Source organism: Muntiacus reevesi, chromosome 11 (assembly GCF_963930625.1).
Source record: "Muntiacus reevesi chromosome 11, mMunRee1.1, whole genome shotgun sequence".
Taxonomy (NCBI): Eukaryota; Metazoa; Chordata; class Mammalia; order Artiodactyla; family Cervidae; genus Muntiacus; species Muntiacus reevesi.
In genome coordinates, this window is record NC_089259.1 from 30,681,952 (window position 1) to 30,815,801 (window position 133,850).

The window sequence follows — 133,850 nt, forward strand, 5'->3', positions numbered from 1 at the left end:
TCTATTTGATCAAGCTCTGCACGACAGCCAAGGGATAAAACACACTGGAGCATAAACAACAGATATGAACACAAGCAGGAATCATTTAAGAGTTAATCTCAACAACAATAAAAATGCAAATTTCTTGGGCACCTACTTTGTGCCAGATTCCTGTGCACTTATGCGTCACTTCACTTACCCCTCACACAAATCACTGAGGGTGGAGAGGCTGGGTTCTTCGATCAAGTTATAAAGAGGTGGAGTGGGAATTCCAGCTCAGATTTATCCAAATGTGGGCTAGTTGCTGAGTGATTGAAACCAGCAAGAGGCCCACAGAACAGGGGGGCTTTCCTGGCTCAATCTCACTCTGATCAACTCTGTGCTCCAAGTATCCAGAGGCTGTCTACAGAGGAGACAACTGGGATGCTTGTTAAGGAAAGGAAAGGAAAGATAGCGCTAAGTCACGTCCGCCTCTTGTGATCCCATGAACTGTAGCCTGCCAGGCTACTCTGTCCATGGGATTCCCCAAAAGCACATCAAATGGAGCTTCCCTGGGAGCATAGTGGATAAGAATCTGCCTGCCAATGCAAAAGACACGGGTTCAATCCCTGATCCAGGAGGGTCCCAAGTGCAACTAAGCGCATGTATCACAACTACTGAGCCTGTGCTCTAGAATCCATGCTCCACAACAACAGAAGCCACTGCAATGAGAAGCTAGTGCACCTCAACTAGAGAAAGACCACATGCAGCAACAGACCCAGCTCAGCTAAAAATAAAATAAATAAATTTTTAAGTTAAAAAAAAAAAGCACATCTAATGAATGAGAATGTCTGGTGTTGGGGGTCCATGGATCCAAGTTGTGAATTTCTGGAAACTGCCAGTGATGGAAATTTCAAATTGCTATTTCTCCAGACCCTAATGAAAATGTAGACAGCTGTCCTCCTGATTCAGAGTGGTCAAACCATCCAGATGATGCTTGGGACTTGACAGCACAGGGCCCCCCAACTTTCGGGGTCCCTCTGCTGCTAACTGTTGCCTGCCCACCTACTCTGGCTTCCATGATTGAAAAAGGACAAATATTTCCCGTCCCTTGTGATTCCATCCTGGGGGCTTCATTTCCACTGACCTCTCTGACTGTGCCATCTCTCGCCCTGCCTTCTCAGTGGGGTTTTATGTGATACGTGCTTTCTCCTTTGTGAGGGGCACCCCAGTCTGCCCCCACGGGTCATTCAAGCAGACTGAGAGAAGCTAGCTGACTTGTACATAAGGGAAGAGTCACCTGTAAACCTGTTTATCCTCGCACAAAACAGAGGTGGGGGGAGAGCTTTCCGAGAAATTGAAAAGACACAGACTAGATGCCTTCTCTGCCTTGACTCTCTCAGGTCAGCCTGCAGAGGGTCAGCTCCTCAGCTCCCAGGGTGAGGTCTGTCCATATCCCTGCCATCTGCAGTGGGAGGTGGCGGCACACGCATGCACACATGCATACACATGTGCACATGTGTGCACACACACTTTTGGGATCCTGCTTCTGTGCTGCGCTGATGCCTTGGGATCCATCAGCCGCTTCTGCTGCCCTTCCACATGGTTCTCAACTCCACTGCAATTCACAGCCTCCACTGGACATTACCCAGCGAGGAAGAGGTCTCAGCACTTGCTAAAATCCATTGTTGTTAGCTATGTCTTTGGTACATTTTGAATGCTATTCCTTTCCTTCGTGTGACATGTTTGCTGCTGTCTCCCCAGTCACTTTCAGGATTATTGAAATTTCTCCTTTGGGAAACTTAAATAGCCAGAATTAAATTACTGGAGGTGCTCCTGTTGTAGGCATTGATCTGGGACTGTAGAAAATGTTTTGCCCACGAAACCCTGGTTTCACCATAGTCCTTGTCAGTTTGCACCAGAACAGTGATGCCCTGATTCAAATCAGCTGGGAGCTTGACCACCACATCACATTTCATGCACTTTACTGAATCCTAATGTGGACCTGCTAAACACTCGTTGGCAATACAACAGGAAGATGTCTACTGGGTCAGAGTCCTCAAGGGACTGAGTCTGGAGGCATAACTATTCCTTGGGTGAATTCAGCTTGTTCAAAAGGCTGTTTGAACACTGCTAACACTTGAATATATTGGAATTGCTTTCCCAAGGGAGTATAAAAGAAGAAGCCAATTCTGTAACTATACAAAATGACTACTCATGGGGTTTACCATAAGATCTTTGGTTTCAGTGGTAAAGGATCCACCTGGCAATGCAGGAGACATGGGTTTGATCCCTAATCCTGGAAGACGCTATATGCCGTGGGGCAACTAAGCCTGTGTGCCCAACCAGTGAGCCCGAGAGCTGTAACTGCTAAAGCCCGTGTACCTGGAGCTCGTGTTTCACAGCAAGAGAAGCCTCTGCGGTAAGAAGCCTACTCACTGCAACTAGAGAAAGCCCGTGGGCAGCAACCAAGACCCAGCACAACCAAAAATAAATAAATAAAATTATTTTTTAAAAGACCTTTGTTTGAACTCAAAGTCAGAATCTAGACGCGATAAGTAAGTTTTTCTTGCTAAACGACACGACACTGGGATGTCCCTGGTGATCCAGTGGCTAACACTCTGTGCTCCCAGTGCAGGGGTCCAGGTTCAATCCCTGGTCAGGGGACCAGAACTAGCATGCTGCAACCAAGCCCTGACCCAGCCAAGTAAACAAATACAAATGAATGAACTACTCTACATGGTCACGTGAATCCATATTCCGGAAGAGAAGAGACTCAAATTAACCTTGGTCTGAAGAAAACATATTCGAAACAACTTGTATGGTAGCACAAGCGGTGAGCTACCTTTGGGTGTGTGGGTGAAATGGGGTGGATAGGGACAGAATGAAGTGAAGATTTTCAGATTTCCACTTCATGCCTTTTTATAGTTTTACATTTTTCTGAACTACATAATACATCTGTTTCAAAAAAAAAATAAAACTGGAAAGCTCTGCTCCACCAGGTATATTTGATTCTGGCCATCTACATAGATGTGGTGATAGTGGTAAAGAATCCACCTGCCAATGCAGAAGACATAAGAGACACGGGTTCGATTCAGTTGGGAAGATCCCTGGGAGGAGGAACTGGCAACCCATTCCAGTATTCTCTCATGGAGAATCCCATGGACAGAGGAGCCTGGCAGATTACAGCCCATAGGGTCGCAAAGAGTCAGCCATGCCTGAAGCAACTTAGCATGCACAAGTGTGACATACTGCTATCACCCCACTCTATCACCCGATAAGCCAGCTTAATGCCAATGACTGAACATCGGATGGCACAAAGCTCTGAATGTTTGCACAAAGTGGTGTGTAGAGTGGAGAGAGTGCGGGAGCAGTCATTAAAACAAGGCTCTGATTCCCGTCCTGCCACATTCTAGTTATATGGTCAAAGCTTGTAGTCTTTCTGAGCCTCGGTTTCCTCCCCAAAGTGGAAATAATGGCTTCACTGGCTAATTTACAGCCTCCTTCGATGGCTGAATGAGGCAGCAGCCATGAAGAATGTGTGCAGGCTCCAGAAAGCTACACCAAAGCAAAGGTCAGTTACTAACAGAAATTCCTTTGCTTCTAAGGAGCTGCCATGTGGGCAGTGGGTCAATGACACGAGCACCCAGCTCCGTCAGTCTTGAGGCTCCTGCTCCCCTCCCCTCCTGCCCTGTGGTCTCAGCAAGGAGGGATAAAACAAGACCATGGATGGCAGAGAACATTCAACCAGTTGTAGGGGTAGGGGAGTGGTGGGAGGTAGCATGGCCCCAGTAACATGGCCCCAGTGACATGGACCCTGCAAGGTAGGGTCTCACGGGAACCGAGCAGGTCGGTTTGGCCTCTGCCACAAGCATGTAGCACTTGGATTGTCAACCCTCTTCCGGAAGAACGTACACAAACCACCTCTACCCTTAATGCTTGCATTTAAAGGAATATTTACAAACTTCAGACTTCTGGTTCTCAGACAAACTCAGCATCAGCAAGATCACATTCTTGTCAGGGCCAAGTGGCCTCATGCAGTCATCACTATGTCCAGCCTCCCGGCACAAACGGAATAAAAACACGTAAAATTCAAGTTAATTTAATCTGACCCTTGGCAACCATCCACTCTGCTGTGACCCGGATAGTCCCTTAGCTCACTTGTGCTATAATTTCTGTGACTCTAGTCAGCGTTACTAAGAGTAACGGAGGCAATGAACTGTTCAGGTTTTTTCCCTTCATTACTCAACTCACTTCAGAGTAACAACCAAGCACTTGCTATGTGCTTGGGGCCCAGGGAGGAGGCGTGAAGGGGTCAGGGGAGGCTCCATGGAGGGAGTAGATTGTGCGTCTGCTCTTGCAGGCAGGCTAGGAGCTTGACGGGCAGGAGTTCCATGTGGAGGGAGCACACGAATGTGGGCCAGGAAACAGAACAGACAAACCGTGTTTAGGGTCGATCAATACATAAGGTCTGGTGGGACCAAGAGAAGATTGTATCTGGGAAACTCGGACTGCCACTCTAGACAGGCAGGTAAGACTCGGCCATGACTGAGGAGGGAGGACCCCACCGCCTCCGACAGGCTTGACGTCAACCTGCAGAGATCAAGCAGGGAAGCGCAGCAGCCTTCCTTTCGAGGGGAGAGGGTGGAGGGAGGAGGGGGATGAGGATGCTGAGGGGCTGCTCCGACGACCACCTGCACAGGTGTCCCCCACTTGGAGTTTTCCATGGCTCCAGATCCTGACCATCCTTCCAGTGGGCGTTCGGATGTGCATATCAGTGTGAGGGAAGTGACGTGACTGCCTGTTTTCGAGCATCTAAATCTGTCACCAGTTGAATGACTTCACTTAGAATCCCTTCATGGAATGAGTATTATTATTACTCACACAGATACTCCCTTCAAATGCCCAGATGGCTGGGAGAAGACAGAAGCTGACTCTGGGGCCAGTAATGGGCCTCGAGACCTGAGTGTCTGTTACAAGCTCCTCCTCCAAGTGCCCCTAAAATACAATCACAGGTGAGCATGCTGGCTTCTTAAAGTACGCTGGGGAATGCGGACAATGAAGAGGGGGACTGAGGAAGGGGTGCTCCTGGACTGCACCTTATGGGGTGTCGTGGGAACTCATGAGTTAAACTGTCCTCAATCCTAATTGTCTGATGCAGCCGGTCATTCAAGCAACCAGGGCCTTTCTGTTCAAAATCGTTGGTCAGGTACCTCCTTCTTGCTTGTTAATGGCACTCAGGGTTTTCAGTGCACCCGAGAAAGAGAAAAGGGAATTTTGTAAAATGTTCATTTTTTTTTAACCTTATGAAAGCATGAAATTAAAAAAAAAAATAGTGATGAGCTTTGTACCAAAGAAACCACGCCTTCAGAAAGATTCGACGACGCTGTTCAGGTAGTCATGTTAAGAGTCTGAAATGCTACTGTATGGTATTTTCTAAAAGTGACTTTGCCAATAAATGTTGAGCTTTGGACAGAAGAACCTAAAAATATTAGAGCTGGGTTAAAGGAGACGGGCAAGACATGACAGCTGAATGACATGATGTGACTGGAGCTCCTGCCAGAGGGAAAAGACGCCATAAACAACATGACTGGACGCTAACTGCATCCTTGTCAGAATCGCAGTGAGAGGCCTCTGCCCTGTCGGTTCACACGCCTCCTCAGGAGCTTCCTGGGTAAAATCAGAAGAAAGAGACAGACACCTCAGACCAATAGGCAGCAGGTTTAATAAGCAAGGGAACTCATGTGGCATCAGGAGCGGCTGCAAGACAACTAGATCTCTGCCCCACCCTTGAGAATCTTGAAAGTTTATCCAGAGGCCTTAGCTGGGTGTAGTCAGATGCATAGTCCAGATGGTCTGGACACATCACTGTCTCAAGGCTAAGTCCCCTGCAGCTTCTGGGAGCAGGGAGGACAAGCAAAGGACACATTCCAAGGACAGGGGGCGGGGTGAAGGACCTCCAGTTGCCCAGGGCCAGCTGTCAGGTCAAAGCAGAGGTCACATCTTCCTGGGGACTTCCTCCAGATCTCCACCCTCATGATCAGCTCTCACAAGCTCACGTGCCCTCTCACCCACAATGTGCCCTGCATGGTCAGCCAGGGTCCCACTAACCAGAGGTGGCTCCTCTGGAGGCAAGCTGGCAGCTTTGATGGCAGATGTCACCGCAACCATGCAGGCCCATGCAAGAGAAAGCACGGATTAAGACAGTCATTGCAGGAACTTCCCTGGCGGTCCAATGGCTAACACGCCACACTCCCAATGCAGGGGACCTGGGTTCAATCCCTAATCGGGGAACTAGATACCACACGCTGCAACTAGATCCTACAGGCTGCAACAAAGACCCAGCACAGTCAAATAAATAAATAAATATGGCCTTGGTCATCGTCACATTTACCTTTAAGGTGGGATACCCTCCGCACCACTCAATCACCATTCAGTGGGTGCAGTGGGTTTTGCCACTGCTCGGTGTCAGAACCCTTACCAGTGTCTGGAGTGAGCCTTCACCTCAAAGGTCTGGGTGGGAGGCAGGGACCACCCGACACAGCAGATGCTGAAAACGCCAGATATTTTCTTGGCCTCTGTCTAACTGTGCAGCTCCTACAGTCATTCTCTAGCTCACCCAGTGATTCTGTGAGTTACTTAAAAGCCTTTTAATAAACCCCCACCACCATTTTTTTCTTTTTCTTAACTTAATCAGCTAGAGTCTTTTCTATTGCTTGTAAATAAAAACCTTGACGGGTGTACCATGCAATAGTCAAGGTCAAATTCTTCATCAGGAGAACAGTAGCAGTTTCTGGGGGTGCCTGCAGGGGGATGACTGGCTTGGAAAGAAGTACAGTACAGTGGTTTTCAAATCAGAAAGACTTGGACTTGACTCTCAGCTGTGCCACTCTACCTGCTGAGAGGCTTATGAGAAAGTTAATGAGCCTCTCTGAGCCTCATTTTCCTCATCTGTCAAGTGGGGATGAAAACAATGAGTTACTCTAATAGAATCATTGGGAGGGTTAAATGAGTGAGTGCACCTAAATTACCGTATGTGATGGCTAAATTACTCTATGTGTCAACTTGACCGGGCCATGGGGCATCCAAATATTTGCTCCAACGTTATACTGGGTGTGTCTGGGAGTGTGTTTCTACATGAGATTAACATGTGATTCAGGAAACTGAGGAAAGCAGATTGCTCTCCCTGGTGTGGTGGGCCTAATCCAAACAGTTGAAGGCCTAAATAGACTAGAAAGGCTGACCCTTTCTTAAGTAAGAGGGAACTCCTTCCAGCCTGACTGCCTGGAGCTGGGACATTCATCTTTTCCTGCCTCCGAACTCAGACTGAAACACTTGCCCTCGGATCTTGAGACTGGCCGCTTCAGACTGGAAACACACCATCAGCACCGCTGGGATCCCAACTCACCGATGGCAGAACTTCTCAGTCTCCATTATTACGAGTCAGTTCCTTGTAATAATAGTCATAAGAGGGGTTTCCCTGGTGGTCCAGTGGCTAAGGTTCCATGCTCCCAGTACAGGAGGCCTGGGCTGGACCCCTGGTCAGGGAACTAGATCTCACATGCCACAACTAAGAGCTTGCATGCCACAGGTAAAGATCCTGTGTGCCATAACTAAGACCCAAATAAATAAATATTTTAAATTATGATAATAAATACAAATCCATCTTTATCTTGTTGGTTGTTTTTCTGGAGAACTCTATTACCATAATTCATGGAACACAGTGCATATTCAGTAGTTATGGCAGGTAATTGTTGTTTATTATTTAATTATCATGCTACAAAGATATAACCAGCACGCAGATCACCAATGGCCTCTCAAACACTGGGGCAGAAGCCTCACATTTTCTCCATCTGGAGAAATTCATTGGCCTTTCTGCTTAAACCTTTTTCTTTTCCCTCTCTCTTGCCCCGCACCCCAGCAGGTACACTCACCCTGAGTTGGGGCGGGGAGGCACTCTTAGCCCCCACTGTGCACCATGAAGCTCTGTTCCAGCAGTAATCCACTCTGCCACAGCCCCGGGAAGGTGACCTTCGGCTCGCCCCCTCCTCCCCTCCAAGGTGCTAACCTCCCCCTCCTGGAGAAAAGAAAGCATGTGAATCACCGGTGCTGCCGTGGAGGCGTCTCCTCCAGGTGCCTGTCAGAGAAGAGTCTGGGGAGAGGATAGAACCCTGCGGCCTGCACATGTTGGCCATGCCCATCACCCCGGCTCCCACCGACGGCCCGAACCCCCACCCCGACCCCCATAGCCTTCCAAGCAGCGGCTCAGGGAGGAGCTCTCGGAGGAAAGGGCAGCCCTGCGACCTGGATGCAACACCAGCCTCACCTGCCTCACCAGCCACAGCACCAGGCCAGTCCAGGCCCCCTGCTCCTGCGACACCCCTGCCTTCCCCCCTTCAAGTCTGACTCCCCTGGTTAAACAGGAAGCCTGGGGTGGAGTTCAGGAGTCTGGACTGGGATCTTGCTCAGAGCTTTCAAACAGGAGACAGCCTCAGGACCTCAGGGTGCTCGTTGAAGTGCAGATTCCTCCTCCAGGGTTCAAATACTAGCAACAGGGTCCCAGGGATTCCCCCAGAGCTGCTGGCGGGCCCTATGGAAGGCCAGGGAAGCAGCCTTCGAAATTCTTTCTTCTTCCTGGAGCCAGGCCTCCTGGCTTCTGAGTGACTATGTGACTTCTCTGAGCCTCAGTTTTCTCATCTGAAAGATGGGAATGATCGTAACGGTACCCAAAGGATTGGGGAGAAAATTAAGGTGCTAGCACATGGTAAAAGGTCAATAATTGTTAGGTATTATTACTGATTGAATAACTGCCCCTCAGCAAACCTTCTTTTTCCCAGATGTGAAGTGGGAAAAATCACATCGTTCAAAGCAACTACTTATACCTTTTAGAGTGTTCAGGTACGCCCTTTCCTAAAGCAACTTCAAAATAATAATAGTGACCAGGGGACTTCCCTGGTGGTCCCCTGGTTAAGAATCCATCTTGCAAACCTCAACATGAATCAGCCATAGGTGTACATATATCCTCTCCTTTTTGAAGGTTTGATAGAAAGCAACAAAATTCTGTAAAGCAATTATCCTTCAATTTTAAAAATTGAATTAATTAAAATTTTAAAAAAAGAAGAAGAAGAATCCATCTTGCAATGCAGAGGATGCAGGTTTGATCTCCGGTCTGGGAACTAAGGTTCCACCTGCCACAGAGCAACCAAGCCCACATGACACAACTCTTGAGCCCAAGAACCACAGCTCGAGAGAATCTGAGCACTGCTGCCATGAAAGATCATGCAGGATGCAACAAAGATCCTGCATGCCACACGGTCAAATAAATAAATAAATGTTTTTTAAAAATTAAAAAAAAAACAATAATACAACAACCACAACTGAGTACCTCGTGTGTGTCAGACTCTGACAACAATTTTGCTTGATGGGTAGTGTTAGCTCCATTTTAAGATAAGGAAACTCTTCTTTTTTTCACTTTGCCCAGGTTCACAGGGGGTTGACGACAAGGCAGGGTGTGAGGTTGGTCTCACTCAGGAGCCCACCTATGTGGCCTCCTTAAGGCAGCTTGGTAACTGTTCTTCGGCAGGAGCTCCTGAATCTTCCCAATTTTTCCCGAGTTATAAATCCATGTGAGCGTTTCCAGGCAAATAATCCTTGCTGTTTTTAACACTGTTCTTCTAATGTAAATAGAGAGTGCTAGTAAGAAACAGTAGCAAGTGTTTTTACAACTTTACGCATTAATCCTCATGGAACACGAAATGATGCTCAAAGGAGATGAAAGTCTTAGTCACTCAGTCGTGTGTGACTCTTTGCAACCCCATGGGCTTTCGCCTGCCAGGCTCCTCTGTCCACGGAATTCTCTAGGCAAGAAAACTGGAGCCGGTTGGATTTTTGAATGAACTTTTTGTCCAACCCAATATATAGGGTGGATAAACAACAAGGTCCTACTGTATAGCACAGGTAACTATATTCAGTATTTTGTGATAATGGGGCTTCCCTGGTGATCCAGTGGTTAAGACTTTGTCTTTCAGTGCAGGGGATTCAGGTTCGATCCCTGAGCAGGGATCAAAGATCCCACATGCCTCACCCTCAGGACCAAAATAGCAAAATATGAAAAAACAGAAGCAATATTGTAACGAAGTCAATAAAAGACTTTAAAAATGGTCCACATCAAAAGAAATCTTTGAAAAGAAAATAAATCCTGTGATAAACCATAGTGGAAAAGAACATGAAATAGAATGTATGTATATGTGTAACAGAATAACTTTGTTGTACAGCAAAAAATCAACACAACTCTTCTCTAGTGGCTCAGATAGTAAAGAATCCGCCTGCAATGCAGGAGACCTGGGTTCAGTTTCTTGGTCAGGAAGATCCACTGGAGGAGGGTATGGCAACCCACTCCAGTTTTCTTGCCTGGAGAATCCCATGGACAGAAGAGGCTGCCAGGCTATAGTCCATAGGACCGCACAGAGTCAGACACAACTGAAGCAACTGTAAATCCACTATACTTCAATTAAAAAAATTAAAACTTTTTTTAAAGGGATGATACCTGTTTTGTTCAAGTAGACCTGCTCTGGAGAACATTTTCTTTCCAATTCACCAGGTGGAGAAGAGCCACCTCTGACAGTTTGATGGAGGGTGCCCAAAATATCTTTTGGGGGGTTGCTGTTATGCACGGGAGACCATTACAGGTGCTGTGGGGGCTGAATTCAATGATGATGACTGATCCAGTCCTAAAAAAGCTGATCTTCTACTGGGGTGGAGGCACCTGATGGCATTCAAATGTTTCATTTGGGACAGGCAAATTTCTACTCTGCTGAAATGTCTGCTCTCACAGCCCGGTCATCACTTTGAACGGTTCACTCACCTTGAGCCCTGGCTAATTTAATGGTGTTTGAAAAATCATTGTTTGGGGACTTTTCTCCCTCTAGATCACATCTTTCAAAGTAGCTTGAGAAAAATTTCAGCCAAGTCTTTCCAAGCCTCCTTTTGGAGACAGATAAAATGGTAAGGATAAACTATTAATCACACAAAATATCTTCACATTGTAAATCTGAATTGGTGACTTTGCACCATGAGCAGTTAAAATTGCAACACACTCAAAGGAAAAAAGCTACTCAAGCCCCACATTCTTGACTAAACAGTCATCTGGTCTCTTCTATTTGCTCTTTTATTCACTGCCACCTTCCATGGCTATTTACTTTAATCTATTTTCTTGAAAGGGATATTAATAAACTCCAGAACTTCTGTGGTGCCCTTTATCTCAATATGAGCAAAACAAATTTATTTTTTTCTGTTCTAATTGATTTATTTCCCTTTCATTCAAGTTTGCTTTTTTCATAGGTCGCATGTCAAGTACAGAATGTTTGCAGGATGTATCGCTTAGCCATTTGGACCCCGTCCAGTCCTCCAGAACCTCACTGATAGGCATGTTAATTAAATCATTCTGCAGTTTAAGGGCAGAATTAAAGTTGAAACTTGACCAGAAGGAGGATGATTGGTGGATAGAGAGTCAGGAATTTCAAGACAGAGTGATGATGCGGGGGAGGGGTGAAGAAGGACCAAGGATGTTTAGTTCCTTCTCCCTCGTGAGGATGGAGGTGGCCCTCCCAGACTGACGACGACACTTTGGAGGTAAGGCGAACCTTACGAATGTGCATAGACTGTCCTGTCCTCAGCCACCCAAGTTTTCAACATTCTGCCAAATGTTTCAGGAGTTCTACACTTGTCAGCAATACTTCCTCTCTGCCACTGCTAATAAAGAACCTTCAACTACTCTGAACACCTCCTGCCCTCATTCTGCAGGAGTGACAAGTTGTTTCATCATCATCTGCCTTGATTGTCCTGGGCACCAAAAATAATATAGTCACTCATTCATTCATCAAATATTTACTGCAAACCCACCAGCCTATGTGAAAGCACTGGGCTAGTAGCACCGGAGTACAAAGTCATAAAATGCTGTGACTGCCCTCAAGCAGGTTCGGCTATAACACAAACGCTACAGGAAGATTCCGAGACGGTGCCCCATCAGTTGATTATAGCATGGAACTTGAAAGACGTTTTAGGTGGGGAATAGGACAAAACATTCAAGGCAGTAGTTTGTGTCAAGGCAGGGAGGCATGAAAGAACCTGGTGAAAAATGAGAAAGGCAGTGTTCTGTTGGAATGGATTGTCAGCTGTGTGTGTGTGTGTGTGTGTGTGTGTGTGTGTAGGGGGCAAGGGTTTGGGAAGGAGGGAGTAATGAATCTGGAGAGGTGGTAAATAATCCTGATTCCATGCCTCATTAATATGTTATCCAGTAGATAAGGGGAAACTAGCTGGGTTTTTTCAATCACAGAAACAAGATGATCAGGTTTGGTTTTAGTAAGTTTGTCTGGGTGTGAAGAAAGAAACCATTCTGCTGAGAAACCAGTCTTGTCCACATGCTTGCCTGCCAATCCAGGCAAGAGCTGCAAAGGCCTAGATGCTTTAGAGAAAAATAGGAGAAGAGACAGACCAAGTGTACCACTGGTGAGGGTAAGGGAGACAGAGAGGGGTGGAGAATTTTCAAGCAACTCCAGGGAGGGTGCACTTACTGACAATGGCAATACTGAAAGGGAGATTGCTTCTCCAATATGAAGTAGAGGATAAATTTCCATTTGAATCAATAAATGATAATGTTATTCATGTTATAATTTTTTAGCATCTATGCACAAGGAACCTCTCTCCTTGAAAATTACCCGGTTTCAATTTCATGCCTGGGGAAAAGTGCCCTAATTAAAGATGTGTGGGAGCGCAGGCTCAGTCAAGTCCAACTCTTTGTGAACCCATGGACTGTTACCCACCAGGCCCCTCTGTCTGTAGGATTCTCCAGGTAAGAATACTGGAGTAGGTTGCCATTTTCTTCTCCAGGGGATCTTCCTGATCCAGAAATTGAACTGGAGTCTTTTGCATCTCCTGCATTGGCAGGCAGGTTCTTTTCCAGCTGAGCCATCCTGCAGCTATCCAAATCCCATTCCTCCTCCACAGACTCTTCTTTCTCCCACAGATTCCTTCTAAATCAACCCCACACTGCGGAAGCCACCAATCAGAGTTCAGACCCAGGGCAAGCTCAGAGCAGTTCTGGGCTCTGGTGCAAGTATGATTTCTATAAAAAGACATTGAAAAAAAGGGGGGCAAGGTTGTCATTTCCCTTTAATGGAAAAGTGGCTAGCCGTTAGTTTTTTAAAAATCTTTTATTAAAAACAACAAAAACAAACACTCTTTATCCAGCTTCTAGGCAATCACTGAATTTTCAGAAATACATATACACTTGAAAACCAACAGTCTGTATAAAAATAAACTCTGAGCGTCTGATTAAAAAGGGGGACCCCCCCCCCAGTCTTCTCAGTAGCACGAATGCATGGGTTAAAAGGAGACAAGTCAAGCAGCGGGCGGTCCTGTGTCTACCCCAGGGCGGGGGCAGAGGGGGTCTTGGTCTTGGAGGACAGAGCCTGCTTGAAGCGCCTCTTGAGGTCCTGCATGTTGGGAGAGCGTGGCCGCGGGACGACCGGCGCTCTCCTCCTCTCTGCCCCCAGGTTGTGCAGCTTGCTTACTTCTCTGCACAGATGCCGGAACGCATCACACACATCTTCGTAGTTCTCACTGGTGGAAACTTCCAAGAACAGGCTGCCCAGCTCGTTGGCCAGCTGGACGCCTTCTCGGGTCTGCACCTGCCGGGCATGCAGCAGGTCCCCCTTGTTGCCCACTATGACAACGGGGGCTCTGGAGTCAGGGTGGACCTTCCGGATGTGCTGGTGCAGGGGGCGGATGGCCAGGTAGCTGTCGTAGTCCGTGATGGAATAGACCAACAGGAAGCCCTCTGCCCACTGCACGCACTTGGACAAGGGGTCACCTGCCTGCATGAGGTTGTCCTGGACCTGAAAAGAGCGAAATGAGCCTGGATCAAGGAAGGCCTCAGTGGGAAGGCATAAAGAGAACATCAAAGCCACCCTTGGGAAAAAACGTTGGAAAGATAAATCACTAAATATAGTTTTCAAATGCTACCTGGCTTCTGCAGGAGGCTTTTAACATGGAAAGACCCAATTCTCAGGCAGGGTCCCGGCCTGGGTTATTTTCTGAGCTGTTACCCATGCATCACTTTTAAGCTTGGCAGGTTGTCTGTGATGAACCCTGGAGGACTGACTGAAGAAGGACTTTAGTGAGAACTTTCAACTCAGGATGGTGCAATTTTTAGGGAACTAACTTCGAACAAACAAATCTTTGAGCATTAGCCAAGATAAATATCTATTCCCAAACCCATAAAAATATTTTTAGCAAATCCTTCTTGAGAATGTTACAGAAACAAATTCCTTCTTTCAGACCTTCCCTCCCTAGAACAGAGAGCAATTAGTAACTTGTTAATCAAGTTGCATTCCTGACAGCTTGCCCAGGGGTTATCTGAATGCAGGTACTGCAGAAACAGCTAGAAACGGGAGCGCTTCGAGGGTCCTCCTGGAGAGAAGACCCTCTCCAGAGTCCCACCCCATAGTTTCATAGTTTCAGCCTTGGAGCCTGAGCTCTTACAGAATTCCTGGGATCCCTGTAACCAGTGATGCCGGGGCGGCTGCTGCAGAGAGAAGGTAAGCCTGACTCCCCGTTTCCGAGGTGGCCGACAGGAGGGGGCGGCCTCTAACGACCTCCTCTCCCCGCCCCCGCCCCCTACTGTGACCGGTTTCTAACTCTCCAACGACTGGGCCCCACCTGGGGACGGCCCACCCCTCCATCTCCGGCCATAGCAGGCGGATTCTTTACCACTAGCGCCACCTGGGAAGGCCCCTGCATCTCAGAGCACAACCGGCTCGCTCAGACACCTGGCTCCGGCGTCCGCCAGCGCGTGGGCCAGCGGCTCCCCGCAGTCCTTACCTGGATCCCCCCGGGGGTGTCCTGGATCTGCAGGGAGACCTGGTCTCCCTCCACGTACACAAGCCGCGAGTACAACTTGCCTGGAGGATTAAAGAGACTTGGGTTTTAAATTCTCACAGTCTCGTCAGGAAAAAAACAAAAATCCGAGCACGCAGCCCCAACAGCGCGAAAAGAATCTAACCTGTATTCGGCTCATAATCGCCGATGAATCTCTTGGTCAGGAAGCGCACGATCATCGCTGAAAAGGAAAGAGGAAAATTCAGCTGTAGGACTAGGACGGGACTGCCAAAGCCGACCGGGTCGGTAAAGAGGGCGTGACCGGCCGCGGAGCCGCGGGTACCGCGCGCATCCTCAAGGCTCCGCAGAGCCCAGGGCGCGGCCGTGGCCTCCGCAAGTTTTGAGGGGGTGCGGCCGGGGGTGTGCTACCGCCGCACCGGCCAGCACACAGGTGCCCACTGGCCAGGGCCCGGGCGTGGATGCTCCGGGGGAAGCCGCGGGAAGCCAGGCTAGCGGGGCGGGCGGCAGGCCAGCACGCGCGCGGACACGAGCGGGTCTCCCCTGCCCTCCCCCGCTCCGCGGAGAGCCCCCCTTGTCCCTGGGGCACTCACCGCTCTTGCCCACGCGGCCGGCGCCCAGGACGGCCAGTTTGATGTCCTTGGGCAGGAGGTAATCGGAGGAGGACTCGGGGATGGGCGCGAGGAGAAAGTGCCCGGACATGGTGGGCGGCCACACGGAACGCGCTCTGGAGCGCGGGGACACCCGTGCGCGAGGACCGCGGCGGCCGGCGCGGCTGGCCAGGCCCGCGGCTTTTAAAGGGCTGGGCGCACTGGGGGCGCTGCGGCCGCCTCCTCTTCCCGCCCCTTCCCGCAGCGGCGGGCTGGGGGCGGAGCCGGAGGGCCCGGGCGTCCGTCAACGCCGCGCCGCCGCCTGACGCTCCACCCCGGCCCCCGGTCCCTGGAGACCCCGCCTCCACTGCGCCCGCGTCGCCAGGCAGCCCCTGCATCCCGCAGAGGCGAGCCCTGCCTGGGTCACTAGACCAGTGGGTGAATCTGAGATCAGAGTTATGAGCTGGGGGACGAAAGGACGAGGAAATAGGCGATCAGTCAGATGTTTCCGCATCAATGGGAAGGATAAACTCCTGTCCAATGTTGCCATTTGTATCGTTGAAAGATGCTGAGGGGCGGCATTATTTAGGAGAAGTGCCCTGACTGTCAGTGGAAGGGAGGCGCGGTCAGTGTGACCTCGCTCCAGATTTGTGAAGGCCCCTTAGGGAAGTAGTCGTTCACAGCTCAGTCTCCAGACCCAGCCTGGCTGCTGACGCCGGCGCAATTGACTCGTTAGCGACACTCAATCAGCGTCCCATCCACTGAGAGCTCTGACTACTTCTCCGTCAGATCTTGTCCTAGGACCTGAGTCACTCGTTCGCTTCCTCACACAAGTGCTTACTTCTAGGTGTAAAGTGGAGTTTAGGGTGGGCTTGGAAGGGGGAGGAAGAGGACACAAAAGCAAAAGCGGGCCTGTCTTGGGTTTCTGCGTCCACAGTGCCCAGGCTAGACAGCCTGGCTCTCAGTTCTTGCCCTTGAAAGGCCTTGACTCTGACCCCTCTCACATCCACAGGAGTTAATCGCCAAGTTCCCTCATTTCTTCTGCCTCAGTCTCCTGGGGTCTCCTCTGCTCCCTCCCTCCTGCTTGCCTGGCTTCCCACCTGAAGAATTTGGGAGTGGACTGGTTTCCTTCCCCCTCCCCCCGGGGTCGCTTCCTCTGATCTCTGTCATCCCCAGCCTTGTACCCCAGTGATGCACTCTCAGGGCACCCTCAGCAGTACTGATCCCCAGTCTTTACTGCCTGGTGGAGTGTTTATTTCATGTCTGTCTCTCGGAAAGCAGGGCCTCTAGCTTGGTCTTGGTGCCCAGCACATAGTGGTATCTTAGGAGGTTGTTGATAATTGTGAGTTCACTGACTGACTTTCTGAATGAATGGGATCTTCATTGTGTAAACTGGAGAAGACAGAAGTCACATGTGTAACCTCTTCCCCAAACCCTGGTTTTGAGATTAACTTGCTCTCAGGAGAAAGTGTTCCAAGAAACACCCAGAGAGGGACCGCCTTGTGTCAGCTGAACTGGCTTCTGGCTCTGCACAAGGCAGTCCCTTTCTCTGCAGCCTCAGTCTAACTGGAGAGATGTGAAGCCCTGACCCGCCTTCCCTGACCAGGAAGAAGTCCCACTAAGATGGTGGTGACTTACAGAGCCACCTTGAAACCACCGGGTTCAGTGACAGGGACCTGGGCTGTTGCCTTTCAGGTTCTCTTGCCCTCTGCTTCTTGAGCACAGAATGGCTCCTGCTTCACCAAATGTCAATACTCATCCAAGCCAGAAGGGAAGGAGGGAACCCTCTGTCTCTTTTTATTATGAAACAAAGTAACTCTCAGAAGAACCCAGCAGGCTCTCTTACATCCCTTGGCCAGAACTGAGAAGCTGGGAATGAGTGTTGCCAATGCCCAGCAGAGAAGACCAGGACTAGCTGGAGTCAGATCCTCCCGGAGGTGACACATGCTGTTACTATGCTAGGAACCCAGCGATGGAAGAGGGGACATGTGCTGAGCAGCAGTCACGGGCTGTGTGCACACACCCTTCACTCTCCTGAGGCTAAAATGCAGACCTTACAAGGGACAAGAGAGCCCTTTCTTGGCTGAATCGTGGGCGTGTCTCCTCACCTGACTTCCTTACCTTCTCTGTCATGTGTATATATACGATCACTCGATCGTTGTAGGTTAAGGTCACCCCTTAGGGAAGATTCCTAAGCCTCTTCTCTACCTGGTGGCAGTTACGTTCTGTCTGCACTTACACTGCACCTTTCTCAGAGAGCTCGAAACGCTACTCCATTCTCCTTGGAAAGCTCTTTGCATTTGCAAACACATGAGATCACCCATGGCCTTTCAATGCAGACATGTACCTAGAATTATATAGCCTCGCCTCAACTGTAGGTGCTTGTCTTCTATTTCATTTGAATTTCTTTGTGTCCAGTTATGTAATATGGCGGTGCAAGCAACATAACACAGGCATGCCGAATTGGTTTTAAAAAGATAATAGAAGTGTGTAGGCACAGATATGAATATACAGATCCGTGGGTGTTTAGAAGTGTGAAGAGTAGATTTGGTAATACGCAAATAGCAGGCTCCGGATGCTATTAACCTTCACCAGTCACAGGAGCTTGATTTCCAGCCCTAGACAAAACTTTTCCAGGGGTCCTCCTGGACTTCAAGAATATCTCTTCCAGCACCATCACCCAATATCAGCTACCTTTCCTGTGTATCCTAAATTTCCCAGTATAAAAATTAGGCTCTGTCCTCTACCCACTCCCTACTTTATTTCAGTTCAGCAGTCAAATGATTGAAAATCTACTCTCAGCAAAGCTGCTAAGCGCTGGTACAGAACACAGAGAACAGCTTTCTATTATCAAACATTTACCGAGAGGACAACAATGTGTAAGACACTCTCACCTGCCTTCACAGACACCCGCATTGTGAAGTAAATTAAAAAAAATAAATTATCATTTATATATTATTCTTGAGTTTACAAAAAAATTCTCAATTATCTTAATTCTTCCTTAATCTTAATCCTGTGAAATGGAGGGGAAAAAAAATTTTTTTTTAAACTTTTCGGCCACGCTGAGAGGCATGTGGGATCTAGTTCCCTGATCAGGGATCAAACCCACATCCCTCCTGCAGTGGAAGCATGGAGTCTTAACCAACGGGACGGCCAGGGAAGTCTCTGCAATAACTTTTAATGGAGTATAATCTATAAAAATATTGAAACACTATGCTGTGCACTTAATATATTATAAGTCAGCTATACTTAAAAACAAAATCATGGATCCAGAGAGCGAGACTGGTGGTTACCAGAGGGAAAGGTTGGAAGGGAGGCGAAAAGACTGAAGGGAGCCACCGGCATGCTGTTAGATGGTTAACTGTAGCTTTGGCAGTGATCGCTTTGCAATGTACACAAGACGCTGGTTTATAATGCTGCATACTTTGACCTTATGTTAGAAATATGAGGTGGGGGTCAGGTTATCAGGGAAAGCTACAGGGAGAAAAGACTGGTCTCTGGGCATATTGGATAGATGGAAACACAAGGGTAGAGACAGGTCCTATCTAGTTGGGGGAGCAGCATGAGCAAAACCAGGAAGGTAGGACATGTGTGGCGCACGGTCTCAGATTAGATACAGTGGCCCCTGATGCTGGGAAAGATTGGTGGCAAGAGGAGAGAAGGGGGCAACAGAAAATGAGATGGTTGGATGGCATCACGGGCTCAGTGGACATGAATCTGAGCAAACTCCGGGACATAGTGAAGAACAGGGAAGCCTGGAGTGCTGCAGTCCATGGGGTTGCAAAGAGTTAAGACACGACTTAGTAACTGAACAACAATAAAATGACCCCAAAGTTTGGGGAGCAGACTGTGAATGGTAGTGAAGGCCATACTGTGGCTTCATCTGGGGGCTCCTTAACACCCCTGACCTGTCCCTGAGGAGGCGGCCCCTAGTACATGCAAGTGCCAGAGCTGTATGCAAAGGACAGGAGACGTCTCTGCTCTCAAGCATCTTCAAGCTGTTTGCTTACTCATCTCCTGTGAGAAATTAATCGGAACTCTTGTTCTTCCTCAGGAGCAGACACTCAATCACACCTCCCCTTGAGCTAAGCCATCATCTCATTTCATAGCAAAGAGTACCCCGTGACACCCCTTCTCTAACCCAAATGATTTCCATAAACTGCACTCTTACTGGGAAAGTTCTGTGAGGATTCTCTGTGCCTTTTTTACGTGGGACTCTGAGAGATGGCCCATCCGTGGCTCCTCACCACATGGCTCCTGCTGTTTGAAAAGACCCACAGTAGAGTCTTGGATGCTTATTCCCGCCTCTGTACGTTCCCCATCTCAGCATAAGAGCTGCAGTTGCTGCCTCACTCTTTTCATAACCAAGCAATCTGCCTAAGATTCTATGAAGATTTCTCACTTGAACAATACCAATTTTTCCCTTTTAAATAGGGTTGGGATGAATATGCTAGTAACACTCATATCCCAAACAAATCAAATTCAGCTTAAAATTCTCCTGTGCTCAAAAAAATAAGATAAACCTGTTATAGTGATGCTTATTGCTAAATTTTAGCAATTGTTTATATTTTACAATCTTTCCTATCCTAGTACAGAGGAAAATGCAAATCTATGCTAATGGGAATATAGAAGAGATATGAAACAGGTTTTTTTGTTTTGCCAAACATTTAGAAGGAAATTTCAGAGATATAGTTTATTCAACCCTTCGGATTGGGTTCAACTGAACACGAACACAAGGCCTTCAGTGATACCTGGCTAGATCAGAAGAGAAAGTCCAAGAAGCCACACAGCCTCAATCACGATCGTGGCTCTTAAATAAGAACAGGGTAAAAAGTTTTAGTTAGAATATTTTTCTTCATTCTCATTGGCATGTGTGAAAAAAAGGGAATTGTACATTCATTTATAAATGCGTACTTTGTGATGGTGACTCATTAAAGGATTTGCATTTCAAGGCAGGCACATAATTTTATCAGCACACACAAAGCTCAAGGGTTTCAATTTAATTCATCTCTCCACTAATAAAACCTTCCAAGCTCATCTGTAAAATAGTTGCAGTAAACGAGAGATGCCCAAGAGAGTTGGAAATGCAGATGTAGAGCTTCAGAGAAAGTGAGCTCTGATATTGAGTCTCAAGTTTATTAGAGACGGCTAAAGATAAATCTAGCGGATCTCACATTTGAGAATGCTTCTCAATCACCCAGAGAGCTTGTTTCAAGTGCCAGGCCCCACCCCCAGAATTTCCGACTCAGTAGCTCTGGAGTAGGTCTGCATTTTTAACAAGTTCCTAGGTGTGGATGCTGCCTCTGGGGCACCATACTTGAAGAACCACTGCTCCTAGAAAGAACTTAGGAGGGACAGATGTGAAACCTCAGGGAAGATCCAAAATAAAGTGGCTGAGGGAGTTAGGCAAGGAACTTGGTCAAAGGATGATGGCAGGAGGGCCTTCTCAAGTGGCATAGTGGGAAAGAACCCATCTACCAGTGCAGGAGATACACACATGCATGATGGCTGAAGCCTTTGAAAGGAAAAAAATTCCCTGGCTCTGACAAATACTAGGGAGATGAAGCCAAATTGGAAAAGTCTCCAGATTTAATTAGCAGGTGTTTGGTGACCTGTAGGAGTAGTTTCATTAGAGTGGTGTAGGCGGGAGCCAGATTTGAGTGGGAGACTAGGAGTTGAAGATACAAAAGAAATGAGACACAGGAAAGGCTGTTGGTTTCATTTGCTGGCTCTCAGTAATCCATAAGCTGAAATGAATGAAGGCCGCAGTAGTGGAAAGGGTCAAGCAAACAAGAGAAATCAAGAATAATTGGTGAAAACAAGGGCCCTGTAAGTGTCAATTCACTCCTTGAAGCCTTATTTTGCTTTGATTTAAATAGGATTTCTGATTGGACTCCTCCTAGGTTGTAACTTCCTTAAGGGTGCTTAACTTCTTTTCAGGGTAAAGTAGGAGAGCTGACAGTAACCATCTCCTAACTTACTGAATCTGACTTTGGCTGGAAATGGTACAAGATGAGGTCAGAAAGGCAGGTAGAGGCCAGATGATACAGGGCTTTGAATGTGAGAATAAAGGTCAGAAAGATAGCAAGGTCCAGCAGAGATGGCAGAAGGAAACCGGTAAGTGGTCCAGAAGCTAATGAAAGTCAAATTTAGTAATGCAACATTTTCTCCCACCAGATTAGCAAGGACTAAATTATAATGTTTCCCTGGTGGCTATTTCCACAGGATAATAAAACAACCTAAAGTAGATGTCTACTTTAAAAAAAAAGGCAGTGCTTTTCTCATTCAGTAGCATTTATTGATGACTTGAACTTCCCTGGTGGCTCAGATGGTAAAGCATCTGTCTACAATGCGGGAGACCTGGATTCGATCCCTGGGTCGCGAAGATTCCCTGGAGAAGGAAATGGCAACCCATTCCAGTACTCTTGCCTAGAAAATCCCATGGACAGAGGAGCCTGGTGCAGGTTACTGTCCATGGGGCCGCAGAGTCAGACATGACTGACTTCACTTATGTGCCAGGGGCTTCCCTCATAGCTCAATTGGTAAAGAATCCACCTGCAATGCAGGAGATCCCGGTTCCTGGGTTGGAAAAATCAGCTGGACAAGGGATAGGCTACCCACTCCAGTATTCTTGGTCTTCCCTGGTGGCTCAGCTGGTAAAGAAAGTCACTCAGCTGTCTGACTCTTTGCGATCCGATGGACTATACAGTCCATGGAATTTTCCAGACCAGAATACTGAAGTGGGTAGCTTTTCCCTTCTCCACGGGAACTTCCCAACCCAGGGATCAAGCACCTGTCTTAGGAAGTTTATTTTTTGGGGGGGCGGGGGGAGCAGAATTCGTTCCATCAACTTAAACCAGATGTCATCTTTGATCCCAAGCACTTTCACACCCTTCCTTAACATGTTATCAGGGATGATTCAACTATGATTCAAGGTAAATGAAGGACAAGCATAAATTCCATCAAATGAAGAAAGTCAAGTATGGGTGTTTTGGACCAAGGCTCTAACAGTGGGGAGAAAACATCCTTTAAACAAGCTTGGAATTGTTTACCGCAGAATACTGAAGGCAGGGGAGTGGGATGGGATCAAGCCCCTACTGGATGTTTACCACATCCAATTAAAAATACCCAGGAAGTAACAGAACCTCAAATGTGCTCCAAATACACGAAGTAGCTTTAAAATATTATTATTACTATGAAGCAATAAATCCTTCCCCAACACTCTCCCCTCATAACCTTGGCAACTTACTTGACTTGTGCCTCTGCTTCCTTTCATGCAGATGGGCAAAACTGAACTTATTCCAAGTTTTTTTTAGTACATTTTGTTAAGTGCTTAGAAGGCCACATTAGTGTAAATAAAACAGGTCTTCTGGTTTTTAACACTCCACTGAGCACTGCTGCATGAATGGTTTAAAAAGCTCAGGCTTCAAAGTTAAGTTACTGATCCTCAAAACACATCTATTTATGATGCAATTAGGAGTAATCAACTTTTCCTGAACTTAACTATAATGCAACAGATAATCTTTCATTCATTATATCACCCCCCCACAAGGATTTAATAGGCTATTTTCCGAGAAGTAAAAATAATTTATAAATAATATCTGTCAATTTATTAAAAAATGGAGCATACTGAACAACAAACTATCTTACATCTTTAAGAAAGAAAAAACACTAAATTTGAAAAGACATCACCCACTGAATTTGGACACAACACCTCTACTCAATTAAGAGAAATATTTGTACAGTCCATGTCTTTATTTTTACACCCTTCAGGCCATGAATTCATAGGGAATGGGTTCCAACAGTTCAGGTTCCTTTCCATTGGTCCTCACAAAGTGTGCTTCTCTGGGTGGAGCAGGCTAAAAAAACACAAGGGAATAATTAAATCAAGTACTGTAACTCAATTTCAAACTGCCCCCAGAACCAGTAACACACTCAACAACAAGAAACCCTGCCAAGCACTCACCTGGCGCTTCAGCTGAACCCAAGTCCCTTTCTCTTTGGCTTCCTTCTTTTTCTGATCATTTTCCTTCACACGTTTTAGGAAGCTATCTCGGCTCTTAGAGTGCTTAATATGCTCGATACGCACATTAATTCTCTTGGCAAGAATCTTGCCTCTGGAGAAAAAAGAGCCTTGTAAGTGCTTCATCAAAAACACAGCCTAAATTCAGAGAATCCTTTCACTGGTTTCACTTTAAACCATGAACCTCTAACCACAGACAGGATAAACCAACAAGATGACAGCAAATTTACAGTCATTTATTAAATCTTGCTGACTTGGGTGTTGAGGCAAACATTCCCACTCATCAGCTCTAGTCTGTGAGATGACAGACTCTGAAATACCAAATAATTTAAGCAAAACCAGACCACTAATAAAATCTACAACTTATTAAACTTCTTACTTTCTGAAAACTATAACTACTTAGTTAACATACTCCACAAGACTTTAACATTGTAAGATGCAAACTAAGTTTATTACAATGTTTCCTCTGACAGGTTACAAGACAAACACCCAGTTTGCCTGAGTTTTAAAAGGTTATTTCCTTTGCCCCACTTGAATGACCAATAAAGACATAAGTCAAATTGGCAAAGTGAAAGGGGGTGTGAGGCAATACACAAAGAATTAGACCTTACTTACTTAACTTGTTTGTTTACAATGATGCCAACAGCATGCTGGGTAACATTGTAGACTCTCCCAGTTTTGCCATGGTAACATTTGTGGGGCATTCCTTTTTGAACAGTACCCATTCCCTGTTTAGAAAGGAAATCAATGTTATGCCAGCCACTTCCTCCCTCCTTTTAAACCCAAAGTAAGATATTTTAATTTGTTTTCCTTAAAAGGCAACTCAAGAGCTCTCAGAGCCGGTGAAATGTCATTTTCACATTGCTTTAAGCAATCAAAAAGACAATCATCATTAAGCTCTGGAGTGCCAGGACACATACACTCAAGTTCTTATGATTTCCCCCCTAACTTTTCCACCAGCTGTTAAAAGCAAGTAATGAGAAAATTCTTAAGACTCAAAAATAGCATTTTAAAAGCTTCTTTTTGAAAGTAAAATTACAATAGCCATTCCATACTCTAAGGAACTCCTCAGTAAATGGATTTCCCCTCAATTAGGACGATAAAAAGATACAATACACACTGTTCAAATTTCAATATTAAACACAACTTCTCTAACTTCTAATGTTACTCTGTGGTTAACTCTCCAGTTTTATAATTTACCTTGATATCTACAATATCACCCTTCTTGTAGATTCGCATGTATGTGGCCAAAGGAACAACTCCTGCAAAAAAAAAAAAAAAAAAAACCACCCAAAATAGTCAATATCAAGAGTAAAAGAAATACTTATTAGCCTTCAACACACTGGTTGTTGGCTATTAGAAGTACTTTATCTTGATAGCCAACAATTTAGAAATTATATATAAAATGCATGCTTTGTATTTATTAAAAGGTAGATGCTGATTAATCAATATCATTTATTAAGAACACATTATATGAACTGCAACACACAGGTAATAAAACAGAAGGAGGGTGGCTCTACTCACCATGTTTTCTAAAAGGCCTAGAGAACATGTAGCGGGTGCCCCTCCTCTTTCCCTTTGTGTTGGTCATTTTGGCGAATTACTGAAACCAGAAAAGCATAGAACAGTCAAATACAGTGTCAACACTGACATCTCCTTTAACCAAAAAACATGTAATTACAAATGCACTCATATCAGTAGCAACATCAGAATTAGGCAACAATCTACAAGGTTGGCTCACCAAGCAACAGCTCTTATAAAAGGGTAAAAAGCAGTAATTTTACCAAGATTCTTGCAAAACTTGCCTAAAAAGCCTAAGAAGCAGAACTGGATTTCAGAATCCGAACCAGTACTTTCCCTACGAGAATATGAAAACACAACAGGACTCTGGCATACTATTTCTGAGACTGCCAAGAGCACTGAATTACTTTAAGGCAAAGCACAATACTCAGTCTTTTATTTTTGTGTATTGGATAAAACCCCCTTTCAACCTACAGGTTTCTCTTATACAGCAGCCATTAACTATCAAAAATCTCTAACTTGCTTCACATATCTAATTACTCAGTTGTTTAACAGAAAGTGTAAGGTTTATCTACATGCTGTTAAACTTTTCACTTTGTTTCCCAAAAGGTCAAAATAATGATTTTAATTGCTTCAGATCACCCAAGAGAACTACCATTGCTGGCAAGTGCTCCTACCACAAGGAGAACACAAGTTAGAACACAGTGTTCTAACCTAAACCAATCTCTCAATATGTTACCATATCTTCAAGAAAAGGGACTCCCAAAGAATCTTTTTCATATGACTTGCCTGGCAAGGAAACAGAATGTTTTAGCTAACCCATCAAAGTTAAACCACTGTGCACACTCTTACTTCACATATTAATTACTCTGTAATGATCTATATGGGAAAAGAATATTTTAAAAAAGAAAAACATATGTATAACTGATTCACTCTGCTGTACACTACAAACATTGTAAATTGACTGACTATATGCCTATAAAAACTTTTTTAAAAAGATTCACAACAAAAAAGAAAGTCAAGAAGAATCTATTAAGCCTAAATGCTGCTTCAATTCTCAACCCTATGTTTGCACCAAGTTCATATAAACTCGCCTTACGTTCACAAACAAGGAGACATGCTCTGTGAGTATCAGTAATGGAAGTCATCTCTTCACTACTGAGCCACTAGTTAGAAATCCATTCACGACCCAAGACACATGACTTGCCTTTCCCAAAATCAAAAAGAGATCCACTACAGAGCGCATCTCGCAGTTTGGGCAACTCTGGCAGCTGGCTGCTACAAACTAGCCTGCCAGACTCCTCTGTCCTGGGATTTCCCAGGCAAGAATGCTGGAGTGGGTTGCCATTTCCTTCTCCAGGAGATCTTCCTTACCCAGGGATTGAACCCCGGTCTCCCGCATTGTAGGCAGACGCTTTACCGTCTGAGCCACCAGGGAAGTCTACAACTAAACAAAAAGACGCAAAAACTAAGGCTAAGTAGTTTCTCACCTAAATGCCCCCCCAAGCTTCTTAAATCAGACACAACTATTCAGGAATCCCTTCGTTCTACACTTGCTGCCATGCATTAATACACCCGTAGCCAACAAAAGCATTTTCCTTTTGTCCAACTGGGGCCCCGGGACCACATTTAAACGACCCGAAATCACTCCCTATGTATGAACGACTAACGGTCTGGGTTTCTTAGTCCAGGTGGACTCTGGGCACCTCTGCAGTTCTCCGACAAGGACCCCAGGCTTCCACACACACACACACAGGCCTCGCCAACCCGTTCCTACCACCCTGAAGCCCCTAGCCCGCAGCACATATACTTCAGCTTCTGCAACGAGGATAAGGATGCCACCCTGAAGGTATTCGAAAAGAAAGGGTCACGCGGCCCCAGAGCCGGTCCGAGGAATCCCAGGACACAGGGGCTGAAGCCGTGCAAGCGCAGGAGGGACCAGTTCCCTTGCCCCTACAGACCCGAGTCATGTCACCCAGGGGCCGCGGCCCCGCTTCTCCCGGGCCCATCCCCCTCCGCAGGTCGCGGCCTCGGCCCAGCTCCGCGCTCGCGGTCGCGGGTCTGGATGGACACGGCCCCACCACTCGGGGCAGTCGCCCCCGGAGAAGCTAGACAGCCTCTCTAGGGCTTCATGCGCTGCCTCAGCCACCACAGGGTTGAAACTCACGCCTGAGGGGCCGGGGGAGAGACGGGAGGCAGCGGGAGCCACACGCGGGCCTTTACCTGGAAGATGGCGGTTCCGGCCGAAAAGAAAGAGGCGGGGCCGCGCATGCGCCTTTCAAGGGCCTGTGGGCTGCCCACGGCGCTGCCTGAAGAAACGCCGACCGACAGCCATTCTTTCCTGGGGGGGGAGGGTATTGTCCCTGAGGACGAGGGGAGCCTGTGAGGATACTGTCCTTTCTTGCGAAAAAGAGGGCGAGGTAATCGACCGACACAGGCTGACATTTGGCTCTCGCCAGACAGCCCGGAAAGGGGCCTTCAAAGGCGTCCAACGGGCGCTGACGTCCCGAGCGTGCTGACGTTAGCGTCTGCGTCAGACGCCACGCCGGGTGCGGGCATGTGCGAGCGTCCTCGGGCCGCACCCGGGCGCGCGTGGTTTTAGGTTTGTGCTCGCTGCTGCAGTCTGTGGGGATGGCTACGTGGGGAGAAAAGCCAGGCTATAGTGAAGAAAGCGTATTGTCCGGTTTGTACGTGTTCCAAACCTTTTTTTCTCTTAATGCGTAAAAGCATACTACACACCTTTTGGTAGGTTCGTGCGTGTTACAACCACTTTGGAAAGTCACAGGGCAAAATCTAGTGAAACGGAAGATGTACGAATAATCAGATTCCGGGGATTTCCCTGAAGGTCCAGCGGCTGGGACCCCGCTTTCCCAATACAGGGGTCCCTGGTCCCATCCCTGGTGGAGGAGCTCGATTCCTATCTGCCGCAACTAAGAGTTCTTGTGTTGCAACCAAAGATTCCACAGCTTTCAATAAGGATCCTGCTTGCTGCAGCTAAGGCCCTAAGATGGGATGGGGGGTGGGGGGCGGGGAGCCAAATAAAGAACTCTTAAAAATACCAGGTTCTGGCATTTTTAGTTGTTCGTCGTTACAATCACTCCCTTCCAGCTCCTACAGGTCATCTTCCCTTTCTTATGATTCTGCTTGCTAAGGCTCCTTGGATAAACGCAAGTCTGCCTTCTCCCTGACCGCGTCTCCACAGCTGAGCGTCATCCTCAGCGACACATAGGTCAACTGCAGTCACTATAATAAGTCATTTCTGGGCTGTAGTTTGCGCACATGGCCTTTGTTTTCTTCAATAGATAGCAATGTTAAGCCATGTGGCTCAGATGGTAATGAATCTGCCTGGAATCTGCCTGCAATGCGGGAGGCCTGGGTTCGAATCCTGTATCAGGAAGATGCCCAGGAGGAGGGCATGGCAACCCACTCCAGTATCCTTGCCTAGGGAATCCCATGGCGGTCTAGAGTCCATAAGGTCACAACTGAGAGTCGGACACTACTGAGCGACTAGCTTGCACGCACACACATACACACGATTTTAGTTAATTTAAATCCTGGGAATTCCCTGGTGGTCCAGTGGTTAGGACTCTCTGAGTCCACTGCAGGGGGCATGGATTCAAACCTTGGTCTGGAAACTAAGATCCTGCACTTCAGTTCAGTTCAGTTGTGTCCGGCTTTTTGATACCCAATGAACTGCAGCACTCCAGGCTTCCCTGTCCATCATCAACTCCCAGAGCTTGCTCAAACTCATGTCTGTCAAGTTGGTGATGCCATCCAACCATCTCATCCTCTGTCGTCCACTTCTCTTCCCACCTTCAATCTTTCCCAGCATCAGGGTCTTTTCCAATGACTCAGTTCTTCCTATCAGGTGGCCAGAGTGTTGGAGCTTAAGCTTCAACATCAGTCCTTCCAATGAATATTCAGGGTTGATTTCCTTAAGGATTGGCTGGTTTGAACTCACAGTCTGAGGGACTCTCGAGTTTTCTCCAACACCACAGTTCAGAAGTTTTGACAAAATATGGAGACTTTTGACAAAACGTAGTCCACTGGAGAAGGGAATGACAAACCATTTCAGTATTCTTGCCTTGAAAACCCCATGAGCAGTATGAAAAAATCCTTGAAGCTGCGAAGTAAAAAAAAAAAAAAAAAAATCCTTACTTATCATAGTAAAATTGCTTTATGTCAAATTTCTGTTTTTTAGCAGATCCTGTTATTTATGTCACTCATCAGTAGATCTGGACTAAGGGTAACAAATGGTATTACTTTTATCCTAAGAAAAACATAATTAGTATGGAAATAATAGTATAACAAAATGAATTCCAAAATTAAATGTGTTCTTGCTGTGGCCTACCGTTTTAGACTTTGTACATATGTATTTGTGCATATGTACGTGTATATTATATATATATCTTAGTACATACATGTGTACATATGGGTGTGTGTATTATACATATATATATGTCTATATACATATATTTGGGTAGGGAGGGAGAAATTGAGGTAGAATTTTTAAATATATATACCCCGAAATGCACAGATCCTAAGTGATCATTTGGATGATTTTTGACTAATATATACAATCTACTATATACAATTAGTGTATATACAATATACTAATATATACTATCTATGTATACAATTAGTATATAAACTAATATATACAATCTTATAACCAATATCTCCAAGAAAGATTAGAACATTGCCCTTCCGTCAATAATTCCCTGTGCTTCTTCTTCCCAGGTAATCCCCCTCCCCTAATCCAATATTCCGATTTTTATAACCATAGATTCATTTTACCTATTCTTAAATTTCACATAAATGGGAATGTATGTACAGTATGTACTCTTTGTTGTCTGGCTTTTTTTTTTTTTCAACTTAGTGTTTCTGAGTTTCAGTTATGTTGTTGCTAGTATCAGCAGTTGAATTTATTTTTTATTGCTAAGTAGTAGTCCGCTATATGAATATACCACAGTTTGTTTATACCTTCTTCTTTTAATGGAAATTTGGCTGCTTTTTCCCCCCCTTAATTTTATGCTGTATGAATAAGTGTTAGTCACTCAGTTGTATCCAACCCTTTGTGACCCCATGGACTGTAGCCCGCCAGGCTCCTCTGTCCATGGAATTTTCTAGGCAAGAATACTTGCCCTTCCCTTCTCCAGGGGATCTCCCTGACCCAGGGAGATTGAACCCTGGGATTGAACCCTGGGATTGAATCCCTGGGATTGAACCCCAGGTCTGATGCTGGGAAAGATTGAAGGTGGGAAGAGAAGGGGACGACAGAGGGTGAGATAGTTGGATGGCATCAGTGAACATGAGTCTGAGTAAACTCTGTGAGTTGGTGATGGACAGCTGCTGCAGTCCTTGAGGTCGCAAAGAGTTGGACACAATTGAATGACTGAACTGAAATATTCTTGAGGATATGTTTTCATTTCTCGAGTAAATACTGAGAGTATTGCTTGATCTTAAGGTATGTCTAACTTCAGAGAAAATTGCCACATGGTTTTCCAAAGTGAACCCTTATTTTACTTATTTAGCATTTTCCTCTGAAGAGAGACTACAGCATTTATTTTTAACTCAGGCTTTTAAAGTAGGTTTGTGTCATTAGCTCCATTGTACAAATCTGAAAACCAAAGTGGTTTCCTAAATGTCTGATGGTCAGTTTATTCCATTTGAGATCATTAACTGTAAAAAGATAAGAAAAGGCTTGAAACGTAAAAAGAAATGTGAAGTAAATTAAATGTAGAAAGTAGGAAAACTCAAAATTCATACAATATTTATAAGCATCTAGATTAAAACAGGTACCGTTCTGAGGGATGTTACCATAAAAATGAATAAAACATGATCCTTGCTCTCAAGGACTCCAAAGAGCTTGGTGGAAGAGGAAGGCCACAGACTGTTCCAGGTGGACTAGGAGAGGACACGGAGTGTGAGCAACACAGAAGTTCTGTGGCTGATCCACTGCGCCAAGGTGAGTGGACGGGGTGGGATAGAAGAGTCCCTGGGTGAGAAAGGAAGCTTTGCAGAGAAGGCTGAACTTGATGAAGGAGGCAATGTGTGATCAGAGAAGAAGTATCAAGGGTATCATTGCTTGTGTAAAGGCATACAGATGGATAATAACTTTAAAAACTCAGAGAAATGAAAGTCACCCAATAGCTTTAGAAAATAAGGTCAACAAACGAACAGGAGTGTGACATTAAAATGAAACCAATTTTGGATTTCCCTGGTGGTGTGGTGGACAGGAGTCTGCATGTCAACACAGGGGACATGGGTTCGATCCCTGGGCCTGGAAGATCCCACATGCTGTGGAGCAACTAAGCACCTGTGCCGCAACTACTGAGCTCGCGCTCTGGAGCCCATGCTCTGCAACAAGAGAAAACACTGCAGTGAGAAGCCCGTGCACCACAGCGAAGTGGAGCCCCTGCTGGTTGCAACTAGAGAAAACCCACATGCAGCAATGAAGACCCAGCACAGCTGAAAATAAATTTTAAAAATATATTTTTTAAAAATAATAAAATGAAGCCAATTTTATGATCTTGCACTGGGCTTCAGTAAAATACTAAGCAAAATCCATAAGTTTGCTCATTAAAGTAAGTTCATGGGACTTCCCTAGTGGTTCAGTGGTTAAAAAACTCCACACTCAGAATGCAGGGAGCATGGGTTTGATCCCTGACCAATCTAGACAGCATATTAAAAAGCAGAGACATTGCCGACAAAGGTCCATCTAGTCAAAGCTATGGTTTTTCCAGTAGTCATGTATGGATGTGAGAGTTGGACTATAAAGAAAGCTGAGCACCGAAGAATTGATGCTTTTGAACTGTGGTGTTGGAGAAGACTCTTGAGAGTCCCTTGGACTGTGAGGAGATCAAACCAGTCCATCCTAAAGGAAAACAGTCCTGAATATTCATTGGCAGGACTGATGCTGAAGCTGAAACTCCAATACTTTGGCCACCTGATGAGAAGAACTGACTCCTTGGAAAAGACCCTTATGCTGGGAAAGACTGAAGGCAGGAGAAGGGGACGACAGAGGATAAGATGGTTGGATGGCATCACCGACTTGATGGACATGAGTTTGAGCAAGCTCTAGGAGTTGGCAATGGACAGGGAATCCTGGCATGGTGCAGTCCATGGGGCTGCCAAGAGTCGGACAGGACTGAGCGACTGAACTGAACTGGGGAACTAAGATCCCTCATGGTGCGTGGCTCACAAATAATAATGTAGCTCACATCTCTATTTCCTTCCTGTGGGAAGATACTAACAAAGTGTGCGTTTTGTTTTATTTGGGTTTTCAGAAGACACTCAGTTTAACTCCAGCAAGGCAAATTTTCTAAGCTAGGAGAAAGCATGGATGTGTCCTCTTATGTGTGAGACTCTAGTTGAAGACTCCACTTGAGTATCAGTAACCCCCATCAGATTTGCCTTTGTCTTGGTGGATTGGCACGAGGACAATTTCAAGAACTGATGAGTTTCTAGTGTAAAAAGCATATAATGAGACTTCTTGTCTCTGGGAGAATGTCACTGTAATGATAGCCAAAGTAATGAGGCAGAAATACCATGAATAATTGAAAAACACATGGTGAAGAATAATTATGCAAAATAATCTTTTTTCCATTAAAATTTTCATTTGAGATCTTGAGAAGAAGAAAAAAAAAATGAACAAGATAAACTCCTTTTAAAAAAAAAAATCAAGACAGGACTTCCCTGGTAGTCCAGTGGTTGGGAGTCTGCCTGCCAGTGCAGGGGACATAGGTTCGATCCCTGGTCTGGGAAGATCCCACATGCTGCAGGGCAGCTGAGCCTGTGTGCCACAACTACTGAGCCAACATGCTGCAACTACTGAAGCCTGCCTGCCTAGAGCCTGTGCTCTGCAACAGGAGAAGCCCCCATTTGCCACAACCACAGAAAGCCCACACAGTAGCGAAGACTCAGTGAAGCCAAAAATAAAAATTAATTAACTTTTAAAAATCAAGTAAGACAAAGATTGTACCCTTTCAGAATTTGAATCTCCCATGAAAGCAGGCATAAACAAGCTTGTGACCATGGGATTAGGCATTCAAACTGAATCCCTAACTCAAATCCGCTTTATCTGCATCCAGATTTTTCTGTTCCCAAATCCTGCTTCTTCCTCCAGCTTCTAAAATATCTCCAACTGCCCTAGACGTTAAGGCCAGAGCACCAGGAGGAAGAACTGAATCAGATATCAGGAGCTTTGAGGCAGAAAAAGTATTGAAGGAAAAGTTGGGAACGCCACTGCAGTGATTTATGGAGACCTAGTTATGCTTTGACAGTAAGGCACAACTTGGAAGTGTGGAAACAGATACAATGTAGGGTTTTCCAGTTTGCAGGAAGCATCTAGGAGATGGTCAGACTTGTAATAAATTCAAGGAGAAAACTAGTCAGTTGGAGTCAACTTATTCCTAACATTTACATTAGTTTTTCCAGGTAACACTATCACTTGGAGCCATTCCCATCTCTTCCAGGCAAACTTACTTTTTGTATTTGTAGAGAACGAAGGAGGAGACTATCCCTCTGATCCCATACTCTTGCTTCATAATAATTTTGAATAGGGCTGACAGACCAATTTCATGTCTATTGTTAGCCCTTATTGACTATGGTTACCTGGGCCTGCATTGAGATATTTCTTCTTTTTCTTTAATGACCTTATTCAATGCTCAAAGCAATAAACCTAATATCGAGTCTTGATTTCACTTCAAAGTTCAAGAATCTAAGTTGAAAATCAATCAGTCTCTCAAGGCCCAAGCTTCATTCATGTGGAAAATTAGAACGTACTGGTTCAGAGACAAAAGACTTTGTCTTATAAATGTTCAAAAGATTTCTTGGATAATAAATGGGTCTTACAGAATGCATTTGGATGAGTTAAGTGTAAATGAATCAAGCACAGTGGATTAAGTTATCCTTAGTTTATTTCATTTCCTATTTATTTATTTAGAAAAATGTTGCACTTTGGGGACTTCCCTGGTGGTCCAGCCCTTAAGATGTTGCACTTCTACTTTAGGGGTCCAGGTTCAATCACTGGTCAGGAAAGGAAGATCCCACATGCTGCATGGCCTGGCCAAAAAAGTTAAAAGAAAATGTTACATTTTGACTCTCTTCACCCCTTTTTTCCACCCTTCATCCCCCTCCACCTCTGGCAACCACCTTGTTGTTCCCTATACCTTGTCTTTTTTTTTTTTTTCCTTTTAGAGTCCACATATAAGAGATCAGGCAGTATTTCTCTGACTTTCACTTAGCTTAATGCCCTCAAGGTCATCCATGTTGTCACAAATGGTAAGAACTCTTTCTTTTTTTTATGGCTGAGTAATATTCTATTTTTTAGTAAGTAAATACATATTTTTTTCAATATGTGTGTGTATATACAAATAAACCCTAAAGATATATCAATAAACTGTTAGAACTAATAAATGAATTCAATAAGTTTGCAGGATACAAAATCAATATATAAAAGTCTGGTATATTTCTATATATATACATTGCTAACTATCAGAGAAATTAAGGAAAATTCCCATTTTTAACTACATCAAAAAGAATAAAATTCTTAATTTTAACCAAGGAAATGAAAACCTGTATGCTGAAAACTTTACCACAGTAAGGAAAGAAACTGATGAAGGCACACATAAGTGGAAAAATACTCCATTTTCAAGGATTGAAATGAAATTGACACTGTTAAAGTGTCCAAACTATTTGAAGCAAGCTATAGATTCAGTGCATTTCCTATCAAAATTCCAGTGGCAACTGTACAGCTGCTGAATTGGCTTGAACTGACTTGGATTTTTAATTTATACTGTAATCAGGCTAATTTTGCTTCACTATTATCCTGTTATGTCTGTAAATTTCCAGTGAAACTGCTTGTTAGGTCAAATTTCTGGGAAAATCACATAAATATGGAACTATCACTTGATGAGACTTGTTAAAATTTCTCTTGGAGACACTTTAAAAAGAAATCCACGGAAGTTTTCTCAAAACAGTCTTTCTGGTTGTCAAATGAAATAGGTGAGCAATTAGGCTTTGGTCCTGTGAGTAGACTCAGAATTTTCTGCTGACTAGCCGTGTCCTGTTTCTACCTCTCTGCTATCATTCAGGTCCTTGGCTGTACTCTCAGGGAATAAAGAAGAGTTTGTGGTTGAAATATTTTCACTACAGTACTTGCTGACAAAAGACTAAAACCTTTTTAGCCATTAGAAAAATTACTTGGGCTACAGTTTCATAATGCCAGGAATTTCTGAAATAGAATTTTTTGGAAAACTGACAGTAACTTTAACCATTGTAAGGAACCACAATGACATCAAAATGCTTCTGCAAAATGACTGATACAAAGTGGTTTTGAAAATTTTTAGTGCTGGAGTTTGTAGCTGAAGCAAAAAGTGTTATGTGAACAATCTTTGTCAGACATTATTTTAGTGCTGCTGATTTTCACAAAGCTTTCACATTTTGCAAATGCAATCCCACTGCCAACTATTTTCTTCAAACTAGTTTTCAAGCATCTGTGATACTTAACAGTTGGTTTCTGTAGTATTTGAAAGCTGATTTAGGTGCATGAAATTGGTAAGGCTCAATTTAAATAATTTGGTAAAATTCTATTTATTTTTAGTTGATCTAGGAGAAGATATTTGAAACTGGAGAATAAACTGGATAGGAAACTTCTTAGGGTAGTGGTCTGATTTCTTTGGCACAGTGGATTCCAAAAAATTTAAATGTAAGTTTCATAACAGTAAGGACGTAGTCACTTTGTTTCCAGTGCTTAGAAAGTGGAGCATGAAGGTGGCTCAGTCGTGTCCGACTCTTTGCAACCCCCATGGACTGTACAATTCATGGAATTCTCCAGGCTTAGCATTTAGTAAATGCTCAAGAAATAATTGGAAACAGGGGTGGGAAAAATGGAACTGGATGGGAGCAACAGGATGGCCCAGTTGGTTCAGTGTTACTATGGGTAATTCTAAAAATTACTGATTTATTTATTTGGCTGCATCAGGTCTTGGTTGTTGCACGTGGAATCTTCCTTGGGGTCAGCAGGCTCAGTCGCTGTGGCCTGGTGGGCTTAGTTTTCCCACAGTATGTGGGATCTTGGTTCCCCAACCAGGGATTGAACCCACTTCTACTGCATTGGAAGGCAGATTCTTAACCAGTAGACCACAGGGCAGTACCTGGGCATAACTTAATAACACCTTGCTAGTTGAATGTTCCCATTACCTGTATAACTCAGCAATTCTATCAGTAAGTACAACTGTCAGTAAGTAAGCCCTACAACTGCTTCTGCACGTGGACACAAGGAGACATCCGTAACGACATTCAGAGCAAGATGAAAATGGTATTTCTACCTTCTTTTCTGCAAGCATTGAATAGATGCAGAATCTATCTCTGTGGATGAAGTGACCTAGAATTTTAGTTATATGCATAACTCATTAGGGAAGTGCTTAAAAATAAACAGAAGATTTTCATAGAACTACACATTCCTTTTGTACTCTGGGTAATTTTAACATGGCATCAGAGTGGCGAGTCACCTCTAATAAAATATAAACTGAAAACAGATTTTTTTCCTTCGTTGTCTTGACTATTTAATTTTGTTCTCCTTTGCTATTGTTTAGTTCCAAAAGGAGCGGCTTCATGTGAAATTTGTGTGAAGGCTGCTATTCAGAGTTTAATGCCATTATGTAGTAGCCCCATGAAAATCCAGCAGGAAGAATGTGGATACTTCTAGAAGATGCTGAAAACTATTTGAAAAATGAAGAATTCACAGACATAATTTCCCTAAAGTCATAGAGTTGGAGATTGAATAAATGAATAATCGAATGAATGGTTGATTCAAAATACATCATTAATGAATTGGAAGTAATCAACTATGTCACCTGGTCCTAAAAATATTCCTCTAAGGGCTTCCCTAGTGACTCAAATGGTAAAGAATCTGCCTGCAATGCTGGACACGTGGGTTCAATCCCTGGGTTGGGAAGATCCTCTGGAGAAGAAAATGGCTACCCACTCCTGTAATCTCGCCTGGGAAATCTCATGGATAGAGGAGCCTGGCTTGCTATAGTCCATGGGGGTCACAAAGAGTCGGATACAACTGAGTGACTAACATTTTTTTTTCCCTAGAGAATGAAGCGTGTGATAAAGCCAGTGAATTCCATGGTCAAGATCCCACTGGCAAATGACAGCCTCTGGAAATGTATCTCTTTACAAGATTGTGGTGATAGAGAAGACAGTCTCTGAGTTCAGGAATGCTAGTGCTGGTGGAGCTCCTGGTGGGCAGGGAAGGCAAGCACATGGTTGGAGCAAAGATCTATCCCACTGAGGCCGATTCTGCTGGAGGGGTCTCCTGCTGACCCCGTGGGGCGCGGTGCCCTCTCAGGGTCTCAGTGTTGATCAGATGCTGGCAGGTTGGACATTCCGCCCCTGCAGAAGCCAGAGTTGGGGAGGGAATAAGCTACTGGCCTGTGTGCAGTTTCCACCCCACCTCCTATGTCCTTTGTTCATGAGCCCCTGGAGCAGGCTCGTGAGTGACGAGGAAAGACTGACACAGGTCCACAGGGTGGGTCGACTTGACCACCTGATTATTGCTAGGGGCTAGGTTTTCCCCTCATCATATCCTTGAGTTTATGTATTTGGAGAAGGGCCTTAAAGGAGATGGTTGTTGTTGTTTAGCTAGTAAGTTATGCCCTACTCTTTGTGACCCCATGGACTGTAGCCCACCAGGCTGCTCTGTCTGTGGGTATTCTCCAGGCATGAATACTGAAGTGGGTTGGTATTTCCTTTTCCAGGGGATCTTCCCAACCCAGGGATGGAACCCACATCTCCTGCATTAGCAGGAGGATTCTTTACCATCTGAGCCATCAGGGAGGCCCCTTAAGTAGATGATTCAAGTTAAATGAGGCCCTACAGGGAGGACACTAATCCTGCAGGACTGTTGTCCTTAGAGGAGGAGGAAGACTATCTGTTCATTATAGCTCAGCAGAGCTGGAAAAAATTTGAATAACCAAAAATGAGGAACAAAGCGGAAGAAAGACAAGGAGATCTCAAAGAGCCCTCTCACCACTGGTGCTCAGAGGAGAGACCTGGTGAGGACCGAGAGAAGGCCGCCTTCTCTTAACCAGGAAGAGGCTTCACAGGAAACCAGCCCTCGTGGCACCTTGCTGTTGGGACTGATAGCCTCCACAACATGGGGAAAGAAATGGTCGCCTAAGCCTGCCAGGCTGTGGAATTATAATCTGGCCACCTGTACAGATTCTGTACACATTCCAAAATGGCCATCCACGCGTCTCTCCCAAGCCCTCCCGCCACTCAACGGTTTATTTTTTCCAAATCCCCCATCAGCGTGGTGAACCTGCTGCCACTGCCCATGAGTCAGGTGGTCATTCTTCAGACCTCCTTCCCTTCTCTACAGTAGAGCGGGAGGACCCGCCCCTATCCTCCCTTCTTTTGGGCCGCCCCTACGCGAGCTGTAACTCCTCGGCTCATCCCTGCTGTCTGGTTCCATCCTACCGTGTACATCCATGAATAATCTGGCCAGTTTTTCCTTCTCTGCAAGTGGCTGCAGGGAGCTTTCCATCGGTCCACCAGTGTGTGTTGAGAGGGGAGCAATCAAGCCTTAGGAAGAGGTACCACGGAGCCTGGACCGCCGGATTTGAGGTTTCCAGATCTGCAGAGCCTGGCTCAGTGCATCACACACAGCACACTGCTGGGCATGCCCTGTGTGTGAGGGGCAGTGGGTCAGATGGTCAGTCCCTCCGGGTGCTTCTCAACTGGAAAAATAGTTACCAGCAGTGGTAAGTCCACTGCTGTGGTGGTCCACTGGTTAAGAATCCGCCTGCCAGTGTGGGGGACACAGGTTCGATCCCTAGTCTGGGAAGAGCCCACATGCTGAGAAGTAACTAAGCCCATGCACCACAGCTACTGCAGCCTGTGAGCCTTAGAGCCTGTGTTCAGCAACAAGAGAAACCACTCACTGAGAAGCCCACTCATTGCAACAAAGAGTAGCCCCCACTCATTGAAAATAGAGAAAGTATCCACTCACAGCAACAAAGAATCAGTGAGAGTAAAAACAAAAAAATTACTGAAAAAAAAATTATCAGCAGTTGGCTTTACTTGGCTCTTACTGGGTCTTTCCAGGCCCTCCCCACCCCTGTAGCATCTCCGTCTGCCACAGATTCTCCCAAATCATTGGGTCTGCAGCTTGCAGGGCTTGTAACACAGCCTGGGTTTGTTTCAGAACCTTTCACACCCTGTGCCCATTCAAAATGGGCAGCCTGGTAGGTTACCCGGCGAGTCATCAGAGGGCACACAGCAACCCGTGGTTGAGGTCGCCTCTAATATCTCGGTGCTGTGTCTCCCGGGGGGTGTGGGGTGGGCACAGCAGCTGTCTCCCATTTTCAGAAGAAGACATCCCAGCATGCCCCAGGCCCCTGGGACCATCAGTGATGCAGCAGCCCCTGGACTTCCCAGGGGTTTAGCTCCCAACTCCATGGCACGTGTTTTGCCAATGCACCTAAGGCTCCTGCCACCTCCTGCTCCCCGAATCCAATTAGCATAATGCCATCAGAGTAATGGACCAGCATGAGGTTCTGCAGAGTATCAAGGCGAACCAGCGTCCTCCCAATTGTGTCATAACAGCAGGATTTGATTTAGTTCTGAGGCAGAACAGTTATGATAGAGTGTTGTCCCTGACACACGGAGACAAACTGCTTTTAATTTTTTTGCTGATAGAGAAGGGGGGGTAGCAAAAGCATTTTACAGATAATTTGGTGCATACTAGGTGCCAGAACAATGGAAACAGTGTCAGACTTTATTTTCTTGGGCCCCAAAATCACTGCAGATGAGGACTGCAGCCATGAAGTTAAAAGATGCTTGCTCCTTGGAAGAAAACCTATGACCAATCTAGAGAGCATATTAAAAAGCAGATATAGTCTCTGTATCTGTATTACTTTGCCAACAAAGGCCTGTCTAGTCAAAGCTATGGTTTTTCCAGTAGTTATGTATGAGTGTGAGAGTTGGACTATAAAGAAAGCTGAGTGCTGAAGAATTGATGCTTTTGAACTGTGGTGTTGGAGAAGACTCTTGAGAGTCCCTTGGACTGTGAGGAGATCAAACCAGTCCATCCTAAAGGAAATCAGTCCTGAATATTCATTGGCAGGACTGATGCTGAAGCTGAAACTCCAATACTTTGGCCACCTGATGAGAAGAACTGACTCCTTGGAAAAGACCCTGATGCTAGGAATGATTAAAGGCAGGAGGAGAAGGGGAGGACAGAGGATGAGATGATTGGGTGGCATCACTGACTCAATGGACACGAGTTTGAGTAAGCTCTGGGAGTTGGTGATGGACAGGGAGATCTAGCATGCTGCAGTCCATGGGTCGCAAAGAGTTGGACATGACTGAGCAACTGAACTGAACTGAGGTGCCAGAAAGTGTTGCCTTTGGAGCAGCCAATCCACAGCAACCCTGATGAGAGGAAGCCAGGGTTATAAACACGCCAGCCAGTCTCCAAGCTCTTGCTGGTGCCTCCAGGTACTCAAGTCCAAATGAAAGCCAATCCTACAGGTTAGACCGTGGAAGAGGAGGCAGAACAGAGAAGGCAGAGACTGGGTCAGAGATGCAAATGGAAACCAGCATGACGTAGTGCACACTTGATAAATGAGGGAATAATTGGATTCTGATGTTAAGGGCTTCTCTGGTGGCTCAGTGGTAAAGAACCTGTGATTCAGGAGACCCAGTTTCAATCCCTGGGTTGGGAAGATCCCATGGAGAAGGGGATACCCACTCCACTATTCTTGCCTGGAGAATCCTATGGACAGATAAGACTCCCAGCTACCACTGCCTGTTTTGAGACCCGTGACCCAGGTCCCACTCGGCTCTTACTCTTTCTTGCCCTCATAAATAATCGTCTTATTTCTGAGCCATGTTCTATCTGTTTTTCTTTTCAACATGTATATTTTGTTTGGCATTGCTTAACATCTGCAGAGAATGAAGTGCATCCTGACTGGAAAGCCAAGTATTATTATTATAATTTGTACCTTAAATCAGGGAAAATTCATTCCTTTCTCCTTGTAGGGTCTGTTCTGCAATACACTGACTTTGTGTCATTCTTACTTTTCATGCACAGGCAAACCAGAACTTACCTTTCAGATCATCCCAGTATCCCTTTTCTGAACTCCAAAACATAGTTATTCCACGAGGGAAACTGAGGCATGGGAGAGAAGACCTTCAATGTTCACGGGGTTCACCTGCTGTCTCTACCTGCCCGCAGCCCCACCTGGGGGGAGGAGCGCACGCCGAGGTCATATATAATCTCCACTCGCAGGATTTATTGCCGCCTTGTCAGCTCGTTTCTCCTTACGGGTCACCCTAAGTCACTTTTGCTTCTCCTTCACTTCTCTCCGGTCTCAATGGAAATGAATGGCTGGCCGGCCATCCTTGCTCCTCTCCTCTCCCTCCCTGGATGACTCACACCCCTTTCTTAAAGGTCCGACCTCGGTTTTATCATTCTGAGCAGTTAGTCATCTTAGTCATCGGATGGCTTTTCTTTGAAATCCTCCCTAAGCGCTTTTCCTCTCTAAGAGCTGAGGTCCGAATGAGTTGGATACTCTTCTGCAGAGCATTTCCAGGAGGGCTGAGACCATAATCCTTTTCATAATTCTTAGGATTAAAACATAAAACACAATGAAGTAAACCACTGACAACTGTGTCCTGACAAATAAGGAAGCAAATACACGGAGTTGGGGGATTACCCTCATTTCTCTTAAATATTCCCGTTATGATTCTTGCTCTGAACCAGGTCCTTATCTGCTAGGCTGCTGTCTTCTCCAATGTCCATTTTCTCCTTTGTAATCAAACCCCCAGTTATTGGCTGGACAAGTGACCCCTCAGAGTAGGGACTCTTTCCTAGGCTCCTTCCTAGCTCAATGGGGCTCTGATCAGCGGAATGTTATTGGAAGTGTTGCCACGTGACTACTGACAAATAATTTTAAAGGGTAAGCTCAGGCCCTGCGACCCTTTCTCCCTTCTCCTTACCTGGAAAAGGAGATGAGATGGTAGGGACCAAGCACCTTCAGGGGCCATGAGGATGCTGCCTGCGGAGGGAGAGCTATACAACTAGCGGCCTGGACCCAGATGATCACGTCAGAGCAGCCTGGGCTGCCTACCTTCTGGCTTGTTTCATGTGTGAGAGATGTTCATTTCTATTTTCATAAGCCTATTGTGTGTGTGTGTGTATCTGTGTGTGTGTACGTAGGGACAAGAGTATGTATTTATTTCACAGCTAAACTTGACTCAGTGGCCCTTAGGAGGTGTTTGTATATGTTTTGTTTTGTTTCACTTACAGAGAATGATACAGAGACTATCCAGCTGGTTATGTTTTCCTCTCCTCTGTGTAAGAATAGCCCAAGTGTACCAAATGCTTACTGGGCTTCCCAGGTGGCTGAGTGGTAAAGAATCTGCCTGCCAATGTAGGAGACGCAGGAGAGGAGGGTTCGATTCCTGGATTGGGAAGATCCCCTGGAGGAGGAAATGGCAACCCTCTCCAGCATTCTTGCCTGGAGAATCCCATGGGCAGAGGATCCTGGTGGGCTGCAGTCCATGGGGTCACAAAGAGCCGGACATGACCGAGCAAGCACGCACCACTAAATGCTTACTCTCTAGCAGGTATTTGGTATGCCTTGATATTAATCCTGACATCCATGTTTCTACGATACTGCTTTTATTTTCATTTTCCATGGAAGTACACTGACACTTGGAGGTTAAATAACATGCTCAAGGTCACACCGTTGGTTAAGAGCAGATAGGGGACTGGAATCCGATAGCCTGGCCCCAGAGCCCCCTGTCTTGGTACTTCATATGAATGTGGATTCTGTTCCCCAAGGACCTATCAAAAAGGTGTTCATAAGAGCTACCATTCATTCACTGAGTCCCTGCTCCATGCAGGCACAGTGCTGGGACAGAAAGCAAATTCTAGAAAGGCTGGACTGAACTGGGCAGAGGGGACGCAGAGCAAGCAAGGCAGCCAGGGGCCCGGATGGCACGTGTTTCCGTCCGAGTACCTTTCAACGGTGCTGGCTAGCACAATTTTCCTCTTTCCACTGATGTATTTTGAAGTTGTGATTGATAGATGCATTCTTTTTGAAGCTCAGTAATCCACTATTCTTTCTTGTACTTCTGTCTAAATTATTCTCTTAAATTGCTTCATCTGGACTCTCCCTTTGTTTTATGTTGAGAATACTGATATCTTACAAATCTTATTCATCAAATGCTTAGATTAATTCTGGAAAGTACTTACTCTGAGGTACATCTTGTCTTACTGACTCATATCCAAACTCATCACAAGACAAAAGAACATGAAGTATAACAAAAATACAGTAATTTCTCAGCTATTAACCTGCAGATATTATACACAACTTAAGCTACAAGTAAAGTCAAATAAAAGATTCTTTGGTGTCACTTAATGAACTAACATTTAAAAATCATCCCCTTTAAGACTAACAACCTTGGGAAAATTCAGTACTCAATATACTCAATAAACTATTGATTGCTGGCACGTGAAAATAACCATTCTTTTTACATTCTCCTTTAGCTGTTCTTTAACAGGAGAAAACTCTTCTCCATTTGCATTTTGAACAATTAGTAAGGTGAACTTTCAGACCAAATTAAGCTATCTTTCCCCATGAAATTCTGTCATACATTTTTATGCTCCTCTGCTTCTTGAATAATCACTCTCACCATCTTTTTAATTGAGAGCTACATATGAAAGTGTGACTCATGAGTATAAATCCTACACATTGTAACTTGGAACCAATATTGCAAATTAGATTCTCTGAGCCAGTTTTTTTTTCATGCTGATGCACTGTAATGATACAAGTAATATCAGCTGCAGGATATAAAAGCTACTTTTCATAGCAAAATTTGTTATAGGGCCTTGAACCACCCAACTAGTACTTGAATATGGAAGCAGTATAGTTTCTATAGTATCATGCAGTACTGTAAGAACAAATGGTGAAGCATAAAAATCACTCCTTGTTCAGTCACTCAGTTGTGTCTGACTCTTTGTGACCCCATGGACTGCAGCACTCCAGGCTTCCCTGTCCTTCACTATCTCCTGGGGTTTGCTCAAATTTATGTCCATTGAGTCAGTGAGGCCATCCAACCAACTTAACCTCTGTTGCCCTCTTTTCCTCCTGCTCTCAATCTTTTCCAGCATGGGGATTTTTTTCAAAACACTTAAAAAGAGACAAACTCCATAGTTTTGATCACTATTAAAAAATAAAATTCTGTATTGCAAAAATGTGGCATTCAAAAAAGCGAACTACAGATTTGTAAAACTAAATATACAAGACAAAAATATAGAGAGCTCACAAAAAAAACTTACAAAACAATAGGACACCAACAGAAGCATAGGAAAAGACTACAGATAGAAAATTCATGAAAGAAGAGGTACAAACAGCTAATAAACATAACAAAAGTTATTCTAAAAAACAAAGAGATGCAAATTAAAAGTCACAGTGATTTAAAATGTTTCACCTTAGCAAACATTTTAAAGTAATGCTGTGTTAAATAGAAGTGATTGGAGTGCACATTCTTACTCTGTTCTGATCTTAGGGAGAAACTCTTTGGTCTGAAGCCATTAACTGTGAGGCTAGTTATACATTTTTCATAAATACTCTTGATCCCCTTGAAAAAGCTTCTTTTTATTCCAGAATTCCCTTTTGTTTTCTGGTTTGCCAACAATGCTCAAGGTTGTCAACAATGTCACAAGACAGGCACAGATTCTCTGCTGTGGGAGTGTATGTTTGCACACTCTCTCTAAAATCAAGTTAGCACTGTGTATCAAATATATGTGCCATATGTTTAATTTTTTTTCCCTTTGTCGGCTCCCTGGGGCATGAGGGATCTTAGTTCCTGACCTGGGATCGAACTGCCTGCAGTGGAAGCTTGAATCCTAAACCCTGGATCGCCAGTGAAGTCGCTGTGCCATATTTTATGTCAGTGCTTTTGCTCCCACAAACCAGACCTAAGACAGTCATCTGATATATGCCTAAAGATTTATTCACAAAAATATTCATTGAGATGTTACTCGTAATAGTGACAAACTGGAAACTAATGTAAGGTCAGTATTAGGAGAATGGTTAAGACAATTACGGCTGAACATAAAGAAATAATATGCAACCATTCCTTTTCCATTTGCAGAAGTTTTTTAATGCTTGTAAGTGGTGGTGGTGGTGGGGGGGAGTATGATAAAGATCAGTTCTGGTCCAGAAGTCTGGCTTCAGGGTCAAAGAGGTGAGATGCATGGATCTGAAGTGACAGGGCTCTGAGATCCAGACCAGGGACATGATTTGGGGACCAGAGACTGAGGGAAGACTTAAATTAGGGTCACAAGCCCCCAGATCTGCGTTCAATGGGGGAAGAAGTAGAAGACAGTGTGGGAAAGAAGAAGCAGAGCGAGAGTCATCATCGAGGAACAGAAAGAGGAGACAGACGATGTGGCCAGTGCAGGAGATGCAAGAGACGCGGGTTGGATCCCTGGGTCGGGAAAATCCCCTGTAGGAGGAAGTGTCAACCCACTGGGGTATTCTTGCCTGGGAGATCCCGTGGACAGAGAAGCCTGGTGGGCTACAGTCTATGCAGTCCCGAAGATTCAGACACTACTGAGCAATGAACACTTAAAGTAACTAAGGTTCCAACAGGGAGAGAGGGGAGGAAGCCATGATTTCCCAGGGGGCAGGAATTATGTTTCTCTTGTTCCCTATTGATTCCCTAGCTATTAGCTCATTCCTGGTGCTTAGTAGGTGTCCAGAAAACATTTATTTAACAAATGCTTGTTGGCAGGGTAAAGGGAAGAGACACATAATCAAATTCCCAGCCATGAGGAAACAGGTTTATTCATATAAAGCCTGGTTTTCTTTGGTAGGTGGATAAGCTGCATGAACAGGAGCATTGGAATTTAAATGGGAAAGTTATCTGTCAAGTCCGAGTACTAGACTAAGGAGCACACTGTAGATAATCACGATGGTGGACTGGAAATGTTCACCTGCGGTGGTTTTCAAAATCAATGAAATAGACCAAAGATGAAGAACCAAGTGTAAATCTGTTAAAAGAAAATTGGGAAAGTGTAGATGCAGACTGGGTATTTGACAATGTTAAACAATTATTGTTTGTTCAGGCGTGATAATAATAGTTTGGTTATCTCAAAGAAATACAAGGAAATATTTACAGATAAAGTAAGAAGATATCTGGATTTTCTTCAAAGTCATCCTGAGGTGTCCAGGGGTTAGGGGGACAAATGAAACAAGCGTGGCTAGGTATTGATAACTGCCAAACTGGGTGATGGCAAAGGAACTTTCTGGGGTGATGGGAAAATTATTTGTATTGATAGGGTGTGGCCGTGAGACAAGTATATGCGTGCATGCTGAGTTGTGTCCAACTCTATGCAACCCCATGCACTGGAGCTCAGCAGACTCCTCTGTCCACGGAATTTTCCAGGCAAGAACACTGGAAGGGGTTGCCATTTCCTACTCCAGAGGATCTTCACATCCCAGGGATTGAATCCAAATCTCCTGTGTCTCCTGCATTGGCAGGCAGATTCTTTACCACTGTGCCACAGGGAAGCCTCAAACAAGTATATGATTTATCAAAGCATATTGTACACTTAAAATCCATGCATTTTTACTACATGCAAATTTTCTGTAGAAAACCTGGATGATGAGTAAATTGAGTTCTGTTTATTCAGTGGGTAAGTTGGGTTGTATTTACCCAATGGGTAAATTGGGCTCTAAATTGGGTTACTATTCCCTCTACTTTTTAAAATATGTTTGAAAATTTTCATAACAACAAAGCAAAAAGGACAGAAGAAGAAAGAATCTACTGCAGTCTTGGCAGCAGGGAAGTTATTTAAATTAGAGCAGTGGCATGGAAAGAAGGCAGACAGATAAAGAGTGAGATCTTTTAGGTTCAAACAGGTGATGGATTGCTGGATGGAGCAGGATTTGGCCTCCCTGGAACACTCACCTGGTGTTACAGAACTGCGGTTGGTTTGGGTCGCTTTGACCCCTGCATTAGAACAGGAGAGCACAAAAGAATTCATTTGGCATTTTCCAATGCAATTCCCATTTTCTCCAACCAGCTTCATTACCGGCATCATCAAAATGCCTGCTTGATATTCTCATCCAGAGAACTGCTACTCCGCCATCTCTCAAGAGAAGAAAAATAGAAAACAATGAGAAGAAATTTTCTTTGATGTACTTTGGTTTTAGGGTTGAGACTTTCTCAGACCATTTCATAGTAGAGCCAGGAGGAAAGACATTTCGGGCTTTCCAGGGTATGCTTAATCCTACAGAGATCTGGTACCTTGATTCTTTCCCTGGATGGCTTCTTCTGTTGAAACCATGTCAACAGAATAGACCATATTGCCCCTTTCATGTCTGTTGAATTGTTTTCATTTTTATATTTGAATGGGAGCAATCTCTCTGGGGATATTTTCCTGCAGCTCTGATATTCTAATTACTAAAAATGACTATGAGTGGTGTTTGATGTAAGAGTTAGGGAGCAGGGATGGTCGAGGAAAGTTTTCAGGACAAGGTTGGCAGATCCTGAGCATGTAACTAGTGTGAACAGGTTCTAACATGGCATGTGCCTGGGCGGGAAGGCAGGGTATTCACCCAGGGCTTTATGATAACACTCTGAGTGACATTCAAACATACCGTTAAATGCACTGTCCCAGAAGTATGCTGACAGGATGGAAAGAAGACACTACAAGAGGCAGCTCTGGCCTGGAGGTGGATCGTCCCCCCAGTCCTACTCCCAGTGGACGCCTTTACCTAGCCTCTGTTCCTTGCTTCTTCTCTTCTCCCCTTTTTTTAGAGCTTAAATGTTTTGTGTTCTGGTTCTGAAGATCAGAAGTCTGACACATGCCTCACCGGGCTAAACTCAAGGTCTGGGCCAGGCTGCATTCCATTCTGGACACGCTAGGGAGGGGTCATTTTCTTGCCTTTTCCAGCTTCAAGGGACCACCCACATTCCTTGGCTTGTCCCCTTCCACCAACTTCAAAGCCAGCATCCTAGCATCTCCATGACCCGCCTCTCGTCATCACGTTTTGCTTGTTTCCTTCTGACCGAATGCTTGCTTTGGCCAGGGAGGCCCTCATCCCCCAGACAGTCTCATGCCTCAAGGAGAGCTGACCTACAGCCCAGGTCTGGGGGCAAGCCTGCTTAGTCACCCAGCAAATCCCACACCTGTGCCCTGCCAGTGATCTGCTCAGAAACTAACTTGTGTCCGTTTTCTCCACTTAAATGTGGAGGAACTCCATGAGAATGTGGATGGTCATCTGCTTTGCCAAGAACCTGGAATAGTGTTGGGCAGAGAGTTCTCAATGAATGAATTCATCTTTTCCATTCCTCTTTGGCAAACTTTAATTGACCACTTACTTTATGTCAGGGATTCTTCTGAGTGCTGGGGATGGAAGATATATAAGACTTAAGGATGGGTTTCCCAGGTGGCTTGGTGGTAAAGAATCTACCTGCCAATGCAGGAGAAGTCAGAGACACAGGTTTGATCCCAGTGTCGGGAAGATCCCCTGGAGGAGGAAATGGAAACCCACTCCAGTATTCTTGTCTGGGAAATCCCATGGACAGAGGATCCTGGTGGGCTACAGTTCATGGGGTCATGAAGAGTTGGACATGATTGAGTGATTGAGCGCACCTAAGATCAAGGAGTCTAGCAGGGAAGACGTTCACGTTCCCAGCCTTGGAGACTGGTGGCTTCTGCTAGAGACAAGCAGAGAATGCCCTCAGCTGCTTGTCAGACTCTGAGAGTCTGCCACAGGGAGCAGACACAGGAAGCTGAACCTCACAAGGCCAAGTGTCCAGCCAAGCGGGCAATCCAAGGGCTGAGTCACTCCATCCAAGGGGTCAGCACAGGTGGAAAAGAGGAGTCAGGTGACTCATGGGGCCCAGGGAAGCCTGTGAAGGAGAAGCGCTGAAGCAGATGGGCAGTGGGGCAGGAACCGAGGGAGGCCTGGTTTCACACTGAGCCACAGGCGTGCCTGGTGAGTTTGTAGCCTCTGTATCCTAGTGGTGATTCAGAATGGAGCGGGGACCTCTCAAGCATGGGGACACTTGAAGGCAGGCCTTAGGATGGGGAGGTATACTGGGTGGCAGAAGAGAAGCTGTAGGCAGGTCAATGTGGGGCCCAGAAGGTGGAGGAACTCAGTCTAAATGAACACATTGACATTGTCTGTGTATAAGTCCTTGTGAGTATTTTTAATGGTTATTTTTATTGTGGTGAAATGTTTAATCCATAGCATAAAATTTACCATATTAACCATTATTAAGTATACAGTCCAATGGCATTAAATGTGTTCATGTTGCTGTGAAGTATCACCACTGTCCATACCCCAGACCTTTTCATCATCCTCGATAGAGACTCTGTACTCATTAAACACTAACTCTCCATTCCCCTCCTCCCAGTCCCCGGCAGCAACGATTCTCCTTTTCTCTATGCATTCAACCATTTTATTATTTATTTATAGGCCACACTCCATGGCACATGGGATCTTAATTCCTCAACCAGGGATTGAACCCATGCCCCCTGCAGTGGAAGCACAGAGTCTTAACCACTGGACTGCCAGGGAAGCCTCTGCTCATTTTAGGTACTTCATGTGAGTGGAATTATACAGTATGGCCTTTTGTGACTGGTTTATTTCACTTAGTGTCATGGCCTTAAAGCACTTCCATGTTGTAGCATGCGTCAGAATGTTGTTCCTTTTCCAGGCCAAATAATATTCCATTATGTGTATTTTCCATAGTTTGTTTATCCATTCATCCATCGATGGACATGGGTTGTTTCCACCTCTGGGTACTGTGAATTCACTGTTCTTCGAATCAAGCGACCACACACTGTTCTGACTGCATCATCTTGTTGAAGAGAAAAGAGGAAAGAATTCATGAGAACAGTCATGCGCTCTCTTATGTCGTTCAGCCTGAGGGCCAGCAGAGGCCAGTCCTTACATGCAGTATCTCATTTAATCTTCCCAACAAGCTGATGATGTCAGGGTCTTCCCCTTTGCAATAAAGAGGAAACTGGAGCTTAGAGGGTGAATAGTTAGTTCAGGATCACAAACTGGACACCTGTGGGGGTGAAGGGGAGGGATCCAACCAAAGTGACACCCTAATACTTAAAAAAAAAAATTATTTACTTACTATTGGCTACTCTGGGTCTTCACTGCCGCTCGAGGGCTTTCTGTAGTTGCGGTGAGCGGGGTCTCTTTGTTGCGGTGCATGGGCTTCTCACTGCAGTGGCTTCTCTTGTTGCGGAACACAGGTTTGGGGGCATGTGGGCTCGGTAGTTGTGGTACATGGGCTTCATTGCTCCCAGGCATGTGGGATCTTCCCAGACCAGAGACTGAGTCCATGTTCCCTGCGTTGGCAGCCGGATTCCTATCCACTGTACCACCAGGGAAGTCTGAGACGCCCTAATTCTTAAGTTGAAACCCTCTAGTATTTCAGAAGTCGACCACAGCTAACTACCAGAGAGATTTATACAATTTTGTTTTTCCCTTATTTATTATTTTCGATGTCTGTTTCCTATTTCTTATGAATGATTAACTATTGAATCCTTAAAAATAAAAAACTCCTTGCCACTTGCAGGCAACAACGATGAGGGAGCAGTGGGGACCAGGTGTGGCCAGTTTGTCAGAAGCAGCAACCCCTGGCTGGAGCCTTAAACAGATGGGCATGCATTTCCCTGTTCCCTGGAAGACCTGTTGAAAGAAATTCTGATATCATCTGTCATTTTTGCTCAAGCTTTGTGCCAGTAAGCAGATATATTTGCTCCTGTGTGTAACTGTTGTTCAAAAGAGAAATAAATTTTCTACTATGCTCAGTGAGCTTCCCTGGTGGCTCAGACAGTAAAGAATTGGCCTGCAAAGCAGGAGACCTGGGTTTGGCCTCTGGGTCAGGAAGATCCCCTGGACAAGGGAATGGCTACCTACTCCAGTATTCTGGCCTGGAGAATTCCATGGACAGAGGAGCCTGGCGGGCGACAGTCCATAGAGTCGCAAAGAGTTGGACACGACTGAGCGACTAACAGACACAGACACACACACAGACACACACACACAAACTATGCTTAGTAGAATTGGCCAGAGGGAATTGGGATAAGACTAAAGCAAAAAAAAAAAAAAAAAAAGTCCTACAAAAACACCCAGAAAAGGTTAAGATGTAGAAGTGCCTGGGAGGATGAGCACTCTTCTGGAGAAAAGCACCGGACTGTTTCCTGGCCAGGTGTCAGGCAGGAGGTCACACGATGGTGGTCGTGGGTTCATTGGTTATATGATCACGTGAGGGTGATCTCAAAAGAGATGAAAAGAAATACCATCTCTTTTCCATTTGGGCCTTGAGGATGGAGCACCAGGAACAGAACAGACAGGGTTTTTTGGGTTCACCTCCTTTCTTCCCATCTCTCACATCCTCCGTGACCTCTTCCTTTTGACAGAGCAGGAGAAATACCCATGACTAGCCCTCTTGAGGCAGGCAGACAAAAGCTTGCCCTTCTGTAAAGACACTGCTATCTTTCTTCACTCACAGAGTCTGAGTCAATGTAGACAGAAGAGCCCAGAGTCTTACAGGAGGTAGTGTCAGACGTCAAATGTGTGTTCTATTTAGGCAGAGATGGACCAGAACTGAACGAGGCTCCCATTGACACGTTACTTAAAATTAAAAAAAAATTTAGATTGTGCCCAATCATTTTAAAATATTGTCACATAGCTACATCTTTTGGTTTTAAAAAATTCAATTTACTCAACTTTTGAAATTGACATACTTTTGCATATTCCCAAACTCAAAAAGCATAAAGAGTACGCACCCATTCCCACTTCCTCAGTCCTGGGAAATCACCATTAACAGTTTCCTGTATGTTCGACAAGAGTTACTGTATGCTAAATATAGTTTGGAATTTTTGCCTTTGTCTAACATTGTTATGCTCGGCTGTTTTAATAGAGGATTCTTCTAAAAAGAAGAAGTGGGAGTCACGCCTGTCTGTCTCAAGTGATGACAGAGCTTGCGCGTCTCAGGAAACCCCCGGGGGCTACACTGCCCCATACTAGGTGCCCTCGGCAGGCTCCTCTAAGTCAAGTGCACAGGAGGCCCGGTGGGTGGTGAGATGCAAAAATGGCAGTAAAATCACAGGTCAGAGGCAAATGTTTATAATACAAACTCCAAGTGCATGGTTAAATTCTGGTGAATCATATAGAAAAACTGCCCTGACATTTTTGAGAAGTAAGTCATAAGGAGAGGGCAGGATGAAGTAAGACGCTGCCTCCACAGAAAAATCCTAAAGGCACAATCAAGAAAATCAGAGTCATGATTGGGAAAGTTAGATGTAGGTGCTTCAGGCTTTCAGAGTCCACAAAGTGCATTTTCTCTCTCTTTTTTTTTTTCCTGATGCACTTTCTTACAAGAGCTGAGCAAATGCTGAAATGAAAATGAGAAACTCCAGACAGAAAAGACTGAAGAGAAGCATTGGAGTGTCTGTGAGTGCTTTCGGAGACTTCACATTCACTGCGTGGATTATTCAGCATAAAACAGTTCTACCTGCTCTGGAGGGGGCACGCTTAAAGAGTAGGTGTTTATCGGTTTCCGTTCATTCACTGACGTTTTTCATTGAGCACTTAACTGTTCTTTCTTAGGCCTTTGGGATAGGTCTAAAACAGACAGAGTTCCAGTTATCACAAATTTACACATGGTGGCATCAGGGCAAGCCTCCTGGAGGAGGTGACCATGTAAAGGAGGAGAATGTTCCTGGGAGGAGGAATGGCCAGTACAGAGGCTCAGAAATGGCTTGGAGCTTGTTGGGTGTTTGAGGAAGAAGACAGAGGTGAGTGTTACTCAAAAGATATAATTATGTGACTCTGAGATTTTCTAATTTTTCCCTTTGGATCAAGTGACCCTACTCTCTAGTAAGTGGTAGCATTCTGGATGACCTAAAGAAGAAACAAGCACTTTCTTCTCTGCACAATGATAATACTACAAATCACACAGTTGGTACTTAGCTGACTTAAAGTGGTTTGTGCATGCGTCTTCTCTCTCAACTGGATGGCAAGCTTCTCGAAGGAGCAAGCTTTTTGTTCCTGAAGTGTCGGAAGTATTAAACAGATATGTGTCACTAAAAAAATGCAATTCAGATGCACAAAGTTGAGTAACCGCATGACGGGAATGGCTCACGTCTGTGTCCAAGGTTGTCACTCTGTGGCTCTGTCTCTGTGTTCTCCCCTCTTCACAGAAGATAGAGTGGCTGATTGAAACGTTTGAAAACATACCCACTTCTCAAGTATGCTTGGCAGCTTTCGCACTTTTTCTAATCTGCCGGGATGCTCCCCACTTCCTCCCCAGTCTCCCACAGTCAGGCCCTGCTTAGTAAGGAGCCAAGTACTGAATAAACCATTCTGGGTTACCACTGTGCTCACCAGAAGTCAAGGTTATTTTCCCCAGTTACAGACAGGTTAGTTTGATGTCTCCTTGAGATTCTCTACCATGTTTAGGCTCAAAAATGGCAGGATGAGGAATACAAGTGGAGAAGAGGAAGGACAAGAAACAGGTTTTTCTCTTTTTTAATATTTATTTATTTTTATTGAACATTTCGTTTTGTATCAGGGTACCACCATAGCCAGTTAACGATGTCGTGATGGTTTAAGGTGAACAGTGAAGGGACTCAGCCATACATATACATGTGTCCATGTATTTATCTACTTGGCTGCTCCAGGTCTTAGCTGCAGCATGTGGGATCTAGTTCCCTGACCAGGGATTGAACCCAGGCCCCCTGCATCAGGAACATGGAGTCTTAACCACTGGACCACCAGGGAAGTCCCAGGAAACAGTGGCGTAGGCTGCTTCTACCACTTAGTACAGATGGAGATGGCTGTAGAGGTTCCAGAGATCATAGCCCTTGCTGGTCATTGTAGGTCGGATTGTGTCCCCTTAACATTCCGCCCTCACCTCCACAGATACCATGGGCCACTCAGTGCCCCAGCCTTAGATGAGCCTCAGGCTCAGATGGGTGTCCTCTGCGGTCCCTTCCCTCACCACTATTCATCCTATTCTTCCAGGTTGTGAAGCTGGCCTCACCTCATCCCTCCTGCAGGCAGACATTCTTCACTCTCTCAGCTCGTTTTCCATAAAACTCACCCGTTCGTCCTCAGAGGACCGTGTACTTCCTGAGGGCACAGATTTCTCTTAAGCATCAGTAGATGACCAATTGATATTGGTTTTAAGGAATGAACTAATTTTTTTCAGTTTTAAATAGGGTATAAAGGGGCTGTGCCTTTGGCCCTCTATTTGAAAACCTAAATTTAAACAATGACTAAGTTTTAGATATATTAGCTACAATGCCATGCTGCCCAGCAAAGTGGAGTTATATCCATAGAGCATATGCTTCAACTTCATTCGTCTGGATTAGAAATCAGCCTTGAAAAGACAGTCACTGATTTCTTGATTGAAACCAACAAAAGGACATCATTGTTTTGATTAACATCTATTTCAGGGGGCTTCCCAGGTGGCGCTAGTGGTAAAGAACCTGCCTGCCAATGCAGCAGACATTAGAGACGTGGGTTCGATCCCTGGGTCAGGAAGATCCCCTAGTGGAGAGCATGGCAACCCGCTCAAGTTTTCTTGCCTGGGAAATCCCACAGACAGAGGAGCTGGCAGGCTACAATCCATAGGGTTGTACAGAGTTGGACACGGCTGAGGCAACTTAGCATGCTAGGCAGTTTGTTGTGGTTCAGTCGCTCAGTCATATCCGACTCTTTGCAACTCCATGGATTGCAGCACTCCAGGCTTCCCATCCTTCACTGTCTCCAGGAGCTTGCTCAAACTCATGTCCATCAAGTTGGTGATGCCATCCAACATCTCATCCTCTGTCATCCCCTTCTTCTCCTGCCTTCAATCTTTCCCAGCATCAGGGTCTTTTCCAATGAGTTGACTCTTTGCGTCAGATGGCCAAAGTATTGGCGCTTCAGCTTCAGCATCAGTCCTGCCAATGAATTTTGTTGTTCACTCCCTCAGTCATGTCTGACTGTTTGTGACCCCATGGACAGCAGCACACCAGGCTGTCCTTCACCATCTTCTGCAGCTTACTCATGTCCATTGAGTTGGTGATGCCATCCAACATCATTCATTCATTTCAATGAATATTCAGGGTTGATATCCTTTAGGATTGACTAGTTTGATCTCCTTGCTATCCAAGGGACTCTCAAATTTGAAAGCAATCAGTTCTACAGTTCGAAAGCATCAGTTCTTTGGTGCTCGACCTTCTTTATGATCTGGCTCTCACATCCAGCTGGACAGGTGGATGATGTTTGTTAATTAGTGCCACCAAGAAGGTTAATTCATTCAACTGTCAAGCATTGGGAGAGAGAAGGGGAGAGACCCTGGGTTTTCAGTGTTTGGGTCTGGCCTCTGGCCCTCCACTGTGTGGAGATGAACATGGTAAAATGAGCACAAAATGATCCAGGTGCAAGGGCCTTGGGAGCTTACATTAGAAAATGCATCTAAAATACAGATCAGGTGACTGGCACACAGCAGAGCCTTGTCCCATTGCAGGGAGTGAGCTGGCAGCCTGTGAGCTGTATTCGCCCATCCTGACTATTAAAACGTTGAAAAGCTTGCCAGTCTATGCTGAGTGCCAGACACTTTTATAACCGTGTCTCCAGGTTTTATCTTAGTCACACTCCTCTCTTTTTTTCTTTTTTAACATGTTGTTGAGTCACTAAGTTGTGCTCTTCTGTCCTCCACTACCTCCTGGAGTTTGCTCCAATTCAAGTCCATTGAGTCGGTGATGCTATCTCAACATCACACCCATCACACCCATCACACCCCTCTGGGGTAGGCATAAACATTACCCTTATCTTCCAACTGAGGAAAGTAAGGCAAAGCACTATCTCTCTGAGTATATTTTGTAGCTAAAACCTGGATTTGGGTCTCAAAGGAGTGAGTACCTTTCAACCTCATTCTGTCAGAATCAAAATGAGACACTTTGACGTTTGCTGGGTTAGCAGGGTATATACAAGTGTGACCTCTGAAGCTGGGTTAAAATCCTGGTTCTACTGCTTACTAGTTGTGCAAGCTTGGAAAGTTATTTCTGGGCCTCTGTTTCCTCATCTGGAATGAGGTGATGGTGGCACCTACTCCATGCCTGGTGCACAGAGAAGCCCTTGATAAGCACATCCTGTCATTGTGGGTGTCTTCCGCAGTGCTTCGCACCGCCTCACCAAGTCCTTCCCTCTCCATCACAGGCAACATCTCACTCACTGATGTCAGCTGGTTGCAAACCCTAATGCCTTCAGGGGAGAGAGAGGCAGAAGTATACAAAGTGACACATGGTGAACTGGAGGCAGGAAGAGAACAGAAAATACAAAGTGGCTTGCAAGGAACTCTACAGTAAAAGATTGTGCAAAATTATTCAGATGAAGCCATTTAAATAAATATCGTGCTGACCAAATGGAATCAGCTTGGCCCTAGGATGTTTACTTGGTTGGTCCCTGAAGTTGTCTGGGTGTAAACTGGAGCTGATACATTCAGGAAGGCCCGAAAGAATTCAGTTGCACACAGACTCATCTTTTCCCTGCATACAATGAAGCTCTTTGTGAAGCTGATATGGCTGCAGGTGAAAACTGTGTTCTAAGCCCAGATAATCCCTTTCAAGCTCTGGGGGCGAAAGTGTGACATTTCAGTTTAATCTTATCTTGAACTGCGTTACAGATGGTAGAAAAAAAAAACCAAAAAACACACACCAGCACAGCACCTAGTACATGGAAGACTCTCTCTTTACATTTGTATCTTTCTCTTCAACCTCAGGCTGGAGACCCGAGGCATTGAGATATTTGCCTTTAGGATCTGTGATATCACCCAATTTATTTAAGTTTTTGACCACACTGCGAGGCATGAGAGATCTTAGTTCCCCAACTAGGGATCAAACCTTCATCCCCCACAATGGAAGCACGAGAGTCTTAACTGCCAGACCTCCAGGGAAGTCCCTCACCTGAATTTTGATGACTCTAAATTACAAAGGTCTGTACAGTCAAAGCCCTGATTTTTCCAATAGTCATGTATGGATGTGAGAGTAGGACCATAAAGAAGACTGGGTGCTGAAGACTTGATGCTTTTGAACTGTGGTGTTGGAGAAGACTCTTGAGAGTCCTTTGGACAGCAAGGAGATCAAACCCATCAATCCTAAAGGAAACCAATCCTGAATATTGGAAGGGCTGATGCTGAAGTTGAAGCTCCAATACTTTGGCCACCTGATGTAAAGAGCCGACTCATTAGAGAATACCCTGATGCTGGGAAAGATTGAAGGCAAGAGGAGAAGGGGATGACGGAGGATGAGATGGTTGGATGGCATCACCGACTTAATGGACATGAGTTTGAACAAGGTCTGGGAGATGGTGAAGGACAAGGAAGCCTGGTGTGCTACAGGCCATGGGGTCACAAAGAGTCGTACATGACTGAGCAAACTGAACATCAACCAACACAACTCCAGGTAATTCTACCAGGAATCCATGTATAAAAGTTCTTGTACTTACGTGCGTGATTGCAAGCTCACTCAGTTGTGTCCGACTCTTTATGACCCTATGGACTGTAGCCTGCCAGGCTCCTCTGTCCATGAGTTACACTTACACGTAAATCTGGTGGCCTCTGTTGCATGGACAAGGAAAGATCTCAGTGGGCAGCATAAATAGAGGTGGTGCTCAAGTTCTGGTGCAGACCTGCTTGATGGGACAAGATTAAGATAGATTTCAATCCAAACAGGGGAGACAGACAGCATTGAAGGGCATGGCGACACTGGTAGGAGGCCCAGGCACACACTGGAGGCCTAAACGAGATGGAACATAGCGAGAAGGAATTCAGGTGGGTAATACTTCCTGGTCTGGGCAGAAAAACAGGGAGATGAGCACCCAGCACCCTGAATGTGTGTTTTGGAGCTTTCTAGTACTGGCTCGGGTATCAGGGCAGAGAGGGTGGGCCTGCTTTCTCAGGTGCCTGGAGCATCAGGCCAGCTACTGTGGGACTTGGTTACATTCTGTTTGCAATTTATTTTCCCCCAAGCAAGCTTATAATGGAAATCACTATGGAAACAGCATGCATGTACCAGAAATCTATTTTTCACCTAAATTTTGTTTGAATGTTTTATTTTTTTGAATGCTTTGAACTGAGGAGATAAGGAATATCTGATTTTAGAGATGTGTCTGAATTTCTGCCCTACTGAAATGGGGGAACCCAAAAAAGCATTCCATGACTACGGTTCTTTAATTGTGAAAAATAACAGCTTTCTAACATAATAAGGGCTCCCCAGGCGGCTCTGGTGGAGAATTCGCTTGCCAATGCAGGAGCCACAGGAATTGCGGGTTCGATCCCTGTGTGGGGAAGATTCCCCTGGAGAAGGGAATGGCAACCCACCCCAGTGTTCTTGCCTAGAGAATCCCATGGACAGAGGAGCCTGGCAGGCTACAGTCCTTGGGGTCATAACAGTCAGACATGACTGACTGAGCACACATGCACGCTAATACAATAATTTATATTCTATTAACTTGAACTTCTTTCTCAAATTAGGAAGAAGTGAAGCTGAGCTGCCTGACAGAAAGGACAGGGTGCAATGATGCATTTTACAAAAGCGGAAAATAGTAACTGTCCTCCTGGCTAACACCAGCCTCACCATTTCTCACAGGACCTTTTTCTCACTTGCGGGACTACTTGTCCCTGGGAACATCATCATCTCTGCTGGGTTGAGATCTTTCCTATTTTGCAACTCGACTTTCAGAACAAATATATTTAGAAACTATATTTATAACCAAATCCTAAATTTATGGCCAACAAGCAGACGGGAAAGCAGCTTCGCCCCCTTCCTTGTAATTTACTTTTCTTGATTCAAAGACCTAAATATATATAGTTTCCTCTTTGCCTCTTTCACGTTTATTGAATTTATGTCTTTCGCTAAATCATGGTGTTTTGACCCAGGTTATTCACCCAAAGTGTGTAAAAAGAGACAAACCACCTTGCATTTTAGCTGTTTGGGATATTGGATGACACGGGCTATTTTAACCGTCCAGAAGCAGGTTTCCTCCCATCGTACCCAGAATTATCGAGACCGCCCCTCAGTTTTCTGGCTGGGCAGTGGGGGCTAGCTGTCCCCTCGGCCTTGGTAGAGGCTGGAGGTCAGCTCCTTTCAGGATGGACGCTGGTCGCCCCCGCGCCCCTCTTGGTTCTTCACCCGAAGCGCTGGCTCTAAGACCGCGAGGGCCGCGGGCGGGAGGCGGTGCCGCTCGAGCCCCGCCCCGGCCGAGCGCGGGGTGGAGCCGGCGCGGGAGTTCCCAGAGTGGCGCGTTCAGGGAGGCGGAGAGAGGTGGAGGGAGGTGTCCGCGGGGAGAGGGCGGGCCCGGCGCGGGAGTGGGCGGGACCCGAGGCGGCGGGCGGGGTCGGCGAGGGAGAGGGCGGCGGGGGTGCGCGGCGGTGGGCGGGGCCGGCGCGCGGAGGTGGGCGGGGCAGGGCGCGCCGCCGGGCCGCGCAGCTGCTGGGCAGGCCGGGCATTAGGGCCTCGGCGGAGCCCCGCTCCCCAGCGCGCTGGGCGGGGTGCGCGGCGGGCAGGCGCGGGCCCCGAGGCAGCGGCTGCGCCCTGCGCCGGGGAGGAGCCGGGGGCGGGCGGGCGGCCGGCAGGCGGGGGCTGGGGCCCGCGGCGGGGAGTGCCGGAGCACCGGCGGCGAAAGCGGCAGCGGCGGCTGAGCAGGCTCGGTGCGTGGGTCCGCGGCGGCTCGGGGTCGGCCCGCGGTGCGAGCGGGCGGCCCGGCTGCCTCCCTCCCCGCCCGCTGCCGCCGCGATTGGGTGGAAGATGGCGCTGGGCGGATGGAAATCCTAATGACGGTCTCCAAACTCGCCTCCATCTGTACCATGGTAGGTGCGGCGGGCGGGCGGGCGGCCCGCGTCCCCGCCCTTGCCGCCCGCGGGGCCTAGCGCGGGGCTGGCGGGGGGCGGTTGGACGGCGCGGCCCTAGCGCAGGCGGAGCGGCCCTGGGGCACGCGGGGGCAGGGAGGGGCGCGGGCCGGCGGTGCTCCTGATCACCGCGGCGCTGGGGGGCCGGAGGTGGGAGCACGCGCGCGGCGCCCCCGCCTTTGCGTCCGGAGCGCGCGGGGCCGCGGCGGGGTAGGCAGGTCCCCCTGCCGGCCCGCGCGCACGGAAGTCGGCGCAGGTCTCCTCCCCGAGTCCTGGCGAGACCGCGTCCCCTAGCCGGGCCCCGGGGACGGGTGTGTGTGTGTGTGTGTGTGTGTGTGCGCGCGAAGGGGGAAACTTTCTAGTGCTGTCGAAACTGACCCCCCCGCCCTCCACCGTGTCTCCTCCTCGGAGGGGACCGAGCTCCCCGGTTTGCAGCCGGGGAGTCTTGTCTGGAAATGCCCGCCGATCCTGAGAACAGCTTAAGCGTTCCTGTCGTTTGTTTACTTGAACGCACCAGACGCATCGGTGTGTGACTTGGAAGTATTTCTGTGCGGAACCTGGAGGCAGAGCCGCTGTCTTATATCGTGTCGGGGGCTTTTAAGTAGAAGGGGAAAAGAGCTCCTGCCTCGTGGACAAGTCCTGAGTTAAGCAGAGCGGGCGTGCGTTTAAATCTTGGTATTCTGTGCGTGGCCGGGGGACCCGTTGTCACTTCGCACGGTGGGGGCGAATTCGTTTTCTTAGCTCCTTATGGCTTTAACATCTGGCGATCTCTTTGGCGATCTTAGTTATGAGCCGTCTCAGGAAGAAAAAAAAGTTATTCTTCTACCACGTGGGCCCAGCGATCACGTTTATTAAAGACTCCTGCAGTCTTTCCTTCTGTTTTACGCCTGCCCAGCCCTTTTTGTGCATGTGGGAGATTCCCCCCGCCCCCCACCAGCTGTCTTCCTCGTATGGGTGGTACATTTCCTGTACCTTTCTTTAAGGAGCTGCGAATCCGATCGGAAAGATGGCTTTTAGCCGCAGATTGCTGAACTGCGCCGTGAGAAACAGTATTTAAAAAAATGGCTGAAATCAGGTGGGATTAAAATCTACAGTTTTAAAGACATCACGCTGAAGAATGAATCATGAAGAGTCCATTTCCTCAAGTGGATGTTTTTCTCGCACAGTTCACGTTTTAGGAAAGCATTCATGTTAAAGGGACCGTATTAAAAGGTGATTTCCAAGGGTCAGGTAGATTAATTACGTTTATATGTGCCAGTTATCATATTCTGTTTCAGAAGGAATGTGATAATTAAGTCTTTGAAAATGATAATCTCGCCAGATTGCTGAGCCTGCACAGATTGCCGGGTCATGGTTCCCTGTCAAAGTCTAGAGTTTCTGGAGAGATGTATGTGTCTGTCTTTACTGACTGCTCATCCACTCCAGTATTTCAGGTATACATTTAGCACCTACTTCGTGCAGGAGGGTGTGCTGAGCGCTGGGGATACAGCAGCAGTCAAGTGGGGACTCTTGCTTTCACGATTGTTTACCTTCTAGTTAAGGGAAACAAGCGTCATTCACATCAACGAATTAATAGATGCACTAGTCACATTAAGAAAATGAGGCAGAGCAATTTGCCACGTCAAACACTGATAAGTGGGATCTTGATCTCAAGAACCTTATACTCTAGAGTTCTTTCTAGGGCTTCTGCTCTGATGCATTAACTGCGTGTGGTATGATGTGTGTATTGTTGGCAGATACAGAAACATCGGTACTCAGCCAAATGAGATTGCTCCTGAAGCAGCGTTAAAATTGGGTGTGTCGGTGTTCATATTTGAATAAAAACTCTGACGCTGTCCGAGATAGGGCTGAACATCTCAAACTAGCCTGCGATCTTTTGCTTAAGGAGCACTTCAGCCTATCTTCTGAGATAGCACCAAGTTGACAACCAAGAAAAGCAAAGTATTTACCTCTGTGCCTTTGTAGATTTCTGGCGCATTCACAGCTCTCTCTCAAGCAGGTAGCGTTACTTGAATAATCTTACACCTGTCCATCCCCAGCCTTTATCCCCACTCATGTCTTTTCACAGCATTTTTGTAATCTCAGTGGTACTTCCCATACTAGCTATGTTGTAAAGTTTTCTCTTACCGCCTTGTTATAACAGATTTTGAAGGCCTTAAGTGGAGGAACTGTTGTTTATTTGTGCAGTTTAGTAGAGCACTGCCTTCTGTGGACAGTCAGAGTTTCTCTGGGTCCCTTCCATCCCATGCCAATGTCTGGGGGGAGTGAGTTTGAGTAAACCTGACTGAGATTGAGGTTGTGGGTTGGGAGGTGGGAGGAAGTGGCTGGATCTCTCAGAGAATCAGCAGCTGTGAAAATGTTTATAATGAGTTGACATTTTATTCTGTAAATAATAAAGTTGACAGAATTTCATTTCACCTGTCAACATAAGGAACTTGGGCAAATCAGCAGTCCCTTGGTTGGATTAAGTACTGTTAAAAGCAAATCTCTTCCGAAGTGTCTTCTAGATCACTGTTCTGCTGGCACGGGAATGTTAGGTTTGTTGCTCTTAAGTTAATGTTACAGCCTGATCGAGTGAGGGATTGCGTTTAGGCTGCAGGGAATCAATCTGCAGGGTGCCTCTAGAAACCCCTCTGACTTATGATGTCCAGGAAGTAATTTCAGTATAGCATGGTGCTTGTTTTGCCGCCAAAGTAGCTTCCGACTTGAGGGCCTGGCACGGAGTAGCTGCCTAATATTTAATACTATACTTCATCATGGTGAAATAATGGGAAAGTGACAAATGCATGTAGAGGGGCTGCCTGCGTTTTGAAATCGAAGTGAAGTTGTAGAGCAGCTTGTAGTGACTGGGACCAGGTGACCACACAGGTCAGGGCCGTCAGGAAGCACAGTGGTGGGGGATCCGGGGATGTGAGAGGCATCTAGGTTTGTTTGGGTTGTAGGAGTCCTGGCCGGGGAGGGGGCATGGGCCGGGGCTTGAGTAAAGGAGAAGTTGTTGCAAAGGAAGGTGGTAGGCGGTGGGGTGGCCTGGCTTCTTGCCCGTTCCCAGTCCTGGGGTCAGCTAGGTCCCCTGAAACATGGGACTGCTGAACCAAGACCACAGTCTGCAGCTTGGTGTCTGACAGGTTTGCTTCAAAAAAGGCATGGGAATCTTGAAACTGACTGTACTTACTGCAGGAAAGTCACAGGTGAGACTGACTACTTGTCTTATTGAGTCTCATGGGTCATTCACACATGGTACCTTGTTCATGGGGGTGAGGGTGTGGGGTAGGCTCTTCTTGTAGTCTGAATATTCTATTAAATAATAACATTCTATGTTCCTTCTTAGGACATAGGGTGGATGTGCTATGCTTAGTTGCCCAGTCATGTCTGACTCTGCAACCCCGTGGACTGTAGCCCATGGGGATTCTCTGCGCAAGAAGACTGGAGTGGGTTGCCATTCCCTTCTCCAGGGGATCTTCCTGACCCAGAGATTGAACCCAGGTCTCCTGCATTGCAGGCAGATTCTTTACCATCTGAACCACCAGGGAAGGGTGGATGTAGTTCTTTTATTAGCGAAATATTTAATTAATTTTTATTTATATTTTAGTAGTAAAATTAGTGTTTCTGTGACGGGAATATTTAAAGTGAGTTGCTATTGGTTTTCTAATTTTGCTGTTTTTAATGTTAACTTAGGAGGGATGAAACCTTCAAAAATAAGGAGTCTTCTGTCATATAAATGGTTGGATAGGGAATGTTTGATCATGTGTTTGAGGACCTTAGTGGATAAATCATTTAGAATAAGTTTTATTTAAGCCGGCTGATCTTTTGAATTTGGCCAGAATATACACTGGACGTAAAAAATTATTCTCATTATAGAAAATTTGGAAAAGGCTCTATTAAAAAGAGTTTGGAAACTGAAGACAGAAGAAAATAGTTTACTTTACCTCCCAGAGGTTGTTTTGTCCTTTTTTTAAAAAAAAAATGTTTATTTTTAGCTGCGCTGGGTCTTTGTTGCTGCCCGAGGGCTTTCTCTAGTTGCGGTGCCCAGACTTCTCATTGTGGTGGCTTCTCTTGTTGTGGAACCATAACTCAGGTTGTGGTGCCTGAGGCCTGTGAGATCTTCCACCATCAGGGATTGAACCCTCGAACCTGTGTCTCCCATGTTGGCAGGCAGATTCTTTACCACTGAACCACCAGCCTCCCTTTAAAGTCAGGTTAATTGAAGCTTTCCTGAAAGTTTTACTGTCTCCAGAAAGATTATGTAAGCATTTGTTTATTTAGCATTAATTAGTTTCCAGAAATCTTCATTTTTTAGATTTAAGCGATCTGATTTTGTTTTGATTTCTCTCTCAGTAGCTCCATTCTAGAAGCTTAATATAGTATTTTATAATATGTTCTACTGCATGGTATAATTAAAAAGAGCAGTTGGACCAGAAGGAAAACTCTAGTCCAGATTTTGACATTTAGATCTGTGCATGTGGGAAAGTCTCTTAAAACTTTCCGAGTTCATTTATCTCATCTGTAAAATAAAGGGGTTGGACTAGACATTAATAAATATTCCTTCTGTGTTTGTTTCCTTCTAGATCTAAAACTCAGTATTCTCTGATCCTTTTAGAGTTTATAAATAACTCTTGATTTCATCATTTTGCGAATGTTAATCATGTTTCATTAAATTTACTTTTACTTTTTTGACCCCCTTCACCCAGTTCTCTCCACACTCCACCCTTGTCGTCTCTGGCAACCACCTCTCTTGTTTTCTGTATCCAAGAGCCTTTTTTTTTTTTTTTTTAAAGATGCCACATATAACTGAGCTTATATGGTATTTGTCTGACTTATTTCGCTTAGCATAATAACAGTAATATCCATTCATGTTGTTAGAAATGGCAAGATTTTTTTTTAGTGGTTGAATAGCATTCCATTGTATACATATACCTCATGTTCTTTATCCATTCATCCATTGATGAACATTTAGGTTGTTTTTCCATATCTTGGCTATTGTAAATAGTGCTGCACTGACCATAGGGGTCCATTTATCTTTTTGAACTAGTGTTCTCATTTTTGTGATAAATATCCAGAAGAGGAATTGCTGGATCATATGGTAGTTCTATTTTTAATTTTTTGAGGAGCCTCCATATTGTTTTCGGTAGTCGCTGTATCAACTTACATTCCTGCCAACAGTGAGCAGATTCTCTTTTCTCCACATCCCCACCAACACTTGTTATTTTTTGTCTTTCTGACACATTCTAACAGGTGTGAGGTGATACCTCCTTGTGGTTTTGATTTGTGTTTCCCTGATGATTAATGATGTAGAGTATCTTTTCATGTAACTGTTGGCAATGTGTATGTGTTTTTTTCCAAAGATGTCTGTTGAGATCTTCTGCCTGCTTTGTAATCGGATTGGTTTTTTGCTCTTGGTTTGCATTAGTTCTTGCATATATTTTGGATACTAGTCCCTTATCAGATATATGATTTACAGTGGTTTTCCCGTTCAGTAGGTTGCATCTGATCATATTTTAGATAATATGACGAGCGTGGAATTAGATATAGTTAAATATGGATTATACCTAGTTTGCTAGGTTTTAAAAAATATGTTGTGGAATTTATTGAAAATTATGGTCCAAAGTAAATGTTTCTTCTTTCAAAAGCATTTAGTGGAGATTAGCGATATCACCATTTTACTCATTAAGGGGCTCAGTCCACATAACTATTTACTTATTTTTGACATTTTTTTTCTTTTCCGATACCATTTTTTAAAGTAGGATTTTTGAATTGCTGCCCTTTTTGAGGGCTTCTCTGGTGGCTCAGATGGTAAGGAATCCGCCTACAGTGCAAGAGACCTAGGTTCAATCCCTGGGGCGGGAAGATCCCCTGGAGAAGGAAATGACAACTCGATCCAGTGTTCTTGCCTGGAGAATCCCATGGACAGAGGAGCCTTTGCATCCATGGGGTTGCAAAGAGTCGGACACAACTGAGTGACTGAGTAGGCACAAGCCCTTTTTGAGATTCCACATTTATTTTCACTAGTGTGAGTGTGATCTTGGACAAATTAGTTCTCTGTACCACGTTTTTTTTTATCTGTAAAATGGGTTAGTGCAACAGTGTGGCCCCAGGAAAGAACAGGAAAATCCAAAAGGAAATAAGGCCTGAAGCTGACTTTAAAACACAATCTTCATTCTACCAATGATGACAAGTTGGTGTGCTTTTTTTCAGTATAAAAATAAGACTTTTCTTCTCAAAGTACTGTATCTGTAAAACGTCCACTTTATAGGGTTCTAGAATCATACTGGCCTGTGATTAATCATCTGTTGTGTTTGTAGTTATTATTAACTTTGTAAAGTGGTTTGCTCCCCTCCATGAGGTAAGGACTCATTGGCACTTCTAGTTAATGTCAGATTGGCAAATACTAGTAACCAAAATGGAAATCTTTTAAATAAAATGCAGTTATTTTAGTTCATTTTCATCATAAGAAACATGAGTTTATTAATAGTATATGCTTCTGAGAAAGCACACATATATTTTGAAGTTAAGTGGGTTAGATCATAATATTCAAACTAAGAATGTGGATTGTCTTTTTTCCCCTGTTTTGAGTAGTTTGTAGGAACTACTGCTTTTGTCTGGGAATAAAAATGTTCTAAATTTGTGACATTCTCTAACATGTTTGAGAAGTTTAGATAAGTTGGGAATAGTACTTTGAGAAGAAAAGTCTTATTTTTATACTGAAAAAAAGCACACCAACTTGTCATCATTGGTAGAATGAAGGTTGTGTTTTAAAGTCAGCTTCAGGCTTTATTTCCGTTTGGATTTTCCTGTTCTTTCCTGGGGCCGCATTGTTGCACTTGATTCCTTCATGCCTCGGTCCCCTACTGGGGTGACACCTCTTGTTGACCTTTGTGCAGTTACCGAACCTGCTTTTCAAAGAGGATTGTTGAAATATCTGTAAAATGCTTTGTGTTGGAAGAAAAAGGTAAATGCTAGGTATAACGGTAAGTTATATGAGATGGTGAATCAATAATCCGGAGACCCAGTACTGTTGAAAATACCCATATAGAAGTCGTTATCATTTAAAACCTTATGCATAGAATTTGTATTAGAAGGAGATGAGAGAGACGGTTTGTATACATAATTCATCTTGGAAGAAAAACCTTGAAGTTTACTTTCCCAGAAGTACTCAATCAAGAAGAATTTTGTGATGATGTGAAGTACATGATATTTAATGTGATGTTATACATAATATAATAACATGATATTTAATATGAAGCTGTGGGTCTTCACAGTCCTGTGTGATCACTGGCTTATCCTTTGCTGCTACGGCTTCTAAAGAAAGATCAGTTTTTTCTCAGAGTTGTGTGACATCTATAGAACGATGTCAAAGCTTGCTTAGGACCTCCATCTGTAGTAATCCACACATCGAAAGCCGCAAACCAGTAAAAATTTGTTTCCAGATCAGAATAAGAAGTGGGTATTTTTCCAGTGCCAACTGACAGATGTGCTTATTGAAGTGCTTCATAGGTTCAGGGACCAACCCTGCACTTCCTACTTGTGGATAGTGGTCTCATCATGGTATATTTTAAAGGAGTTGGAATATTGTTGCCTTTGGTTTTATTTTAGTGCCTTTTCTTTCTGTGACCTAAGCCAGGCTTCTTCCTGATGTTAAGTGTGTAAATGCTTTTCATGGAAGGCATGATGGATTTATTCTTTTTAAGCTAATAGCAACGTGTCTTTTTTTTCCCCCCTGTAAAGAGTGCCTTTTCTTCATAAGTGCTTTGAGGAAGTATTCACGGGGACCTGCATGCTGTCATGGTGCACGCAGTACTGAGAATACGGAGATGAGCATGATGAGCTGTGGTCTCACAATAGCTTCCCGTTCACTGTGTCCCGAATAGGTCATAGTTGTGTCCAGAGAGAAATCCTCTTGGCTGCTGGGCAACCAGGCGCTGTCTGGATTGACCAGAGACCTTTGACCAGTTGCATCCAGAAAAGAACCTGCCTGCCAGTGCAGGAGACATAAAAGACATGGGTTCAGTCCCTGGGTCGGGAAGATCCCCTGGAGAAGGAAGTGGCAGCCCACCCCAATATTCTTGCCTGGAGAATCCCATGGACAGAGAAGCCTGGCGGGCATCAGTCCAGGGGGCCAGAAAGAGTCGGACACGACTCAAGCGACTTAGCAGACAAGTACGCGTGAGAATGGTCTTACCTGTATGTTCCTGTGGGCTCCACACTTAGTATTTCCCCATGTGTGCCATGATGAGAAAGGTCAGGAAGGAGGCCAGACGTATACAGCACATCAGGAGTGAGTAATAATCAGTATGCGAAAGAGGAAGTGGTCGTTTCTCCCTGGGAGAGAGATGAGGGCTTTGGGAGGAAACCTCTCGGAAGAGATCGGAGCTTTGCGCTGTTGCTATTGTTCAGTCGCTCAGTTGTGTCCGACTCTTTGCGATCCCATGGACTGCAGCACGCCAGGCTTCCCTGTCCTCCAGTATCTCCTGGAATTTGCTCAAATTTGTGTCCATTGAGTCAGTGATGCTATGTAATCATCTCATCTTCTGCCGCCCCTTTCTCTTGCCCTCAGTCTTTTCCCAGCATCAGGGTCTTTTCCAGTGAGTCGGGTCTTTGCATCAGGTAGCCAAAAATTGGAGCTTCAGTTTCAGCACCAGTCCTTCCAGTGAATATTCAGGGTTGAATTTAGTGCAAGGAAGTCAGTCATTGTGTGGGCAGGAAGAGAGGGGATTCCAGGGGTTAGCAGAGGTGCAGTCCTGGGATCTGCATTTATCCTGAGAAGGTGTAAGTTCAGAGGAGAATTGAGATAAAGGTACATTGGTAAATTTTACTACATTGATTGTTAAAAAGTTGTTTTTAAAGAAAGATGGTGACAATAACATGATGAAGTAGAAGGGACTATTTAATGGTAGTTAAAAACTTGTTACAAGTCTTGTCCCCTATCCAAAAAACCTCCCAAAAAACAGTACTAGAAAATTTAAAGTTGTATATGCATGGTAAAAATTAAGGCTAAATATATACCTACACAAGAAATGATTTTCCTTGCTTCCAAACTAGCTGAAACTTTATCACTCAAATTCTGAGGGCAGGAAAATAGGAAAGATAAGATTAAAAAAGAAGAAGAAGATAAACAGAAAACCAAAGTAAAATGGAAGAAATAAGCTGTTTTATTCATTATAATAAATCTAAATGGATTAAATTCATCTGTATTATAGTGAAGGAACTATAAGATTACATAAAGAACAAAATATACTTAAAAACCTTTGTAAAACAAAAGGACAATGTATATGACAATAACACAATACTATCACCACCTCTAAGAACTTAATGTACAGATAGCTCTTCTAGATATTTTAGGATCATTTAGTCCTTTTTTTGTTAGTCTCATATTCCTTCTCACGTCTGTCATCTTGAAGATCCTTTCAGAGCGAGGAAAGCTCAGGGAATATTAGTCCCACTTTCACAGAGTACAAAAACAAGCTTCAAGTCGTCCCCAAAGTGACTGGGGGTGAAATCCGTGTTTCTTGACTCCCTAGTCCGTGATGGTATCTACAAGGCAATACGTTGCCTCTTTCATGGTTGAGATAAAATTATTTTTCTTTCCTTTTTAAATAAGAATTTGGGAATTTTTTTGTCCCTAATTTCTAAGCTTTCTGTGTGTGTGTGTGTGTAGCTTTGAGTTCCACTCCACTTATTAATTATGTGTATATTTGAATGGATCACTTACTGTGAGATGGAATCATTCTCCCCATTAGATCAAATGAGAGAATGCCCGTGAAGGGAGATGATCTTTGTGGAACCGCTTTCTTTGCACTGGAAACATAAATGGAGATCCCCGTGGTGGTTGGTGATGGGCATTCGTCCTCAGGGACAGAGGGCGAGGCGTGTCTGGCCGCCTAAGCTGTGGCGTGGCAGCGGGCTCCCAGGTTCCCTTTGACGAAGTAGAAGTCAGTGCCGAGTTTGAAAATGAGTATTTTAGTGATCCTGGTCTTGCGGTGCTCAGGTAACTGATGAAGCACAGTTTTAGGTTCTCTTTCATAGAAAAAGTCTTTTAGGAGTTTATGGTTCGTAGACTTTTTTTTTCTAATGAGGTATCTGTGGGCTTGGTTCTCCTACAACATGCAGTTCTTTGCCCAAACTGCTGTGAGGGAGCAGTTTACTTGTGATGTCAGCTAACTTCTTGTCGTTTCCGCCTAGTGACTTTTTTTAAGGTCTAAAATTACAGTGACTCAATTGTGTTACTCTCTATAGTATTCGTCTACCTGGGTTTTTCAGGAATGCCTGAAAAGAGAGCTTTAGTAATTCTTTCAAGTTAGGATTGTAGAAAGAGAGCCCATCTGGGCACAAAGGAAGCATGGAGTAAAAGTCTAGGGGCAAGGAAAGAAGAAAATAAGAGCCCCCTATTATCTGGAGTGGGAAAGATGTTTATAATGTGAGATCCTGTAGACAAAAACATTTCCTCTGCTCTGAACCTCAGTCCAGAAAACCAGCCACTGTCATTTTGAAGAATTTTTTTTTTCTTTTTTCCCTAGAATGTTGTTCACAGGTTTTGTTTTTTTTTTGTTTGTTTGTTTGCTTTCCCTGATGTTGGGACGATTCCCTGGTGTTTAATCTGCTTCACACAGGTGCTCTTCTGCAGGATGATCAAGGTGGTACCTTGGCATAGCAGTTGGTACTTTGAAGTTTGCACGAGGAAGATGTGTCTTGAAATAGCAGAGGAAGGGTCTTCTGGTTTCTATAGAACAAGACAGCATGTTTAGACGGTTTCAGACTTCGGCCGTGAATGATGCGACTTTGGTTCCTCCAGGAGCAGGTGAGGAATGGAAATCAAGTGTTCTGTGTGTCCCCCTGAGGGAGACGCTAAAGGAGAGCAGAAGTCTGAACAGTTTTGAAATGTCAAAGGCTCAAAACTAGATACAGCTGATCAAAAACGAAACCCCAATGTACTGTATTAACGACTCTGCTAGGCAAATTCATCATTTTTGTTTTCGTTAATTTGCATGTCATTCTTTAAAAAGACAGTTCATTTTTTTTTTTTTTTTGAGACTAGTTTCTCTAGTTTACTAGTGAGTTTCATTTGTTTTTGCTGCATATTTTAACCCGAAGGAGGGGACGCAGCTAGCCCATAGGATGCTTCCCCTCCCTGGTTAAGAAGGTGCCCCGGGGGAGCTGGTCAGCCCAGCAGGAGAAGCCTAGGGGGAGGCACCTGTGAGAGCTCTGGTGGGTTTTCCCTGTGAAAATCCAGCCCTCGCCCCATGACCACGCTTGCAAATCTGCCTCGTTGTCTTCTTGTTTGAAGACATTCATACATTGCCCTTTTTGACCGAAAAGACAGAAGTGGACTCTCTCCCCTTTTCTCATCTCTGCTTGTGGTTTGTTTTTATTTTTGTCCTTTCAAGGTGGCGTGGCTGCCTCTCGCGTGTCCTCCCGCCTCTCCCCCATGGTTGCAGTGTTTGACCCCAGATGTCATCTTCTCTCCTTTTCGCTCCTGGAACTGTGCTGTGGTTCTTATACCACCCCTGGGTGTTGTGTTAGTGATGAGCTGGGTCATCTCCATGGTCACTTTCGAGGTGGGGTGGCTGCCCACCTCGTCCTCCCAGCTCTCCCCCTTATGTTAGACGTGGGGTGGTAGATAACGCCTCTGAGGTTGCATAAACTGTTTTGAACTATCAAAATGAGGATTTTAAAAGGGAGCACTTTGAATGCGTTACCCTACCTCATCAAGCCTTGCTTCTGCTGAGAAGTCAACTGTCAGTCTTACTGGCGTCCCTTCTTAAATGACTTATCCTTTCTCTCGTGCTGCTTTGAATTTTTTCTCCATGTCTTTGACTTTCAGCGTTTTCACTATCATGGGCCTGGTTGTGGGCCCATGTGTATTTATGTGTATTTATGTATTTATAAATACATCTGTGTATTTATGATCTATAGATTCTTAAATTTGGGTTTACGTTAAATGCCTATACCATTCAGTTGGAAGTTTGGGTTTTCTTTTAGGGGAGTACATTTCAGTTATAATATATGAATTCATAGGCCAAAGTGATTAAATTCATTCAAAATCATTGTGCCTCAATCAAGCATATATTACTGTAGTTAAATATTACAAGTATTCTCACAGAAGACATTCATGAGAAAATTGGAAGCAAACTAAAATGAGATGAAGTATGAATTCCTTTCATGAATTGTATACTGGCATGCCTTTAGACTAGCCTTGCTGAGTATTTATGCTACAGATGAAATTGCTCGGTGTGAGCTCTTTGGAAAGGCAGTGCTCTTGAGGGCGTCGTGCATGCTTATCGGATGGTGTATTAGCCTCCTAGGGCTTCTGTAACAGGAGCTGCAAACTGAATGACTTAGAACAAGGGAAATGTATTGTCTTACAGTCTGGAGGCCAGAGTCTAAGTCCACGGTCTTGACAGTGTACTGCCCCCTGGAAGGTGCTGAGCTCCCTGCCCCGTCACCAGCATCTGAGAGCCTCACTTGGAAGTCTGAGCCTCAGGTGTCCCGTGGCTTGTCGATGGCCACCTTCCCCTGTGTCCCTTCCCATCGTTTTTCCTCTGTGCGTGTCTGTGTCTCAGTTCCCCTTTTTATAAGGACAACAGTCATACTGAATTGGAGTTCACCTTAGTGACCTCATTCTAGCTTGATTACTTATGTAAAGACCCAGTTATTAAATAAGGTTACAATCCACGCTGCTGTGAGTTAAGTTTTACATACATCTTTCTTTTTTTTTTTTGGTGAGGAGGGCAGGGATGGACACAGTTCAGTTCATAACGGGTGGCTTAAAGGAACATTACCATCTCAGTCCTTTCAGAAATCAGATAGGGACTTAAAGAGCTATAGTTTCTTGGTGGTGAGGGGGGAGCAACCGGTTTAAGTGTCTTTTAAACTAACTAGTGTAAATACCTCTAACATTCCTTGAGAGCCAAGATTGGACCTCTGCAGTGGTGGACACTTAATACTGTGTTAAACCAATGATGGCTGACATTTTCTGGAAGTGGATGTAGTTGGCTAGCTGTGTGATTTTTTTTTTTTTTTCCTTTGTGATTGATCATTTGCTACCTTCTACCCAGCTTCCCACTCCCAAGTCTTTCACAGATGTGTGATGTTTTCTTTTAGTTACAAGTTACATGGATACTTACTAAGAAATTTTACTGTCTTACTGATTATAAAAGGGAAAAAATGTGATGGACAGCAATGTGTAAAGAAGCCAAAAGTCACCAGTAACCCATTAATCATTTACTTGTATTTGATAACATGTTTTTGTATCTCTCCTGGTCTTTTCCATACGCGGCAGACATGATTTTTAAAACACAATTTGTATTATTAAATATGCTCTTACCGTCTTGTGGGTAATTGAGTTAATTATTAATGCTAGTGCTCTCATAGCAGACATTTTATTTGCTCTTGTATCCTTCTATTCTCTGACCTCTTGGAAACCAAGATATGTTTATTTTTGTTGTTTTTCATTCTCTCTTCTGACAACCAGAGTTTGGTGTTACAGATTTACAGTTTTGGAGTTTAAAAAGAACCTTTTGACAACGGTTCCCTTAGAGTAAGTACGTGGTGCAGGGGAGCTAAACCTGAGGTCCTGATATTTCACAGTGATGAGCACATTCTGAATGAACTCCTTCAGCATCGTGGTTTAGATTGAAGCTCTATGGGAGCTAGTGCACATTATTATTAATTTGCCCTTCCTTCTGAAAAGCTGCCAAACTGGAATGGCCAGCATTGGAAGAGAGTGGTTATGCAGGAAGTCTCCAGCCAACAGACTGACTTCCAAAGGCCTTTTTGAAAGTCAGTCGATTGGTGCTCATTGACTCTCCCGCAGAAACAGTGTATATAATTCAGTTCCTTAGCCAAAGGGATAAGGCCTGTTTTAGCCGGAGAGTTACTGTGGTTCAGCCACGTTGTTACACGCGGTTCATGCAGAGGGGCTGCTGTTACCACCTGGGAAGGTGGGACTCAGCGTCTCATGTTTTTGCTGCCTGTTGTTTTTCAAGAATACTCCCTGGGGAAGGTCTTGCACTTCCATAGTGACCTGAGGCGAACCTGACATTGGGGAGGGGGTGTGATGAGGAGGGGGAGCTCTGTGACGCTGACCCGTGTTGGGCTTTCCCCTCTGCCATTTATTAGTTACAGCCGTGGGCCTATTGCCTTCAACCCTTGGGTTTATTTTCTGTATAAAGTGGGCCCCACATAATGTGCGTAATAGCTGGGTAGTGCTAACTGCGAGCTTGTCATTATTCTAATCCCTTTGCATACATGAACCATTTAGTTTTCACTGTAGCTCTGTGGGGTTGGAACTGTTGTCATCCTTTACAGATGGGAAAAGTGAAAGTGAAAGTCGCTCAGTCATGTCCGACTCTTTGTTTCCCCATGGACTATATGGTCCGTGGAATTCTCCAGGCCAGAATACTGGAGTGGGTAGCCGTGCTCTTCTCCAGGGGATCTTCCCAACGCAGGGATCGAATCCACGTCCCCTGCATTGCAAGCAGATTCTTTACCAGCTGAGCCACCAGGGAAGCCAACTGAGGCACAAAAAGCTGAAGGAGTTTTCCTACCATCATGCAGATCTAGGGTTCAGAACCCTCGAGTCTGGGTCCAAAGTCTTGGTTTATAACTGTCTCACTCAACCACTTGTCCAGAAGCACTGCTCTGAGGTTACTGGGAGGCTTGCTGGTGGCTCAGTGGTAGAACACCCACCTGGCTACGTAGGAGACGTGAATTCGATCCCTGGCTTGGGAAGCTCCTCTGGAGAAGGAAATGACAACCCGCTCCAGTGTTCTTGCCCAGGAAAGCCCATGCACAGAGGAGCCTGGCGGGCTAGAGTCCACGGGGTCGCAGAGTCAGACACGACTGAACGAGGTTACTAGGAGGAGTACACGAGGTAGTATGTCAGGGGTCTGGCTCAGTAAATGTTAGCTCCCTTCTTCAACTCTTTAGTAGTCTTTGAGGAACCCTGTGTTTTCATGGCTGACTATATACTCTATCAAATTATGAATTCCCTGTATCAGCAAGGTAAATTTTAATAACATAGTAGTACTTTGCTTGACCCGTCTATACATTACCCTCTTATTGCAGGTGGAAATCCCCAGTCAAAATTCAGGCAGTTTTGGGGTGAGTGGAAAGGAAGGGACAGACCCTGCAAAGGGTCTGCCCAGGATATGGTGGAGTTGCTTGGTGTCAGGCACCATCAGCGGCTGGAAAGTCTGAGGCATCAGACCCCCTTTCTGGGGTGGTTCTGAGTTATACTTAGCTCTTTCTTAGTTTAGGTTCTAGTGGGAGAAAATAACCCTTTGATTAAAAGTTATATGTTCAGTAAAGGAATTGAATTCTAAGTGGGCAGTTCTGATGGATCGTCTCAAAATCAGGGCTTCCTTCCACCTGACGAATCCATTTCTCACCTGTGACAAGCCATGGCAGTTTTCTAATGCTGTCTGTCATGTACAGCATATACCTGTGTGTGACTTCACCTGCATTTATATATATCCTAAGATCTGCTGTAGGAGGGCATGGCAGTTCACTCCAGTATTCTTACCTGGAGAATTCCATGCACAAAGGAGCCTGGTGGGCTCCACCAGGGGTAGCAAAGAGTTGGATGCAAATGAAGAGACTTAGCATGCACGTACCACATAAAATAATTTAGAGTGGGCCTAGGGCTTCCCTGGTGGCTCAGGTGGTAAAGTATCTGCCTGCAATGTGGGAGATATGGGTTTGATCCCTGGCCTGGAATATCCCCTGGAGAAGGAAACAGCAACCCACTCCAGTACCCTTGCCTGGACAATCCAATGGACAGAAGGGCCCTGCAGGCTACAGTCCGTGGGGTCGCAGAGAGTCAGACACGACTGAGTGACTTCAGTTGGGTGTATGGAATTGCTGTAGGAAAGCTCTGTCTTTCTAAAGAAGTTTCTGACATTAAATTTTTATCTAAGAACAACTGTTTTAGAAACAGTTTTATACACATGTAGCACAAGCTGGAGGAACCTTACCACTATAGGAATATCAGATGTATCAGCATTATAGAAATTAATCTTCCTCCATTAGATGTAAACTAAGGAAAGTTCTGTTGAATGTGCCTGCAGCTTAAATGTTATATTTTGATCTGTATGCTGAACTTCTTTACCAAAGAAATCATTAATCTGGGCAAAGTCCAGCAAAATGTTAATGGTAATATTTAGGGAAGGAAACTTATGACCAACCTAGATAGCATATTAAAAAGCAGAGACACTGCTTTGCCAACAAAGGTCCATCTGGTCAAGGCTATGGTTTTCCAGTGGTCATGAATGGATGTGAGAGTTGGACTGTGAAGAAAGCTGAGCGCCAAAAAATTGATGCTTTTGAACTGTGGTGTTGGAGAAGACTCTTGAGATTGCCTTGGACTGCAAGGAGATCCAACCAGTCCATCCTAAAGGAGATCAGTCCTGGGTGTTCATTGGAAGGACTGATGCGGAAGCTGAAACTCAAATTCTTTCACCACCTGATGTGAAGAACTGACTCGTTGGAAAAGACCCTGATGCTGGGGAGGGATTGGGGGCAGGCGGAGAAGGGGACGACAGAGGATGCGATGGCAGGATGGCATCACCGACTCGATGGGCATGAGTTTGAGCAAACTCTGGGAGTTTGTGATGGACAGGAAGGCCTGGCATGCTGCAATTCACGGGGTCGCAAAGATTTGGACACGACTGAGCGATTGAACTGAACTGAATAGTTAGAGATGTGTAGTGTGTTCAGTTGGAGCAAACTGAAAAGAATTAAAGGTGCAGTCGTGCTTGGGAAGATAACGATTTAAGGTGTAGAATGTGAATACAAGGCTGCAGGGCCCGTTCTCCTCTCACCTGGGGCCCTCTGGGACTGGAAGGTGTTGCTGATACCTGGCCCACACCGTCTCAGGCAGAGCAGGGCACCATGGTCCTCCTGTAGGGGAACATCGATCTTTGTTGTATCCTGGAGTTCCAGAATCAGTGTTTCTTTAAACTCAAGAGACGGAATGATGGCAAAACTAAAGAGGCAAACACTGCACAAACTGTGACAAATGGAGAGCTTCAAAATTGAAGATTGTCACAAAGTTCGCACTTAAACCAGCATGCGCTTGTCATCTAGCAGATCCACTGCCAGGTGGGGCTCTGATGAGAGCTGACCTCTGGCCAGGGCACCAGCTGTAGCCTTGCAGAGGGCACAGGTTGCGGGGGCCTGGCTTTTGGCCGGCTGTCTGTGGGAGACAACCCTCAGCACTGAGAGGGTTCCTGGCCGTGGAACCTCTTGTCCGTGGGACCCCTCCTCCAGGTAGCCCTCCCCTGCACGTGGCCCCCTCTGTCCTGGGACGGTCCTCTGAGCGCCTGGCAGCCTGTTCCTTCAGAGCCAGTGAGTCGGACAGCACGCCAGGGAGCCGTGCAGAGTGTTCTACCACCAAAGAATCGTCCCACGACCTTGGTCAAATGCTGTTGGTTAGAAGCAAGCTGCCGGCCCTTCCTGCTTTCGAGGGGAGCCCTTTAACTCTGTCCACCACAGTGATGCCATCCCAGCAGCTTGTCAGTGTGAAGTCAGCCTGACTGGGGCCTGTTTCTCCCCTTGCGTGGTAAATGTCCTACTTGTGATTATTTTCTGTGACGGGGCCGCCTCTTTCTAAATGAATTTGTTATATGAATCACTTCTTTGGCAGTTCGTCACGTTTCCCATTCTGTTTTAACCAAGCGCAGTCTTCTTTCCTAAAGAAAAACAGACGTCTCTTGGGTCGATGCTTCAGTCACGTGCCGCTGTGCACCATCTGCAGCCCGGAGCGTCTCTTGACCAGCCTATGTCTTCTTCCCATCTGCTGTACGCCTCCTGGGTTATTTTGAGGCGAATCCCAGGTACCATGTTATCACTGAAATTAACTTTTCCTGTTGGGCCCTGGTTCTCCTCTCCTATACTGTGGGTTCCCTGCAAACAGGGATCGCCTGGTCCACATCTTGCTTTGCCCTGGTGGTGCCAAGTGGGTAGGCAGTACACATACGTGTGCAAAGTCATTTCAGAATCCGTATTGCTTTCCACGTGGACCTGTGATGGCGAAGCAGTCCTTCGATAACAAGACTCCGCAGTAACTCAGGCCTGCAGTGGGAGGATTCCTAGATGGAATCCTGCCTGAGTTCTAGCCGGAAAGAACCCTGTTCACACAAAGCTCATGTGTTCTGGGTGGGGAGACGTGTCCTGGCCCCTCCCCAGCGCTCTCCTGGCTGCACTCGATGTGTGGTTGTGTCCTCCGTAGAGAGCAGCAGATATCTTAGGATTGTGTATTTCATAGACCTCAGTGGCTAAGTGTTTATGTAAAATGTTTGGAGGTGCAGCTGGTACCGTAAAGTGTTACCTGTATTCAATTTATAAATTTTGTTACACTTAGAGATCTGAGGTTAAAAAAAAAAACCAAAACTGTGAATGTTTTCATCCATTTTATGACGCCGCTTCATTCATCTTCAGGCTGCTCGTAGGTGCCTCTAGCAGCAGCGTTTTGTTCCTGATGTCTCTGTCACCCGGCCCAGCTGGTCAGCACGGCATCTCTCTCATTTAAGTGCGCTGTGTGTAAGTCTCTCTTTATGATGCTGGTGGATACTGTGGTTTGGGATGGCATTCCTGTTCACAGACTGTGGACCACTGTTCTTTGTCTGCCTGTTTGCTGATATCCCCACATAATATATCACTGATTGCTGACCTAGTCTCTCCTTTATAAAAGTGAGTTTTAAAAGAATATTTATTTATTTGGCTGCACTGGGTCTTAGTTATGTGGCATGTGGCATCTAGTTCTCAGACCAGGGATCGAACTCGGACTCCCTGCATTGGGAGCTCGGAGTCTTAGCCAGTGGACCCCCAGGGCAGTTCCCTGTAAAGTGATTTTTAAAGCTGCTTTGTTATAACATTCATCACATTCTGTAATGAGATCACATCTCTAGCATAAGGAAGTTATGTTCAGGTTGTGTTCAGGTTGCTTACTTCTTCTCTAGAGGAATTAGAATTACCATTTGTTAGGGTTGTTTCAGACTTCCTTGGCTTACTCTTTGCTGTTCAGAATGAGGTAACTGTGAGAGTATTTGTGGTAGTAGGAGAGACTTTAGGGGACCTGAATGGAGAGCAGGCCCCTATTCTCTGGGATTTGGAGAGGGAGCACCATGTGTATGGGCAGGTGATGTGTGTGTGCCCACCTTGGACTCACATTTCCCTCCTCAGACTGAATAGAGGAGACCTGTTCCCCGCCCCTGTGTCAGTTTCAGAATATAGTGGAAGATGGTTCTAGACAGCAAACCAAATGTGATAAGGATATTTTTGAAGTTGAGTCACCTTTGGTCTGCACATTGCTTCTCTCCACGTTCTATCCCATGGGAATCAGCATCGCTATAGAGAGTGGTCCTTTAGTCCTTTTCTTTGGAGTTTGGTGACACAGTCGTAGTGTGACTAATAAAATAAGTTTTCAAATGTGTTCTAATTTATAAAAACTATTCTGAAGTAGATAATGGATCTATGAGTTTCTTTTACATTTCTGGATGCAATAATAAAGCGTTGTTGGAAGTGACTGCAGAGAACAGCGGTCTGAGTGGAGTAGCCTTTGCCGTGGTGTACGAGTTTCCGCTGAGATTGGTTTAGCACCAAGACGGACTCCTTTCATGACTGTAGATGTTTATTAGCAGAGCTTGTTATAGGATTTAGATATATTAGTGTTGTGTAGAGAGCAGACTACTGGAAGTGATGCTTGTTAATATAAAAACTCTTACTTCATACGAGATCTGCTATAAAAGACCCTGTGGCCAGTGCGCATCCGCTTCTTCAGTGGTACCATCTGTGGGAGTCACAGAAAGGTGTGTCTGTGTGCACGTGCTGAGTGGCTGGCTGTTTGTGAATCGTCTGTTAAACTGCAATAGAGCTAGAGGGTGAGCGGCATTACCAATGCCCCAGATCCTTTGAGGGATTCCTAGAGGACTGGAAAGTAGTGATGGGAAAGAAAAAAAGCAAAAACAGACCAGCCAGCCGTGGTCCTCCCCAGGGAGCCCCTGTGGAAGCTTGAACTTGGAATCTGCCGTTCACAGTTGGCTGTGGCTGTGTCGCCGTCACCATGGTAATCGCGTCTAGCCTCTGACTTGGGAGAGCTGGGTCAGGGAGCCTTATTGCTTACTGTTGACACAGTAGTGGGCACGTGGGGTCAGGCCAGAGACCCGGTCTTTGTAGAGAGTGGCTGACCTTCTGTCCGGGGGTGGGTGGCCTGGCCGTTAGGGCTGGGGAGAGAGCAGGGACCGGCATGTGATGGGCTGGGTCCCTGCAGACCTAGGGCCAGCCTAGGATGCCGCCACCCCCAGCCACGTGCTGTGGCACTCTGGCTCCTTGCCCCTCCCAGCTCTTTCAGGACCAGTGGGGAGGAATCCCAACCAGAGACGCAGATGCTGGCTGTCTTTCTTTCACAAGTTGGATCTGCTAAGCGGGGGTTTCCAGACACTTAAGGGAAACCAGGGAGTGAGAAAAAGAACAGGAAACTTGAAAAATTCTCCTTTAAGTGACAATAGTTAAATGTCCAAGGGTCCCGTGTCTGTTCCTTAGGTTTTTTTTTGTTGCCTTTTCTGAACTGCCTTTGTCGCAGCGATGATTTTTTTTGTTTGTTTTTTGATAGTTACTTGTAAAGTTTTGTCGCCTTTGTAACTCACCTTTTCTTACGTCGAAGTTACTCAACGTTGAGTAACTGCTTTCGAGTTGAGCTCCTGCGCGGCATTGGCTGCCCTCTGAGCCGCTATCTATGGAGCTCCTGTGTTGTGAGTGAAGTGTGGTGGGTGAATTGTCACAGAGGCAGATGTGAGTGGTCCAGCCCCTGCCCAGGTAAACAGGTAGTAGGGATGGGGAGGAAGGAGAGACATAGAAGGAGAGTTTCACGGCAGTAATTTACCTACTTTATGAGATTGGTGAATCTGGCTAGAGAGTTAAATACAGAATTACTAGATTCCCTAAAGCAGTCTTATACCCAGTAATTCGTAATAAAAACTAGGAGGTGGCGTGGGGAAGAAGCGGAGGTGTGTGCGCGCTAGCTTCTCATTTGCAGAGCAGGTTTAAAGCTGGTGACGAGACGTCTGTAATTTACAGCTGTGATAATAACCGCTGTAGAGCTGAGACCACGCTGTTAGCAGCCGGTGTCTCTGGGGAAAGGAACTGAAGGGAGGGGGCGGCCAACAACGCCTTAGTTTTACTCTCTACCCCCTGCACTCTGCATTGTTTCCAGTGTGTGAACTTGCAATATTTATTAAATAAGGTGTTACATGAGGCGCACAAAAGGGATTTGGTGCTTGTTCTAGTATTTATTACAACTGTCCAGGGGGTGCTAACTTCAGACTTTTGGATAAAGAGCTATGTGTTTTCTTTAACCTGCTCAGTAGCTTCCAAAACAAAGTACAAGTGAGGTAGTTCGCTGTCTTCTGTTGGAATTTTCCATTGTGTTGTTCCGTTTGGTTGAAACCATCTCTTGAGTGACTGATGCTTCTGATAGCCTTGCAGAGGGAAGCTTCACGCTTTGTTGTTTGCTTTCCAGCCCCATGAGCTTGGCAGAATAGGTGTTTTCCTGTATCAGGAGGTGCGGAGACCACACCGACTCAGTGACTTGTCCAGGAGGTGGTGCTGAGCTTGGGCTCAGACTGTCCCGGATTCCCGGCCCCGCTGCGGCCCCCACACAGGATCTCTGTAGCATTTCCAAACTCAGGCTCCCACTCCGATTGCTCCCTGCATTTGGAACATTGTGTTCTAGTTGTATGTAAAATATGTAAGCGTGTGTTTATTTTGAAAGGTGAATTTTACTGAGGATTTTCAGCACATAACACTGGGTGTCACTCAAGTTCTCGCTGTTGGGCATCTGGACCACACTTGCTCTCTGCCCTGCTGTCCCCATCTTTCCTCAGACAGTGGTGTCTCCCGGAATTTTCCCGTTGTCTTTATTTTCCACTCTTACAAGAGTGGAAAGAGCTCAATCAGAGCAGTGGAAGGTAGGTGTTGTTTGCTTCAAGGCTTAACTCATATTTTTGGGCTTGTGACACTATAAACAAGCAACGCTTGGCCTTATCCGATCCTCATGGTGAGGTTTTTTTACCCAAGAAATTATGGATTTCAGTAGTGACTTGCTGTCCAGGAAAACGATGGTGGGGGAGGATGCATGATTAACTCTGTCTTGGGATCCCAGTGTGACAGCCTTGACCCTTGAGCACGAGGTCTTTTTCTTAAAATTGTGGTCAGATATATATAACAAAAAAACCCCTGCCATTTCAGTTAATCTTATGTATAGATTTCAGTAACGTTAATTACATTTGCCATGTTGTGCAGCTGTCACCACTGTCTCATTCTAGAATGTTTTCATCACCCCAGCCGGAGCTCCACGGCCATGCAGTAGAACTCCCCATTCCTCTCTGTCTGCAGACTTTGTTTAATCTAAAGTTAATCTACTTTCTGTCTTCTGAGAATTTGCCCAGTGGAGGTGTTGCATGTAAATGGAATCCTACATTATTTGTCCTCTTGGGTCTGGCTTATTTCACTTAGCATAATGTTTTCAAAGTTCATGCATGTCATGGCATGAATCAGTACTTCATTTCTTTTTATGGCTCAATGATACTCCATTGTATTAGTCCACGTTTTGTGTATCTGTTCCTCTTGATGGACATTTGGAGTTCTTTCTACCTTTTGCCTTTAATGACTAATGCTGCTATGAATGTTGACATTCCTGTTTTCAGACCTTTTGGATATATATCTTGGATTGAAATTGTTGAGCCAATTGGGAATGCTGTATTACATTTTTGGAGGAACCACTTTCTTCACATCCTCACCAATGCTTGTTGTTTTCCATTTTCCCCCCTAGATTCTGGCCAATTTGACGGGTGTGAAGTGGCACCTTGTGATTTTGATTTGCATTTCCCTAGTGAGTAGTGATCCTGAGCATCTTTAAATGTACTTGTTTGCCATTTGTATATCATCTTTGGAGAAGTGTCAGTTCAAGTCACTTGCCTATTTTTTGGTTGGGTTGTTTTTTTTGTTCTTGAGTTGTAAGAGTGCTTTATTCCGGGTGTTTATCCCACTTGGTCATGGTTGGTAATCCTTTTAATATGTTGCTGAATTTGGTTCACTAGTGCTCTGTTGAGGTTTCTGCATCTATATTCATAAGGGATAGCGCCTGTAGTTTATAGTGTCTTAGTCTAGCTTCAGAGTCAGGGTGATGCTGGTTTCATAAAATGAGGAAGTATTCTCCCCTCATTTTTTCTGAAGGGTTTTACAGCCTGTGGTTGTAAGCCTTCTGACATAGGTAATGCTGAGGATTTCTCAGCGAACAGTGGTGGTGGAGGGCCTGACCCCAGGAACTTCCCGCTGTGTCTCTGTGACGTCTTTCCACTCTGCAGGGTGTTTTGGACAGGACTCCACGCGGTGCCAGCTGCGGTCAGTTCCTGTCTGTGTCTAACAGAACTGTTTCAGTTTGATGATAATTTTAGTTTTTATTACAATTAGCCCCTGGAATCTGGAGTATGAACCCTGTTGTTACAGTAACAGAATAATTCAGTCAGTCAATAATTTACAAAGTTTTGATTTCACTTCAGCTTAATAATACGTTGTAGCTGGATGGTGATTTTCCTCGCAGGAGTGTGAGGGACTTTTCACATAGTTCACTTTACTGTAACACAGGATTTGGGGAAAACAGAGGGGTTCACGTTTTTGTAAGTGGGAAAACGTTGCTCCACGTTTTCTGATTGAGCAGTTTGGCAGTTAGACCTAATATATGTGTACTTGAATATTGGAACAGAAGTCTGACAAACCACCGTTTACTGTCTCGGTAGGGAGAGGCACTGTGATCTCTTCAGCTTCACTGAGGAGGGAGCGGTGGTTGTGATACTCGGCTGTCTGCTGAGGGGTGTGACCTTGTTGGTTCTCAGACGCTTACTGAGGTTCATCTTTTCTGAAGGACTGCTGCTTTGGGATGACTTTTAGGATGCCTGAAACTGAGGGTATGGAAATGGTTTGTTTTCTCATGAAAATGTTTATTGTCTCTGGTTTAGTGTCGGGGTACAGTGTCTGGTTTAGTGTTGGGGTACAGCATCTCTGGTTTAGTGTCGGGGTACAGTGTCTGCTTTACTGTCGGGGTATGGCGTCTCTGGTTTAGTGTCGGGGCACGGCGTCTCTGGTTTAGCGTCAGAGTACAGCGTCTCTGGTTTCATGTCACCGCACCGCGTCTCTGGTTTAGCGTCGGGGCACCGTGTCTCTGGTTTAGTGTCGGGGTACAGTGTCTGCTTTACTGTCGGGGTATGGCGTCTCTGGTTTAGTGTCGGGGCACGGCGTCTCTGGTTTAGCGTCAGAGTACAGCGTCTCTGGTTTCATGTCACCGCACCGCGTCTCTGGTTTAGCGTCGGGGCACCGTGTCTCTGGTTTCGTGTCGGGGTACAGTGTCTGGTTTAGTATCGGGGTACAGTCCCTGGTTTAGTGTCGGGGTACAGTCCCTGGTTTAGTGTTGGGGCACAGTGTCTCTGGTTTCATGTCGGGGCACAGAGTCTCTGGTTTAGTGTCAGGGTACGGCATCTCTGGTCTAGCGTCGGGGCACCGTGTCTCTGGTTTAGTGTCGGGGTACAGTGTCTGCTTTACTGTCGGGGTATGGCGTCTCTGGTTTAGTGTCGGGGCACGGCGTCTCTGGTTTAGCGTCAGAGTACAGCGTCTCTGGTTTCATGTCACCGCACCGCGTCTCTGGTTTAGCGTCGGGGCACCGTGTCTCTGGTTTAGTGTCGGGGTACAGTGTCTGGTTTACTGTCGGGGTATGGCGTCTCTGGTTTAGTGTCGGGACACGGCGTCTCTGGTTTAGTGTCGGGGTGCAGTGTCTGGTTTAGTGTCAGGGTACTGTCCCTGGTTTAGTGTCGGGGCACGGCGTCTCTGGTTTAGTGTCAGAGTACAGCGTCTCTGGTTTCATGTCACCGCACCGCGTCTCTGGTTTAGCGTCGGGGCACCATGTCTCTGGTTTAGTGTCGGGGTACAGTGTCTGGTTTACTGTCGGAGTACGGCGTCTCTGGTTTAGCGTCGGGGCACGGTGTCTCTGGTTTAGCGTCGGGGCACGGTGTCTCTGGTTTCGTGTCGGGGTATGGCGTCTTCCAGGGGAACAGTCGTGGGCCCTCAGCCTTGTCTTCCTTCTCCGTCTTCTGGTTTGGGAGAAAGGAGCTTGCTTCTCACATCTCTCTGGATTCACCCTCTTCCTGCCGCACTCACTTCCTCCTTGCTGTGTCCACATCCTCCCTTGCCTCTTCCTGTGCCTCCCGCACGCTCTCGGTTTGTAGGGTCACTTGCTGCTTTGATCTTCAGGAAGCCTTTCCTGCCTGTTTTGGCAGTTCTCCTTTGGCTCCAGACCTGATCTGACCCTTTTCAGTGTTAAACTGGGAATGATAAATGCTGGATTTCAAGGTAGGACTCGAAACACAGCAGTGGGGGAAATGTGTTTTCTCATATTTGTGTTAAATACAGGCTATCTAATATAAAGAACCGAAAGCTGTCTAATGGAAAGAAGGAAGTGCCGGCCCTCATTATCTGTGGGTTCCGCCTCCCAGGATCGAAAACCTTTGTGAACAAAGTCCTAGAAAGTTCATAAATGCAAAACTTGAATGTGCCGTGTGCTGGCAGCTATTTACATAGCATTTACACCACACTAGGTGTTACATGTTGTCGAGAGATGACTCATGGGTCATATGCAAGAACCGCATCATTTCACACGAGGGGTTTGAGCATCCTTGGGTTTTGGGATCTGTGGAGGTCCTGGAACCAGTTCCCCGCAGACATGGATGGACGAATGTGTTCTTGCTAAGTCCATTTTCTAGATGGAGGTGTTCATCTTTTACGTTTTCATCACTTTTTATTTCTTGCTAAAATGTATAAAAAGTTTGCTATTTTCTTAAACAGTGTATACTGAACATAATTAGCTTTTTCCAAGTACATCTTCACACATAACCATTTTTTAATCATAGTCGAACTTTAGATGGTAGAAGAGATGGCCTTAATTTACTTCCTTGAAAACATTTCTGGGTGTCACTTTGCTTTTGTGTAATTGTTTGTTTCTCATAATAGCAGAATGCAGGGCAGTCAGATGTGTTTTTCATGGTTGACTGTGTAAACATTGTTCTTTAGAAGAGCCTTCTCTGAACTGGTTTTCTTTTTTCCTATTTGCAGGTGTGTCCTCAAAACATAGTATCTTTATTAGTAAACAGAAGGGATCCTTGTAGTTTCTACTTCCTCTTCTTTCACAAGGGTGGGTGGTTAATTTTCGGTGAGACTCTCAGTTTTCTAAGAATTAGACTAGGCCTGGGTGGTGGTGTTAAGTTGCTCAGTCATGTCTGACTTCGTGACCCCATGGATGGCAGCATGCCAGGCTTCCCTGTCCGTCACCAACTCCCAGAGCTTGCTCAGACACACGTCCATTGAGTCAGTGATGCCATCCATCCATCTCATCCTCTGTCGTCTCCTTCTCCTCCTGCCCTCAGTTGTTCCCAACATCCAGGGTCTTTTCCAGTGGGTTGGCTCTTCATATCAGGTGGCCAGAGTATCGAAACTTTTTTTTAAACTGTCTCCATAATTACCATTGAGTTTTTTACTTTTAATTATAATTTTCAGATTTGGAAGTTTTATTTGATTCTTTAAAAACAAATCAGCTTAGGCTTTAAATTCCCACGTTTGTTCTTATAATCAGGCTTTTGCTGTTTCTTTGTATATACCAACCATTTGCTTTATGTCATGTCTGAAATATTTCTGATATTTAGCATCTTGAGTCTAATTCTTCTGTCTGTGTTTTCACTGATTTTTATACGTGGTGCTTTGTTTTTCTGCTTTTGTGTGTATGTGTGATTTTTGACGGTGAACTCAATCTCTTGGGAGTTGTACTTGCGGGAACTCCTTGTGGGTAGCTTGAATTTGTCTTCTGGAGTGAGTCTGTAATTTCACTGGTTGCTAGTTGTGGGCACCATCCGCTCAGGACCTCGCTGAATTACGTTTCCTGCCTGATTTTGTTTGTGTTTGTGAATTCGGGTCACAGGCTTTGATGGGGGCGAGCTTGTAGTTATGACTGTTGGGAAGATACTGGTCATCTCTTCTGCCCCCAGGCCAAGGACAAGTCCGGCATGTTCCTTTGCCATCTCCTCTTGTGGTGCAGGGTTATTTCTTGTTTCGCCTTTGCTGAAGACACAGCCCTCTTGGCTCCCTTGCGGTGCGGGGGGTCTCCTGCCGCTCCCTGTCTTGAGCGGGCCCTGAACCTCAGCCCTGGTCCCCATGCCCCGTTTGATCCGGCCATCAGTGTAGGGTGCTCAGGTCGCTGGTGTCAGCAGGTGCCTCCTCGTGAAATCCGTCTTTGGCATTTGCTCATCTCTCAGGTTCACCCATCGCTTGATTTTTGGTTTCTGCAGACTTCTTATTTTCTCACCAACTCACTAAATTACTGTGTTTTTTTTAAAAATTAAAAAGGTCATCCACTTTTTGGTGGTTTTCATCAGGAGGATCATGAATATCTAATCACTTCTCCTTGATGAATTTGTAGCAATAGGTTCTGAGTCTAAGATAATTTTACGTGGTGACAGAAGAGTCAGAAAGAATGTCTTCTTCCTTCAGTGTGTTGTGTTCTCAGACAAAACAGATGACATTCTTGATCCCCACAAAAGCTTTAGAGCAGAGATTCCTGAGAGTGCCAACATTTCTTCCCTTTGTCCTAGTGAAGAATCGTGATTTCACGCGACTTTGTTAATTGCAGTAGGAACATATTTCTAAAGTGTGGGGATGGGAGACTGTTCAGAGCCATCACTGTTGGATGTTGACAGGTTCTAGGCTCAATTTAAATCCTGGGTTGCTGGATGGACTATTATTTGACATGATAGGGTTTGGCAACCTTCAACAGAATCTTAGAATCTTCAGGGGATGGTGTTTGAGAACTCTTGTAAACATACTAAAAAAATTGGATAGCGAATTTTCAACTTGGTGGGATTTTTTTTCTTTTCTTTTTTTTTTACCACTTAATGTCTAACTACAGTGTTGAAACACTTCTAAATTAAAAAACAACAAACAGCTGCTCAGCAGCAACTGGATTGCTCTGTCTACACTCTGCCGTTGTAGTTAGCGTTTGGCTAGAGGCAGGAATGTGCTCTGGTTGTTTCTGCAAGAGAGTCTTGAATTCCTGCCATGAGACTATCCTCCCGCACGTTCACAGAATCAGCACCGCAGTGTCATCGTGTTGCACTAAGGTATAGTTTACTGCGCTGTACCTTACCTTAGCACTCGCGTCCATAAGTTCCGCGCGCTCTGTACTTTCCATTGCAGTCTGCTGCCCTTACTCCATCTGTAACCATCTATGGTGCTTGTCTAATGGTGCTGGTTGACTTGGAGTTCCCTAGAGTTTTGTGTTAATCTAGTAGTGTCCTCAGAAGTGTGGATAAAAGTGATTAGACGTGATAGAATGTTGAGTTAGAAGAGACTTTAGAAATTATTTGACCTTTAGCTGTGAAAACCTAAGTTGGTGTAAGGGCTTCCTTGAATATCCAACAGATGAGCTTAGAGCTGGGGTTTGGAAAATTGCTGGGGAAGTCTACCCTGGATATTCATTGAAAGGACTGATGCTGAAGCTGAAGCTCCAACACTTTGGCCACCTGATGCAAAGAGCTGACTCATTGCAAAATACCCTGATTGAGGGCGGGAGGAGAAGTGTGGGACAGAGGGTGAGATGGTTGGAAGGCATCACTGATGCAATGGACATGAATTTGAGCAAGCTCTGGGAGATAGGGAAGAACAGGGAAGCCTGGCATGCTGGGTTCTCAATTCACCCTGAGGGCCAGAAATGCTTTCCCTGGGTGTGCCTGCTGGCTTTTACTGTTCCAAGTAGATATCCTTTGATAATAGCACCTTTTCTAGCTTGTGTGTGTGGGGGGGGGGGGGGGGGGAAGAGGTTATACTTGTTTGAATGACACCAGTATCAGTTTGAATTCTTAGTGATAGTTTTCAGCACACGTGAGGAAATTCCATGACAAGACACTTGAACTGGCAGTGTGGACAGTGGGCTGGTAGGCTCCCCACAAAGGGCTCTGGTTCAGTGGATCTTGAAGTTGTTGTCATAACTGAATTTCGTGTTATTATTAAAGAGTTTGTGGAATGCCAAATTTATAAGTAAATAGTATCTGTGAGCTAGTGATTGTATCAGGGTCTTATATAAAGCTGAATAGTATGTCTTAAACAAGTAAACATGTATAAATAATAAATACAGGTGCTGGGTGGCTGGAGTGTATTCAGTCACATGTCTTGTTTGGGTTGAGCTTGACCGCCAGCCCACCCAGTCCCTTCCCTCAGGCCTTATTTTCAGGCCTGGCATGTCAGGAAGCCAAGAAGGTGCCGTCTGACAAAGGGCCGGGCTTCCAGGCTCAGGAGACAGCAGGGGCGCGCTGGGCCGCAGGTGGTGCTGAGCGTGGGGTCCCTTGGGAGGCGCCGTGTGCGTGTCGTCCTGTCCACAGCTGCGTACACAAGGCAGTGTTTGGCTGTTTTGTGAGTAGGGTCAGTTGTGTTCGTCTGGTCCTGTGTTTTCTGGGGAAGTTTGAACTTAACAGCTGCTCTGTCTCCAGAATCGCTCTTACTTCCCTCTCAGACTGCATCTTGAGTCCATCTGCTAGTACACGCCGGTGCCCGGGGCCTTTGTCACCCCCGCTCCCCCACCTCCATCCCTTTTCCTTCGGGGCCTCAGATGCACAGACGTGAGTCGATCGTATTGCTGAGACCGTGGCACACGGTTACTCTCTGAGCAAGGCCCTTCTTTTGTTGGGTGTCGTCTCACTTTCCCCTCTTGCCTTTGCCCCCCTTCACCTCCGCATCCTGTGGTCCTCTTCCGGCCCCACTCAGGTGTGTGTCGTGTACACTCTCCCAGCCCCCTGCCGTGTGCTATTTTGTATATATGTGGTGGTGGTTGTGTCAATCTCCTTTTTTCTTTGTGTACTTAATATTATGTATTTGAGCAATACCCGTGTGTTTGAATGAACTCTGCTTCATTTATTCTGGCTGCTGCATGGTACGCTGTCGTTTTATAGACCATCTGTTAATAGACTGCAGTCAGCTGTGCTGTCAACGGTGAGATTTCAGGAAGCATTCTTTTCTTAGAGTTTTTTTCATGTTGTCATTTATTTATTTTTGGCTGTGTGGTGTCGGCCTTTGTTGCTGTGCGGGCCTTTTCTCGGGGGCCGTCCTCTAGTTTCTCACTGCAGTGGCTTCTGTTGCGGAGCACAGGCTCCAGGCGCACGGGCTTCTGTAGTGAAGCAGCTGGGCTCAGGAGTTGTGGCCCACGGGCTTAGTTGCTCCGAGGCACGTGGGATCTTCCTGGACCAGAGATCGAACCCATGTCTCCTGTGTTGGCAGGTGGATTCCTTACCACTGAGCCACCAGGGAAGCCCTCAGCAAACATTCTTGTCCCCTTTGTTCTGCGTGAGAAATTCTCATGCGTACACTGCTGAAGAAGTATTAGGTTGCCAAAGGTATGCCTAACTTCAGGATGTCTCTGAGATCACACACCTATGAGACCACAGATACAGCAGGGGCTCTCATCCATCACATAAGAATCATGTAGGAAAAGGGGCAGGATTAGTAGAATTCCTTGATCCAACTGTTCCTGCAAACTGTGTGTTTTTTTTTTTTTAAAGTCATATTATTAAAAGCCTTTCTTCTTCATTGTCACCCTTTATTTTCTTTCCATAATGTTAGGTAGTTACAGGAAACAAAATCATTTTAAGGATCTCTCTATAGTGTATATATAACTGTGACAGTATTGGGAAAATACCCTAAATACTGAGATTTCTCCTTCTCATCCCATAGGGCGCCAATGCCTCGGCATTAGAGAAAGAGATTGGTCCAGAACAGTTTCCAGTCAACGAGCACTATTTTGGATTAGTCAATGTAAGTATTTGTTAATACGTAAGTAGCCTATGGAATTGTGCTTGGAAGTAGTCTTAAGGATGATGAATGCAGTTCATAATTTATTAAAGGAAAATTGTTCATTCGTATCAGCAGATTTAATGCCTGGAATTTCAGAATTCTCTCTAATGGAAGAGAGAGCGGCACTGCCTGAAGCCTTAAGAGTCTTTAGAACAGTTTCTAATTTATCAGACTGATTTTTTTTTTCTTTTTTGTGTCAGAATTTTCTCATAACCAAAATCTCATATGGCCTAGACCAAATATGATCTGATTCTTTGAGAATTATTTACATGTCTAAATATAAGTGGCCCACATGTACAGATAGAAATAAATATAGTTTTGTAAATGCCTCTGTGTGTCTGTAGAGTCTAAAGAACTCTCTTTAGAATTTTGAACCCTTTCCCGAATCATCAGAGAACACCACAGATCTTTACACGTTTGTGATGGTAGTTTATGCTGTTGTACTGTCCTGCTGGGTGGATCTGTGGCATTTTAAATATATATATAGGTGATAATACAGGTACGAAAGTAAGTTTTATTAAACTTGGTTCTAGCACGTCGTTATGTATACATGGAGTTCTTGTGTGACTTGAGGAGGGCAGATGAGGTGGTGTGTGGGGTCACCTTGCCGGGGGACCCTTCTTTGTCTGTGCTGGACTCAGAATCAGCAGTGCCCACCCTCCTCTGTATTCCCCTCCCTGGAGGACACTACTCATCAATCCTCTGCTCTTTTTTCTGGAATGTGTCCTTAGAGAGTAAATAAGGTGCTTATACTTCTATTAATATATATACACATATACACATGTATGTATACTGACTTGCTGTTTTGGCAGAAACAGAAGCAGGAACTTTGCTGTCTTTTCCCACCATCCCTGCCCAACTTCACTTTCCCTGGTTCTCCCAGTATGAAATTGTTGCTTATTCTTAACCAAAGTCTTCAAGAGAACCAAAGAAAGCCACGAAGACCTCCTGTCAGTTTCCACGGAGCCGTGCCCATCAGGTCCCCTCTGCTGTCCTGGTGCCTGGCAGTATCTCTTCCGTCGCCCTGCACTTGTCTCCTTCCCTCCATCCTGACCCTTTCCCAGTGGATTCCTCCCTTTGCAGAACACGGCCTGGAGTTGCTTGTTAAGGAAGTACGCACAGATATAAACTCAGAGGTCGTGTGTACCGAAGACAGGTTTGGTTATCTGTCTAAGTGTCAGTTGGACGTCCATCCTAGGGCATGCCCGTCCTTCAGAGTCTTTGGGACTTGCTCTGGTACTTTCTGACTTCTCTTGATGCTGAGAGGGCACTTGCCATCCTGGCTCTTTCTCTCTTATGTACGTGCCTTCTTTTCCCCTTTAGAAGGAGTTTGGGAGTCCTGAAGGGTGTTCTCTGTCCCCAGTGTTCTGAAATCTCATCCTGTCTCTTGATGGGGACACTGTTGTTGTGTTGTTTACAGACCCATTCAGACTGGTGATGTGTGTACCTCAGGTCTAAGCCACTTCTGATACTATTATTGGGATAGTTTTCTTCCTATTACTGTAATGTCTCTGTTTTGTCTTTTTTTTTTTTTTTTAATATAGTTAATTGCATATTGAAACAGACTGATTCCTTATTTTTTTTTCTCCCTTTTTTGATTGTCTCCCTTAGTCTACATTTTAGACTGCATCTTCAACTTTTTTGTCCATTCTTTGCATTTTTCATTTTTTAGAGTGTTACCTTGTTTTTTTCTTTTTAAACCTTGTTTAATGGAGGCAGTGTCTTCTGCTCCTTTTCTTATGATATTATTCAAAGATTTTGTTGTTGCCAAGGTTTTCTTGTGCTCACTGGATTGTTTCTGAGACGTTTGAGTTTGTTTCCCCCCCTTCTCTTTTTTAGTATCTTTACTATTGGAAGGTTTCCTCAAATTTTATTCATCTAAAAGAGTGAAATTTTCTGTAAGTTTGCTGCTATCTCTAGTCTGTTGTCATCTTCTTTAGCCTTTTGAGTTTTTGCCTAATCTATTCTTTTTTTTTTTTTAATCCATTCTTTTACTGTCATTTTATTTGGGGTTTCGTGGGGAGGAGAGTTAAATGAATATTTAATTTCCCTTGTTTATTGAGAAGTCTTGCCTCGACTTTTGTATAGTATCTGAAATGTTCGCACTTACATAGAGAGTTGCCTAGTGATCAGAAGCCTCATTTCAGTTCTAGGGGGGCAGACCCCATATTCTCCAGTCTCACTGCTCCTTCTTTGTGGGAACCACCCTTACCTGGTTCAGACCCCAAAGCTCATTTGTGTCTTGAATTGTCGTAAAGCTGTACCCATTGTTAGTGTCTCAGGAGAACCTCTTTCCTTTAGGACAGTAGTATTTTCTGTATTGAAGGCTGTCTTACCTTTAGCTTCTCCTGCATAAGCATTCCAGCTTTCTCCCTTTTGTGCCTAAATAACTTTTTTGCAAATTACCTCCAAACAAGTAAAACAACATACTTGATACAATATGAGTCCTAAAAGCTCTGTGGGGCTTCTCTGGTGGCTCTGTCAGTAAAGAATCCACCTGCAATGCAGGAGACCTGGGTTCGATCCCTGAGTTAGGAAGATCACCTGCAGGAGGGCATGGCAACCCACTGCAGTATTTTTGCCTGGAAAATCCCCAAGGACAGAGGAGCCTGGTGGCCCTGCAGTCCATGGGGTCTCAAAGAGTTGGACAAGACTAAGCACCTCTGTGGTATTTTTTTTTTTTTCTGCTGATGTTTTTAACTCAATATGATACCATTATCCAAATACCATTGTTGATTGTGTTACCAAAAGTTTCTAAGAAGGTATCATTTTTATTACTTCCTTTGCACCAGTCTAAATTCAAAAGGTGGGGTTTGTGTTTCTCCCTTGAAGCTGAATAAATGAGGTTCAATAAAGCCAAGGAAAGCTGGAGTTTCCGATCTCTGTGCCTCGTTACGATGATGAAGAATTGAGATCCTGAGGTCCTGAGGTAGCCAGGGCTCCGGCTGTGAAGGGTTGATGAGCACTTCAAACCCTGCTCAGAGACCAGTGGTGGTGAGAGTAGGCACAGCTGACCTGGGACAGTGATACACGCTCCTGCGATCCATGCTCTTGGGCCACTTCACGGCTGTGTTGTGTGGCTTGAACCCTTTTCCACCAGCTCTGTTTTCAGTTCTTACATTGTCATCACCCTTCTCTCTAGTTTCCTTCCCCCTTTTTTATTTGGAGAGTTATCACACTATATATAGAGTCCCTTAAAAACTAAGGTTGGAGCTCTGAGGGGTTGGGGAGATGGCTTAGTTAATTCAGAGGAGAACATCTGAACACCTTCCTGCTGTCCCTATGCCTGTCTGCCAAGTTGTTAGTGTTTGTAAACAACACGGAATGCAGCTGCTTTAAGGAACTCGGTGGTTAATCTTTGCTAATAATTGGATTCAGTTAAAATGAGGCACGTGTCTGTTTTCTTCTAATCAGTCTGTTCTTAGCGAAGTGTGCATTTCCAGGTTCATTTTAATCACTCTTACAAAAAGTGAATACTGGAAAGAGTTCCTGTTAGGTCTGCCTGATTGAATCCCTTTTTGTGACTAGTAAAAGTACTAGAATCACTCAAAGGCATTTACTTTTGGGAAACTGTGCATTTGGGCAGTTAGAAAAGTAGACTCTCTTTTTTTTTTTAATAGAGAGAAGAGAAAAAAACCCACAGTTTAATTAACCTACCAGAAAATTCAGAGTGGTTACTCTTCACTTTGTTAATAACAGTCTAGTTTCCATTACTTTCAGTTGTAGATATTTTTATCTTGGAGGAACATTTTCACAAATGATAGCTTTCATGGCTGTTGACTCTTCATGATAACTCTGATGTCTATCCCTGTGATTTGCATAATATATATAGTGGGGGTTTCCTATTGAGTTAACCCTTGTGGATACGTCAGTATTTCTGATGTTGCAGGATGTCAGGAGAAATATGGGTGTGGCTGGGGGGTACAGGGGAGTGCAGAAACCATCTTGAGAGGCAGAGGAGCCTTTGGGTGCTTTCTCTTGCTGTAAAATCCCTCTTTTACATGTCGGCTGTTTGTGCAGTTAGCTGAATTCTTTGAAAACAAATGGTTTTAATCTGATCAACCAACTTGCCCTTTCCCCTTTATATCTTGTAGCCAATAAATACTTAGTCTAGTGAAGTTGAGTGAAGAGTGATTTAGACTACTCTCTTTCCTACTTTTTATGCAGTCGCTCCATTTTTAGCAGCCTTTTGAGAATCATTTTATTTTAACTTTCTAATACAATAAGCCCCCAAACACAGGTTGGTTGGGATTAATGAATTTTTTTGTGAGGCTGAACCATCTTATAAAAGGCTGTCTCTAATCTGAACTGATTGTAGTCATTAGTTGGAACTCTGAATCCAGGGAACAAGGGTCACCATGGAGGAAAGAGAAATAAAAATGAAACTTGCCATTTGCAGGTTACAGGGTTTAGTAGGCTGATGTCTCTTGGTTCTGTTTTCTTTTGTGTTGATTTCATTCTCCTTTCGTTTCTTCCCACCTGGTATCCTTAGGCTGCTCAAAGCCTGTATTAACAGAGACTGCAGACTGTTCATGTCAAACCTGACCAAAGGGCTCTGGCCAGATTGGATCACGGGCCTGAGCCTGTGGCAGCATCTGCAGGAGGGCTTGTGACTGACCCCCTTACAGAATCTGCATAGAGAAGTCAATTCCTGTGAGGAGGCCTGGGGCTGGGGAGCAGGTGAGGGGGGAGGAGCAGGTGAGGAGGGGGGTCAGGATGGGGGTCAGGTGAGTGGGAGGATCAGTGTCCCTGAGAATCTGGATTAGGTACCCTTGGCTGCAGGGACGTGGGGCCTAGAGTTACATGGAACAGAGCCACCTGAACAGACATTGTGGTGGGGAGAAGAGGGTCTTCCCTTAGAAGGGTGTGTTCATGGGACAGGCACCGTCACCAACCAGTGTGGGCGACAGTGGGGCAGTTAACCATTTAAAACATTCTGCTGACATTATGTTGACGCAATAGTGGTTAAAGCCAGTAGTTTCCAAATGGAATATGTAAGATGATTCATTGGGGGACGGGGGCGAAAGTATGAGCGTGGCTAATGTTTACTTTTATCTAAAAGTGAAAGATAGATTAAGCCTTGCTGGTTCTTAATAAATGGACGGCGCTGGCGCCCGTGTGCCATCCACACGTGTGGTCCATGTCACGGCAGGATGCACAGTGCTGCAGGCTGACGTGCCACCCCTCTGGTTTGTTCTGTTGCCGTCTATCATGATTTTAAGTGTAGACCTGGGGGTTATAGGATTTAATCTGTTTCAGCTAAGCTAATTTTCCAAAAGGGACAGATGACTCAAAAAGGTGGTTTCAAAAATAACCATGTAGTGATGAGGTATGCCGGAACCGCACTCAGTTCTTCATGCAGATCATTGAGTTAATTCTTCACAAGATTGTAGAGGTTGGTGCGGGTATAAACGTCATTTACAGATGAGGAAACCGATAAAGAGAGTGGCTTGGTAACTTCCCTAGGAAGGCGTTGATAGTAAAAACCCATCCTGTGTTTTAAAGTCATTTGAAGTCATTCTTTAAGTAATTCTGCCACCAGCTTGATAGACATTTAGGTTTATTTCTGTTTATTTTCAATTTTAGGAATTTATTTTTTCTTCCTGTTTTTGTTTTTAATTTAGTTTTTAAAAAATATGGATACAGGGACTTTCCTGGTGGTCCAGTGGCTAAGATTCTGAGCTCCCAGTGCAGGGGGCCCAGGTTCGATCCCTGGTTGGGGGAACTAGATCTCACATGCTGCAACTAAAAGTCTGCATGCTGCAACTAAAGATCCCGTGTTCCTCAATTGAGACCCAGTGCAGACAAATAAGTCTTTAAAAAAAAATATGGGTGCAAAAGAAACTTCTTATAACCATGTACATGCACAGTGGCCTCACTTTCATTGCTCTTTCTCTTTTCCCTCTCTCTATAAATAATCATTTATATTAACTTTTGATTTAGCCTTCCTAGGTTTAAAACATCAGCAGACATGCGCTTGTGTTTATGCACATAGTTGAAGGGTTCCCATTCTTCAGCAGTCCTCTGCAGGTAGCCTGTTAGAGTTACCGTGTACAGGACCTCGCCCTGAGACAGTCCTCTGAGACCTGTCCTCGGTCCTTGTTTACTCCCTGGATCCTCCCTGATTGACTTCCAGGTGTTTTATTAGCCTGCTTTTCACGTCATCGTTTCTATTCATGGGAAGGAAGAAGGAAGGCAGAAAATATTTGTCAAGCTCTGTGTTCTTTTCTTTGCAAAGCAAGACTGTTTCCTCCCTTGTCATTAAACAGAAGGAAACTTGTGCCTCCCCGGCTTCTAGTGGTTAAGACTGTGTGCCTCCAATGCAGGGGCTCAGGTTTGATCCCTGGTTGGGGAACTAAGATCCCACATGCCTCGGGGCAAGGCCAAAAAAAAAAAAAAAGAAGAAAGAAACTGAAGCTGAGTGAGTCCTGGTCACCTGCTTCAGGCCACATGGCCAGGGATAGGTGGGGCTGCCATTCAGGATTCAACTCCAGAGCAAGTCCACATCCTCCTGATGGATCAGGCACGGTGTGACTTGGCGTTTCAGCATGTCGGTGGTGGTTCAGCTGTCACTGCTGATTTTTTCATCTAATACTTCAAAGTATCCTGTTTTTTTTCTTATTTTCTGTTTTTATTTTTTGTATGGCACTGAAGAACTTGATAGTAAACTTCACTATTATGTTTTTTTAAAGAATTTTTGAGAGTTATATTTTTAAATGTACAGTATAGAAAATGGTTCTTATACAACCAATACTATCAAAACAGTGGGACTTGGAAAAGAAAAAAATTCTCCAGAATCCTAAACCTTAACTAATCTCACTATTTAAACTGTGTAGTTCTTTAACTCAGTGGTCCTAAAGGCCAAACTTACCACAGTATCTTTCTTTCGTTTTAACCTGAAACTGATGTCAAGATCATCCATTTAATGTTAAAATGACTAATTTGTAGTTAGGACAGTTATTTCTACCCTCAGTTCAGTTCAGGAGCTCAGATGTGTCCAGCTCTTTGTCACCCCATGGACTGCAGCACGCCAGGCTTCCCTGTCCATCGCCAACTCCTGGAGTTTACTCAAAGTCATGTCCATTGAGTCAGTGATGCCATCCAACCATCTCATCCTCTGTCATCCCCTTCTCCTCCTGCCTTCAATTTTTCCCAGCATCAGTTCCAATGAGTTTTCCACTGATTCATTTCTTCGCATCAGGTGGCCAAAGTATTGGAGTTTCAGCTTCAGCATCAGTCCTTCCAGTGACTATTCAGTATTGATTTCCTTTAGGATGGACTGATTGGATCTCCTTGCAGTCCAAGGGACTCTCAAGAGTCTTCTCCAACTGCACAGTTCTACCCTCAGTTACCTTATAATTTATGAGGATCATGAATATTTGCTATCTTGCTTTCTTTTCTCTCAACAACTCTAGGCTTGGAAATTCTTTCTCTGGAAATTGTTTTACCCCCAATTTTAACAAATAAGTTTTTTTTTTTTTCCCTTTTGCTCTTCTAGTTTGGGAATACCTGCTACTGCAATTCAGTTCTTCAGGCACTTTACTTCTGTCGTCCGTTTCGGGAAAAAGTTCTCGCGTACAAGAGTCAGCCCCGGAAGAAGGAGAGCCTTCTCACGTGCTTAGCAGACCTCTTCCACAGCATCGCCACCCAGAAGAAGAAGGTTGGAGTCATACCTCCTAAGAAGTTCATAACGAGACTGCGGAAAGAAAATGGTAAATAACTCTTCTGCTTCTCAGCCTGCTGCTAAGGTAACAAGATGGTCAGGTGCAACAAGCGTTGGCTGGGCGTCCTCACACCCGATGGTGCGGCGCCTCTCAGAAGCCAAAGGTGGTGTTCCTCCTGCAAAGGCAGCGCCAGCCGGCTCAGTGAGGACACAGTCAGGCGGGTTTCTGTGAGGTGTGGCTGCCGTCTGAAGTGTGCTATGCAGAGATCAAATTCTGTAGACCTGGAAATGAGAAATCGTCATTTCTCTTTTTTTGCCTGCTTGGTTCTTTGATCAAGGAAAGTCGTTGAGAGGCACTTCCCTGGTGGTCCAGTGGCTAAGACTCCAGGCTCCCAATGCGGGCGGGGGCGGGGGTGTTGGGGGTGGCTGGGTTTGATCCCTGATCAGGGAACTAGATCCTGCATGCTACAACTAAGGCCCGGTGTAGCCAAATATTGAAAAGTTGTGGGGTCTTCTGCAGTTTTTTGTTGATTTTTTTTTCCCCGATTACTGTTCATTTGGGTTTTTTTTTTTTTTTTTTTTTGGTAATGCTTTTCATGAGTATTAACTCATTTGATCCTTACAATAACCTCATGAGAGGCCATTATATTTCCCCCACTTTAGCCATGGGGAAAAAAACAAAAACGGAAGCTAAAAGACTTGCCAGGAGTCACACCCCAGGCAAAGGAAGGCGCCAACACAATAAATGAAACTTTCTGGCTTAGGATATGTGGTTTTAACTCCACCCCCTACCCCACCCCCCCCTTTTAAAAATAGTAGCTGGCTACACCCCCACTTCCCTTTTCTCTCTTCAAATAGTTTTCATTTGATTTCCTTAGCAAGCTCATCATTAGTCACTACTTCCTCAGTTGCCGTGTCGTCACTGGCGCTCAGGGATGTTAAGGTGACCCGTCAGGCCCGCGTCCTCCCTGATGTCTGAGCCCAGCGTCTGTCCAGGGTGGTGAGCTGCCTCGGGAAGTTCGGATGGACTTGAGAAATGTGTGGAATTCTTTTTGCTTGTTTGTTTGGATGTAGGCATTTCAGTCACTATAGAAAGAAAATTGGGTGTTATTTTTAGTTTCATTTGTTAGCTGTCAAATATAATGATGCCTATAGAAATATGATTTGAGAAGTTTCTAAGGTTGGTTATTAATGGGGAGTCCTGCCCTTAACTCAGTTGACACTGTTCATTGTCACATGAATCGAGAGAAGCATGGGTCATACTGAATTTCCTAAAACATATGAAGATGCTGCAATAATATGATTATAGGTTACTATTTTTTAATCTGATAACCATGTTAAAAATTTTGTTCATTTTCTCCATATACAAATAGATTAATTGCTCACAAAAGCACTTTTTTTTAATATTTCCCTGATTCAGGCTAAGCCTGCTTACTGTCTTAAATTCCAGATGTGTTCACTATCTTCTCTTTGTGAGAAAGCCAAGTACAACTCTGTTTGAATGAGAATGATTCCGGTCTTCTCAGAGAGTTGTTTTTTTGGTTTTTTTTTTTTGGTCTGGGTTGGTGGGACACTTAAAAATTTTTGTCCTGGTAGGAAACTCATGTACAGTTGACCTTTGGACAGCATGGGTTTATATTGCATGTGTCCCCTTATACGAGGATTTACTCAGTAGTCAGTACTACAGCCCTGCATCATCTGTGGTGGCTCAGATCCCAGGTGCATGACCAGGTACAGAGGATCCTCACATACAAGGGGCTGGCTGTGGTTTTATGTGGGTTTTCACTTATGCAGAGGGTCACTTCTCCTAAGGTGGCCTGAAGTCAGAACAGCTGGCTTGTAGCAGTGTGATCATTCGCATTGCTGTTGGGGCCAAGTTTATTCTTAGGTCACCTTCACTGTTCAGTGCCTGTGGTCTGTTCATCCATTCATTCATTCATTCAAGAAATGTCAAATGACCTCTTTGGTTTACCATGGAGTTGAATGTTTTTTCATGTATTTTATTTAACCTTTAAAATTTTGTTTCTATAAGTTGTTGATCTCAAGTCTTTTGCCGACTTTGATACCTTTCAGGTTTCACCACCTTAAACTTTTTAAATGATTTCTAATGTGTGGAACTTAGTCTTATGCGGTCATATCTGCAGCTCTTCTAAAATGTAATTTTTGAATTCCTGTGTCTTAGGGAGGTTTTCCCTCAATTTTCTAATTGGTTTGTATTCTATCATTGTGAAAATGTAAACCGTAAACTTCCTGAACTTATATAAGCTCTGGAGGTGAAACTTCCTGACTGGGTGGTGGTCTGAGTGCGTCTTGTTGGCTGGGTGCAGACGCCTGTGTGGCCAGGTGGCCTGGCTGCTCGAGTCCCCTGGGTGGGGCTGGGTGGCCTGGCTTGAGTCCTGGTCCTGCCGATTGCTGGCAGTGTCTTTACCGCTCTCTCCCATTTTCTCACTTGTGAAATACTGCTAATAGCGGTGTCACGGGGCTGTTAGGAAGATGGCATGAGGCCCTGCCCTGGAAGGTCTTCCTCTCCAGGCTCAGGGTACGTGATGCGAGCACAGGTCAAGCGCTTAGTGTTGCCACGACAGCAACTCATTTGAGTAGCTGCGGGGGACGTTCCATGGAGTTACGGGTCTCATGTTTGGAAGGGTCCTTAGAGATTCTCTGGATTAAATAGATTTTCTATGATGCCTGTTCCCTAAACCTGACTGCGTAGCAGAATCACCCAGAGGAGCTTAGACAAGTACAGGTTCCAGGCCTCACCCCACTCGGTCAGAGGGTACACACGGGGTGATTTATCATGTTCACGGCTTCCTCTGTGGTTCGTATGCATTTGTCCTGGCACTGCCACGAGGTTGTCCACTTTCTGCTTTAAAACTTGCCCTGTTGTAGTATCTGTTCAGTTCAATCACTCAGTCATGTCTGACTGTTTGCGACCCCATGGACTGCAGCACGCCAGGCTTCCCTGTCCATCACCAACTACCGGAGTTTACTCAAACTCATGTCCATTGAGTCGGTGTTGCCATCCAAACATCTCATCCTCTGTCATCCCCTTCTCCTCCTGTCTTCAATCTTTCCCAGCATCGGGGTCTTTTCAAATGAGTCAGTTCTTCGAATCAAGTGGCCAAAGTATTGGAGTTTCAGCTCTGCTTCAGCATCAGTCCTTTCAATGACTATTTAGGACTGATATCCTTCAGGATGGACTGGTTTGATCTCCTTGCAGTCCAAGGGACTCTCAAGAGTCTTCTCCAACACCACAGTTCAAAAACATCAATTCTTTGCCGCTCAGCTTGCTTTATAGTCCAACTCACACATCCATACACGACTATTGGAAAAACCATAGCTTTGACTAGACAGACCTTTGTCAGCCAAGTAATGTCTCTGCTTTTTAATATGCTGTCTAGATTGGTCATCAAGGAGCAGGCATCTTTCAGTTTCATGGCTGCAGTCACCATCTGCACTGATTTTGGAGGCCAAAAAAATAAAGTCTAAAGTCTCTCACTGTTTCCAGTGTTTCCCCATCTATCTGCCATGAAGTGATGGGACCAGATGCCATGATCTTCGTTTTCTGAATGTTGAGCTTTAAGCCAACTTTTTCACTCTCCTCTTTCACTTTCATCAAGAGGCTCTTTAGTTCTTCGCTGTCTGCCATAAGGGTAGTGTTATTTGCATATCTGAGGTTATTGATATTTCTTCTGGCAATCTTGATTCTAACTTGTGCTTTATCCAGCTCAGCATTTCGCATGATATACTCTGCATATAAGTTAAATAAGCAGGGTGACAATATATAGCCTTGATGTACTCCTTTCCCGATTTGGAACCAGTTTGTTGTTCCATTTACAGTTTTAACTGTTGCTTCCTGACCTGCATACAGATTTCTCAGGAGGTAGGTCAGGTGGTCTGGTATTCCCATCTCTTTAAGAATTTTCCACAGTTTGTTGTGATCCACATAGTCAAAGGCTTTGGCATAGTCAATAAAGCAGAAGTAGATGTTTTTCTGGAATTCTCTTGCTTTTTTGATAATCCAACAGATGTTGGCAATTTGATCTCTGGTTCTTCTTCCTTTTCTAAATCCACCTTGAGCATCTGGAAGTTCATGGTTTGTGTACAGTTGAAGCCTGGCTTGGAGAATTTTGAGCATTACTTTGCTAGAGTTTGAGATGAATGCAATTGTGCAGTAGTTTGAGCATTCTTTGGCATTGCCTCTCTTTGAGATTGGAATGAAAACTGCCCTTTTCCAGTCCTGTGGCCACTGCTGAGTTTTCCAAATTTGCTGGCATATTGAGTGCAGCACTTTCACAGCATCATCTTTTAGGATTTGAAATAGCTCAATTTCAAATGAGAGGAATTATGGAGGAATTCCATCACCTCCAGTAGCTTTTTTTGTTGTGATGCTTTCTAAGGCCCACTTGTTCACAGTCCAGGATGGCTGGCTCTAGGTGAGTGATCACATCAACATGATTATCTGGGTCATGAAGATCTTTTCTGTATAGTTCTGTGTATTCTTGCCACCTCTTCTTAATATCTTCTGCTTCTGTTAGGTCCTTACCATTCTGTACTTTATTGTGCCCATCTTTGCATGAAATGTTCCCCTGGTATTTCTCATTTTCTTGAAGAGATCTCTAGTCTTTCCCATTCTATTGTTTACCTCTATTTGTTTGCATTGATCACTGAGGAAGGCTTTCTTATCTCTCCTTGCTATTCTTTGGAATTCTGCATTCAAATGGGTATATCTTTCCTTTTTGCTTTTGCTTTTCACTTCTCTTCTTTTCACAGATATTTGTAAGGCTTCATCAGACAACCGTTTTGCCTTTTTGTAGTATTTATGGGATGATAGATTAAGTGAACTGATAAAAAGCAGTTGTTTCTTACCACCACAATACATTATGTATGAGGACAGGTTTCCTCTTTTTTGATCAATTAGTATTTTTTAGGAGATTTTTATTCATCATACCTTTATTTTCCCCAAATTCGACTCATAATTCGTACATGTGAAAGATACCTGTTTCTTGTCCGTTACTAACAGTCCTAAACATTTTATGTAGTTCTGATAAGATCTTAGATATTCTTTTTTTATTTAGTTTTTTAATGGAGCTATTCATTCTGAACTAATTCTCTATGTATTCTTATTTTTAGAGCTCTTTGACAACTACATGCAGCAGGATGCGCACGAATTCCTCAATTACCTACTAAACACCATTGCTGATATTTTACAAGAAGAGAGAAAGCAGGAGAAGCAAAATGGTCGTTTGCCCAATGGTACCATTGACAGTGAAAATAACAGCACACCAGACCCAACATGGGTTCATGAGATCTTTCAGGGAACACTGACTAATGAAACCAGGTGTCTTACTTGTGAAACCGTAAGTATATCATAAAATGTCGTACAGAACACGTCTAACCCCTCGTGTTAAAAGTTCTTTGAAGATGAGCATGAGCGTGAACTTGAGAGTTGTGGTGCCTGTGACCGACGAGCCTCCCAGCTGTCTGCTTGCTGACTGGACCCTGAGCTGGCAGAGGAGCACTCGCTGTGGCTTGAACTGTTTTGAGGCTTCACGTTGAACAGGAGGGCTGTCTCGTGGCTGCAGTGTCGTACAGAGTAGTTCGCTGCTCTGATGACCCTCTGTGCCCTGGCGGCCACTGGTCAGTTTTCTGCCTCCATAGTTTGCCCTTTGCAGATGCCACATGGTTGGAATCGTAGAGTATGTGGTTTTCAGATTGGCTTCTTTCACTCAGCAGTAGATATTTCAGGTTCCCACCTGTCTTTTCACAGCTTGATAGCTCATTTCTTTTTAATTGCTGAATTACATTTTATTGTCTGGATGTACCAGAGTTTATCCATTCACCTACTGAAGGACATCTCGGTTGCTTACAGGTTTTGGTAATTATGAATAAAGCTGCTCAGAACACGCACGTGCAGGATTTTGTGTGGATATAAGTTTTCAGTGCCTCAGTTAGTGGTCAGGGACGCAGTTGCTAGATCATGTAGTAGGAAGAGTCCATTTAGTTTTGGAACTACACTCACATTCCCACCAGCAGTGAGGGAGAGTTCCTGCGGCTCCACGTCCTGGTCAGCACGTGCTGATGTCGGTGTTTTGGATTTTGGCTGTTCTAATAGGTATGTAGTGTTGTCTCGTTTTAATTTACATTTCTCTGATGGCATATAATGTGGAACATCTTTTCATGCACCCGTTTGCCATCTATATATCCTCTTTGGTGAGTCTTTGGCCCTGGTCTTTGGCCCATTTTTCAAATCAGGTTGTTTGTGTTCTAGTTGTTGAGTTTTAGGAGTACTTTGTACATTTTAGGTACCAGGCCTTTGTCAGATGTGTCATTTGCAAGGATTTTTCCCAGCCTGTGGCTTATCTTCACATTCTTTGAACCGTGCCTTTGGCAGATCAGAAGTTTTTAATTTTAAATTTTAATAAAGTCCTGTTTCTTTTTTTTCCTTCATGGAAATGGTTTTGATATTCTTTAAATGCTTTTGGTGTCGTATCGAAAAAGTCATCACAGACCGTCTATGCATGTAGAGTTGTGTGGTGAGGGGTGGGGGGGGATGAGGGATGTTCCTGGGGACCGAGTCTGACGTCCCTCCGATTGCATCCTGTTGAGGGAGGCAGCCAGCATGAGTGATGTGTCCTATTCCAGTTCAATGAATAAGTAGTAACTTTAGATCATTATAGATGATTTATTCATAATTCAAACAGAACATGGTTAAATTCAGAGGATAAATGAAAGACGGTCATAAGTGAAGGCTCAGTTTGGCATGTTGGGCTAATATTTTTTCTTAAATGGTAATTTTTTTCTTAAATAATTAAACAGTACAGAGATCATCCTTTACCAGCCATTCTCATTCAGCCTTGTCCTGTGTTCTTTTAAGAATTACTGTATATGGCATAGTTTACACCCTGGGCACAGGAACCTGGCGGGCTACAGTCCATGGGGTTGAAAGAGTGGGCCACGACTGAGTGACTAAACCACCCCCAATACCAGGATTCGGGGAAGTGATGGGAATTTCGCATCACACCAGCCTCTGCCAGTAAGGAGAGCAGCCGTAGGTGCACTTTGCTGCTTTCCTCTAAATATAATGAAGGGTATTGATTCAGCGTCCTTTGTAAACTTGCATGACTCAAGTAGTTTCTTTTCAACTTGGGGGAAAAGGGTCTTTATATCTTTAATAATACTACTAATAATCCACATTTAATTCTGTCATTTTGGAGCAGTAATTTACTGATATCTAAAGAAATCAAAGGTAATTAATTCACTTATTTTTACAGATAAGCAGCAAAGATGAAGATTTTTTAGACCTTTCTGTTGACGTGGAACAAAACACATCAATTACTCACTGCTTAAGGTAAGCGTGGAATTATTTATTCTGACAGTTAATGATTATCTTTGGTTTTTAGAATATCTTTAAATGAATACATCATTTTCTGGTATAGGCAAAACTAATTTATTTTGAATTTTACACAGGGGTTTTAGCAACACAGAAACTCTATGCAGTGAATACAAATATTACTGTGAAGAATGTCGCAGCAAACAGGAAGCACACAAACGGTAATTTGGTGTTTTCTGAAATTCATAGCGATTCTTTGGCCGTGGGTGTTCTAGCCAGAAGTGATCTCTGGCAGTTTGCGTTGAATAATCATCCTTCATTTTATCGCCAGCCGTTAAGACTCATTAGGTAATGCCTAGACAAACACATTAGGTAGTTACCAGGCAAACAGTGCCCAACTCTGCCACCTTGACTGTCCACACTTGGTGAGTGGCTAGTCACCATAAACAGTACAGCGAGAGGATTCTGCTTTGAAGCCTTCCTCGTTGTGTAAGCGTTCTCTGGGTGAAGAAAGAAGAGGGGAAAGGTGCCTTCCTCACGCCCACTCCAGTCCCCTCTGTTCCTCCATGGGATTCATGCCTTCTCTCATTGTGTCACCGTGAAGACCGTGTTCTGGTATCAGAAAATGGACTCATCATCACCCTGATTATTTTACCTTTTACTTTGAAGCAGCCTCAAATTCTTGTGAACAATACACCAAGAATGCTTTTTCACCCTAAACCATTTGAGAGTGGGTCCCTGCTGTGATGTCCCACAGTTCTGAGACTTTGGTAGCAGTGTCCTGCCAGCAAGGTTTCCCCTGTACCACGTCCGTCCATGTCAGGAGAGCAGCAGTGATATGTTACTGTTGTTGTAGACCTTATTTTAGCATCACCAAATGTCCCAGTAATGTCCTTTATAGAAAAGAAGGGTCTAGTCCAGAAGCACACGTTGCATTTAGCATTCGTGTTTCTGTCATCTTTTTACATCGGGAGCAGTTCCTTGTTAGTCTTTGCTTGACTTTCACTCTCTTGACACTTAAAAATTACAGGTTAGTTATTTTACATAATGTCCTTCTTTGGGTCCATCTCATGTTTTCATGTGATGAGGTTCAGATTATGTATTCTGGGCAAGAATCACACAGAGGTGAGGCTGTGTACTTTTTAAATGGTACACGATTTTGATACGTGTCATGTGTCCGGGCCCCCACGACCCCTCCTGGATTTGATGCTTCCCTAGAAGGACTTGCACGATTCAGCATCTATAGTCCTGCTCACAGCTAAGGTTTGTCACAGGGAACAGTGACAGGTCCGATCAGCAAAGGGAAAGCCAGGCCAGCTTCCAAGTGTCCTATCCCCGTGGAGTCACATGGGCACACTTGTTTCTCCAGCACTGAATGTGACAGCATTGTCTCCCAGAGAAGCTCATCACAGACTCAGTGCGGTGCCCGAGATCTACTGGGGTCAGGTCACCTAGGCATTCCCTGCCTGTGTGTGTGCATACACGCTCAGTCACTCAGTGTCTGACTCTTTGCAGCCCCATGGACCACAGTCCGCCAGGCTCCTCTGTCTATGGGGTTTTCCAGGCAAGAATACTGGAGTGGGTTGCCATTTCCTCCTCAAGGGATCTTCCTGACCCAGGGATCAAACCTGAGTCTCTTATGTCTAATGCATCACAGGCGGATTCTTCACCCACCAAGCCATCAGACGTGTACCAAAACTCCAGGCATGTACCAAAACTCCAGGTTCCTGGAAGGGAAGCAGGTGTTCAACATAAACCATTTGATCTGCACAACAAGTTCAGGCACATCGAGACCCGCTTACCAGCTAGGAAACAGCGGGAGCACCCCCAGATCAAGGTCCCAGATGCCAGCTGAGGGTCAGCCCCACAGCCAGCCTTTCCCAGGATGGTCTGGGGCCTGCCCTGTATGTCCCGTGACTGCTGTCGTTCTCTCTGGTCACTTGACCGAGGTGCTGTCTCCCAGCGTTAAGCTGTTAAGCTGTGCTTTTTCCCTAGTTGTAACTCATATGCATTTTGTGTGGAGGTATTTTGAGATTGTAAATATCCCTGTTTCTCAGTCTCAGTGAGGGCTCAGGGATATTGTATTTGAAGTTATATATTTAATTTCTAGAAATGGAATTATTGGGGGAAAGGGCATAAAGACTGTTGATTCCTGTGGCTGACTAGTTTTCCAGGGAAGATTAGGGTTTTACATTTATTTCCACTAATGTTTTCCACTGGCCAGGTTAGTAAATATTTCTGGGATCATCAGCTGCTCCTCCACACTTAAGATCTGTAGAATGCAGGTTTTGCATAAGGCTATAAAATTATTTTTTTTTCACTTTATTGGAGGCAGTAGCTTAGTAAGTTTTTTTTTTAATTATGAAAAGTGTTTTGCTTCACTGAACACATACAGAATTCAGTCCTGCGCTGTTTGTCAAGTACCTGCTGTGTGCCAGGCATATTACTGGGTGGTGGAGAAATAGGATGAAAGAGGTGGTTTCTGTCTGCCCAGAGTCCAGACTCTAGACGAGGAGAGAGACTACAGCCATCTCCGTATTTTGTAGTGCAGCAAACTGTACTGAGACAGAGTGAGTCTATGGAGTGCTGATGGAGGACCAAGGGGAACGGCTGTTTCTGTCGGAAGGAAAAGCATTGGCGGCGAATTTTGTAAGAGGCTGCCGTGCAGTGACATGGGGGAGCAGAGATGGCGTGGAGGGGGTCTTCAGGATTGTTGAGGATGAGGAGGCCTGGACTTCACAGGTAGATACCTCATTCCTGTGTTTCCAGGTTATTTTATTGCCTTTCCAGGATGCACGCAGTCAGAGCTGTTAGTAAGGAGCTGTATCCCGTCTCTGTGAAACACCCTGAGTGGCTGGTCTTCATTGCTCTTCTCTCTCTCTCTCTCCCTCCTGTTCCCAGTCTGTTCCTGACTTCCGTAGATGAGTAGAACAAATGGATTTCAGTCTCTGCTCACAGCAGCTCTCAGGAGCCGGTTTTTCTTCTGCCAGACACAGGCATCGCCTGCAGTCTGCCATGTCATAAGGGACCTCTGTTTCAGGAGTACAGAGTTCTTAAAATAAAGGGCTAGTCCTCTGTTTGGGAGCCACACGGAGTTCCACGTCGCATTATGTGGTTTGGAGATGATGGGGGACAGGGGGCCGTCTTAAGACCGTCAGAATGTTGCTCTGCTGATGTAAGAATCAAGTAGATTGCTGTTCACCCCAGACCACCACAGCATTATTAGTCAGCTCTACCCCAACACAAATGGCAGCCCACTCCAGTGTTCTTGCCTGGAGAATCCCACGGACAGAGCAGCCTGGCAGGCTACAGTCCATGGGATCGCAAGAGTCGGACACGACTTAGCGACTAAACCACCACCACCACCACGCCCCCAACATAAAATAAAAAACTTAAAAAAGGCACAGGTAGAAATATGTGGAAGTGGGCAGTGCCGGGCTAATAAAACTGACCGTCAACGGTTAATTGAATCCTGCAGTTTGATAGTTCTTTTAAGGTCATGGTGAATGTCTGTTACGAAATTCTGTCTTCATGTTTATTCTGACAGGATGAAAGTGAAAAAGCTGCCCATGATTCTAGCTCTGCATCTGAAAAGATTTAAGTATATGGATCAACTTCATCGATACACAAAACTTTCTTACCGGGTGGTTTTTCCTTTAGAACTTCGTCTGTTTAACACTTCAGGCGATGCGACCAATCCTGACAGAATGTATGATCTCGTGGCCGTCGTGGTTCACTGTGGAAGGTAATGGGCGCGGGCCGTGCGGGCGGGAGGCTGGGGCGGGCAGTGCTCAAGGACATCCCAGAGCCTCTCAGGGCGGGCCCGCCAGAGATTCTGTACCCCGGTGCTCTCGGACCGAGATGAGTTTATTTCAGAATGAGCATTTCAGATCCATTTTACCATCTCCTCCTTAAAACTTTTATATGTTAAAATAGTGTGTTATTGCTTGGATCTGATATTTTTTCTTGTTATCTAAATAGGGGCTTCCCTCGTAGTTCAGTTGGTAAAGAATATGCCTGCAGTGCAGCAGACCCAGGTTCAATTCCTGGGTCGGGAAGATCCCCTGGGGAAGGGCATGGCAACCCACTCCGGTATTCTTGCCTGGAGAATCCCACGGACAGAGGAGCCTGGCGGGCTACAGTCCACGGGGTCACAAGAGTCGGACACAACTTAGCGACTAAACCACCACCACCACCATCTAAATATTACTCTGAGAACTTTTAAGTTCTGTTTTCTTTTTGGTTTTTCTTGGTTGTTGGTTAAAAAAAAAAGATGCTGCTTAAAGAGATTTTATAAAATAAATTAATTTTACAAAATAAATAAATCTGAGACTAGTTGGATATGTTCATCATGTTAATAATTATGAAAAACACTTTAAGAAGGCTTTGGAAATAACCTTCAAAGATAAGTTTTCCGATTTTACAAGTGTGTGTGTGTTTCCTATTAGCTAATTTAGTGTACTGTCTCATCTATAGACCTTAATTTATAAAATAACTCAAAAAGATTCTCAGACCACAAGATCATTTCATAATTAACATTTATGTTTGGAACATAAGTCTTCGTTGACTGTTTACAATTTCCTGTATTTTATTTTTTATATATATATACACACACACACACACACACACACACACACACACACGTACACACACACTTCGGCTGTACTGTATAGCTTGTGGGATCTTAGTTCCCTCACCAGGGACTGACCAGGGCCTCACCAGTGAAAGTGCGAGTCCTAACCACTGGACCACCAAGAAATTCTCTTCTTGTAATAATTTTAAAACAAGACACTTCTCCATTTCCCCTGGTGTTTGGAAACTTGTGCTAACAGCGTATCGTATCCCACCTTCTCGTTAGCTGTCCCTCTCTCCCACCTTTCTGCTCAGAATATGTCGAGATAGCTGGGAGGCGGGTCCACATCTGTCACAGTCTTTAACCTCCACGGTCTGTGTTGGCCCATTTCCTGTCATTTATCTTCAGCAGTAATCTTGCTTTTCCATTTTTGAAGCATTCTGTTTCTAAAGTAAGTAATGACATCTGAACAGAGGAAAGCAGTATCAGATAACTTACATAACCCTACTGTAATGATCAGACTGGAGGTTTATGTCAGCATTAAAATTTTTTTTTAAGTTTAAGATGTTTTCTTCTGCAGGGAAAAAGTGCTCTCGTCGTATCTTTCTGTCAACAGCGATACTAATTTTAACTTCGGGATCAAAGATCTAAAGAAACTGGGAGGCAGCTTATTCTCAGATCTGAGGTTGCTGCTTTTAAAATCGTATTCAGAACCATAAAGGATAATTTGTGTTGAAAAATTTTTCAAGGCCTGTAATACAATAATTGTGGTAGAATTGTAATTTAATTAAAAATTATATAAACTTTTCTAGTGAGTCATACTTAAGTAACTGGGAGCAGCTAAAAAAAAGTCTTTGATATGTTCTTTAAAAAGAATTTCCTTTAGGGAATTTGCTGGTGGTCTGTTGTTTGGGACTCCAGCTTCCACTGCAGGGGACACGAGTTCAGTCTCTGGTTGGGGAACGAAGATCCCACAAGGCACGTAGCATGGCCAAAGAAAAAAAAACAAACCCCACCTTTATTTTTACATTTTCCTAGATTTCTGTATCCAAGATTTATTTAAAATGAAATACAGAGGCAATTACAATAATTACATGTTGCTAAGAATTAAGTACTTAAAACTAGCACTAATAATACTAAAAATAAGTTACTTGTTTAGAGAAGTTTATGAAGTTGGAGCTTGATTGCAGATCCAAGGTTTCAGTGTCTTTTTCAAGCATCATGTGGAATTTTTCCTCAAGAAAAACTATTGCCAAGGGTTAAGACTCAGAAATAATTCTACGTACATCGTTCAATAGTTATAATTCAGTGTGTTCTGGCCTCTCCTGCCCACAAAAATGCTAGAAAGTTTTACTTAAGTCTCTTGCGGAATCAAATTTGAACATTACTTCAAAAATAATAATTTTAAAAGGCAACAAAGAATTTTAATAGTATAGCTTTATATAAATAGAATACTGGTTATATCTCTCAAAGTAGAGTACAAATTACTTTAAAACCAAATGACATTTCGGATCAATGTAGCTTGATCTCTTGGGGGGAAAGAATAGGTAAGGAACATTTTTATCTGTTTCAGTTTTTCTCCTTTACAGAACATGGAATTTAGGACATAGAAGAGGAATTCTAATAAACTTTGTATAAAGTTAACTTTTCTTTCTCTTTGTTTTAGTGGTCCCAATCGAGGCCATTATATTGCAATAGTTAAGAGTCATGATTTTTGGTTGTTGTTTGATGACGACATTGTAGAAGTAAGTAGTTTCCTGATTTCTTGTTTTCCTTCAAAGTTCTGTGTGTTTCTTGCTCGTGACTTTTTCCTTCCAGCTTCTCATTGTATATGACAGGTCTTCAGGTTGTAATTGAATTCCTACTTCTCACTCCCTAATATCCAGTTCCAGTGCTGTTGGAACAGTCAGCTAGCCTTGAAAATGTTTAGAATAAAACAAGTGAGACCTTTCAACCACAGAGCTAGTCAAGAAAAGAAAAAGAACTTACATTATTAAAAAAATAATTTATTGAGCTATAAGACACAGTTAAGTATGCAGATTTTAAGCAACAGCTTAAATTGTGTTACATGTGAACACACACACATGAATGCACACACATAACTGCTATCTAGATCAAGAAATGGTGTATTTCAGCACCCCATCAGGCTCTCTTATTCTTTTTCCCCTTCAGTACCTACATCTTTCTTCCCCCATCCCCCATCCCCTGGAACCCACTATTTCTAATTTTATTATCTTACTGGGGTTAATTTTGTCTGTTTGAATACAAGTGGACTCATCCATTATGACTTCTTTGGTGTCTTTTTTCACTCATTAGTATTTATGCAGTAGTTACCCGCAGTAGTAGTTCTTTTTTTTTATATTGCTATCTAATTTTCCATTGTACAAATATACCATGTTAGAAACTTGGCTTTTTGTCCATTAATGACTATTAAAATAAAACTGCCTTGGTTACCCTCGTACAAGTCTTTCACTGGTCATATGCATTCATTTTTTTCTTGAGTATATATTAGATTGGACCCTATGAAATTGCCATGTTCATAGATCCCAAATGGTTGACAATTAGTTGTTTCTTTATTTTGTTTGTTTGTTTTTTCAGTTAGTTTTTTCTTATGGTTTGGCCTGTACCTAGGAATAGAATTGCTGGGTCACAGGGTATGTTCAGGCTTAGAAGATGATAAAAGCATTTTGTCTGTGTCTGGTGCCATTTCGCACTCCCAGCTGTGAATGAGAGTTCCGTTTGTTCCACGTTGTCACCAGTACTGGGCATCATCCAAGCCACTCTGATTGTGCAGAGCTGTTTTACAATGAGAAAATGAAAGACATTATCCTGAGAAGGGTTGACGCTTTTACTGGATTCCAGCAGTCCAAAGAGCTCATTTTTGTACTGACGTTTGTTTTTTTCCCTCGCAGAAAATAGATGCACAAGCTATTGAAGAATTCTACGGGTTAACATCAGATATCTCGAAGAACTCTGAGTCTGGCTACATCCTTTTCTATCAGTCCCGGGACTGAGGGAACCGCGATGAAGAGAGACTTTCTGCCTCATTTCTTCTCTGGTTATTTGGGAAAGGATCAAGCATCGATTTTTCCAAGAAAAGAGAACTGCAGGAAGCTCGGGGGGGCAGCACACTTTGCACACAATAAAGCAGAGACTGTGGGTTAACACGCTCTTCCTATCCTGGTAGTTGATTGATTCGCTCAGGTATCATGCTGTCTGTGCAGTTCCGCACAAGGCAGTGAAATCAGAGATACCAGCTCCTCTTGTGAAACAGCCTTCCAGTAACCAACATGCATTTTCTCTTCCTTCATTGCACCAGTAGTGATTGAGCTCCTTGGGGGTGCAGCAGAGAGAACGGGAGTCTGTGCGAGGTTATACTGACGGTGGCAGGAGGTGATGCTGAACACACCGCACACGTGCGCGCCGGGGTTGGACACGTAGAGAGAGAACACTGGGTAGTCTTTTCGAGCGTAAACCAGAAATGCTTTTTGGGCCCAACACTTGCAGTCGCCTTCCTGATGTAAAGAGACTTAACAGATACTAGAATCCAGTGTCAGGAAGGCAAATACGTTTGCTTCTCTGAAGAAGCTTATAATCATATACAGTATATGTATATCTAGGGAACAATTGGTCAAAAGTGGCTTTTTGTTTCCCCAAGGGGAAAGACTGGCTTTGTAATTATAATTTTTTTCCTTATTTATTTTACTTAAAACTGGTAGAGTCTAAGTATTGTATGAAGTGCCCATGATTCTGTCGGTAAATTTGAGCATATTTTTATTAGTTTTTGTCAGTTTAATGAATCCTTTCGTTTGTTTTGATTTTTAAGGTGAATTTTTAAACTATTCTAAATCATAAGTTACCCTAGTAAAAATTGCAGTGAGAGAAGGTAAATTATTCTTTTTCCAGGAGGAACTGATATCTCTGGCTCTAAATATTTGTTCCTAGTAGTAAGTTTTACTCAGCTTTAATTTCAGTAAAATTAAAAAAAAAATTCCCTATTGTTGTGGAATGATGGAAGAAATCCTGGTGCGGTAGTGGTGTGCTAGTCTTGAGGGTTCTTCAGTTCTTAGTTTCAGGCTGAGGCCACGTTTGGAAAACTCATGTCACAGCAGTTATGTTGTTTTCAGATCTTCTTTATTCTGGAAAGAAGTGACCATCCCAACCCCAGCCTTTCTGGGGAGCTGACAGACCCTGTGAAGAGTGCATTAATGAGGTCAACCAGGAGTACTTTGAAAGCAAGTCCTTTTTTCCCCCCTTCCACCTTTACAGATCTTACTGGAAGAGTGTTTAGAAATTTAACTTTGTGTTTGTAAAGACTTCATTCTGTTGGGAGTTTCAAGAAAGTGACATGTGTGATGTAAGATGTATGTAAACCATTGCAGTTGACACTTTCCTATACATCAGTAAGTTGTCTGACAGTGGCCGAATGTAACTTGCAGAAAATAATTGAATATATATTGAAGATAATAGCAATCAGGTCTTAGATGTTCTTTATCCAAGTCTTTTTCAGGCAGTAATCTTTCTTTTTTTTTTTTAATTGCTGTAATTTTTCTAAACTTATTTTACTAATACTGTTGAATCTGGAAAAAAAAAGCAACAAAGAAGAATGTTTTTGTCTGCTGCTATTATTAACATTTATTATCTGTATCTTTTAGCTCAGGAAATGACTTCACCTATTCGTTCCAGAATAGATCTTTAACAGGGTCACTTAGCTAATTGGGCTGTTGAAACAAATGTGCTGGGAGAAAATGATGATGTCTTCTGACAGATTGCTTTTGCAGATAACAGTTTCTAAAGCCTTACCCCTGGCTGGGATGGTTTCCTACAAATTACATGGCCTGCACAATCTACCAGTGTGGCTTAGAGAATCACAACCAAGAATGTGGGCAAGGTCAGAGCTCTGGAGGTGCATACATTTTTTTTGCTTTGAGTGCTTCAGCCATGTCGTCTTGTAATTTAAAGCTGAATGTCTGCAGCTTTCAGTCCAGAGACGAGGAGTAACCTGAAGCTGAACCAGCTTTGACTTGCGTTGGGCTGCAGCATGTAGAAGAAAGATAGATGAAGTCATTTGCATAAAGGTACAGTGTTGGGATACTGTGTTGTGTTTGTAAACTACATTTTGCATTTAAAAAAAAGTACAGTAAAGTAAAAGCCAAGGTTAAATTTTCTATGAAAGCAAGTTCTCACGTTTTTCTTGAGTTCCATGGTAGTCGCACACTGTTCACATCTACACCCTGTTTAATAGGACGACCTGTCGGGGGCGGGACAATGACATGATGGTTCTCCATTTACTTTGTCCTCTTAAGTGCAGCTGCATCCACGTGTAATGTCTCGAAGCTTCTCAGAAACGCAGTATGCTTTAAAAACACGGAGGGTTTAGGGCCAGGGGGAGAAATGCAGACAGAGGGAGAAAAGTGACGCGTCTAGAAAGCGACATGAGGTTGTGTGTTGGCTGACCAACTGTAAGGAGAGGCGGGTTTCACTTGTACACGGTGGTGATTGCTGTCTAACTGTGTACATGTTTGTTGGGATGGCTGTCCCGCATCTTGTGTATTGGAGTAAGAATATCTATGAATTATCGTAACTGAAAGTAAATATTCTAAATTAAGTCTCACTTCTAAGTCACACGGCTTCTGCCTTGGCAGCGGTACCTTTAGAAGCTGGCCGGAGACAGGAGCCCTGAGACTCTAGGCAAAGGGAGGGGGGTGGTGTGTAATATATGGGTCTCATCGCCTCTAACCATCCGTGTAGAGTTTTTCCTTTCCTTGATGGCAGTAGAAAGACCTCACTTCCATAACATACTACTCTTCATACTTTCTTTAAAGCTACTTTTTCATTGAAGATTTCTCTCATGAGGTATTTAACCTGGGAGCCGGGAGGCTAAGGCGCTCAGGTCCTGGCTCTTCAGTGAATTTAATTGTGTGACCTTGGGCAAGTCACTTAACCTCTGTGTGCTTCAGTCTCCCTATCTTGTAAAATGGGAGTAATACCTACCTCACAGGGTTGTTGTGGGGATTAATTAGATACAATGTCTGTAAAGCATCTAAGGTTCTCGAAGAAGGCGCTATATAAATACAAAATAATATCTATTAAAGTTGGTCTATTTGTGCCTGTGGGGTTTCGTGTATTTTTTTTTTTTTTTTCCTCCTTAAAATGCATTTACAAATTAAAAGTATACACTGTGGGCGCTCTCTTACTGCTTTTCCTCAAAAGTTTACTACTCCGTTCGCCCAAAGAAATTTTCCCAGAAGGCATCCCTTGAGCATAAACCGGCGTTCCATCCGTGCCTGGGTTTATTCAGCACGCACCGTGCATGTATTGGTCTTTATTTAGTGGTGTTGTCTTTCCCCAAATCCCAAGTTTAAAAATTTAAATTTCGTATCATAGAATCTTAGAGGGCAAGATAGCTTTGTAGTCACTGTTCCTAACACCCCATTCTTCCTCCCACGGGCCTGCTTGGTCCTGTAGAATGATTACGTGAACTTGAGACGAAGCATGGTCCTCTGTTGAGTGACTTAAAAATTGCTGTTTCTCGATCCCCATGGTTCTTGGGAAGTCTGGCCAGGCAGCACTCTCCTTCGAGTCTCTGAAGGAGAGTTCTCAAGAGTTAAACACAGTAACCGGGGAACCAGCCGCCTGGGGACCTGAGATAAACATCTGTAACATACTGAACTTTGGGTAAATGACATTGTCTGTATTCAAGAGAGTGTTTCACACACTGTTGAAAAGCCATGACCACCTCTCCCCTTTTCCACCTTCCTGTGTCATCCAGTGCTTGTGTGTAAGTTATTTGAAACCCTCTCCACCTTTCTTCATTGGTCTGTTCTTTATGATAAGCTATCAACCATTTTTTAAAATCTCCAGGTCTGCTGAAATAACCCATCATTTTTGAGTTGAGTGTGTGATAGGCTCTATACTCAGCATTTTACATTTTTTAAAAAGGTAGCTTGAAGACAGTATCTCAGAGGTCATGATACAAAAAAAAGAAACTAGGTCTCGCCAAGGTTAAGTGACTCTCTCCAAAGTCACTCAGCTGGAAGGTGTCAACTAGGTGTAAGTTCACTGCCAAGCTCTTAACCCTTTGGTTCCTAAAGAGGGTTCTACAGTGCTCTTAGGAATTCTCTCTCAAACAGCCACTATGGATCTGATTCCTGAAGAAACGAGCTCACACGATTTGTCATATGCCACTTACTATGAAAGTGAAATAGTAGTGAAAGTATTAGGCGTTTGTTCAGTCATGTCCGACTCTTTTTTACAACCCCATGGACTGTAGCCCAGCAGGCTCCTCTGTCCATGGGATTTCCCAGGCAAAAAGACTGAAGTGGGTAGCCATTCCCTTCTCCAGGGAATCTTCCCCACCCAGGATCGAACCCTGGACCCCTGCATTACAGGCAATTCTTTACCATCTGAACCACCAGCCTTACCAAGTAAGCCACTTAGAATCCACTTTTATAATGGGTTCCTTTCTTAAATTTCCTCACTTGCTGTCAAGGATTTGCCTATAATGAAACTGATGCAGAACTTAATGAACACTTCATTTCTCCAAATTGTTTTTAAATAAGCAAAACTCAAAGAGCAAGAAAAACCATCCCATTCTACTGATAAGTCATTTCCAATTTTGGACAATTTCAACTTGCTGGCATTGAGAAAGCTCATTCTCAAAGGCTCCCAGGTGGTTCTAATCATCCAGTTTGGGGCCTGTGTTAGGACTCCTTTGAAGTTCTAGATTATGTTTCTGTAAGGTCACAGCTAGTCTGGAGTGGATCTGATGGGAGCACTGTTGAAAAGTCAAATTAAGCATTGGTCAGGGTTGATTTCCTTTAGGATTGACTGGTTTGGTCTTGTTGTCCAAAGGACTCTCAAGAATCTTTTCCAGCACCACAATTCAAAAGCATCAATTCTTTGGCACTTAGCCTTCCTTATGGTCCAGCTCTCACATCCGTACATGACTACTGGAAAAACCATAGCTTTGACTATATGGACCATTGGAAGGACTGAAGCTGAAGCTGAATACTTTGGCCACCTGATTCGAAGAGCCACCTCATTGGAAAAGACCCTGATGCTGGGAAAGATTGAAAGGTTGCGGCGACAGGATGGGATGGTTGGATGGCATCACTGACTCTATGGACAGGAGTTTGTGTAAACCCTGGGAGATGGTGAAGGACATCAGAAGGGAAGCCTGGGGTCGCAAAGAGTCAGACACGACTGAGTGACTATAAACGACAGATTATCAGGTCATTCAGAAAAGGACTCCAGAATGGGAGTCAAAACAGCAGAACTGGCTCACATCCTTGTCACACACACTGACTGTGGTTCCATCCATTAGGGCGGGGGGGTGGGGGGGCTGTGGCTGGTTGGTGGCTCTGGTCTGATGAAAACAGCTGTCATAAACACACACCCCAGAGGGACAGATGTGGGCCTCAAACTCCACCCTCCTCATTCCCAAGCAGGATTTGAAAATCGCCTTGAAAGCTGCAGTGAAAATTTTACCTGAAGGATGATAAACACTTAGCTTTGCTTTTAGAGCTCATGACTGATCCTACATCTGAACTGAGTTGCAGGATAGCGGGCCAGAGTCCAGGAGCTTCTGAGGCCCACACAGCTGAGAAGGCGGGAGGGGGAAAACTTCCCATGACCAAGGTGTGTACGTGTGTGTGAACCCACTGGGCTGGGACCCCAGCAGGGGGCCTTTGGAAGAGGGTGTCAGTGAGTGACCAGACGAGGAGCGTGGGGACAGGAGACCCACAGTTGAGGCTAACCTTCCCATCGGTAGGTAGGAGACAAGTGTAGGCAATGTGCAGACAGGTCAAGAGAAGTACACTATGTTATTAAAATTTACTTTGCAGATACAGGAATTCATAATTTGATTGAGTACACAGTCAGCCATGAAAACACAGGGTTCCTCATAGACTACTGAAGAGTTGAATAAGGGAACTAACATTTACTGAACCAGACCCCTGACATACTGTCTCATTTACTCCTCAGTCGCTCATTTGTGTCTGATTCTTTGCGACTCCATGGACAGTAGCCCGCCAGACTCCTCCGTCCATGGCATTTTCCAGGCAAGAATACTGAAGTGGGTTGCCATTTCCTTCTCCAGGGGTCCTTCTGACCTAGGGATCGAACCCACTGAGTCTCCTTCATTGGCAGGTGGATTCTCTACCACTGAGCCACGTGGGAACCCCTTCACTCCATCTAGCTGCCCTCAGGTTGCTTTTCTGATTCTCTCCCGTGGCGCCTGACCGGTTTCCATCACAACAGCCATGTGCTTGCGTCAGGGACTTGCATTCTACAGAAGGAGTCTTCCACCTCCGCTCGAAGTCTCACTGGAGCAAGCTGGCTGGCAGGTGCAAGTGAACCTGGAATCTCTCCAACTCACCTGCATGCCTTTGAGGGGAGCTTTGTTTATTCCTAAATCAGCTGATGCCTTAAGTTCATGATAATATGCTTAAGACATGCGATTACCTACTACATCAGTCAATTAAATATTACGTATGCAAATATAATGAGTTTGGAAGGGAGAGTTGCTTCTTTGAAAGCTCAGTTGAATGATCTGAAAAGAAGCAATAACGGTAACAGTATTTGCTTTAAATTAGGTATAGGGGACACCGGGGGAAATCAAGAACAGAAGGATTCTGTACTGAAATTGTTTTTCAACAGTCTTTACGATTTCCAGCCCCTTTAAAGAAAACAAAATCTGAAATTGTAGATAATTCATTACAGGTGTGATTTATGCAAAGAGCGAGACAGCAAGATTCCCCAGTGAGGGCATCACTCAAAGAAAGACTTCAGCCCTGGGTCAAAATATTGGCAAGTAAATTACCATGTATGTGTTTTAAGATAAAAGAAAATGTTGAAAGTATTTATATAATTTTTAAATCCTTGGTTCATCCACGTATTTATCGAGAGCCTACTACGTGTCAATGTTGTTAGCTCTGGGAATGAAGAAGTAATTGATTCAGACCAACAAGTCCCTGGTGTGGAATGTACCTTCTAGTGTAGGCCACAGCAGGAAACGGGCCTGTGAAACATACCTGTGATGTCATGTGCGTGTGTGGACCGCACAGGAGCGCAGACCCCGGGATGCGGTGAAGAGGCAGGGGCAGGGAAGGGCTCTGTTATGAGGGGACGTGAGAGCAGAGAGGGAATCTGAGGGGAGCCACCTGGACATCTTAAGGGGAGACTGGAGAGGCAGGGGGGCCAGGGGCAAGACCCCCAGCCCGGCCTCAGCTGGACGTATTGAAGGAATCTGGAGAGCAGGTTGGAAGATGGGGACTAAGGAAAGAGGAGGACAGGCAGGGCCATGTCACTGGGGTGGGGGTAGGGTGGGGATGGGGGGCTGACTTTGGACCTTATCCAGAAAATGAGGGAAGCCACGTCAGGGAGGAGCCTGGCTAGGTCTGATTTCCAGGTTTGTTTTTTTTTTTTTTTTTGGCTGAGCAGGGCACATGGGATCTTAGTTCCCAAGCAGGGGGTTGAACCTGTGCCTCTTGCCATGGAAGTGCAGAGTCCTAACCACTGGACTGCTAGAGAAGTCCCTGATTTCCAGTTTTAAAAGGACTCTCTGCTACTGCATGGAGAATTGAGGCCAGGGCGTGGGGTGTAGGGGGGATGCTGTGCTGGGCTATGCTTAGTCGCTCAGTCCTTTCTGGACTCTGCGACCCCACGGACTGTAGCCCACCAGGCTCCTCTGACCATGGGGTTGTCCAGGCAAGAATACCGGAGTGGGTTGCCATGTCCTCCTCCAGGGGATCTTCCCAATCCAGGAATCAAACCTGTGTCTCCCGCTTTGCAGGTAGATTCTTGACCTTCTGAGCCAGCAGGGAAGCCCGTGGGATGGGTGGCTGTGGTTGAAAGTGGAAGCAAAAAGCCAGAAATGGGCCAGACAGGGCTGAGCATTGATGCTGAGGAGGACAGCAGGGAGGCAGGACGCCCAGGGCAGCGGAGAGGAGCAGGTGGGGGCGGAGGGAGTGACCCCCTACCAGTGGCCTGATGGACGCAGGAGGGAGGGGGCCAGGGAGCTTAGGAAGGGACAGGGGTGCTGGGGGGCGGGGCGCTTTGGGCCGGGGTGGGGGGGAGGGGGAGAGTTGGGAGCGGCGAGGGGCAGGGGGCGCCGGGTGGGGCGGGAAGTGGAGACTCTGCGGACTTTTTCATCACAAGGGAGAAGGCGGCGGCGAAGCCTGCTTTCCCTCCGTCTCCGGCCTCGGGCCTCGGGCCTCCGTAGCCAGCGGAGGGGGCGGGAGGCTAGCCCAGGCGCTCTTGCCCATTTTTGGCGGCGCCGCAGGGGCAGCTGCTCGGCCTGGTTCCCACGTGGAGGGAAAACAAGCCCCAGGCTTACATTTCTCAGGCTTTAGGTAGACGCCCTGGGGTTGGAAAGCTTTTGGAAAATGTCTGTTTATAGGAATCTATTTTATATACAGGTGTCAACAATCTATTAAAAAAAAAAAGAAGAAGAAGAATTTCTGGAAGCCTCTGGGCCTGGCTGGGTCCCCATCGTGGACCGGAAATACCCTGAGTGGGGTCACTCTTGGGGACCAGGTGCTTCTGCTGAGCATGGGAGGCACTTGACAACTTCAGAGATGTCACCCTGCCTGCCTGGCTTTAATTTTCTGTCATTTCTGCCTCTGCACCTCGGTACTTGACTTTGGGAACAGATGATGCCAAAAGGTTGAAGATCTGAAATGTTTGAATTTTGCTCCAACATAGCCCTTTCTTGCCCTTGATAAGCCCCAGACAGGGAAGATGAAGGCAGATGTGTGCTTTTCACAAGGAGGAAATCCCATGTGGGTTCTTATTGACTAATGTGGCCCTGTGAGGAATTCTTTTTTCCCAGCTGGAGGTAGGTCAGGGCCCAGAACCCAGACCAGCTGGGCCTTGCCTCCCAACCCACAGCTGCCTCTTTCTTGGTGGGAGACTTCAGTGGGGGAGGGTGTGGTGTTGGGGGGGCGGGCGGGCGGTGGCGGGGCAGGGAGGAGTAGGAAAAGTTGTCTGAAGGGAGCAGAGAAGAGGAGGGCAGAGCTGCTCTGGGCAGGACAGCTCCCAGGGCCTCTCCACCCAGCTTTCTTAAGTTTGAAAAATATTGCTTTTGAAGGTGAAAGTGAAGTCGCTCAGTCATGTCTGACTCTTTGCGACCCCATGGACTGTAGCCCACCAGGCTCCTCCGTCCATGGGATTTTTCCAGGCAAGAAGACTGGAGTGGGTTGCCATGCCCTTCTCCAGGAGATCTTCCCGACCCAGGGATTGAACCCCGGACTTCTGCCTTGTAGGCAGATTCTTTACCATCTGAGCCACCAGGGAAGTCCCAAATAATAGCCAACATACCTGAAGTTGCTAGTTGGCCAATGAGGCCGTTTGGGTGGTAATAGAAAAACCCTCATGAACTTATTGGCCAACCCAAATATATGTACAGTTTAATACCTAGGAGACCCCCGTGTGCCTCTCTCTCTAGTTAACCTCCGACCCCTCAGAATGACCACCCACCTAACTGTCCACTACAACGGCATGTGAGCTTTGACTCTTTCTGAACTGTGTAGGAGTGGAGTCCTACTCTGTTCCTTTATCCCAGCATTCGAGCTTTGAGATTCACCCACGCTGTTCTGTGCAGACTTAGTCCTCTGGTTCTGCTGCCATGTAGGATTCTCTCTGGTGAATATACCCCAGTGACTTACTCATTTGACTGTGGATGGGAATTGGCTGTTGCACGAGGCCATTGGCAACGAGCAGCGCTATTGTGAATATTTTTGTGTATGAGTCACACGTGTCGTTTCCCTGCAGGTTATACCTCACAAATTGGGAATTCTGGGTTTGCATGTCTGTGATTTTAAAGATAATGCCAAGCTGTTTTTCAAAGAGATATCTGGCTTGTCCAAATCTATGTCCTGGCTGATTTTTATCTGTTTGTTAATTATGAAAATAGGTCAAAATCACTGTATGTGTTTGTAGATTTGTCTGTTATTTATTCATTGCTTTATATATTTGAATCTCCCAGGTGGTGATTCAAATCATCAGTGGTGCAGTAAAGAATACACCTGCCTAGGCAGGAGACGCAAGAGACATGAGTGTGATCCCTGGATCGGGAAGATCCCCTGGAGGAGGACATGGCAACCCACTCCAGTGTTCTTCCCTGGGAAATCCCAGGACAGAGGAGTCTGGTGGACTACAGTCTATAGGGTTGCACAGAGTTGGACACGACTGAGCACACACACACATATATTTGAATCTAGGTTATTAGACACATAAAATTATTATATCTTCTTGGTCAATTGATCATATTCAAAACAATTTTGATTTAAATGCAAGAATGTTGATAAGAGGGACTTCTCTGGTGGTCCAGTGGTTAAGAATCCACCTTGCCAAGCAAGAATCCACCTTGCAAAGGTTCCCACTGGGGACCTGGGTTCGATCCCTGGTCGGAAAACTAAGATCCCATATGCCTCAGAGCAACTATGCCTGTGCACTGCAACTAGAGATTCTGTGCGCCTCAACGGAAGATCCCTCATGGTGAAATGAAGATCTGGCATGCCGCAACTAAGACCCGGTGCAGCTGAATAAATAAATGTTAAAGAAAGAATGTTGTAAGAGCATTGTGCACCATCAACAACGCTGAACAGCCCCAAGTGGGCAACTGTCCGCGTGTTATCATTTTATCACTACGAAGTGACCCTCGTCATCCCTGCAGATGCTTTTTGCTGTAAAGTCAACTTTGTACTTCTAACCCTGTTGCCTCCAGGATCCTGGAAGAAAGAGAACCAGAGAGAGTGAAGCTGCTGAGTGAGCCCAAGAGGACAGGAGAGAGTCAGGCTGCCCCTTCTTGAGCCACCCCGTCCTTGGGGCACAAGGAGGTTGGGGGATCCTCAGTTCACTCCCTCCAGGGGCTGGAAGGAGGTGGGAGAAGGAGCGAAGACTTGAGGCAAGCACTGTCCATTGGGACACATGCTGGCTGGGGGTCAGCTGTGCACACGGCCTCCCCAGGGGCTCACCCCAGGGCCCTGAGATTCCGTTTCTAAGGCTCCCGTTTCTATGCCATGATGTGGTTATTGACCATGTTTTCAGAGGAGAAGATGTAAAATGTGAAGGCAGTTGTGCTGGTGGAGGGACTCAGGCTGGGCCTCTGCTCTGGGGGGCTGGGGAGCTGGGTCCGGGGTAGGGGCTTCCTGGGGCTTGTAGGGCTTCTTACTGAGCAGTCAGCAGGAGCCTGGACCCCTTCAACTGAGATTCAGGCTCCTCGCCGGCCCCCAAAGAAGCAGGAGGGATACTGGGATTTGGCCTCGTGGCAGGACTGGAGGCCCAGTTGGCGTGCCACAGCTTCCATCCACATCACCATAGGCAGGGTGGCCTTATGACTCACCCCCTGCTCATCTCTGCCTCGTGTCTCCTTAAAGCCCGTCAGCAGAGAGGCCATGTGTGTCTGTGCATGAGTGGGGTCCTTCCAGTCGTGCCGGCTCCCTCCTCAACCAGAAACTGTCCTGTCTTCCTTGGGAGCCCCTGCCCTCCATCTGCAGTCCCCTGGTCCCACGGTCATCGGAGTTATGTGCCCCTGCAGGTAATAAGTGATCCCATCACTTCATATGGGATCGACCAACACCGTCTTGCCCTTACTGGGTGAATTTCAGTGTTCTTAATCTTCATGTATCTTAAATCTGACATAGAGCCTAAAACCCCAAATGCACTCCTTGCATCAGGCGGTCTGTTCTGTGGTCTCAACCGCCTGGGATTCTTGTCTGTTCAGTAAACCCTCTTTTGGACAGAAAGGAGTAAACATAGATTCTCCCCCAGACCTCCAGACATAACTCTAAAATATCTCCACCCAAGAACCGGATGCCTGTGGACTATGCACCGTTTCATTTTCTTTCTCTCTGTCACTGGATGGTATTTAGAAACCTCTTTTCTATACTTAGAAATTATTTGGCAGGTCAACAGTGAGCTCTAGGCCTTATTCTCTGTCTTGAATTTATAGACAAAGCTCCTTAGCTCCACGAGGCTGGTTTGAGAGAGCAGCAACCTGTTTCAGCTCTTGTGTGGAGGAGCTGGGACCGGTCTGCAGGGATCTGGAGGGGCAGGGAGACGTGAGAAGGCAGGTCCGGACCTGAGGCCGCGGGTGTGACAGCAGGAGAAAGTTCTAACGGATGCTTATAAAATAGGGAAGAGCAGAAAAACAGGTTATGAGAGTTCAGGGTCAAATAAGTGGGACGTGACATCTCATTCCTTGTGTGTTTTTCCCAGGGATCTAGAACTAGTTTTTCCTCCACGGTCACATGTGTTGCCAGGGACACGGAGAGGGGCCCAGGCTCTTGGCCGCCAGCATGGTCACCTCGGGGTTGGGGCTGTGGCATGTCCTTCCTGTATGAGATATGGGAGCCCCAACTTCAGCTTCCATCTGTTCCAGAGTGTATGACGCATGCGTCCCTCTCCCCAAAACACTAATTTAACCCTCTTCAATGCAAGGCACCACCCGCAGCTGAATTTTCACACTGAAAGTGGCCACTGATTATTGGAGTTGGTCAGAGTGATGTGACGCCACAGTGCTGGCGAACAGCTGAAACCTCCCTTGGGAGCAACTTGAGGGATAAAAGCCAAAAGGCCCAGGGCCTAGGGATGCCCGAGGAGCCCACCATTGTCCAACAGGGTTGCCCTGAGTTCCTACCTCCTCGGCAGAGGGTGTTTGTGTGGATAACGCCAAGTCAGCCTGGAAATCAGTGACTCAGGTTTGAAGTTGATGCACCCTTGGGTGCCCTTCACACCCTCCAGTTGTGCACAAGCAGGACCCGAGCCCTCCCCACCCCCATGTTAAGAGCCACGACTGCCTCTCCATGTCCTCTCCCGGGGTCAGGCCCCGTGCACAGTACGCTTATTCCTAATCAACGCCGAGCCTTGCCTGGTTAAGGAGATCAGAGCCTGAAGAATTCTGCCCCAACCCCCGCCCTGGCCAGTGACAGTCAGGGTTCAGAGTTAGCCCTCGTGTTTCTGGCCTCAGCTTGTATCTGTCCATTACCCCCCACGGCATGTTTGCCATCTTTGCCTCTTTTGATTCCTTCATTTACCTCTCTCCGGAGCAGCTCTCTGGAGGAGACTCCTGCTTGCACACAAGGACACTTTCCTGGCAGTGGGACCCCCGGCAGGTGCCTCTGACTCCCCGGGTCTCCTTCCCCAGCCTGAACATCACGCCCCCGGCTGTGGACCACTGGGTGGCAGAAGGTGTGTCTTGCTGTCTTTGCATCCTAGGGCCGAGCCCCTCCTGGACTGCAGTCAGTGCTCAGCGTGGACAGAGCCCCCACCTTCCTCCCTCCGCACTGGTCCCCCTAGCCTTTCCTCCCGCACTCCAGGGTTCTGATTGTCCCCCACGGCCACCTACGTGGCCTTTCTCAGCACTCTGCTCTCTCCCAGGCCTGAGGGAAGGAGCAGGGTGGGGACTGGGCTGGAGCACGAAGCCCAGGCCACAGGGAGGGTCTAAGCGAGGTGGACTGACCGCCTCAGGGTTCACACCTGACTCTGGTTTCCTCCACGCAGGCCTGTGTGGGGCCCCAGAAGGTGGGGGAAGTTAGCATTCACGTTTCCTTCTGCTGTGTGTTGGTGGGCAGTCTGCTCTGTGTTGGAAAGAGAAGCTACTGTTTAGCTGAGCCCGTGACAAGAGGGTTTAGGACAAAGACGTGGCCTGCTAGTTGCAGGGCCTGGGGTACGGTTTTGTGACCTCGGGCAGACACAGGCTCACATCAGTGATGGCTTCTGTCCGTCTTAGTCCCGGCCGCTGGTGGGAGCCCTGCAATCTGGGTGAGAAGAAACCTGTGCTTGGGGCTGGCCATGAAGGGTTGGGGACCCACCCACCCCAGGGGACAGAGCCTCTAGAGAACCGCCCTTATTCCTGGAGGGCCTGGTTGCTCTCCCCCAGCCAACCCTGCCTGTGGAGCTGAGTCTGGAACCCCGTAGCCTGGTGGCCGCATTACAGGTCAAAGGAGACTTGGCTCACGTGATTTGAGGCCTATTTTGCCACCGAAATACAAAGTATTGGTCACAAGACAAAGTGCAGAAGTCTGTAACTATTACTGCTTTCGCCTTGTTGCTGTGTTCAGTCGCTCAGTTGTGTCCAACTCTGTACGACCCCATGGATGGCAGCACACCAGGCTTCCCTGTCCTTCACTATCTCCTGGAGTTTGCTCAGATTCATGTCCATTGAGTGGTTGATGCCATGCAACCATCTCATCCTCTGCCGCCCCCTTCTCCTTTTGCCTTAGAGTTGCCTTAAGTTTTGTGATAAAAACAAAATTTGACTGAGTAAACTTGAAGATGTGATGTACTCCATTGAGTAATGAATTGGGCAGCAGCATTTCACCCAGGTGGGCTTGTACAAAATGGTGGGTTTTTATAGGCAGAAGGGGGTGAGGGAAGGGGAGGTATTAGCAGAAGAAAAGAAAGGATTGGAAAAAAAAAAAAAAAGAAAGGATTGTTCCAGGCCAGGCCAACTCTTTTGGGGGGAAGGGGAGGCAGGCAGGGGTCTTACCTCACTAGACTCGGTCAGGAAGTGTCAGATTGGCTGTTTCAAAGATGACATCTGGAAGGGCCTGAAACTGTCATTAAGTCTTGCTTTGCTGCAGGGGTGGGGGTGGGGCACAAATGGCTCCATCTGGGGCTTGTAATTTCTTATTAATAGTTTGCTCAGCTAAGAGCTCTAGTCTTCTGCAAAGTCCTTTCCCTAAATGAGGGCTTCCCAGGTGGCTCAGATGGTAAAGAATCTGCCGATGGGGAATTCGTGTAACTCTATGTCTGATTCACATCAATGTATAACAAAACCCACTGAAAAATAAAAAAATTAAAAAAAAAAAAAAAAAAAAAAAGAATCTGCCCGCAATGCGGGAGACCTAGGTTCTATTCCTGGGTTGGGAAGATCCCATGGAGAAGAGTATGGCAACCCACTCCAGTATTCTCGCCTGGAGAATCCCCATGGACAGAGGAGCCTGGCGGACTGCAGTCCATGGAGTCACAAAGAGTCGGACACGACTAAAGTGTCTAAGCACAAGTGGCTCCAGTGGTAAAGAATTCGCCTGCCAATGCAGGAGGCGAAAGATAAGTGGGTCCGATTCCTGTGTCGGGGAGATCCCCTGGAGAAAGGAATGGCTACCCACTCCAGTGTTCTGGCCTGGAAAATCCCATGGGCAGAGGAGTCTGGTGGGCTACAGTCCATGGGATGGCAAAGAGTGGACTGAGCAACTACACATACACACACACACTCTCTCTATGAATGACCAGAGTGCAATTCAGGCTTCCTTACAGAAAACTTCATCACTTTTGACTTCTGCTCCAAAGTTGATGAATGTTGGGCAAATTTTTCGCCGCATGAATGCAGTGAGGGCTTGGATGACATTTTTATAGACACCCCAAATACTTTAAATTATAATAATAGCAAATGAGGAAATAGTGACACACGAGCCATCAAAATCCCTCCGATACTTTGGTTTCTAAAGTGTCTGGAGTGCAAAAGCTGAGGTGTATCTTCCAACCATAGTTAGCAGTATGAACACAACTTACAATTTCTCCATCCTACCAACTTTGCAACTGTATGGATCTTGATGAATTCTTACAACTTGGAGACATTTGAATTGCTTTACATTTTGCAAACAAAGTGAGGCTTTATTAATATTTTCATGACACCCTTTCAACTTTGCAAAATTTGAGTTAGCATGGGATATATTCATTCATACCACAAATCTTTTTGGAGTCTGGTCTTCTGTGGACCAGACTCTTCTAGGTGTTGGAGATTCCACAGGGACAAAACCAGGTCCCCACCTCGGAGGACTTAACAGTCTCGTGGGAGGACTGACAATATATAAATAATCAATATGCTACGAGGTCAGGTCAGGTAAGTTCAATGAACAAAAATAAGGCAGAGTAAAGATGGAGAAAGAGGCGCCTCTTCAGATAGGGTACCATACGGGAAGGGAGGGGCGGGGAAGGGAAGGGCGGAGGCAGCAGTGAGTAGAATGCCTAACTGTGCGTCTTTGGGCAAGTGATTGAATTAATCTCTCTGTGTCTGTCTGCTCATCTGTAGAGCCAGATGTAATAGTACTTGGCTCGCAGGTTTGTGGTAAATACAGGATGTGATCATGTGCATCAATAACCTCTGTCTCTGACCCCAGCACGTACAGAGGATGTGCTGAGAACAAGGCGGCTGTCACTATTATTATTATCACCGGGATGATACGGGAGAGAGAGTGGTGCTCAGAAGAAGGGTGGTCTCTGTGTTAGTTTCCACTCACAGGCAGTTCTGTTATGAAGCCTGTGAATCTATTCCAGAGCAACTGATGCACTAGGGCAGTCGTCCCCAAGCTTCTTGGTTCCAGGGACTGTTTTCAGGGGAGACAGTTTTTCCATGGAGTGGGGGTGGTTGGGGGAATGGTTTCGGGATGATTCAAGCACATTACATTTCTTGCTCCTGCGTGTGCATGCTCAGTCGTGTCCAACTGTTTGTGACCCTATGGACTGTAGCCCACCAGGCTCCTCTGTCCATGGGATTCTTCAGGCCAGAATACTGGAGTGGGTTGCCATTTCCTTCTCCAGGGCATCTTCCTGACTCAGGGTTCCAATCCATATCTCTTGCATTAGTAGATTCATTACCACTGAGCCACCTGTGAAGCCTACATCTTTTGTGCACTTTATTTCTTTTACTATTACACCAGCTCCACCTGGGGTCATCAGGCATTATTCTCCAGACCTTGGGGACACCTGCTGTTAGGGGAAATTTAAGCATAACATGAATTTTGTGTTTGCTTGTGAGTGTCAACCTGCACCCACCTAAAATGAGCAGGGTAGGGATTGTGAACGTGGGCATGTATACATGCACGCGAGCATGCACACTAGCACATGTGCCCACGTGAATGCAAGCATTGGTGTGAGCACACGTGCACACGTGCACAGCCCTCTTAGAAGCTCCCAGCGATTTGGACTCCGAGCACCCGTGATCCTCAAAGGCTTCGCTCTGCTTGTACACATGTGAGCTTTTCTCTATTAAAAAAGAAGAAATGGTTATTCTACACCCCACTCGAGTGTGAGGCTCCAGGCCCACAACTCCAGGGAGCACGTGTGGGGAAGGCATTGCAGGTGTGAGGACACCTTTGCAGGAATCCCCGAGCCCTGCGGAAGCCGCCCAGCTCCACGCCATCCCTGTGGTTCAGTGGTTTCAGGTCCTGCCGAGTTTCCCCAAGCGCTGAGCGCCGATAAGAAAAACGAGAAGGTCAGAAACACATTTCCAGCAGTGATTCCCAAGTGGATTGCAAGAGAAGTCGATAATACTGGATTTGATTCTCAGCTTTGATAAAAACAGATGTTTACAATAAACACTTGCTTCAAAGGACCTGCCTCTCCGAGGCAGGAAAACAGGCCTCAGGATAAAAGGCTGGAAAGATTGCCTCCCTTTGGTCAAGGATAACCAAGGATAACGGGCCCTGCCCCGGGGCCCGTGGGTGTCACACTTCACACCTTTCATGAAGACACACAGGCTGCAGCCCTGCTAGCCCCCTCCCCGAGCAGCTTCAGGTCATTTCCAAGGTCCGGTGCCATGTTCATTCTCTTTTTTGTGTTTGTGAACCATTAATTGTGTTAAAATACGATCCCTAGGGTCCTGTCTGTGTATGAAGGTGTTCTTGGTCTTTAGGGTTGTTCCACGGGCCCCATTTACTCCTGTGAGTCCAGGGCTGTTCATGGAGTGATTTTTTATTTTGGACTCAGAGGGGGATTTTTCAGAACACAGGCATCACGTTAAAGCACAACGGACTGTATTTATCAATGGTTTGTCAGCTGCGGTTACTTAAGGAGGCTTAGTAATCTCCCTACGTGGTTCATGGTGTATGGGGATGAGGGTGGGGAGCCAGTGTTAATATTCTGAGGAGCCTCACATTTATTTATTAATTGAATTTTATTACGCTGTTTTCCAAACATACACAAATGTTGAGAATACCTCTCTGGAGCTCATCATGTACAAGAAAGAGCCTGGGACTGAGAACCAGAAAAAGGACCCCAGGGCAGGCGTCAAAAATCCAGTTAGGGAAGTTGAGAACTGGGGACAAAACCAACCAGTGACAACTTAAGAAAATCCTCCCAGAGTGGTCCATGATCTTTGAAGACTCGGGTGAGAGCTGTGAGCTGAGGGTATCCGGGAAAAAGGGGGGCTGGTAGGATTTGGGGGGAGGCAGAGGGGGTGTCACAAGCAAGAGAAGAGCAGGTCCAAAGGCCTGGGTTTGAAGAGGTCACCAGGCATCATCCCTCAAGAGCAGTGACTCATTTGGGGCTCCTGGCATCCACTGCTGGCTCTGTCGGTGATGCTTAGGCCTCTGACTATCTTAGATGGTCCGTCAGCAATCTGGAGCCTCCCAGCTGCAGCCCTGGGTCCATATGGCAGAGTGACTGCCTGCACAATGTGTAAAATGCCCCAGCAGAAGTCACCAGATCCATAACTGGAGGGAGCAGAGGGTATGACTCTTTTCTCAGGGCTGAATGAGGTCATGGCAGCCTCATGTCTTCACTGGGGACTGGGCTGAAGGCTCAGAGAGGCAGGGTGAGGCAGGAAGGATGGAAAGAGCCTTGGGGTGGGATGGTGTTGTGATAACCTGACTCCCTGCCCGGGGTTATCCTGGAGAAGGTGACTGGAGAGGCCGGAAAGGGGTTCCCTCCAGCACACCCCACCCCTAGGATCACGCTCACCCAGTGTTCAGCTGTCGGGGCTTGTGTAGAAGCTCAAGGATTAATCCCTCCTCAGCTGCTCCGTCCAACTTCCTGGCATTCTGCAGGTCTGACTGCACCGCTGGCGTGGCTTCCCGCTCTGGGCTGGGGGGTGCAGTCCCCTCACTAGCTTGGGAGAAGTGGAGGGAGCAGTGTGGGCGAGGAGTGATACCATCATCCTGACCAGTCCCTGCTGGAAATCCTCCGTCACTCCCGGCTCAGATGGAGACTGTGTCTGGGGCACCTGTGAGCGATATTGACATAGATGGTCCAGCATCTCTGGAGCATGTGGGCACCTGTCATCTGTTGTTCTCAGCCATGGGTCCTCGGCTGAAACACCAAGACAAGGACGGTGTCTGGTTACAATCCTACACACACAGATCTTCTGTGAATTCACTGCTCTGTTCCACTGGTTGCTGAGTGTGTCCTGTGCCACATCTGCAGTGTTTTTATTTCTAGAACTTATTGCATGTCTGATTCTCCAGAAATGTGTCATATCTCTGACGGTGGGTTGTGTTCTAACATCAAAAAGAATAGCAGAGAAATCTTGAATTTCATTCACCATAGTAATTTCATTACTGTAATTTCATTATCTGTAGTAATGTTGGTCTAGGAATTTTGAAGCTAATTACATAGGAGGATGAATTCAATAGGTAAATTTGTTGATGTAGTGAGCCAAGCTTTTCAAGGTGAGAGAAAAGCTACAATGAATCTATAAACTAATTCCATGACTGTAGTTAACACTACTGTATATTGTATTTGAAAGTTGCTAAAAGAATATATCCTAAAGGTTCTCATCACAAGTAAGAAATTTTTCCTTTTTTTCTTGTTTCCCCTTGTGTCTATATGAGGTGGCAGCTGTTAACTAAATTTACTGTGATAATCATTTCACAGTAGCTGTAAGTCATTCTGCTGCACACCTTAAATTTCCACACTGCTCTATGTCAACTTTACTTCAATGAAACTGAAAGAAAAAACTGATTAAAAATGTGTATTCTAGATATAAGTTCTTTAATAGCTGTATGATTTTTCAGATATTTCTCCCAATCTGTGACTGGTTTTATTTATTTTCTTGTTCTCTTAATAATATTCTCAAAAAAGCAGAGGTTTTAGTTTTGGTTTGGATCATTTTAGATCATAGTTTTGGTTTTTAGTTTGGAACATTTTTACTTTGAATCTTTGTAAAAAGCCAGTTGTGCACTTATGTGTGGGTCTGTTTCATTCATCACTTTGCCTTCTGCCTTGACTAGATAATTGTAGCATATGCATAGTCTTGAAATTAGGTGGTGTTATTGGATCTTCATTTTCAGAATTGTTTTGGTATTCTTGGCTGGACCATGGGCGTGCCCAAATATTTAGCCAAATGTAATTCTATGTGTTGAAGTGAGGGTATATGGGATGAGATCGACATTTGTTTGTTTATTTTTATTGGCGTATAATTGATTTGCAATGTTGCATTAGTTTCTGCTAACAACAGAGTGTATCAACCGTAGGGATACACATAGCTCCTCCCTCCTAGACCTCCCTCCCACTCCCCGTCTTATTCCTCCAGGTCCTCACAGAGCACCGAGCTGAGCTCCCTGGGCTATATGGCAGGTTCCCACTAGCTATCTATCTTACACATGGTAGGGTATATATGTCAGACCTAGAGGTTAACCTGTGAATCAGCAGACTGAGAAAAGCAGGTTGTTCTCCCT

The 133,850-nt window shown here is 45.2% G+C and overlaps 3 protein-coding genes, 1 long non-coding RNA gene and 2 other non-coding genes across 7 annotated transcripts; 2 read left to right on the forward strand and 4 right to left on the reverse strand.

Annotated features, from left to right (window-relative positions):
- Window positions 1–13,180: 13,180 nt before the first annotated feature.
- On the reverse strand, window positions 13,181–15,689 carry RASL11A (RAS like family 11 member A). Its single transcript, XM_065902050.1, has 4 exons — window positions 15,447–15,689; window positions 15,020–15,076; window positions 14,839–14,918; window positions 13,181–13,853 (listed from the first exon to the last, which is right to left on the reverse strand). Exons 1-4 carry the CDS (start codon window positions 15,553–15,555, stop codon window positions 13,380–13,382), a joined length of 720 nt encoding a protein of 239 aa, XP_065758122.1. The 5' UTR covers window positions 15,556–15,689; the 3' UTR covers window positions 13,181–13,379.
- Window positions 15,690–23,030: 7,341 nt separating this feature from the next.
- RPL21 (ribosomal protein L21) lies at window positions 23,031–25,075 on the reverse strand. Its single transcript, XM_065902233.1, has 5 exons — window positions 24,991–25,075; window positions 24,667–24,728; window positions 24,082–24,194; window positions 23,410–23,560; window positions 23,031–23,302 (listed from the first exon to the last, which is right to left on the reverse strand). The coding sequence occupies exons 1-5, from the start codon at window positions 25,055–25,057 to the stop codon at window positions 23,213–23,215; spliced, it is 483 nt and encodes a 160-aa protein (XP_065758305.1). The 5' UTR covers window positions 25,058–25,075; the 3' UTR covers window positions 23,031–23,212.
- LOC136144553 (small nucleolar RNA SNORA27) lies at window positions 23,922–24,048 on the reverse strand. Its single transcript, XR_010658579.1, has one exon. It is a non-coding gene; the product is annotated as a small nucleolar RNA SNORA27 (small nucleolar RNA).
- LOC136144544 (small nucleolar RNA SNORD102) lies at window positions 24,295–24,365 on the reverse strand. The gene has a single exon (XR_010658572.1). It is a non-coding gene; the product is annotated as a small nucleolar RNA SNORD102 (small nucleolar RNA).
- A 23,839-nt stretch (window positions 25,076–48,914) lies between the features above and the next one.
- Window positions 48,915–58,914, forward strand: LOC136144094 (uncharacterized). Of its 2 annotated transcripts, XR_010658481.1 has the most exons (6): window positions 48,915–49,025; window positions 49,509–49,628; window positions 52,437–52,508; window positions 52,665–52,852; window positions 56,265–57,508; window positions 58,579–58,914. It is a non-coding gene; the product is annotated as an uncharacterized lncRNA (long non-coding RNA). The 2 variants fall into 2 exon arrangements; XR_010658480.1 differs by lacking the exon at window positions 56,265–57,508.
- A 764-nt stretch (window positions 58,915–59,678) lies between these two features.
- Window positions 59,679–116,557, forward strand: USP12 (ubiquitin specific peptidase 12). Its single transcript, XM_065901739.1, has 9 exons — window positions 59,679–59,913; window positions 90,760–90,840; window positions 98,378–98,591; window positions 103,676–103,902; window positions 105,817–105,893; window positions 106,013–106,096; window positions 109,423–109,620; window positions 112,115–112,193; window positions 113,361–116,557. The coding sequence occupies exons 1-9, from the start codon at window positions 59,866–59,868 to the stop codon at window positions 113,460–113,462; spliced, it is 1,110 nt and encodes a 369-aa protein (XP_065757811.1). The 5' UTR covers window positions 59,679–59,865; the 3' UTR covers window positions 113,463–116,557.
- Window positions 116,558–133,850: the final 17,293 nt, after the last annotated feature.

Bases quoted from the DNA above. Each gene is read 5' to 3' on its own strand.
- RASL11A (XM_065902050.1), bottom strand. From the start codon at position 15,555: ATGTCCGGGCACTTTCTCCTCGCGCCCATCCCCGAGTCCTCCTCCGAT. The intron at 15,077-15,446 runs GTGAGTGCCCCA...TTTCCTTTTCAG, and splicing joins CGGCCGCGTGGGCAAGAGCG to CGATGATCGTGCGCTTCCTG. The intron at 14,919-15,019 runs GTTAGATTCTTT...TTAATCCTCCAG, and splicing joins CGATTATGAGCCGAATACAG to GCAAGTTGTACTCGCGGCTT.
- RPL21 (XM_065902233.1), bottom strand. From the start codon at position 25,057: ATGACCAACACAAAGGGAAAGAGGAGGGGCACCCGCTACATGTTCTCT. The intron at 23,561-24,081 runs GTAAGTAAGGTC...TTTTTTCTCCAG, and splicing joins ATTGTAAACAAACAAGTTAA to AGGCAAGATTCTTGCCAAGA. The intron at 23,303-23,409 runs GTGAGTGCTTGG...GTGTTTTTTTAG, and splicing joins GGGTTCAGCTGAAGCGCCAG to CCTGCTCCACCCAGAGAAGC.
- USP12 (XM_065901739.1), top strand. From the start codon at position 59,866: ATGGAAATCCTAATGACGGTCTCCAAACTCGCCTCCATCTGTACCATG. The intron at 59,914-90,759 runs GTAGGTGCGGCG...CTCATCCCATAG, and splicing joins TCGCCTCCATCTGTACCATG to GGCGCCAATGCCTCGGCATT. The intron at 103,903-105,816 runs GTAAGTATATCA...TTATTTTTACAG, and splicing joins GGTGTCTTACTTGTGAAACC to ATAAGCAGCAAAGATGAAGA.